Genomic DNA, 139,259 nt, shown 5'->3' on the forward strand with positions numbered 1-139,259 from the left:
TAGGCTAGGGTTAGGCTATGGTGTTCTCTAGGCTAGGGTCTAGGTCAGACACGTCGCGTGCCACGTGTTGGACACCCCTGATTTACAGGATTATTCCCGCAATTCTAATTCCCCAAAACGCCCATCATAAAATTCCGGACATTTGAGCATTTTTTAAAATTCCTCCCGGACGCAAAATTTAACCCTACATTCCGGACGGTATGGCAACCCTAAATCTAAATAAAACACTGGGACAGCTACATAATAAAGTCGACCACTTTCTAGGGTTAACTTAGTAGACTGTAACGCATTGAACAACTATGAACAACAAGACACGCAATGCAGGCATGCACGACATTTTTGTCACGACTTAATACGATAAGCAGAGAGTAATTGATTACGTAACGTAATGCTTTGCTTTGCCGATTTCCGTAAACAAAACAGTATTCTATGCGGCATTCTATTTGCAGGTAATCTTATCATATCATCACAAAAGTAAGGATTCATAAAGAATATAACGACGGTTCCATAATGATTGCGCCCGACGGAATTGCATCCACACGCAATTGCACCCGTTCGGGTTTTGGGACTACAAGAAACAAGGACTAAAACATAAGGAAATACGTATCACGGATAAAAAATGAATAATTTAAGAAAACGTATTCAGTCTAACATGTGGGTTACACGCATGCATATAATATATTGTATCTATCAGGATTAGTTGACTTTTGCGTGTTCACGATAGTCTACCAAGTAAATAATTTTCATGCGCAATACGCGCCACATATTATTTTGTCAAGCGCCAAACTCACGCGTCACATGCTTATGCGCCAGTAACCCATGAGTGTGATGCGTGACATCATATCATCACGGCGAACACAAAATTGATTTGCTTCGCATAAAGGTGTAAGCCTATTTATGGCAATGTTTCGGTATCGCATGATATACGTTTCGTCGTCACCTCTGGGGACTAAAATTTTATTTAAAAAAATCTGGCAGCTTTTTAGAATATTTCAATGAGCTGTATAATGTATATTGTTTTGGAAGTTGTCCGTATACAAAACCCGTGTGCTGACCACAAACTCTGTTTTGTCATGTAGGCTAAGTACGCTAATTAACGCTCTGCCTTCTTTTAAAAATACAAAACCATTCCTTGCCAATAATGTATAGTTTATGCATAAACCATAACCTTCAGCGCACGACCAGAACTTTTAATTCTGAAGGACCAGAATACAACAAGTGTAAAGCCTAACGTACACATAATACGATTTTGCTCTCGTAGGTTAATAGTTACGATTTTTACGTTCGAAAGCCACCGAATTGCACTGTAGGCTACATAATACGATTTTGTCTTTCGTACGTAAACTTTGACATACGTAAAAATCAAACATGTTTGATTTTATCGAACGCAATCTGACGAGTTCACTGGGATTGGAAACAGTCCAGCAGTTTTGTGCTGGTTGTTAGGCTGTCAATTTTATAGGTTATATAGACAGGCTATGGTGCCATACAAGTATCGTCGGCCCGGTGCCGAGTGATTAGGCTAGTGCACTGTTTTTCAATTGCACCAATGAACATTGGAAATTTCATTTGGTCTTAAAATCTTCAGATATCCGTATCCAGTCAGCTTGGCATGAAGGAGGATTCAAAACTTTTTTCCTGACTGCTTCCTATATTTCCCTGCAAGCTTCTCTCACAATCTTTCCTACGACAGTTTCGTTAACTCTGAAACTGAATAAGCGCGATGAAAACGACTCTCCTGTTGCCAGTTATCTGCGAGACAGGAATATAAGTTAACTTGAGTGTGCACGTAGGTTACTTAATACAGGCTTGTAGTCGTTGGATATAAATATTTTTTTTCAAATCCAGAGTCTTCGTGCATTCCGTAATGCAGTGGTTCAAAAACAGTGCGTTGCGACGCCCTGGTACATCGTTTTAATTTTCCAAGAGCGTCATACAATAATTCTGTTTCGTAGCTAACCTTATATCAGCTCATACCAATATATGATTTCGTCGCACAATAATTTACTATCTCCTGGCATATGAATTCGAATTCTCCCAAGATTCGATAAACTTTGCAAAAGCAAGCAAGCCCAAACATCAAGGATTAGCCCATAGGAAAGGGAAAAAGGAATGCACGGATTTAGCCATTCGTATGGGCTGAAAGGAATAATTCCATCTTTTAAAGTAATTGTTGTAAGGCTAATCGTGTTGGAATGAGTAATCCATTTTGTCGCATACGGCTATTCTAATGCCTACAAGCCTTATATAGATAGCCTGTAAGCAGTCTATGACGCAGTATCCGTTAACACTTTGTGCAAGGGCATTCCAACGGTTGTAACTGCAGTACCAATGCCATTTGCACAGATAAACCTATGCTATATGCTAAACTAACCAGTAATCACACTGTACTATACTGTAGTTCGTATCAACACAACAGCCTATAGATCTCAATGATGTACAGCAGTAGCCTTCACCGTACAATGACCAGCCATAGTTTCACATAAAATGGATTACTCATTCGAACACGATTAGCCTTTCAACAATTACTTTAAAAGATGGAATTATTCCTTTCAGCCCATACGAATGGCTAATCCGTGCATTCCTTTTTTCCTTTCCTATGGGCTAATCCTTGACGAAGCGGGTGTTAAATGACATTCATTTTTGTTCATAATTCATTTTTTGTTGTATCATATTTCTTTTTCGGACATTCCTATTCCTTTTTTGTTGTAAGTTATATCAATAAATACAACTTTGATAATAATACGCGTCTTTATTAGATTCTTACCGCTGGTGCTTTGCAAGTCCAGCAAACTTTTCCAAAGACGTCGCAACGAAAAAAGTTTGAGAATCACTGCCGTAATGTAATGCATAAACGATGTCCTGGAGAAATTGGATATCGCCGAGACTAATATTTTTTGAGATAGATGGCCGAACTAACTCAAAAAGTTCCACAAAATCTGTTTTATTTATCGTCAAGTATCAAAGTCTAACTTCATTTTATGCGTTTATGTATAGGCTGTAGTATTACTAATTCTTGCATATTAAGTTTTTGATTTAGATCAGCGCTTCCGTTGATATGAGTAAAATTCACGAGTTCTTGCGTTTTTCACCTATTTAACATAACGTTCGGTGCTCTTCGCTGAGCTGTAAGTAACAAACTCTGTCTATACGTGTGGGGATTGGCTAAACTCAGCAAGTGCCACAAACAAACCTGAGAGAATCGTATTGTGTGTAGGCTATACCGGAATGCGTTTTTGGTGCGATTAAAAAATTGTAAAGGTTTACGTGCGTATTCGGATCAGTCACATTCCGTAAGTAATTGTGCACGTAAAATCGCATCGTAGGCTATTATGTGTAAGTCTACAACCACCTTTAAGTATAAGTAAGACAGCTTGGAGCTTTACCTGCCATACCCTATCTTCCTTAATGCATGCATTTGACTGAATAGTGCATACTGTTGTTCGCCGTCAAATAATAAATTTCAAACCATTAAATATCTATTACAAAAAGTTTTTTATTTAAATTCTTATGAATAATTGAACAATATTTAAACCAATAGCTGCTGATAAGTTGTCAAGCGGATAGTACTGTATATACTATATAACAGTGTTTCTCAAACTTTTTGCGATCGCGTACCACTCGTTCGTTTTTTTTGCTACACTGCGTACCACCTGGCTCCTGAATGACTTATTTTACTCAAATGTACCGGTATTTATTAGTTATTACCGTTATTACTATACCATAACACCAATGAATAGCAAGAAAACACAATTTAATTTGATAGAAGCAACTGGTTCTTCTGCACAAGCTTGTCTATCCGGGGCAACACATTACTCACAGCACATCGAAAATCATGTTCAGCGGTACGCGGTACCACTTAAAAAGCTCTCGCGTACCACTAGTGGTACGCGTACCACAGTTTGAGAACCACTGCTATATAAGCATTGCGTAGATTCCATGAGGACCGTCTAATCTTAAGACCTTACGCGCCATAGCCACGCACCACTGGCGCGTAGTTGTAACTGTGTCTCCTACCCGAGGATAAATGTATAGTAATATAATATAACACTTCAATCCAAATAGGATATTAGCTTGCGCTTAACCAAGTTAAATTTCTTCAAGTAGGCCTAGTTAAAACAAATGAACGGTAAGTCACCGAAAAGTTTGTTTTTAAAACTTTGAACTCAGACACTATTGTTATATTAAATCGATAAAGTTTTTTTTATGAAGATACTGTAATTAGCTTTTTTTCAATTATGGTCTGGCAACACTGAATTGATGGGCAAGTTAGATAAATTCAGTTTCTGATCTGGCGGGAATCGAGAAAAATATACCATGGTTTTGTCAACGCTAGATAAGCTAGGTCAGTGGTTCTGGGGTCTAGTAGGCTATACAAGTGAACAACCAAACGACATCATAATTTGAGTAGCTAAGGTCTAGTATACAAAGGCATCCTGTGGTTGTGCACTTGAACAGTAGATCTTTAATTTCGAAGAGGTAGGTTAGGATTTAGGACACACACGTTTAATAAACAAGCTTTTTCCTTCTCAGAGGGCTGGTAACTGATTCGATCTCTAGATTACTGGTTTCAATAATTCAGGCATAAATTTTTAAATGCTACTGCATGATGTAATTAATCAAGAATTGAAACTCAAGAAATCAAATTAGGGTAATTACCCACCTCTTACAATCTGCTGGTTTTGTCATCATTTATAGTGGAAATTTTGGGTCTAGTATACAAACACAACTAGATGATATCCCAGTTTGAGTAGCTGGGGTCTAGTACACAAAGGCATCCTTGTATATCCACTTGTATACTAGACCAAAAATTCTGGCACCTACACACCAAATATTTTACTCATCACGCCAGTTTATAATAAATAATACTGAACATCATACTTGAACGACTTACAACTTTTTTTACAGATTGGGTTTTTATCATTCTTTTGTCGCATTGAAATAAAGTTTAAAAAACTTCAGCTATGTCTGAATGTTTGTCAGAGCAGGAACTTGATGCTCATGATGCTCGTGCAGATTTTGAAAACCTTCTCCAAGGAATTATAGCAAAAGCGAATGCTGGAGAAAGGTAAACAATGTTGTACCAATTTTCTATTCTTTTGGAAATAATTTTTTTTAATAATGTGGTAATAATTTTTAGATGTTACACCGAGCTTACCTGAAAGCTTATAAGACCACTTGTAAAAATGGAAATTTATTTTTGTTCATGTCACATTTACATCAAACATTATATATTGTTTCTCTTGTAATTTTATATTGTTTAAATTGGGAGAAATCACCAGTTTGTGGAATTAAACTTATGTCAATTTTACTTCTGCTGTATTTGTGATAGACTATTTTTGTTTGTTTTGAGTGTTAAAAATGCTATTACTATTAGTATAGCATTTTTACAATAGACTATTAGTATTTCGATAATCCTGATTTTGGCAAACCTGGTTATGGTTTTACACTATTGTGGCTGTTCTATGCACACGGCAAAAAGGTGTTTTAGGAACCCTGCAGTGCATGATGTGACTCTTAATTTTAAACTCTATGAAATTAACCTGACAAAATCAGAAGTAAAGGATTTCGAAAAAGTGGTAGGTGAGAGCATTATGGTATCAATACCTTAGTAAATCTTCCAAAAACCTGGTCTACATGAACAATTGGGTTCAGTTTATGGAAAAGGAAGCAGACTGTAGTTGTTTGATTTTTTGCCATTTCGGTGTCAACTTTAGGCTAATTTATGGTAAACTAGGTCACAAATCAAAGTTGATGGAAGTCATCAAACCACATTTGCAAAACGACATTAACACTAGTCCAGTGAGACCTGGCCTCGGGTCGAGTTTATGCTTATTTAACACTGCAGCAACTCAACACGTAGATTATTGACTTCAATTACAAGTCATGCTGCAAAATATAACATCACGGTATGAAGTGCCATCAACGATAAAATGTTTGGGGGTGCCATGGAAAGCCATTTTTCAACCAAAAATCAATTTTGGATCAAAAAAGTATACATGTTAACTAAAAGCAGACTAGAAATTCACACATACAGTTCAACAACTTTTGTTAAAAAAACTGCACAATGGTGAAACATATCATCTCTTAAGGATTGTGGTCAAAGTTTTTATAAGAAGGTGAAGTTCACATGAAACAGCCAAAATCTTTAATGCAACTGAAATTTATTAAAGGGACACGTGCAGGAAGCAACCATTAGGCAGAAAATGTTTTTGGATTACAGATGTTACAACATAATTAAGGACTAGACCTATCTGCTAAAATGAACAGCAGGTTGCTCCACTTAGCCTTAGAATACTTAGATCTTGTAATGAGCACATAAAATTCTGATTACAAATATTTTTTTAACTTTTTCGTAAAACCCAGAGTTTTAAAAATATGAATTGAAAAGTGCTACTTTAAAATATCGTAAAAGTAGGGAAGATAGTGCCGAATGTCAGGAATTTTATATCTTATTGTAAAGCTTTCAGTAGGTATTCTTGCGCTGTTTATTAAAGTGTATTAAGTGTGAATGTTGTCTTTGACAAGCACTGAACTGGAAAGTTGAGGTTGCCATAAAGCCAGCACAAAAAATAAAGCAAATTTTGTAGAAATAAAACCAAATCTGTTAACGTTTTATCCAAATTGGCATAGCTTTAAACCCACTGCAACATTACATGGTTTATTTAATATTTTAACCCTATTTTGGCTATGTTCGTTTTAATCTTTAAGATGATACTGTACCCGTATGTGTGTGTTTTTGCAGCCTAGGAGCGCAAAACTCTGGCAATGAAGAAGAGAAAGACTATGAAGATTCACAGAAAGGGTGAGATGAACTCTAATCGGTTCAGTTACTATCATGTAATTGTGTATATTTGTAATGCAGTGATTGTAAAAACATGGTATAGTTTCAGAATATTTATCTTTGAACTGAGAAACTATGTGTAACTGTGTGCAAAATTTTGTAACAATATAATTACTGTACCTTGTATTGTTGCCAGGTGCCAACAATCACTTTATTTTGATGTACTGGTTTTCACATTAAATTTTGCATTATTATGTCAACATGAATGCAGTGGTACCAGTTGGATAAGTGTATCTTAACCTTTTTTGGGTCATGAACCCCCATAATGTTCTTTAAAAAGCTATGGACTACTTTGCAGGAAACGCATTGCAAAAGTCGAAATTAGGTTTTAATCAATGTGGTGGTATTCGAAAAGACGACAAACTAAACAAAACGTATTAACAAATTAATGAACAGCACTCAAAGATACACCCAGTGCACAACTAAAAAAACTATACAGCAACAGAAAAACCACAAGTGAATCAGAAAAGAAATAAAAGCAATGGAACAAGCAGCAAGCAGTACGCTCTCTGCCTATTTGCTTTAACACGTTTACTAGTGTAACCATTGTGTATTATTACATCACAAAGACGGTTTTATGGACAGATACAAATAAATGGATTATAGTAATAATTGTATTTCGTTTTATGAACCCCTTAAAGCATCTTCTCGGACCCCTTAGGAGTTCATGGACGCCAGGTTAAGAACCCCTAAGTATAGACCTGGCCCATTCCTAGTCCATATTATGGTTTTACTGACATTCCGCTTGCTTTTCTTTGTTGCATGAATATAGGAACACATTGCAGCCTTTCGTTTGAAAATTTCTTCAGTGAATGTTAATTTTATATATTTTTTTTATATACTGCTAAGTGCTAATTAGCATTTGTCAAATTATGTTGTATTATATTATAATTCTTTGTTTTTTTAAAACTAGACCCATACCCAAAGTATGCTAAACCACAATCCGCAAACTAGTACTGCTGTTTGATTTAGTGGTGTTGCTAGTTGTTATCAGAAAGTTATTATCAATTATATCATTCGTGCACCTTTTAAGCCAGGGGTTCTTAAACTTTTTGGCACACGCCCCCCCTTGACGGTACCTAAAAAATCTGCGCCCCACCTCATTGCAAAATAAAAAAAGCATTAAACAAAACAACAATTTATTTTCAATTAACTTTCATTAATGTGATGGATGTAGTTGTTTTTGGGAAACCAAACGTTTAATTCGAGGCTTTGAAGAAGATAATGCACATCTTTAATGAAGAATGTAGAAAATAATGCACATTTGTCATCTCTCGCGCCCCCCCTTATGAATCCTACACGCCCCCCAGTTTAAGAACCACTGTTTTAAACCTTATCGGTTTTTTCATTTTCTCCTGAACATTGGCACGTGCTAATAGCAACTGGCATAGATTTTTCCATCCCCACCATGCTGATGACAAAAGATAAAATGATAGATTATTGCTGGAAGGTAGCAAAAGTATGTTGCCTTGAAGCAAGTTTTTTTGTTTTTAAATTTCCATATTGCCTTTATAATTGTATTTAATATTCATGCATACCCTGATGATTTTTTTGTAAAAAGAAAATTAAACTTGGGGTTTTAACTTAGCATATGAACTACTTAATACCTTTGATGGTACAAACAAATGGCTACAATATAAGACCTTTCCTGAAAACATTCGCAAGAGCACTTTTTATAAGGCACAAATATATGACCCAGTCTTAGTTTTTGGGTACAATACAGTGATTACGTTTTTTACAACTGTATATACACTAAAAAAACATGTTTTTCCTGCAATTAATAGTTACAAATTTCAGTTGAGTAGATATTTCATAAGCTTAAAATGAGTATGTCTTGTTTTTGATCAGGTTGTCCACACCTTCAAAAATGACAAGAAAACGAAGGAGAAAGGATGACCAGAAAGATGATAAATTAAAATCTAGTAAGATTTTTTTCCAGTTTGTCTTCTGATATGATTTTCCAATAAGTAACTGGTTGGTGTATACAGTAGATGAGACGACTGAGAGCTGCTTTAAGTGTTGCAGTTAAAATGTATTCACATTTAATGGATTGTATTCACATAACCTGCTTCAAAAACTGAATTGATAAGTTGTATATTAATTATTTATCATTTTACCTTGAATGAATATGGTATAAGTATGTTCCAATGCCAAGACGTTTACAAATACAAATCATAACATATACCCATGTTGATAGTGATGAAGGATGATCCAATTTAGGAAGTGTAAGTCCTTCTAAAGCCCTATTTTAAGCAAATTTTTAATTTGCTTTAACTTATAAATGAGCCCAGTCACCTAGCTGAATGTTTGTATCCACCAAGATGTACGATAAAAAAGATTAATGCAGTATTTTGAGCAAAATTTCATGTCTGGAGTTTTCACACCAAACGCTTAAACTTTTAACAAGTTTTTTCCTTAACATTTTTTCAAAACAGCGTTCAAAAAGCCTTAATTTTGAACAAACACAAAATTTCAACTCTAGCCTAGCTCTATACCCACACTCACCAAACCCATAACAACAACAAACCATAACGGATGGAACTATTTCCTACTTTTTACTGTATATACTAGTAACGTTCAGCATGTGACATTCGTCACAATTGTGGTAATGTCATTTCAAAACTGCTTAAACTTGTATAACAGGCCCATCGTGTTGTTGAAATAATCTAAAGCCTTTAATAAAAACATGACACAAGTGACATGTACAACGCTGTACTGGGATGTTTAGAACACTACGACTTGTCTGCACTAGATGCGTCATTTCATGTTTTTATCTATCCAATAGCATTTACTGTTGTTCCCGTTTTTGTCTGACTGGTTATTAACCGGTTTGTAAATAACCATTTCATTATGAACGTGGGTTTGAATGCAACTTGTTTGTTTAGAAATTTTACCAAATCGTGTAAAACTTTCTACGTTAGAAGAAGTGCGAATACCAAACTTCTAAATACCGGGACTTCGTGAATACCATGTACGAATACTAATATGTTTGCGTATAAAAAGCATGTGCAATTCGTTGATATTTCATTTGTTAATTGGCGATGATTCTGTTTGTTTTTTTTTTAAATTTCCGTTTAAGAAACTTAACTGCATGCATATACCTGGCCGAAATAAGTTTATAAAAATGGCGGTGATATTTGGAATAAAAACAGTAGTATTCGTCTTAGTAGTCTTCTCTACTGTAGTGTTGTAACTTAGTTAATTAATTTCAGTTTGATTTTCTTTATTTTCTTAAATATCATTTATGCTAATGGATTTTGAGTAGTTCGCCATTTTGCAAATAAACTCTGTGTGTGCATCAGCCAAGTATGTCCAATCACAAAGGCGACATTATGTTCTACAGTAAAAAACGAAATGGTAAGGTAGCAACGGCTTGGTTACGTTTATTTTCCATGTCCACGTGATCAATACGGATTAGATTATGGAAACCAGATTTGTAAGTTTAATAAAAATTGTGGGTTTTTCAAACCTGAAAAATATCGAATTGAGTTGGCCAATTTTCATCTGCCTTGCGGTTAACGTTGCCAGCATAAAAATGGTTGTCAGCTCAGGACACTTATCCTTCAGATGCTGTATATTTTACTCATCCACATTGCAAGAATGTCGTAGACGGTTCAAGTCCAATACTAACAACATAATAACCTGGTGCAAAATACTAACCATCAACAAATTATTATTCATACTAGATGCATAAACAGTTGGCCTAACGCCGCATGAAAGCTTTTACCGGTATTAATGATTTTGGCAAACTCATAATCGTTTCTCAATTTAATCCGATTAATTACGTTCATTAGATTCCTTCATCATGAAGTTGTTCGACCGCAGTGTCGACCTTGCAGCGTTCAACGATAATACGTCGCTTTACCCGGTCTGCCGTGCCTGGATGGAGAACGATCCTTCTGGAAAAAATAAAACAAAGCAGATGAATGGGAGAGGCGAACATAAACATCCCGATGACGAAGCGGCAAGTAATGTAGGTTACTTGAAATGGGTTTTAAAACCTAATATATAAATAAATAAATTCCATATGTGCTTACTGCTGATTATTAACGTAACTATGCGCTGCAACCTTGCGGCATTAGGTTTAGAGTGGAAGTTCCACTTAGTGAAAGGACATAATTTATATGCTTTGTCATGTTTAGATATTATGCGATAGTGCAATTAGCACAACCTATAAGTATTACTTCCGGCACGCTATGCTTTTATTATTACCTATAGCAGTAGGACATACAATAATCAAAGTTTAATAATTAATAGTTACAATACATACAATAATTAAATACTTAGCTATATGTTTACTATATGCTTTTATTCTTATAACACGTCTCTATATTGTTTTTGCAGTCGGAGGATGAAGAAACAGTGGGCAGCATCACAGAGATTTCTCCACCCAAAATCCCATGGAGTAACATGGATGAAAATGGACAATACACGAGTCCACGCGTTCCCGATCTTTTGCCTCAACCAAAAGATAAGTAAGTATTTCTTTTTGCTAAATATTCAGAGATTTTCTTTGCACTTTACTTAGGAAATGGTCGAACATATTTCGGAGAGTTTATTTCTGTTTGGATCATGCGTACTTTACATTGCCGTAAAACATGTTTTCCTTACTGTTCAATGATATTTTAATGGAAAAGATTGTTCGGAGTTAACTTATTCAATCACCATTTTGCGTTTCCCCTTATCTGATACAGTACACTACCTTCGCCCATTTTCATTATTTGCAAAACAAACTTTATTCTAAACATGATAACAGGCTGGTTATCCTATTAAGCCGCTTATCTAGATTAGGGAACGTACATTGTTCATCAAAACAGTGCAGAATATATCATAACTATGCGATACGTTTGTCGTTTGCGTCTCGGTAGTAATTATGCTGTTGTCGTGCAGTGCTTATTATTGTCGGACGTTAATACCATGCTGTTTGCGCCACGTACCAGCGCAAATCTGGCCGGAATCGAAAAATGTAATATTGCAGTAAAAAGCGTTAATCAATGCCATTCATACCGGTTTACTACCGTTATTTATTGAAATAAAAAGTTTATAAATATGCTAGTTGTTAATCAAAACGGTCTATTTATGCGATATGTTATTTTTTAGTATTGTTTTCTCACCAGGGACGTATTTAAATAATGGGAAACATGGAAGCCTTATATTTTGCCATGAAGTAAACAAAAATTTTAAACACCTCGCAGGAAAATTAGAACGTAAATACCGTTCCACTGCTCCTCTGCGCCATTTCAAAGAAACAGGGTGTGGTGAAAGAAACATTGCCAGGACGAGTAGTTTTCCATTAACTTGCGTCGTATCATGCGTTCGTAATTGACGCCTAAAATTCCAGTATCTTTTATTATCTGAACCCGATGGATCACAAACTCAGCCGCGTTTTAACCAAAACACGACCAGTTTTTGATTTCATGTTTACGTAGTTATCGTAAGATCCTTTGTTTCCGTTTAACGATTTCAAATGCAATTGTTCAGACAAATTTTTTTAACAGATTGGAGATGTACCTAAAGAATCAGACAGTCACACCTCAAGCTGAGACGTTGTTGGTCAACCACTTGCGACATTGGAAGAAGGTGCGAGAAACGTAAGTCGGCAATTACGGTCATTGGTTCCATGTGTAACCGCTTAAAAAAGAACGAATGAGCGTCTATTAAAAACTCTGTGGAAACCATTTAAGGAAAGCTGAAGTCCGAGTACTTAATTTTTCTGGTTGCTGCCAGTTTTTGGTCGTTAGATGTGGCGGTATTTCATACTTTCTGATACTTTCTTGTAATCTTGCAACTGCGTGTACTATATTTTGCATAAATATATATATTTATGTGTAATTATGTCACTTATCAAACAGATTGGCGGCTCATATGAAAACTAGTTTGTAAGTGTCGGTCTGCTCTATTTTCGGTCGGATTTTCTTGGTGCCTATTGTCCAACCACAAACAAAATTCTACAAACTCTTTGAGGCATTAGCTATCCGATTCCGATTTTGCATTTTTAAAGAATTTTTCACCTTTCTCATAAGTAATCACCAGTGATACTTTTCGGCTCGGCATTAGTATAGCGGGGGATAGCGGCGATAAGAGTTTAGAATCGTGTTCGAATCACCTGTCTTTGTGCGATATCCTCTTGAGCAAAGACATGAATTCTGGCTCCCGTTTTTTTAGTTTCTTTTTATGACTGTGATACAGGCTTATTTTCTTCACACGTGCTTGCTACCACTTTTTGGATTATTTGTTTTTTCCTATTTCGCTTTCTCATTTTTAGCATGCATTGCTCGTCTATCTCGAAGCTGCGTTTTAAATTGAACGTTCATGGGGGCTATTTATTTTGGTGAAGTACGTAATGCCGTTGGCATTTTGTGTTTTGGGACAAAATATGTGGAAGGTCGCAGTTCAATATAATGTCACTAAAATTATGTGCAATATTTTATACATAGAAATCGGGCGTTTTCTGCGGATTAGCAACAAAATTTTTTATCATGAATGATTGTTATTTAAATGCATTTACAGTGATATATCTTTCACATGAAATGAAATTTACATATGAACCGTTTGAAATCTTCGTTTTGAAATTTCAATTCTTTATGGGAATGGTTGCAAACAAAAAAGTGGCATCACGAAATTTTTGTCCTACTTAAGTTTGGTTGTTATCATTTTAAGCTATAGGAAAACTTAATTTTTGAAAATGAACTTTTTTCACACCTGTTCACGATACACTGATTTATACAGTAATAATAAGTAACTCGGTTGCGATATTCCTTCAGCAAAAGCTTGGAGACTTGTGAAAGTTGGTCTTGCAATCATTAACTCTTTGCTGCTTTCACAACAAACCGTTCACGTAAAATCTTCTTAGCAGGCTTGGCGAATACACATATGTTGTTGTAGCAGCATTAAAGTTTTAGGTGTTGTTAAAATTTATTGTCTGGCCGAATTCTATGTTACTGCTTTCTCAGCTATTAAGCTATCCATTTTAAGTGCTGTGCGATTAGACAGGGTAGTCATGACATTTGCTACTGTAAAACTGGTTCCTGATAATCTTGCAACCAGATCTTCCCCCAAGCGTTTCTTAAGTAACATGTCTGTGGGACACAAGAAACAAACAGTCTAACCGCGGGTAAAACAAAAATTAATTATTGCAGCTTTAAAATTTTTAGCCCAGTGTAACAAAAATTTGCACAGCTTGAGCTAACAGCTCAGCACAGCTTTTCTTGGAACAGTATAGTCCTCAACTTTTTTCGGACACGGACCTCCTAAAACATTTTTTTAAAATCTAATACATTAAAAATTCTGGAGACTTATTTCACTTTATAATATTTATTAGTCGCGTGCTATTTTTTTGTATAGTTGCCATAGCTTCTACTACAAACATTTAATGGATCTTTATACTTTACATAGAACTTTTCTTAGTCAGACATGCGATACTTCTGAATCCCTTCCCCCTTCCCTCAGCATCTTAATTGTCTTTGGCAACAAAAATATTGCATGATGTTGATAATAATACTGCAATATTATTTCGCAGAATAATGTTCCAATGACCAGTAACATTTTTTCAGTCCGTCCCTCTGGTCTGACACAGATCACTATAGCTGAGCAAGAAATATCATATCAATGAAAAAATGAAATAAGTCAAGTCATTTTAATTTGTTTCCCAAAGTTCGTTATGACATTCACAGAGCCCCTAAAACTTTCACAGAGACATTCACAGAGCCCCTAAAACTTTCCCACGAACCCATGGGGGGACCACTGCTTCAGATATAATACTGCTTGCGAGTTAACATTAAGTTAAATACTAACACTAAATATAATTCCAGGTGGATAGAGAAATCACGGGAAAATGAAAGCCGGTACCGAGACAGCATGGACACCCTCAAGGAGATCTTTCAGCGCAACGTTTATAACAACTCCGCTACATGACCCCTTGTTAGATGATGTTGAGCGTGCTTGTGTGCTGTGGGCAAGCAAACCTCCAACTTGTTCAACAAGTTCCATGAGTTCAGTGTGGATAACCCCGCCCTGCGATCTGCTGTTAGCATTTCTGTTCACATTCTTCTGATGCGTCCAAACGAATGATTTACCTTCGCCTATGGCACTCAAATATTCGGCGAGTCAGCCATCTTGCTCAACACGAACCTTACATTGTACTCAGCTAACTTATCGTTACTTAACAGAACAGTTTAACGTAATTACATAACGTGACTTATTACCTTTTTTGATGAAACCGTAAATTATGCAATCGTTTATGTAATTTCAAAATCAAGTTATGCTAAAGACAATTTCATGATATTTTAATATTTTGATTCGTTTTACGCTTAAAAATTTAACCTTGACCGCAATTAGTATTAGTGTTGTAACACTCTTGTAGTCACAGAAAAAGTTATTTTGTGTGCAGTAGGCTGTATATCTTGGACGAATAAAGTGAAAAGTTTATTTAATGGCTTGATTGTTAAGCTATGACGCAATCGTATAACCGATATTTTTAACTTAGTTGGAAAAAGTACACAAAATTGGTTTACGGAGCAGGAAATGTTCTTTCGAAAGTAAGCGCATTATTATTGGCATACGAGGCCAGCTGCAACTAATTTTGGCTGGCTGTGAGTGCGGGACCATTACCTTCTAAAAACCAAGCATCACGAACCAGCATAACGATAGCAGATTTTGACATACACAGCTGTAGTTCAGAAACGTCAGTCACAGTACATTAGCAGATAAGAAATCTTTGTGTTAATCATATCGCTTCACACGTCGGTAATTTCTTTGCCTGTATATATTTTATCGGCTGGTCCTGTTGTCAGTAAAAAACGTTCAGTTTTAAAACATGCGATAGCGGAATTTTCAGTTACTCTATACTCGTCACACAAAATCTGAATATGAAGTTCGATATTAAGCTGATAACAAAAAGTGCTGAATGTATTTCGCGTTAAAAGTGTGATAAATTTCTTCACAAACTGATAAATAGCTTCAGGTTTTTATACCCACTGGGGTATTTCGTGTGCAATGTTTGATTCATGTAGGCCTATAGCCGCACAAATATTGTATAGTGGTTACTATTATGACCTTTGTTGTCAATACCGTATAAACTCAATAACGAAGCTGCTCAACGCGTTGCAAGTTAATTTTATAAAAGTGGCTTCTCTTTTTGTTCTTTAATTTTATTTGCCGAGTAAATAATTTCATAAAATTTGAAAACTAACGACTAATTATAAACACATTCGAAATTTAGCAGTTTTTAAGTTGGCCAAAGGTGTTAAAAGTATAATTTCTAGCGTCAAAAGTACAAAGAAAATTGTCGTCGTATTTAGAATTTAAACAAAATATCAATGAAGATGAAAATTTTAAGACTTGGTTTAAAACAGCAACAAACCTTTGAATACTTAAAATGCCCACGTTTGGAAATGCCGGGGATGTTTTTGAGTTTGATGCGGTGCATCAGTCAGTTTATATTTACCTGGCATGAAATTAAAGTTCATTTTACTACTGGACGAATAATTGAATTAGCAAGTATAATTTCCAACTTTCTCCTTTGCATTCTCGCCGTTGAGTACGCACCATTTTCATTATTGCTCATATTAGACGTAGAAACCGATACTTCAGAGTTGGCACCGATCAAAGAATATGTTCTTGGAAATTGACATTGCGCTTAAGTTTTTAAACTCAAGCGACCTCCGCCAACAAATTTAATTATTCTTGATCTTTGAGGTATGACACATGAAAATATATGTTTTCTTGAAGAATAGAAGCATCAACTAACCGAATTTGGCAGCCCTTCCGAAAATGATTGTTGTAAATTTTTGAAATGTCGTATTTAATTCTTTTGTGTTTTTTCTGATGTTTTTAAGAATTCTTCGAAATTTTCTAATAATAAGCGGAGTCAAAATGCCCATTTCGCTGTAGTTTTTGAACACTTCTAATGCGTAATTGTCTTGGATATTTGGATGATATAATGACGCAGTAACGTATTACTCATTGTATCACGCCTTCAAAAGTTTGATTACTGAGCCTGATAAATATCTGTTTTTATTTTTTACAATCTACACGGGAATGCACCATGAAATACAACAAAGCCACCGTTAAAAATTAACGCAAAAAATAGGAAGATTTTTATAAATATTTTGGCCAAATTTTAGCTTTTGCGCTATATAAAATTTATTGTGAATTGCAATGAGATACAAACTGCGTTTTCAAGATGCCAGCAAAAAGTTATATTCATTGCAACGAAATTTCAATCATAACGTTACGAGTATAATCTGTTAATAAATATATAAATAAATTACGTAAATTATTATAAGTCAAAAATGGGATTGTCAGTCATCCAATCAAACGAATCGTCCATACTTAATCCACTGTCACTAAAACCGCTAAGCGGTGAATCGGCTGGTTCGTTGTTGAGGAAGATGTCTTGAAAGTCCAAGATTGCCATGTTTTCATCTCCATTGTCTACATCGCTCAATATGTCTGAAAGGTCTTTCTCAACTAACAACGCTTTTTGCTTTGCGGCAAAAAATGCGGAAGGTGTTGCTTGAGATTGTTCAGAGGAAGTTTGAACCGAATCTTTGGTTTTGGCATTTTCGGTCGTGTCTTCGAATAACGACTCATCAATCGGAGATAGAAGTATCGGTTTGTTGCTACCAGTCTGGCGTACTTGTGAAGCAACCAGATTTTCGGACAATTCGGGTATTTTGAGTACGTTTTGGCAATTGTCTGGACTTGGTGCATCGTCGGAAAGGTCAAGCCGCTGGCGCTTGGTTGGGAGAGTCAGCATCGAGCCTATTGAAGGAAGAGACTGCGTTCCAGCAGAGTCCCAGTTTTCCTTCCGTTTCATCTGGCAATTTGATGACATCATGAGGTTTGTTATGTCAGATTCTTTGGAACAAATGGTAGATGCTGTTAAAGAAGTTGTCGGAAGATGCTGTTTTCCGCTGTTGTTAGTTTGTTGTTGAGTCATTGCAAACGACTGAATATGACCCTGAGAAGCAACCAGACGTTTCTGTATTCTGAGTGAACTGTCGACCGGTTCCTGCTTTATTTCAAGATTTTGCGTATGGCAAACCGTGTTTGTACGATTGTAAAAGTTGGTACTTGGTACTTGAGGTATCGCCCCGGAAGATAGAGTTTGTAGTATCTCTTGCTGCCGCTGACCTAGAGCTTGGATTCCGCATTTCCCATTCAGCTGCTGATTGCTATTATTTTTGTAAAAGTCGTTAGCAAAAGAATTAGGAAATGGGTCGCCGGATGTCTTTTGGATTTGAGACTGCTGGTAAGTGTTTTCCATCATTTGATTGCTGTTTAAACCCGCATTGGCATAAAAGTTGTTTTCGTCCTGGAAGACTGAACTGCGTTGCATCTGGTTTTGTGACGGCACTCTAACGCACAGCAGGTCTCGCTCGGTATCCAGCATAATACCGTTTCGTAAACATTTTCTCACTAAAACCTCAAGGCGTGCACGCAGGTATTGGTTTTCGTCTTCAACCCGCCGATTTGTCTCCTGAAGTTCGCTGACTTGTTTCTCTAATTCAAGCATCCTCGCTTTTTTGCGTTCCCTTGCAGCAAGGGCAGACTGTCTGTTGCGCAATTTCTTCCGAAGTTCCTTGTCTTCAATTGCACTCAGAGGGATGCTTTCGGTCGTGTTTCGTTTTGCATAATCGGGTTTTGGTAAAACAGGCAAAACAGATTTATTGTAAGTGAAGGCCATTTTTGTTTTATGCTGTGCTATCAAGAAGCTCATAAAAGTATTCACCGCAACTTCAACCTGAAACGAGAAAAGGATACTTTAGTAACTTCACTCACACAAACGCCAACTAGTCGTAATATACTGCACAAAACTGCAAATAAGTCATTCAATTCTTTCTGCCTTTCTTCTAATTGTGTCAACGGTGTTTGGTCTCAGCCTGCGTTACGCATAGATACACATCTGCTCGCTGGGAAAAGGAAAGGCCCTCACTGTTTTGCTTAGATAACACGGAAAACCACAGGGCAATGCCGGCAAAACTGGATGATCAAGCTTTGCAGAATAACTTTCGCGACATCGTTTTAAAATTGAAACACGATTATACAACTTTTGTCATCCATTTGTAATTTCTAGGCGACAAGTATGTTCAGATTGCTTATGCTAAAGTTATGTTATTTGCAAAATGATTTACAACGTTCTACTTTTGAAGATAATCGTGTTTGTACTTTTCGTGATGACTTTTAAACGGTTGAAACATATTTATTTGTCTGTCATATACTGTACGCTTACTTCGAAAATTAGCTTTTCTGTATGAAAGTAATTTCATAAAATGCATTATTTTGTTACGACATTTCTGTCATATCTGATAGCTGAAATCTGTTTCCAATGCGCTAATTGCTTGAGAATAGTTTTGCGACGTTTGTAATATAATTTTCAAACCAAACTTAAACTACAAGCTGCAAAAATATTCTTTATACAACAGCTTTGAGATTATTTCAAAAACAGGCTTGGTTTCTTATTTTCTGAATACTATTCAACATCTACCGCAAGTTTGTTGAAACCTTTGTTTACTTATCTGCTTTTAACTAAATTTACCTAAGATATTTCACAAATACTAAAAAGATACTAAAACATTGAATAACTGCTTTGTAACGGCGCAGAAACACGCTAAGCGACCCAACTGTTCTATAGTTTGAGTTCCATCGGCTAATATAACCGGACTAACTTTTTTCTCTGAAGGCATTTGTCTTGGGCACGACCTTGATTGTCTAAATTAATACCGTTTTAAGCCTTTCGGCGCATTACATAATCATTTCAAGCACCCTAATTTAGGGCAATTATATTTAAAGCTACAGGAAGGACGAAACGGACCAAACTTTTACCATTAGTAAGGGGGCACTTGTTGAGAAAGACAAGGTGACGACATGATCATGTTACCGAATTGCCTGTAGTGATGACGACATTATATTAACAAGTACGGATGACATTTCAAAAAGTGGCCCGGCCTCTTTTTCAGTAACGCTGTGTAATGTTTTGTAAAATGCGCATAAGAAAGAGAAGAAAGCGCAATAACTGAACTACAAACACAAACATATGGGTAAACCAAACAACAAGTATGCATATTTTTGAGTAATAAAAAGTGCCTATAATGATTTTTTCAAACGTGGCCTGGACCTAAAGTTCTTACGATTTAAAAGCATCTTGACCTACAAACTAAAATAGAAACATTTTTATCGTATATGATGTTGCACTACAATAGCTCTGCACGGCAAACATTTTGCAGTTCAGTAGTGCGCAAAGAAGTCATTGGAACATTCTACAAGAAACCAACATGTTTTAACTAAGAAAAACCTTAAGCTATTGAATCATACTAAACTTTAGTTGTCAGTTCGAGGCACCAGTTAAAACCGGTTTCTGTTAACCAGCACAAAACGTGAGTTCTATTTGCGTTGTTTAAGCCTATGAGGTAAAATCTTGACTTAGATATTTTCCTGTGACGCTTTGCTCGATTTGAAATAAAATATAATAATTAATATTTCATCGTTCACGTTATTTAGAAAAGCAAACAGCAATAAGGTAATTACTACTTTTTCGTGTGACGTACGTGATGGTTGATAGGATGGGGAACAAACATGTGACGTAAGCTCACGTCATAATAAGATGAGATGATAGTCGAACGATTTAATAAGTACTAGCAATTAAAATTCGTGCGGCGGACGTCCTTAAATAACATTTGTGTATGTAAACTTACATGTATATATAATACAATAATTTTCACGTCTTAACAATCATTAAGCGTAATTTATTCTTTAGACGATAGTTTATTGTTTATGGTATGGTCAAGTGCGATTTATTGCTGTTAGTACTGGTTTGTTGTTTTTAGCAGGAGGTCACGCCTAATGTAAAAGAATTAATTTTAATGCCGTGTTATTCAATAAACCAATTAATTTATCAACTTAAGTTTTTAGTTTAACATTACGTCAAACTTCAATTTGCACCTACAGCCGAAATTCCTCATCTGGCATTTGCTTGATGCCACAGAAATGCGCGTGCGCACACACGCGTTGACATCTGAAACGTTCGAGGAATAATACATGTTTCTTTATTCTTATACATATTTTATGATTGTTAATACGCAGTTTAGTGTTGTCAGTGTCTAACATACAAAAGATTAAATCAAATTCAATATTGTTTATTTCCAGCTAAATGCACTTACAGTAATTCTTGGTATGGCAAGCAGCATCTGCTTCCTACGGCACAGCTTGTATTCATAAATGACGTTTCATATAATAGATAGCTGTATTGTCGGCAAAGCAGAGCTGGCGCTTGTGACACGTACCTATTGCTAAATTAAGATTAGCATAAGCATAATACGAAATTACAGCAAACGCTACAAACTTGACCTATGTTTTAAACTAAAGTTGAGCATGGAAATGAAATTACGCAACCAACCTAAATTAAATAACAAGATAATGTGAGATCGCTCTATACAAAAAAGTAGCCAGTGCCGTTGTGATCTATACTCATAGTCATATATGATCTTTTGATCTAAACTTATTACATTGAGCGACTACAATATATAACTATCTACTATATATGACTACAAATATTTTTGTCTAAGTGGTAGAATGGACTCTAATTTGTATTCCAGGTAAATTTAGGGTGACTGGAATACGGCACCATACTCAAAACCACACCGTCATTTCCAAACGTGGGCATTTTAAGTATTCAGAGATATGTTTTTTAAAACTATTCCTTTAATTTTTCATCTTTATTCATATTATCTTTCAGATTTAAATTAAACGTCAATTTTGTTTGTACGTTTGACAACAGACGGTTTGCAAATTGCAGTCCACCTAGACTAATTAATATTGTGATCATACGACCAACACTATTATGAAATTAGGAACTGAACCATATAGTTGTTTTCCAAATCATTTCAGATTTTTTCTTGCCTTAAAATACACATGTCTAAATATATAACATGCTACATAACATCAGCATGTTTCGGCAGGTGTTTGTAATTGTATTTGGAAAAATGTTTACAAAGAATTTTTCCTTGAACTTGGAAGACATCACGACTTTCAAAAACGATGTTGATGTTTCGATCGCTTTGTTTCAAGTTCCAGACCTAATTGATGAAAATCGAGGCACGTTTACAAAAAGGTACTTTGACTCTCGTTTACATATCTAAGTCTGCTAACTCTTATCGTGACTTTACCTTGTTTGTGTGTACTACTGGGCTACTGGCTACAATGACGTCAGAATTCGCTAATATTGTCTTGTTTCTTGATCGCATTTTAGTATTCATTTGAACACAAGCGTAACCTTTCTTTTTATTTTGCTTTAATTGTTCTGTATACAAAAACGTTTAATGACTTTGGCTGTCTCGTACTAGATGTGAAAGTCACCACAAATACATGCAGTGTGGAACACAAACGCAAACAAATTTTTGCTTTTTTGATCTTTCAGCAATACGTATGAGACCCATTGTAATGAAGCTTTTTACAATTTAATCACCGACATCCTTGTAAAAACGATAACTTCACAGCATTGTTTATGTATATAAACACTGATGCGAAAATTAAAACGCTGGCTTTCGTGTTTTTATTGCAGTATATAATAAAAGACAAAGTCCACCCAGTGATCGTTATCACATAATCCTTTTGTTAACAAAAAGTGACAGGTTGGTTGAACTACCACGTACGAAGATTGTTTTTGACAAGTTGTATTTCCCACGACGCCTAGTGCAAATTTTTTGAAACCTGTCTGCAACGCCAACAAATATAATTACTAATCGTATAACCACCTCGTTTCCGACCGAAACTAGTTTTATCAGGCGATTCCGTTTCAATTATGCTCTTTAACTTGCAATAACCTTCGAATATACAACTCCGAAAACGCCTATTATTTCAATTTAAACATAAACACGAAGTTAATTACGAGAGTCTAAAAGGGAATTTTGGTATTTCTTTGTTCAGCATTGTCGCCCAGGACAAAACAATATTGAATTTTCATTTTTAACCATAGCTTATGTCAGCCACTTTCAATGCACTACAACACATGTCATTATCCAATTCAAAGGCAGGTCTCCAGTTTGATAATTGTGTTTAATTTAGTCGAAATGTGATCAATTAACTATGTTTTTTCTAGTATGCTCCCCTTAAAGTCTTGAATCTTTACTGCAAGTTATTTTTATTATTTATTGTGTATTTTTTGTCTATAATATAATGTAAATTTACAAATATTTTTTTACTTTAATAATTTTTCCTTTAATTATAATTATTGTTGGTTTGCAGTCATCCTGTCAAACTGCATGTTTTGTCCCACCATTTTTGGTAAGCAAAATGATATGCCTGGGGAAGCTTTTTCTATATTTTTGTAATAATTGACGAGATTCAAACATTTATATGGACCGGTATATTATAGATTAACAGTACAGGTATTAACACTCAAAGCTACCAAATTAGTTATAAGGGGATTCTCACCAAGTGCTTTGAATAAGTTTCTAACGCATCCAGTTGTCTGCCAAACTTGTTTTGATAACTTAATCTAAAAGTATAGTAAAAAGCCATAATACAATACAACATTAGTTCATATGTGTTTCGTATAAGTTGGAAAAACAAGTTAAATTTGTTTGCGTAATTACAAGGTAAAGCGCTTTGTTGTTACTAATGATAGTGCTCGGAAAACCGCGGCGGTGGCATGTCGCATGACATACCTTGTGGTATTGGGCGTTCCTTAGGCTTAGACTTTAGAGGTATTAAAACGTATGTATTCAATATTTAAAAAAAGTTCTATCAGAAGAGTGAATGACAAATATATATATAGGCTAATGTGGAACACCCAAGTACATGTCACCCTCATTCATGAGCTTACCGCCTTCTTTTTCAAACAAACCACTTGACCGGTGCTGCGTAAACAGTTCGTGCAGTTACGTATACCCTGGAGGCAAGTGCGCGTGCGATGTGCTTAATACAGTAGCAATTGGGTTGGTGCATTGCACGTGTTTGCAACATACAAGTATTTAAACTGTGAAAAGCACATCTCCAACGTAAATTTTCATACAAGCGTACGTTTATTGAGGGTTGTGGTTGCATATTCAAAGCTTAAGTTTTTTTTACGAAAAAGAGATGGCCACGTACACTGATCTAAAAAGTTACTGCTCATAGCTGTCAGTAAAATGTACTAAACCAACGAATAAACAAATAAATAATAATGATTTATTTTTGTTAATGAATTAAAATGGAAGCTACTGGATACAGTTCCGTGATGTTTCGGCGGTGGCCACCATTAACTTTCACAATACAAATTGCAAAAACAACAAAATTTTAAGAGTAATGTAACCATCAAGCTTTAAATTTTAAAAGAAACACGAAGCTATACGTGTAAAAAAGACCCACTTGATTTTGCGCGAAGAACAATGCTTACCTGACCGAAACTATGTTTTCGGCACCATTGTTGCTGCAAGGGCTATAGAATACTGAATTGACAATTATAGAAAAAAGTGTGTTATGTACATATTATAAAAGGCAACTAATAATTATTGGATATAATCTGGACTATACTGTTGGTCGAGAAAAGCGGTTTTAAACTTCGCGTAAAACTTAATTAGAATCGCATTAAAATTTATCATAATACACAACACAATTGCACTTGGTCTAAATTTTAACACTTGTACTACTCTTGTTTAAATGTGCCTGTAATCTCAAAATACACTGTCATTTAAACCTACGATATTTAACTTGATGTTTACGTGACCCTGTGATTTTTATTTGTACAGTATATAGCAAACTTGGTTGGGCAGACAGCATAACAATGCGCACAGTAGCCTATAGACTTAATTTAAAAAACCCTTAACATCAAGGTTTCCTTATACTCTGATTTTGCATTATGATTACCGTGGTGTTGATGTTTTTCCCAGCACAATAATAAAGCGAAAACATTTTGAAGTTAAACCGAAATAAGACTTACCGCGAAAAAGTAAATCGTATTATACTTTTATAATTACACGAAATACGATGGTATTTTACATGATTTCAACAAAATGAACTTCTAGATACTAGATTAACCTTTTCGGATATATGAAATGTATGAAGCTGTTTTCTTGGATTTACATTTACAACTTAATTTTTATTAAAACGTTGGAGGAAAACAACGTTGTGTCGTTGTCGTTTTTGTCTCACATTTAGTCTCTGGAGATCTGTATTATTTTGTCGCGAATTGTTTACACTCCTCCCAGTTTTCCACTATTTAAAGCGTTGGCTCATTTGTTCACATAGGTAGTTTCGACTGGCTAATGTGCACTTACTTTGTGCTGTTATGTGAAAATACAATTAACTTTTGTTGGTATGATATTTTTCCTGAAAGTTTAGTTGGTCGTATTACTGTTATCGAAACATATCGGAGCTTACAAAGAAAGTTTGTTTCGTATACCTGCGGTACGGCAAAACTATCTAATGAATGCAGCAAAGCAAATATCCTTTGAAAAATTGCACAAGCCAGATGTACGCGATATGCATCGATACTTCAGTATAATGATAATGAAATCCACCTGACATGTTATCTATATCTACGAAGGCTGTGGTTTCACTGAATATATAGTACGTGTGTTAACAGTTCGCTACACAAAATGAAGTTATTCCAATTGAAAAAGATGTGTTTTTCAATTTTGAATAAGTCGACAATAAATGAGAGTTAGATTTAAGCAAAATCATTTGTTAAACGATAAATGAATACAGTTTACACAGTCGTACAAATTCTCGTCATACAATTATTTTTTAACCACGCATCCGTTTTGCTTCTGGTGTGCTTGCTTTCACCGATACTAAATCAGCTGTGCAGTAGATTTATAAACTACGAAAAATCTATAACTTATAAGCACTTATATATTTATTTGTTTCTGCTTCTCTAAAATGTAACCATTTAGGCGTTTTCAGGGTCCTTTGTTTAACTATAACTTTGATTTTACGTTGAAAACTATGTTCGACCTAATCATACAAAGTTAATGATGACAGAATTAACTTTGATGACAATGTCTAAATTAATTATTGACAATATTTGCTAAATTCTTGCTATTATTAATATCAAAAGTGTTTTCCTATATATCATATACAGTATATAATTTCCCTTTTGAAAATGTTTTGATCGTTTTTTAAAGCCAGTGCATGAATATGTAGGCTAAAGTGGGAAAAATATATTTCTTATAGCTATTTCTCTGTATAATAAAATGGAAACAGTAACGCTGACGAAAATTTGTCTCAATACTGTAATTATAAAGTACTTGATATACTTTTAATATATGTCGATTAGGTTGATCAGCAGGCAACCTGCGCATAATATCTTACCACAAAACTTGAGTAGTTGGCAGAGAAAAGCTGTTAAACGTGATATATTTTCATCTTGAAATCTCATCAAAGGCGACGGTAAACTTCTTTGCAAGTTGTGATGCCATTTGCGTTACCACACGACACTTAAACGTGTTGATCACGGATTATGACTCGACACTGACGGTATTGAATAAAGATGGTATCGGTAACAAGTGTTGCCTCATTTTCTAAAACGAATCCTAGAAAACAACTTACAGTAGTTCGTGTAACAAGAATGTCGCATCCGTTTTGTCAGGTGTTTCTTACTAAAAAATTACACCACAAACTCCAACTACTCGAGTAGAAAAACAGCTTCTTGTTTGCTATTTCAATTGCCACTGTGAACGAAAAGGTAAAAGTGACCTTAAACAACCTACAGACCAAGTATTTTTCGGGTTAAGTTGCCATCGATCGGCGGTGAGGTATAGAAAGGATAGAAACAATCACCACAATTATAGGCATATCAGGATGATAAGATCTAGCATTCTAGCTAATACGCTTTCATAACGCCGCTTTTACAAAGTAAATAGCCAAAGATAAAATTCACAAAGCAAAATATAAAATGATAAATTCTATGTTAACTTTCCTTTATGTATAAGCTACATTTGATGTGAGGAAACTACGTTACCGTATACCGGCGTATAGGCTAATAAACAGATGACAATAGATAAAATGCTAACAAATATAGGTTGACCTTATATGATTAAAATTTAGGTTAGATTCGTCATTCATTCATTCATTTATTTCAATTTTTGACATAGACGAGGTGGGGTAAAAACAGTGCTAGTTGATACTGTATAATAGCATGCACTAATATGCATTATGCACAGGAAAAAGTGACAAAACCAAGAAAGATTAAAACATGCGTAAAAGTATAGTGATGGTGTTGACTTGCTGTTGACAACTAAAACGACCAAGTTTTAGATACTAGAATCTAGTTTTTCTACTTAAGTATTGGTTACAATGTAGAAACAATTTATGAATTTTCTTGATATAATAATTGGTTGACAAAAGATTGTTTTTATTATTCACGGATAATTTTACCGATTTCGATTTCTATGGAATGGTTTCATAACCAATAGGTGTTGTGAAGGATAGTAACTAGGCACCACAAGTAGAGGTGTTTAGCAAAACTTTATTAGCCGTAGCCTGACATGAATAGCCTATATCGTAATTTTGTTATGGCAACTAAGTTAAAGTTGCGAGAGTTTCTCGGGCAAGTTTGGAAACAAAACGATCAATATTCGATGTCCTGATTTCGATCGGTTGTTGTCATCGCAATGGAATTGAGTAGCGTAAGTGCTGTTTCTGTGTTTAAACAATACGGCCAAACTATTTTACCTTTGCACATACTAGTGTCTTAACCCTATCTTATTTGAGCTGTTTTTGAAAGTTAGTTCTGTAAGCGTGGCTGAGTCACATCATTCGGAATGTTTAGCGCAAAAAGTGCTGAAGAGACAATTGCAGTTGAATCACCAATGTTCGTCAAACTTCATATGCTATACCTTGCCGATATTTAAAGTTATATTTTAACGCTGCCTTAAATATTACAAACTATTTTCTATGAACTAAGACCTTCGCATTTTACAAACGTGTTTCTAATTTTATCGATTTTGAAATGATTAATTACTTTTTACATCGCAAGAAGCTGGCTTTACATTAAAATGCGATATCCTGCTAAAATGTTTTTGCTTATTCTTTATTGAGCGAAGGTGTATGCTTGTTGGAGTTTAAAGAGCTCTTTTGTTCTGTTCGCGTTTTAATTCTCTGAAGTCTGGATATAGGCCTATATTCTTAAAAGGATTCATTAGTAATATCTAATTATGATATGTACTGTGTAGTCTATAGCAGGGCTTCCCAAACTTTTTTGCTCGCGACCCCTTTCAAACTTCTGAAGTTTTCCGCGACCCTTCACGTTTAAATTGATTAGCAGTGCGAAATATACCTTTGTCATTAGTGACATTTATTGAGATGCAAAGACTGAATTCAAGCAACCAGTACTCAAAGCCTACTTACTACTTTACACATATGTAGGCCACTGGAAACAAAAAAAGCACACACATTTATTCAGTGTGATTGGTGCGACTGCTTTCTGCTACAAAGCAAGTCCAGCCGTGGCTCAACATCTGCTAATGTTGGTCTCAAGGCGGTTTTAATGTTGATTAGGCTGGGACGATATTTTGTTTTGATTGTATTTTGTACTTCGTGTAAAATTGGTATACGCTCTGCGACCCCTGACGTTCGTTACGCGACCCCTTGCGGGGTCGCGACCCCCAGTTTGGAAAGCCCTGGTCTATAGGCTACTTGGTCTATCGACTTGGTCTATCGACTTGCAAAAGATAAATTATAAGGAAATATCAAAAAATTTCATTGCTATAGTTTCTGTACTTTTTGCACTTTGTCAAATAAAATGATCTGTGGATAAGTCTCAACCCCACATAAGCAGGCAAGGGTTAAGTTGATTTAATTAATTGAACTTTATTTGGTTAAATAGTCAAACTGTTTGTTGCTTATGTTAGAATCTAGATTAGGTGTTGCTTGTGCTAAGCAATTATCTCAAGACGTTTTGTATACGTTGTAGACTGTAAAACAAGTTAAAGCATATCAGGAAATAACATTGTGAAAAGATTGTGTCGTGCACTTTATTTCCATTTTAGAACTACATTTTATTGTTATAGCATTTATTATATTGAATAGCAAACAACTTATCTTTAGTAACTTTGCAAAGCCACTTCATTAGACGACCCCTTATCCCCATTATACCTATTGTGTGTTTTGTATCGTTTTCTGTTGTCCGCCTTGTTTTTCATTGGTTGGCTGTATAGTAGTTTTATTGTTGATGAACTTATACCTGTACATTCCAGGAAAACAACAGCTCTAGTATAACTCGTCATGGTTTTGAAGGGACACACAGCCACAATAACGAAAATGAAGGTAATACCCCAAAAACAGACATTGTTTGAAGTTAGATAATAATGACAGTAGGCAAATTAGTTTAAAGATTTTAGCAGAATTTTTCTTTGCCTTACTTGCAGTGGCAATGCTGTTGACAATGATAATAATGACATCTTTTACCAACAGGGGATTTCGGCTTTCTCTTTGGAAATGATCGGTCACTGATTTCGAAAAGCTGGCCAGCAAGTGGTTTAACCACTGTAACTGCTCAATATTTCTTGAAAATTGTATTGACCACATGAATTTTGCCCAGTTGTAGCTATGTACGTTACCAAATGCTGCTGCGAAATACGAAAGACCAATGTGCAATAGTCAGCAGAATTCTTTGCACATTTCGAAGAGTTGTTGCAGAGCAAAAGTTTTCTTCGTGTGCAACAACCAATACCTTCTTGGGCGAATGTCGGCTCGTGTTTCTCGAATTCCAAAGTACAGTTTGTTCTCGTGCCATAAAAGATCGAGTTATGCCCTTCGAGAATCCTACACAGTAACAAGAACACACAATTGAAATACCTGGTACAAGCTCCGATCACATTTGGAGCGTACCTTAAACAATGGAATGATCAACCTTGTTCAGTTTTAATGATGTAGTTCTTTTGTGTACCAAACTATAGCCAGTTGTTGCTGGTCCTCCTTAATAAGTATGTGGCCAACAAAGTTAAAAGTTCCGCTGGTATTAGGTCCGATCCCGCACTTTTGTTTCATTTTTGCGCTGTTGCTTTGATTTCTTGTCAATTTGTGTGTTGAAACATTACAGAGTATAGTGACAGTGAGCGAATGTTCGCTTTTGAAATTGACTAATCGGTTGCCATTTTGGCAGTTACATGCAATAGCGTGTATACTCTTTCAAAATACTACGAATATACACCACCAGCCACCACGACCTTATCCGTCACCAAGGCCACTATTTACAGTAGATCAATTTTAAATTTTTCGTATGGTTCTAAAGGTCACGTGACTGCTGAGTGTATCCTATCCAGTTCTGGGAAACACGCTATAGACGGCTATCGAATATATGCAGCAGACGTCGAATTTTGGAGTGTTTTGGATAGAAAAGTCTGCTATCCTGGTTGGAGCAAAGCACGTACATTTAACAAATCAATATCATGAGATTTGTTCGGTTTTCCAAAGGCGGAACATATAAGTCAACAGTGGTTCATTTTAGCGGTTGGCCAACCTTGCTGTATGGTCACTTAATCGGGTATGTGACAGTCCTCGCTTTACTGCGTGGAATGTCTTGCATGAATTTGAGCGGCTAAGATTAGAAAAGAGGCGCTAGCAGAGCAGTTCCTTGGTGGTGAGCGCTTGGTATGCAAGCTTTTGTCTGGGATAAACCAGGAGGAGATATAGCATGTCATATGCTTGTGCAAAAGGATGCGTCGAATGGTATCAGTGTGATGATAATTATTAGATTTTTTTTCTATTCCAGATCCGATTAACATTCACAAAAGTTCAGTACACATTGGAGATACCAATGTGGGTAAGTATTAAGGTTAAATGTAAACTTTATAGAGAACCTATAACCTATAGAATAGAGAGTAGAAATAAACGTCATAAAATAAGTTACAGTATCTATGCTTATTTGTTAATTTATGAGCATATCGTATCTTTCTACATATGTCTAGTCGCACTGTTTCAAAATTAGGTAGGTGTGTTACGTCTGTGCCCAAGCGTTCAACAAATTATGTTTTCCTTTTGTTTCCAATGTAGGCTATAATATACTTCAGCTCTTGGTTTTATAACGTAATATATTTATATGCTGTAGATCAAAGTCAGCATAGCACACAATACCACGTGCAAAACGATCGCAGCTGTAAAATTGATCTGCGGTCGATGAATTACACAGATGACCGGACAATGCACTACCATGATAACAGAGCAACTCACTACCATATGGAATTGAATAGTTCCAGCTACGAAACGGTACCTGAAAATTCGACAAATCATTCCGTTCAACGAAACGATTCGGAAGAGTTATGTAAGTTTTGAAGTATATATTTAAAAATTTTATAGCTTTTGTTTATTTGTACGTTTGATGTGTTCTATGTTTAACACTTTTACTTTTGTGCGCCAATGAACTTCTAACGAAATTAAGTATTTATAAACTTTCCAGTTCACAGATTAGAAGACGTTTTGATGAATAGTGCAAAGTTAGTTGCTTATCGTTCAATGGAATGGCCAATCGATTTTGATGGCGACGTTGAGGCAGTTCCTCTGGAAATAACTCCTTATCCACCCCACCCTGCCTCTGCTGGAGATCTGGAACACTTTCATCGAAGAAAGACCGCTCATCCTTGTGACTATGCCAGTCTTAATCCAAAACAAATATTTAGCGCTGCAAAACAATCGGCACAACAAGAAGCTTACCGAAAGTTCAGAAACGAAACTGACCAGGGCAACTTTATTTGTACTCACGGGAACGTTGTCGGAGTCATTGGTCAAGCTGGAATCGGCAAAACCACCTTAACCAAGTTGCTGACCAAAGCAATTTTGGAGGGGGATTTAGATATTCAAGCACAGTATATCTTTCATATCGCCTTTCGTAACGTGGATTTTACTGTAGAGTTCAACCTTCTTGAACTGTTGTTGATGAGCAGCTTATGTGAGTGGGAACATGACGATGAATCAGATTTTAAAATATTGCATCATCTGAATCAGTGCGAAAACCTCGTCTTGATATTTGATGGTTTCGATGAGGCAGCAATCAACCACCCAAAACGTTTAGCACCAAATGTTTCCCTGACAAGACGATCGACAGCAGAAACTTTAATCAAAAATATCCTGTCAGGTAGATTGCTTCCACGTGCCAAGAAACTCGTGACATCGAGACCACGTCAGCTTTATGAACTACATCCTTGTTACATTCCACGTTTCCTTGTTAGTATTTTAGGATTAACCGAGGCCTCTCAGAAAAAATTATGTCTTAAGATTTGCGGCGACGTCAGCAGCCAGGTCATGCAATATTTGGATGCCAATCCCGATGTAAATGCTCATTGTTATGTCCCCGTAAATTGCATTTTAACGATGCATTGTATCTACTCGAACATCCAAGATGGCGAAGGAAGCAGCTTGAAATCAATCACTAGCGTTATGACTTACGCTCTTGATGGTTTTGTAAGGTCAGAACATATGCATGGTCACGAAAGCGAGGTGGCTAAGCTTGCAGATTTAGCGTGGAATGGTTTTAAGCAACAAAAGATTATCTTCAGCGAAGCCGATTTAGCTGAGGTTGACATCAGTAGTAAAACGCTGCATTCGTTTCTGAATACGTTTGTGGACTCGCACGTAGGTTTAAAGATACTAGAAGGAGACAAAGAGAGCTACTTTTCACATTTAATTTGGCAAGAGTTTTTCGTGGCAGTTAAGATGATTTATTTCATGGTACCTACGGAACTTCAACTCTGGTTCCACAAATTTGGGGAAAGTAGATTTGAAGTTGTCTCTAAGTTTGCCTACGGAATCTGTGCCAAAGAGACATCCAAACGTTTAAGGAAAATTTTTCCACTGGTTAGTGAAAGTCACCTCACAAACAGAAAAGAAATGCTGAAAGAATTCCTTCTCGAGTGTACCCCCGTATCCTTCGAAAACATGGCAACTCGTTACTTGAGAGTATGTGGATGGCTTAAGGAGGCAAATCTGACAGATTTCAATCATGCAGTTTCCCATGCAATGCCCTCAACGATCTGTCTATCCTGCGATCTTCTGCCAAGCGATGCGGTAAATTTGCACTATCATTTTTGCTCGACCAGAGTTCAGTGGTTTCTGAAACTGGAGCTTTCTCGTTGTAGCGGCGGTAGCTTGTATCGTTTGTTTCGTGAGATAGCTGCAACAATCCAACGACATAATGTGAAGGTATACCTTACATAACGGAAAGTCGCTGGTTTGTTATTTCATACTGAATAGTAGCCTATATGTTTTTTCGTAATACACAAACATTAAACAATATTAAAGTAAAGTAATCTCAGTTGATTTTGTTTATTTAAATTCTTTTTGTTTGGTGCATGCATGACGGAGGGGGGAATTTTACTCTTTATTTTAGATCATGCTTGTTAGCCTTTCGAGTCTAAGCATTTCGGAACAAGACATAGAAGCATTGTGTAGATGCTTGCCAATCATTAGTCGTCTAAGTTTGTCGAAAACAGTTGTTGCTTCACAACAGATTGTCAACTTGGCGCAAAGCATAAGAAGTCTTGAAAGACCGGTAAGCCATATAAGTAAATTTCAGACAAGCTTCGAGGACGATATTTTCATTACACTGACATAGCAACAACTTTCTCCAGTAGTAGTCAGTGATGTAGCAATTCAATTCGTTTTTCATCAAAAGGGCAAACTCTCGTTTTCTGTTAAATAACTAAATTCATTACCACCGAAAACTATCATTTCATGTGAAATTTATCGCATCAGCTCGAGATGTTACTTCTGAGAAATATTGAGCTGGATGACGAAACAGCAAGAGATTTTGCATTAAGCGTTCGCAATATAAGAAAGCTGAAGATGCATGGTGTTGAACTTTCTTCTGTTGGAATGGAATATTTATCGAATGCGATTACGCTGCTATCAGAGCCAGTAAGAAACTTTAACCTCTTACCGATTAGAAACAACCAGCATGCTAACTTAGTATTATTATCAATTATCATTTTTATGTACCATTGTAACTTTTCAGCTGGATTATCTTGAGATAAGCAACAAAACATTTCATTGCGATGAAACTCTTTGTTTGACAAAATGTCTGCAAAATGTGAAAAGTTTTAGCCTTAACAAATGGAAAATGTCACCCAATGAATTTCGAGTGTTAACCGAAGAAATCAACGCGTTTACACGACCAGTAAGATAAAGCTAGTATAGCCAGTGGAAAACTGTCTGTCAAGATTCACCGCATAATTAACAAGCAGGGTTATACTTAACAAGCGTTTCTCACTTTTTAGCTGGAAAAAATACAGTTGGTTGATCCCTTATTCGGTAATGGAATCGACATTGCTCTGTCAAAGTGCATCCACAAGATTAGAAATATTTTTCTTCACAACTGCAATGTTACTGGAACTGGTATGGAGTTTTTATCAGGAGCAATAAGAATCCTTTCATATCCGGCAAGTCAACATGTTTTTTAAAGCTGAAATAACTAACGAAAGGCTACACGACATTTGTTTATTAAAATGATTTTTAAACGCCTAATATATACACATACAGCCGTGGTCTGACACGAAGTAGTTTTACTCAAGTAAACTATTTCTATATAAATTTCTTCTACTTCGTCTACTTGTTAGTATGGTTGTAAGTAATAGTTTTTCCTATGAGTACTTCTCCTTTATTTATGACTATGTAGTTCTTAATCCAAAGCAACGTCCTTGAATAGGATCACAATGTGCTGATGTAGAAAGCAGTTGGCGTTTTAGTTTGAAGTACAGTAATTTGCAGTAATACCATTCTTTAATATCGTCGCATTAATAAGGGTGGATGACAGGTTTTTAGGTTTTAACAACCTCGATTGTTTGGAATATTTGTCACTTTTCAGTAAACGGCGCGGTTGTCGACTTTTTGTTTGTGTGTCGACCATTATAAGTCTGGTGTTTTTTGTCTGCTGGATATCTATACTTCGAATCTACTGATATTACCCATGGACTTAATTTGTTGCTTGGTAACTCTTGGTAACTCTTTGTAACTGAATTAATTGTAGAAATTATCTGACGAAGCTAATTATGGTTTATTATCAAAATTAAACGATTTTTAAGTATGCTTATGTATATGTAAACTTCACATAGGTGCAATTCCAAACATTTTTATTTAGCTTATAATACAGCAAAACAGTTGGATTTTAGGAACAAGTTATGCTTTCAAAACCTTTATTTTAGAAAGCTAAGATTGATGATTACTTTTCAAGCTACTACTCAGTAGTTTAAAATGATCTACTTTTTAATTCATACAATTTCAATTCATACGTGAGTATTTTTGAAGAGCCGTACTTCTACTTAATGTAGTAGGGTAACGTTTTCCGGAAAAACAATCTTTCTACTTAATAATCTTCTATACTTAATTTGACCACCACTGGTAATACAGTGAGACCTCGTTAATCCGTACCCCGATGAACCGGAATCCCCGCTATCCGACACAAAACTGCCGGGAACGGATTTCTTCCTATGCATTTTACCCCTTTAATCCGGAAACCCCGCTGTCCGACTCCGACACAAAAGTTTTGGAACAAATGTGCTAAATCAATAGCAATAAAATCCGATAAACCGGATTATTAACAGTTAAACGAAAATAATTCACGATTGTCCTAATACAGTATGTAGTTAGTTGACGAAACAATAGCCGATTATCTACGCATAATAACGTTGCGGTCAATTACGTTGCGTTGCATAATAACGTTGTAGCAGGGGTGACGGACCTATTCGTTGTGGCAAGCCACTTTGTCAGTTACAGCTGAGTAAGCCGCACAGCTTTTTAGTCATACTATGAAATACTGTACAGTATTTTAGAAACGAAAAAATAAATTGTTCATCAACACTAACAAACAACGCTTCCGCGGACGCAAAAAACTATGTACAGTACATCGGTTGAGTGCGGCAATCTATTGAAGACATACTGCTGCAACTCAATTGTGCTATCAGCTTTTGATATCGCATTGCGCAAAGATTAGAAACAGGTCAAAGAAAGTTCAAGACTGCTGGTCCCGCCGGAATGCTTCGCAATGCACGAGCGGTTGTCAAACCGATTTGCGACCGCATGTTCGTCACTTCTGGCTTAGAGCATTCGTCTTAAATACGGTGGTTCTGGAGTTCGACACTGGGTTGGATCACATAAAAAATATAATTTTATTTTGGTTGCTGTCCAGCCAGAAACTCGGTACTTAGAATTGGAGTAAGGTGCATACTGCGTTTTGAACACGGTGCTGCATTTGCAAGATTGATTGATTTTTTACTTTCCGATAATCCGGCTACCCCGCTAAACCGACATTTTTTGACGAAACGAAGTGGTCCGGATTAACGAGGTCTCACTGTATATACATATGTTACATTTAGATATAATTAAATTGATAAGCACAATAAACGTACTTAAAATAGGCCGATAGTTGTACGTATATAAATGCGTCCAAGTTTATATCATGTATTCTTGTATGTATGAATTTTATAAACATTAAGTTATAATTACGTAAATTAATACTTGTTGTAATAGTGAAGATGACAAAGTATAACCATTTATACAATTTTTTATCTTCGCTATTTTACATATTCATTGTGCGTAATATACGCGGTTGCATATAGTTCACTGCAGTGGTATGACGATTACGATTGGATATTATTTTATTACCGTAATTTTTTATTCAGTTAGTAACACTTGAACTAAAAGGAAATAACTTCGGCGAAAGGGGAACTTCATCGTTATCAAGCTGCATTCACAACATTTTGAAGTTGTCGATTCGTGATTGTGGACTCTCTGAACAAGCAATTGTCCCTTTGTCAACAGCAATAGCTGCGTTAGAACAACCGGTAAGAAATGCATTACTTTTGAATGAGATGCGTTCTGACAAAAGCCAGCGTGTAGGAAATGTTTTCGGTTTTTGCATCAGTTACATGGTTCGCAATTATGACGCTCTTGCAAGGGTAAATGTGTTTTCTGTTTGTTATTATTCTGTTTGAATTTCTACAACTTTGCTTGTTTTTGATTGGTTAAATGCTACTAATCAAAATTTTAAAACTCGTCTGTTGATAATTAATAAATTTGCTAGTAACTCCATAGCTATGGATAATGGAAACACACATTTGTAATTAATTCAACCAAAATCATTTCTCATGACGACAAAATTAACTTCGATGCACTAATCAAGTACATGCGCTGTGTGATGTTGTTTTTATGCTGAACCAACATATTTTCAGACATCAATAATAAAAATTAATTAATTAGCCCACTAAATTCCGTTTGATTTTCCAGATGAAGTATCTCGATTTGTCGCTGAACAAGTTAGGTGATTTTGGAGCGGTTTGTTTGTCGAAATGTATTCACAAGCTCAAAATATTAAACCTCTCACGCTGCGAAATTACAGAAGTTGGTGTCGAAGCATTGTCGAAAGCTGTGCAGAAAGTGTCAACACCAGTGAGTAAACACCGTATCTATGCAAATCATTTTGTGCATTATTTTTACGAAAAAATTTTGTGTGGCTTCTAATCAAGAGAACCTTCTATTTTTTGCCATAATAAATTTTGCAACCAGTGCCGTATGTAATAAAATTACTATGCTATAATTATAAATTATCCTATCAGTATAATTAGGTACGTATGAGGTACAGTTACTTCTATGTACAAGGTATACTTCTTCGAGTATCCTTTGTTGATAATACACGTTTTCACCCATCCAATTAGTGGTACACTGTATAGATCTTGTAGTAGGGTATTTTAACAGCATCGATTCCATATCTTCAGCTTATTCGGTAAAACAAGTTTAAGGCATATCTAAATCGACTTTTAAGATAAGTGTTGGGTTCAGGCCTCAAACACTGGAACCGTTTCCATTCTTGTTTTGTACTTTTCTCAATACTTGCGGCTATTTTAGGGACGGAAGTTTCTCGAAATATTGTTGAACAATATGTGCGAAATATTTTAGCCGTAACACTTTTCTTGCTGTACGGTATGTTGTTTGGACGTTGAAAATAGAGGCTGGTAAACCTCAGGGTGGATAAACAAAGCAAATTAAATACCCTGCAGCTTATTTCTTCAACCATACTCCTGATGCCGCCGTCAAACCAAAAACACAAAACACGTTTTGCTGTGGTAAAATGTATTGTTTATTGTTTTTTAAGTTGTTATACTTACTGGTATATACTGTAGATTACATTTGCGAGGTAAATTGGGAAATGTATAGATAAAGTCAAGTGATTATGATTCTTATAATATACTGATTACCTGTATATAAGATTATTCGGCCATTGGAATTAAAGTAGCACTTTTCCTTGATAATATTAGCGCCCAATTAGAAGGGGCATGTTGGCTAAATCTGTTACAGAAAAATTACCGTACATTATAAAACGCTGCAACGTTCGGCTTGAAAGTGTAAAAACGTTGTCTTATAAAGTTATAACCCATATCAACAAAAGATACTCAAAATGTTGAGCGTATAAACTATACCGTACATACGTATAGGCTGTACGTTACTGTACCGATTAACAGGACAAGCATGCTTATTTTCGTGCATACGTTTGTGATCAAACGAATATGACAAAAAATGATGGCAAAATAATGGCAAAAAATAGGCCCCCTATAGCTTTGCAAGCACTCTTAATAAGAAGCCGTACAAATGATTTCAAAAAATAGGAGCCTTCTTTTAGATAAACCTGAATACCGTATAGGCTATCTGACACAAGAGATGTTAGGTAAAAGGAAACAGAAAGATAATTTTGTTCAACAAAAATAATAATGTTTATTGAGTAAAATGCTAGATTGGGTTTATTCTATTCTTAGCTGCATGAAATGAATCTATCGGAAAACATGTTCGGTGACGCCGGTGCTCTGTTATTATCACCATGCTTGCTTAATCTCAAACGTTTGGACGTTTCAAACTGCGCAATCAAAGAAGTAGGAATGGGAGCAATTTCCAACACAATTACGAATTTGTCTCACCCGGTATACGTTTATCAATATTTGTTTACGATTTTTGAGTGTTTTCAATAGGATATTTTTGAAAAGCGTTTCATCTATATTTTTATGTAAAAATGCTATAAATTGTTTTTAACTAGTCTAAAACGGGTTAAAGCTGTTGTAACTTCCTGTATAGATGGAATATCTTAACGCAAGCTTCAATAATGAATTGGGTGATGGTGGAATCGCTGCATTATCACAGTGTCTCCACAAGCTGAGAAAACTGCACATTTGTCATTGCAACATCACATCAGCTGGCATTAAACTCTTGTCAGAAGCTATGATGATAGGCAGTGCTCAACCGGTACGAAAAATGTTGCAGAATTCTATTAATGTGGGAAGAGGAATATTAGAGGTGCTATATTTTTGAATGATGTTTATTTGCTGCAACTGCGGAGAGCTGGCAGCTGACTGTGCCCGGTACCAAAATTAAGGCCGTTTGCTACAGTTTTTATTCCCTGAAATCTCCGTTTCCGCAAGATGTCATGTATTTTAAAAATATAGTGACGAAAACGAGCTCAGACCTCACCTAAGTAACGTAAAGTAAGAACTTCTTAACGCCAGAGAATTCTTTTCAAATTTAAAAGAGTTATATTGTTTTGTAAAATTTGTTTCTCGATCACTACAAGTTTAGCAATTTCCACAGTTATTGTGGATAACTTACCCTGTTTCACACTTAACGCCGAAAACGATTAGTTTTATTCCTGCAATAAAAAAGAGAGTCACAATATAAAAAAAATGTGTAAAAGCTGTGATAAGCATGTAACAGATAATACAAAGTGCAATACTTTTCCAACTTACTCAAGTACAACCAGTTATGTATATCTCCTCTTCTTCCTTTATTTGCTACCGTCAGGAGTTGTTATGTACACTCGCTAGCTCTGGCGGTTATAGAATTCATAGCCTATAGCCTATGTGGTGCGTAGAGTGTCACGCGGATATCAAACTCAATCGTTCAGCTGGAATATTTTAAGAACCTATTTGTGGCAAATATGCGCGAGTAACTTATATACGATATTCTAGTTTATATTCCTGCAAGATCAAGCTCACTATTCGAGCCTGCCAAATGACTTCATTTTATCCATCCATTAAAATGTATTCTACATCCTTAAATGTATGTAATTTGTTTATGAAGAGCACTTGAATTTTTTTTTATCAGTTTATTTTTCTCATCGTGAAAAAAATCCAAATTTGGATGTTTAAGCAAAGGATTTTGATGCCGGGATCATAAATATAAGAGCCAACTTGTTCCGAAATATGTCGGTACTCGGTACTCGGTACTCGGTACTCGGTACTCGGTCCTCGGTCCTCGGTCCTCGGTCCTCGGTACTCGGTACTCGGTACTCGGTACTCGGTACTCGGTACTCGGTACTCGGTACTCGGTACTCGGTACTCGGTACTCGGTACTCGGTACTCGGTACTCGGTACTCGGTACTCGGTACTCGGTACTCGGTACTCGGTACTCGGTACTCGGTACTCGGTACTCGGTACTCGGTACTCGGTACTCGGTACTCGGTACTCGGTACTCGGTACTCGGTACTCGGTACTCGGTACTCGGTACTCGGTACTCGGTACTCGGTACTCGGTACTCGGTACTCGGTACTCGGTACTCGGTACTCGCTTATAAGTCGGTACTCGGTAGTGACATTGGGAGAGGAATTAAAGGGGTAACGAGCGAACAGACAAACAAACATTTTTTCGGTTAATGAAGCTAAACAACAGCTAATCGATCGTTAAACTAAGAGCATATAGTTTTGATTTTTTTTTTTCACAGATGGAAGTGTTGCGTGTGGATAGAAACGGATTTGGCAACGAGGGCGCTTTGGCATTGGCCCACTGTCTTCATAAATTTAAAAGAATCGATGTTAGATATTGCAGCATAAATGTTGATGGTCAAGTAGCTTTATCTGTGGCAATCAGGCGCTTATCACAATCGGTAGCCTACTATATAATAGATCATATAACTTACGCATTGAGCGGAGTTTATTTTAACGTTTTCATAATGAAGGTTAAATTTTGTTACGCTATTTATACTGTTCTCCGTGTTGCTGATAATGTATATACGAAAAACGGTTATTATAGCCTTTCTGAAAACGTTAAATTTTAATTTTATAGGAAAGGCCGGTTATATCTGGGTTATATATTCAATGATAACCTGATATTTTGCGGATGAATGGTAATGTGCGAGGTCGTCTTCATCTTGTTTCTTTCATGCTGTGGTCCCAACTCTTCTATTGTAACGTCGCCATATATTTCACGTACACTCCATGATTGACACAAGCTAATTAATTCTGATAATGAACAATATTGCAATGCCGAGAAGTTGGAACATATTTGATATTTGCTTATTAGTCATATATTACCAAGTAGCCAACTAATTGCACAATTGCTTAGTGCTTACAACCTTAGAGGTGTGACATGGCTACACCTCTTCGATTGTAACAAGCCAGCGGCAGGCGAAGACCACCTCCGCTTCACTCGTGTTGGAACGTAATAAGAACCACGAACATAGATCGATCTATGTCATAATTAAGAGATAATTTTGCGTTTCTCTGGCATTTATTTATGGCAATAGCTGCTTAACTACTAAAGATCAATCCAAACCCTTGCCCCAGTATATTCACTGACAACTACTTTTTGATTTAAGGCCAATTTATTTTTGGATTTGCCCCATAATACATGTGTCGTAGAGTTCGTTTTGTATACTTCGTAAACCAATTCGTAGTGCACTTTCAATGTAAAATGTTTTCGTAATTTTGACGTTCACATACTATGTTGATAGGCCTAAAACCGTATTGCAATGTTTTATTGCTAGAAATACGTTGTATTAAGTTACAGTATTTGCCATAAGTATAATTAGAGTGTCGATTGCTTACAAATACACTGCAGTACTGTTTTGTCAAAAATCTTAGTCAGTGCACTGCACTCTGGCCTATGCAAGGTTATCAAAAATGCAAGGACCCTAGAACTACTGATAAGTATATTCTTCCAGTGTAAACATTAATTGTTGTGGCAGCGTTTTGAATAGTGCAATTAGGTCATATTCGAGTTAGAAAACTTCTACTGATTGTTTCTCAGAAAGGTTGTTCGTGTTCTGACGTATTACTGAGCTCGTGCACTGCTTCTGTAACGGAGCTTGAAAACTGCAAAATTTCGGACAAAAGCTCTAAAGTCTAAACAACGTCAGTTGTTGTTTTTAATATATGTATTTATTGACGTTTTCCGAAATACTTTTCGTAATTTAACTTATGTTATATACGTCTAGAAAAATTAGCTATGTTGGCTACACAATGTATTCGCGGATGTTTTGACCCTTTTGATCAACCTATACTAAATTCAACCAATCAACCAATCAACCTATAGATCAAACTGATTTATTGACGTTTTCCGAAATACTTTTCGTAATTTAACTTATGTTATATACGTCTAGAAAAATTAGCTATGTTGGCTACACAATGTATTCGCGGATGTTTTGACCCTTTTGATCAACCTATACTAAATTCAACTAAATTCAACTAAATTCAACCAATCAACCTATAGATCAAACTAGCTATACTAAATTCAACCGTATTTGCTCGGCAAACGTTTTTTTATTGATGACTTCATAACTGCTACAAGACAATTTTGGGACAATAGGCGTTTACAAGTTTCTATTCCTTTTCGGTTATCCCATTATCTTGTGCGCAATTACTTATCGGCTATAGCGTACAAACAAGGAACACATAGTAGGTTATAGGCATTTGAAAAGTCTTTGCATACTGCGTTCATATCGCATCGTTCATCGCGCCGGACAACAAGGAACGCATTCGAGTTTTAGGCGGAGGAGCACCTTTGAAAAATAAATGACATTCTCCCACACAAGCTGCCAGTAAATGGAAACCCACCAACGGGTTCGCTACGTGTTTGGGGAGGCGATTGGGGACAGCACAGAATACTTGCTTGACGATCCTACCCCTATTCGCTCACAAATCTCTGAAAGCTGTCAAAAGCTAACAGCAGCTGGAAACTGGAATGTCCGATAGGAAAAGAGCAGGAACTAATTAAAGAAGCCAAACGATATCGCTTTGAAATTAAAAACTAAGATATTTGAGGTGCCTCGTCAACAAAGCCCCGTGGCTTCGAAATTGTTTAGCTGGCTGATGGGTAGAAATTCTTCGGCTCTGGTCTGGCGTCAATTCAACAGTTTCTGCTCAATTGGATGTGAGGATACTAACTAGTTCCCGGCTCACGGATTGTGTGGATGAATGGATTCATTTAGGAAGTTTAGTGTGCATGTTGAAGCTAAATGGTCAAAACCTGTTTTACATACAGGTGTATACCCCAAATTTAACATCACAATTTAACAAACAACATAAAATTTTCCATTTTTTTAACTCTTACCATTTTGAACACTCTTTACTGACACAGGGATGTGCCCAAGTATACTTTGTACAGGGATAATACACAATAGCGATCGCTGGTAAATTTTCTGTTGCGTTATTCGCCTTGTCCGCTGGTTAGCAGCAGGACACTACGTTAATTTGCTGAAGAAATAAATGTGTCTTTCCTCTTTTCGAAATAGTTGCTTCGAAAAACTTTTGGGTAAGATCATATTATCCCAGGTTGGAAGCATGGCCACCGATCTGTTTTGAAACAAATTCAGAAAATATGCAACAAGTATGCTGAGCTTATGTGTGGTTATAAAACCAAAGTTTATCGAAGTCCTTTGAAGGACTGCAATTTTCTGTCTATAAATAGCTTATTTGATAGTGAAATATGTATCATCATGTTCAAAGCCGAGCAACTATTACTTCCTTTAGGCTATTATTTTCAAATATTTCCAAATACGTTTATCGAGATATGCTAATTCGCTAAGAAATCAAAACAACTTTTGCTTTCCCTTCTACAGTAAATACTGAACGCAACAAACGATCCGATATATGGGATCAAAAATTTGGAAATCTTTGCCTAATGGTTTGAAACTTCTAAGAAAATTTTTTATAAAACAATATTTTGCTTCATCATCACACTTGCATGACACTATGTAACAATGTTTTGTACTATTTTTGTTTTTTATTTGTGTAATTATGCACTGTGTAAATCTGCACTCCAGTAGCAAGCACTTTCATATATTTTATTGCACTACATACTTGTTTTTCTCTATATTATGTATACATTTTCAGGTGTATTTCACTAATGGATGTTTGCTGGCTTTAAGTCAAATTTAATGTTATTGAGTGTAGGTAACATTTATAAATACTGTAACTGTAATCATGGTGAACTGTTGGTTTCACAAAATTTTTACTACACATTCACTTGCTGTAGGCTATCTTTCTTTCAATTTGAAAACAGTTGACGCTTTCCTCAACCACCTGCCACCATATTTGTTGTTGACAAACTCTAGAGATATGCAGTAAGCATCAAGCAAGCGCATGACAAGTACTTTTTGACAAAAAACTTTGATAAGATGATGGTAGGCCTACCGGAAAATTTTGAATCGGATTAAGAAAATTATAGGCCTACGTCAATCTGTTTATTTATTAAGTAACTTGTAAATATTCAACACTTTTTTCATAACGATTTCGGATATTTACTGCAGACTACTGTTACATATTTTCAAGATTAAAGACTGGAACCAGTTATTGGATTGAAACGTCATCACCGGCGCTATCCGAGTCTTCAGCTTCGGAATAAGAGGGGTTTCCTTTCAGCAATACCATCTATTGGACAGCATTGGCATCATTCTTTGTATATCACTGTCGATGTACCAGAGAAAATTCCCTCTTGCAACGCGTAGTATTGTCATCACATCTTCCAAAGATTATCATTGGTGTGCATTTTTGCTGTACAAATTCAGGCTCATCAACAACGCCTTTCTATAGTGTTATGGCCATCAGAAACCGGGATCTTGCCCGGGATGGGGCGTCTTTTATGGTGGGATTTCTTTTCCCATCCACTAATGTACAGCGATGAAGCGATTTTCATCCATCTGTTGTTTGAACACACCACCTGCTCGTCTGCTTAATTTAGCTTTTATACTTATGTTTTATGAATTTAACTAATTATGGTTTAGTAAACTTTAGTGGCTATGCTATTGTAGTTGGTACCTGCAATTATTACCGTATTTATTTTTTAGCACGTTTTAAGCCTTTTCGGCTTTGTCACTTTTTCCCGTTCATTAGGGCGTGTTAGTAGCAACTGACTTGATTTTTCGTCCCCGCCGCGCTTTTGAGGAAAATAAATGATTGATTGATTGATTGCTCCTCTTGTTTTGTCAATCTTATAGACTTTTATAGGTATCCAATCATTAACTAAATAAATAAACTAAATGGTTTTGAAGTACTTGTAATGGTAAGTGGTATATGGTACCTTAACCTGTAAGGTTTGCCCACTTCCTTACAATGGTTACACAACAATGACAACTGTATATTCTGATTATATTTGAAGCTTCATTGAACGAATACATCAAGATAAAACATTGTGACAGCTACATAATAAAGTCGACCACTTTCTAGGGTTAACTTCGTAGACTGTTAGGTGACGACTGATAATGCACGCACAGTAACAGAGAAGTAATCGATTACGTCACAAAGTGTTATGCTTCGCTGATTCGATAGACGAGAATTCTATGTCGTACACAATTTTATATTACATTAATTGATATATTTATCACATACTTTATTGGAATAATTTTTAATTTTACCTGCTGATCATAAGAACTGAAAGCAAGATTCTCTTGAATTTCTTTCCGAACATCGCTGAGTTGAGAGAGAAAATATACAAAATCCGCAAAGGAGCATAACGACTCTTTGAAAAGAACAACTGACTCTCCTTGCAAAACCGTTTTGCATTGATTGCGTTGCTCACAACTAACGTCATAAACCAGAAAGTTTAACTACTCTATGATGTAATAAAGATTTAAGTAATACTATTCGCAGCAATGCCAGTGGGGTTTTAAACTAACTAAAATTAATTAAATCTAAGTTTTATATGGTAACTCGATGTAGTCACCATAGTAGGCCTATAGCATAAGGTGAAACAGGGTACCTAGCCTATGCTGATGGAGTATGGTACCGGTACATTTAGCTCGTGAGCCGCTATAGCTTAAAAGTTAGCAGCTTATTTGGAATGGATTAGGCTCACTTGCTATTGTCGGGTCGCAAAAATTGCCTCAAACTGTTTTACCTACCTGCTGACGATTTTGGTGTAATCAAGGGTCGTGGTTCTATACGCTTTGTGCTGTTCTACTGTCGTATGTTGAATCAGAAACAACAAACAACCATCTCAAACTTGTAGTTAATTTCATTGCAGCCATTGGCAACCCAACAAACATTTAAAATCGTTTTTCGTTAAGCTTTAGGTTTAACTAGCCTATAGGCTAGTTTTCCAGGCCAACATTAGAGCCTTGATGGGCCCAACTGGAAAGTGCAGCAGTTTTTGACGAGTAATATTGCTTACAAAGACGCAAATTTTGGCGTGATGGCACGTGTTGAAGCCTGAACTCTTTGTTTAATTATTAGAAAGTAGCGTTCAAATATCAGCTTTTCTGTTTTTATTTTCTGCAAATCCGCGTGAAGATAAAAAGATGAGTTTAGTAAACAAGTGTACAACGAAATGTCGGCACAATTTGAACAGCTGACGTCTAGTCCGGTACAAAGGCATCCTGTGGTTGTGCACTTGTATACTGGGCTAGACCCAAAAAAGTTTGGCGTGCACGTTGATGAATCTTGTGTGTGTAGGCACCACCCTTTCCACTATGGTTGGTGGATAGACCTATATCTGGTAGTCAAATAGCTGGGCACCAAGCCCAAGTGTTTACCAACTTGTGACATTAGGTGGAAGCTAATTGGGTATTGATTTGCGTTGTTCAGACACAGTAACTTACGTATTTGCCAAACTGTTGCTGCTGTGTAAGACTCTACTGTTTCTCATTGCTTTATGCTTGCTTTTTTGTGACAGGCAAAATCAAAGTGACAATGCATCGATGCTAGCTCCCAGATTGGAAAGTTTGCTGTTTTTGGGTGAGAAATTTCCCGCGCAACCAAATAAAACAATAGCCATTATACCCACAATTAATTTTAATCCCCTGCTCTCTTAGCAAACTGTCCAATCTTGAATGTTGAATCAGCATTATTGATTTTTTTTAACTTTAAAGTTATTATTATTATTATGATAGACCTCCAAAGGTTATTTTTGTTTTTTCCATAAGAAATAAAGCTCTGTAAAAATTGACTTGTGTGAGAAACTTCAGGTTTCCAGAGAAACACTAGACCTTGTAGTAGTGGATGCTTAATGGATGAAAAGTCTATTGTTGATGACTTTTTATTTTGTTTAATGCATTCCAACCAAGTATGTATCTATTGAATTTTTTATTTTACACAATGGATAGATTTTATGATAGTTTTGGGCTATATAACAAATACATATATATGCATAACATATTCATTCACTATTATGAGAAAGCCATTTGTTGATAATACACTTGCTACATAAAATAGTATTCCTTTAACATAATATGCTAAATGCGAGTGTCTGCAATCTGTGGTGATATGTATTGTCTTAATTTCTTTATACAGCGTGTGTCTGGTGCAGAGCCTGCATTTGTTGTAGTTCTTATCTTGCAGTATCAAAACCTTATTTAGACTGTTGTTTGCATTGTTTTTAAAGTTTTTTTGATTCATTTATTCAATTAACCTAACTTTACTTGTACACAAGCGTTTTAACTTCTGTATTGAGAAAAAGTTGCAATCAAACAAATCATACTTGATTTACCCTAAAGTGGATTATCTCCTTATGTATAGGATACAGCAACAATTTTTAGAACTGAACATTAGGCTACAGCTGGATTACGTTTTTATTTGACTGGAAGTTAACTTGAAATTACTTTTGTGGTGCGAAGCGTAATACAAAGAGCACGTAGGATGTATCTAAGGACTAAGGTCCATTTCATATATCTTGTATTGCTGTTTCATACTCATCCACTACTTGCAATGTAAAAGGTTTTAAACTTTGCTATTATTTGGTTTGAGTAAGTACAGGGGCTTACCTCAGTAGTTCATACTAGCTGGACTACTGAACTTGCAAGATGGGTGTTGAATACAAGCATCAAATACCTATCTTTGCATTTAATGATAAATATCAATACAGTTCGCATTGGTAATTTAGGTTCACTTTTGAGAGTGCTATACCCAACTGGAAAGTACGATGTTTTTGATGAGAAATCGTGCAATGACATAAATTTTGGCGTAATGGCTTGCACTGAAGCCTCCATTTTTTCTTTATTTTACGTTGGCATGAACATAATAAAGTTTCGGTATGCAAATAGAAAAATCTCTTGCATGCAGGTGCCACACTTTCCTCTGTGGGTATCATACTATTGAGATCAACACGTTTCTGCCACCATTAGCTTATCGTTGTGTGCAAACAGAAATATGTATGTGGAATATGTTCAGATTTGTATCTGTATCTGATCTCTGTACAAAATTAGCAGTTCAGCATATGAGCATGTATGTTGTGCACTGGTATTCCTAGCATTCCAATGAAGCTGCAAGTATTGCCGGCCGCTGAAAAATGTCTATCTCTTAGTTCCAGTTGTGCATCAGGGCACATTGGGCAACCAATTTTCTCCGGGCTTGTCTGTCTTTTGCAAATTGTTTAACTTTACTCCAAGGTGTCTGCATTCTTCTTAGTTTTTTTAATGCTCTCTTCCAGGTCATTCTTGGTTTTCCTCTCTTGTGCTTACTTCCTAAAATTTTATTCAATAGTTACCCTGGATTGCCAATATTCTGGCATTCCAACTACATGATCTAGCAAGATGCATTCTTGGCTTGGTAAAATTGGTGGCAAATAAAAATAAAAGCGTGACAGGCTTTTATTTAAGTGACGTGACCTTGCATTTTGCAATTGCATTTTAGCAATCAATAAGCACAAATTTTAATGTATATCCATATGTTTATCTAGAGCAGGGATGTCCAACCTTTTGTTATAGTGGGCCGCATTGTCACTTGAAATAATTCAATGGGCCGCAGAACCTATTAAACTTGCAGGAAAAAGAGTACATAAAGAAACAATTAAAGCGCGTGCTTTAATTCTTCGAGTCTTTAAGTTATATATAATCCTGTTGCTCCCATACTGTACTATTACTGCGCCCCTAAAAGCTGACTGATACATTTTAATTAGGCTAAGATTCAAAGTTCAAAATACTACTTTGAGTGAAAATGACTAGCGGGCCGCACAAAAATCTCAGGTGGGCCGCAGGTTGGACATCCCTGATCTAGAGCATATGCTTAATATAGTAAGCTTGAGTAAGAACTGCGTTTCTTAGAATACAGATCGTTCACCAAATCAGTTAAGGTTTGCAATGAACTTCTGTTAACATCTTTTGTTGTAAATTGTTTTGTAATCTGCATCATGTTATTTATAAAGCCAAATTGGGTAACATATAGATGAACTTTTATTGTTTGATACAGATACAATTAGTTTTGAGATTCATTTGTGTCGAACTAGAGGTTGTATACATATTGTTATCTCACATTCATTTTTCCACAAACCTGAAACATTACCTTACGGCACATCCCTAGTATTAAACTAATAAATGCTGTGTTTCTGTGCTCTGTTTTTGACAAAAATTGTTTTGATTTATATTTGAATTGTATTGTTATTACTAGGCCCACTATAATGTTTTTTTTATAAATGAACTTGCTTTAAAAAATCTTAAGAAAAACTCAATTATCATTTTATGCAGATCTGAAAATTCAACTGAATTTCTTCAGCCTTTAGCTAGCAGTTGGCTGCCTTAGTTGCCAATAGCCAAGTTACATTTTCACTAACAGATGATTTGCAAATAACAAACAACACTTTATTTTCAATAATTCCTAAATGACATCTATAGCAGATAAGCAACTTTTTACTACATAACTTTACCAACGCTAATTTTAAGTTGTTTTGTGGAAGTGATTAGAGACCAATAACTATGTATTCTTACTGGTTGGTTTTTTAGCTTTGGTATGATTTATTCATTGTTTAAAGAGTGATTTTTTTAATTAGCCTTTATTGACTAGGTTGGCGCTTTAGTCATCGTTCAGCTGGAAGATTTTTTTTGTTCAAATACCTCTTTCAAGGATAGCCATGGTTGAGTTAACTACTTTGCTAGAAGAGGAATTTTTAACGGCTCCTCTTAACTAGAGTATAGGTAGTACTACCAGAATTCGGTACTTTAATATCAGTAATACAATAGGGTGTTTTAAAATATCGCTGCATACTACCATTCATATTTTAAACCATCAAAACTATGATTACGTATCAGTAGTTTGTTGGACCATGAAGATGGCACTTGTTGCCTGCTCAATGAACTTATTTAGTTTAAAAATATACTATGTGCTGGTAATCTTTGAAAAATGGTAGACAAATAAAAGTTTTATATGTACGTATATATAGTTCATTAAAACTGTCCGCTTTTAAATAACTAGTATTGCGGGATTAACACTATTCCAAAAAAGTAAATGGCGTAGGTCAGTGCATTATTTTTTGGCTGAAACTTACAGCGAAACTCCATTTGAGTTCTCCTTGAGGTAGCTACAAACTGTTTTATGCAAAATTGCTGCCTTTGTTGTGTTCAAAGCAAATTAGAGATAGCAATTAAAACACAAACGTAATTATTAAACGCTTTTGTGTCAATTGCTAATTGTCTTAGATAGGTTTTCACTAAAATAGAAGCACAAAAAACTGTCACTTTTTATCTGCATTGAATTTGGAGGCGAATTTTTAATTTATTATAATGAATGATATGTTCTATTACAACGTACTATTGAAAAAAGCAATATTTTGACACAACTGCCATCATGGCATAGTATATTCTATAAATAGTTTGTGAAAAAAATCGTGTCAATCATCACCTGATCAAAGCTTAAATGGAATTTTGTCCCACAATTTAACCTGATTCACCGTGAAACTTTTGGCTTCGATTGGTAGGCCAGCAGTTGCATAAATAATTGATTTTACCCCTTTAGCTAATTACTTTAATTTTGTGCTAGTAACGTTTTGTATCGGGTTCGTCTGTTACTCAAGCTGTTTATCGGTCGCCATGCATTAACTGTGCTCGTAGTTAAGTCAAAAATGTAAGATTAATGCTCACGGCGCTAAAAATGATCCGGTAACGAAAAGCAAATGGTGCAGTGTTGGCTTAGGATAGTTACGCTATTGGTTGTTAAGGATGACGTCATATTGCTGACGATCTCTCTATTACCCTGTGGCTACACATAGGTAAATACGGTACCTTTAACTTACGCTTTTGGCTTCGATTATGAATGCTGTATTGTTTTTATGTAATTAAGGATTTTCGTGTATTCCAAGTGTTATCTGTGTTTCTATCATATCCAATCCATATTAACTCTCATGAGTTTTCAGTATTAAATAGTCTTGTTGAGCTTATCATTCATGATTTAACTATCTGTTGCAGCGTATTTACTACATACTTCATGTAAGCTTGTTTCATTTGTTGTTCGCAAGCGTGTAGCGCATTTATTACCATGGTTCAAATAACAAAACATTCATATCGTGGGCGGCGGCGGCTTTTGAATTCCGATTCGGTCTATGAAGACGCTCACGCGTGGCTTACGATGCATGGAAGTTAATCAACCAATTCAAATAACTACCATTTCTGAATATAATGAATTAAATAAAGCTTACATATAACCTTTCAAGAAAGTCTTTATTTAAGTGACATTTTTGTCAATGCAGTTTAAATATCTTTGATATACGATCAGCCGCTTTTTGCACAGTATTGAGTTTACCGATTGTTGGTACACGCAATAGTTTTTTATTCATTGACATCATCAAAGAAATCATTAGCTTTTCATCAATCACCCGCTTAATGTGCTGTTACGCGCTGCCGCCTTTGGTTCCTACTCCTGCTTAGTTAATTGATCGTGAATTTTACTTGCCTGGCTTTTACATGGCCCGTCACTTTCCCATGCCAACAAAAATTCTTGACCTAGCGACAAGTTTTGAAAGTTTTTACATAAAAAACTTCAGCCAGCGTTTTAATATATTCCAATTGAAGTGTAAGCTTTCGTTAAAGCCAAAGTAACAAATAAAGGTGTAGAAAGTATAAATAATTCCTTTTTAATCTGGGTTGTTTTACTTCGTGTTAGGTTGTTTGATAAGCGTAACATTGTCCTATGCTTCAATTGTGTCGGCTAGGTAGAGGAGCGCTTAGCTACCAGGTTCGCAATGACGCAACGCATGTTTAATCCCCAACAACACTACTGTTGTAATGCGCTTGAGCAAGTTATGAATGATGCTTCCTCCAGTTGTGTGATCCTAGTGAATAGTTCCAGATTCGGGTAATGAGACAAAAAATCCAGAAAAAGAAATAATAAATGCATGTGCTTATTAAATCGTGCATAACACGTGCAAGCATAACAACTATCCAGCAATGAGGAATCATCGCTCAGTTAAAGGTCATGCAAGACTTGATCAATCCAACATTTTCGTGCCATACCACCATTGTGGTTGTTACTGTTACCTGACATGATTAGGGTATAGTGTAAACCAGGGCTTCCCAAACTTTTTTGCTCGCGACCCCTTTCAAACTTCTGAAGTTTTCGGCGACCCTTCACGTTTAAATTGATAAGCAGTGCGAAATATACATTAGTCATTAGTGACATTTATTGAGATACAAAGACTGAATTCAAGCAACCAGTACTCAAAGCCTACTTACTACTTTACACATATGTAGGCTACTGCAAACAAAAAAGCACACACATTTATTCAGTGTGATTGGTCCGACTGCTTTCTGCTACAAAGCAAGTCCAGCCGTGGCTCAATATCTGTTAATGCTGGTCTCAAGGCGGTTTCTATGTTTATTAGGCTGGAAGTATATTTTGTTTTGATTGTATTTTGTACTTCGTGTAAAATTGGTATACGCTCTGCGACCCCTGAAGTTCGTTACGCGACCCCTTGCGGGGTCGCGACCCCCAGTTTGGGAAGCCCTGGTGTAAACGATGTTGTGTTCTACATTCTGCCTTGCGCTGACATTTAAGCCTGTTCCAAAGGGACTAGGAAAAAGGTTGCATGAATATTGATTGTGGGTTTTCTGTGAAATTATCATTGATTTTAGATTCTTGTCGGAAGATTTATTCGAATATCTAAACCATAAAATATTGATTGTTTTCTTTGCTTTAGCACGGCTACTTTAAGAGAATTGCCGGACGAGTGGCATGACGTCCCGCTACGTTACCCCTTTCTTAAACTTCACGTACATTGCGATTCTACAACATCTTAATTACAAGTACCATATTACAGAAGTGAGGAGAGATATCTTTTAGGTCTACTTGAACATGCTATTAAATTGGTAAATTCGTTGCCTGACCTAGTAGTGTGTACGTCATAGCTACCTATGCGAACATTAGCCGAACATTTGCGAAAGTGATTAGCCGGGTGATTGATAACATTGTTTAGTAACAACGAATGGTCACCAATAATAATAATATACACTCAATAATAGCGATGGGATGCTCACTTTACTAGGTTACGTTCATGTAATGTAAGGAAACTTGGAAGAATCACCTAAAAGCGGGCAATGCAGTGAATGGTGTAATACAGAATGGGTCACGGGCAGATCGCTTGCGTGGAGCTAAGAACTTACCGTGTAATTAATGTCGATTATTTCGATTTTCAGCTGCGTATATGAATACATGCTTAGTAACAGTTGTAATTAGTAGCAGTTGTTTCAGCTGTGTGATAACTGATAACCAAATGCACGAAAAAGTGAGTTTTTTGTAGTAACCTTTAAACTTCCTTTTCTTCGTCTGAACGCATGCTTTCCCGGAAATTACCCCAACGTAAGCAACATTTTGGTAAAAGTTACCTCGATCGAGATAATCTTTCAAGGTTACACAAAAACACATAATTCTGTTGTTCGGATTTTTTTTTTAATTTTTAGTCGAAAGCATTCAACCGTTGTTACAAAAACCTCGGAGCAATTTTTTCCGATTTGTGAGATCTACTCGTCCTAATCCATTACAAGCTACGGTTAATAACATTTTCAAAGAGAGTTGCATTAACGCACGCTGACTTATGACCAGAAAGATCCTGAGACTGGACCGAATATAGTTACCGAAATCTTTCAACAAACTACCTACGAGACAGCGAACGCATGAGTGCCGATGCTCTCTTGCTCAAGATAGGTCTGTAAAATTCGGGTAAGCTTTCGATATTGTATTTCACAAAATGCGGTTGGGTTTTGAAGCTTGCCCGAATTAATCCAAGCGTTAAAACTTTCTTTCCTCTCGCAAAACTTATCTTGGGAAATGGATAAATAGTTGCGAATCTACGTAAAATATTAATCTTTTACCAACTTTAATTTGCTTTGGGATTTCTTTTACATACCCCATGATTATAAAAGGCACAAGGGACTGCTCTCTAAGCATACGGTAGTTTGACCTAAAATGACGCAGTGTAAGTTGCCCGAAAATAGTAGCTATACGTTTGAATGGGGTCTAATGTATTAAAGTTTAGTATGAAATCCACGTGAGAAAATGCAATAAAACTGCTGTTTTTATTAAACTGGTATCTGAATGACGATTTAAACTTCGAAGTGATTATTTCACCATTTGTAGGTCACGCAGCCTGATGTTACAGACAGGCGGTTAGGAGAATGGGTAGGCGAAAAGTTGATTTGAGCTATTTAAGGTATTATTCGAGTTAGATTTAGATTAGAAGGTAGATTTAAGTTAAGTTTAGGTTTCTAAGTTATAAAATTTAAGTTAGGTTAACAAGAAACTGTGAAAAGTATCTTCGACCGCACCATTTCTTTCCGGTGAAATAGTGGCAGCCTTCAAACTTTAAAAAGAGAAGAGATGGATAGGCTTACTTGAATTTTAAATTACGATAAATCGCCCGTTGTGGCTTTTAAACTTGAAATAGAATTGGGAAATATATTGCGACATTACACGCTGCAAGAACCTATGCTGCGGAACCGACCATTAAATCTTAATGAGTTCCACACGTAAGCAGCAAGCAAGACGTGACGCAGTCTAATCATAATAATATTTCGCGTCACGGCTAATCAACGCTTTATTGTTACTATCAGTATCACTATGTTCGTCGGCGGTAGGTTGTAACGTTGCGAGCAAAAGTAAGTGTTTTTGTTCCACGTTTCGTATTGTTACCGCCCTTTTACAATTTACGTTTACACAGGTTGGTTTTCTTTTTTTAACTGCTATCATATTTATTTATTGGTTAGTTTATTTAGTGAAGTTATAAAAGTGCACTAAAAACTTAACAATGCATAGTTGGAAATACGAATAAACTAAATCGTTTCTTTAAGTGATTGTGAGCTAACACGTTTTGATTGCTTTGCTAATAGATTTAGAGGAACGGACTATGAAACACAAGTTAAAAACGCAACGATTGCTTCCTTTAATATGTGATTTAATGTAGTTGTAAATATTATTATTATATCACTATAATTTTGCTAAGAAATGTATTTTGAGACCGTGTACGTAACTTTAGCGTTTTAGCTTAAAACGTGACCTTCCAAGCCAGGCGTTTATGCACCCCCCCCCCCCCCCCCGAGTGGTCGCCTAGTGGTTACATTCCTTTTATAATGAAGTAATATGGTTAGCAATTTCACGTGTGTTGTAGCCTCTCTTAACTGATTTAATTGTAATTCTCATTTTGTAAGGATTGTTGTCATATATTGTCAGAATAAAGAGTTTTGCAAGTGAATGTGGAAGTAGATTACACATAAATACATTTCCAATGAAATCATGGAAGGTGTAAGATTTTTTAAGGTCATACGACATAGTTTGCATATGTAAATGAGTTTAATGATTGTTAAAGCTCTCTTCCCTGTTTACCATCGATTTGAATGTCAAAAGCTTGTTATGGCTGTTTGTTATTTGTGGGAACTTTGTGTTTGTGTAATATACTCCAGTACCAGTAGTATTTGGTTATGACGTTGTGTGTAGTTTAAAGTTTGAACTTTTGAAAGGGACTTTATCAGAGGTGTTGAAGGTTTTGCAACATTTTGAACATTTCAAAGTTTTTAATGAAAAGTATTGAAGTTCACCCAAGGTCATTCTGTTTAGGTGTTTATTGCTTAGATTTCCAATACTATCAATTTACATTTTATCAACGAAATTGTCTGCGTTTGCGTAACTGGCATGATGCGCAATAGAATAAACACTACAACATTGATAGATAAATCTGTCTAATAAGCTGATGGTTAATTAATTATATTGAACTGCTTGTTACATAAATTTACATAGAAATGAAGTTTTTACTTAAAAATGAGCTGGTTTTAAAATCCAGATTCTGCCTTAAAAATCTGATTGTATTGCATCCACATCAACTAAACTATTTTAATTTCAAAAAAAATTTCCAATTGTAAACACACATGTGCTATTGTGCTTAAGTTGTAAAATACGCTTACTCCCATCCTCTTGCTGAAATTGGAATGTTTTCAATACTTTTCACTGTCAGTAGTAACTATTTCATTATCACCTTTGTCAATCTCATCATTTTTCTGTATTTTGCCTTGATGTTATTGTTGGGTAGTATGTTGAGGTTTAGTGGAAATGCTATTTGTCACAGGCAAGTTAATACTGTCATTACCATATTTATGCTTATTTTAAGCATTTAAGCCTTTGTCACATTTTCTTGTACAGTGCAAGATGTTATCAGTTATATATACTGTTTTTTGTTTCCACTGTGCTAGCGATAAGGAATAAAATGAATCACCAAATGTCAGTTATAGTTTGAGAAACAGAAACGGTCACCATTCTTTTTTGTTGGGTAGTCGATACATGAATTAAAGTATATATACTGAGTTTTTGTATTTAATGACATCCCAAATTCTATTTTCGCTGAGCTTGTTATAAAATCCACCATTTAATAAACCCCAAATTGGCTGGGACCAAGATGGTTTTATTTAGCGGATTGTACAATAATAATACGATCTGTTACTTTACAAGCATTATTAAATATTTGTTTCAGTTGTACAGTACAGAACAGTAAAGTCTATTTAGGCTGTATTAGTTTGCTGCAGCTGTAATATGGCTCCTAATGCTGGTAAAGCTGCGGAGAACCATGGGCAGTTAGTCAATGCTGAGTTGGCAGAAAGTTATGGAATGACACTAAATGAACTGAAGACATTAATGGAGTATAAGGGCCATGAAGGGATTCAAAAAATAGAAGAACAATATGGAAATGTATTGGAAATATGTAAACGACTCAAAACTGATCCCAACAATGGTAACTGCTATTTTCTTTTACATAGCCATCCATATTGTTTTCAGATAAAGTTGTAAGTATGATATATAGTAAGATATTGGTTTCCATTTTAGTGTTAATTTTCCATACCAGTATTTTTATATACATTTTAGGGTTACCCAGTAGTCCTGGTGAATTGGACAGGAGAAGAGAGGTATTTGGTGCAAATTTGATTCCTCCAAAAAAACCTAAATCATTTCTTCGGTTGGTCTGGGAAGCTTTGCAAGATGTTACACTAATTGTTCTGGAAGTTGCTGCACTTATATCCTTGGCTTTAGCTTTCTACAAACCTCCAGAAGGCAACGCAGGTATTTTACTTGGATAAAAACAGGTCCTCATGACTTTTATGGGTCATTTGCCAGTTTAATTTCAGGGACCAACAGGATGAATAAACCATCAACTTGTTTTGCTGCAGATAGTTGTTTACCGGAAGAATTTCAGGGAATAGGAGGTGAAGCGGGGGAAGGGGCTGCAGGCTGGATTGAAGGTGCTGCCATTTTAATATCTGTTGTCGTGGTCGTACTGGTGATGGCGATCAATGATTACACCAAGGAAAAACAGTTTCGCGGATTGCAAAATAAAATTGAACAAGAGCAGAAGTTCTCAACTATAAGAGATGGACAGATTTTGGAAATACCAGTTGCTGATTTGGTGGTCGGTGATGTGACCCAAGTCAAATACGGTATGCATTGCAGGTTAAGATCATTGTTTTAAGGGACCTTAGTTTTAAAGTATTCATGAACTTGCATAAGTCTTGACTGGCAATTTAAAAATTAGTAAGTTGATGTTGTCATAAAGTGTCGTATGCAGACTGTAAGAAACATAAAGAAGTTAGAAAATATGAATTAACTACAAATAAAATAATCTGTTAGTATAAAAATTGCTGTCAATGTGGGATTTATTGCTGTTGACCAATAGCGTAGGACAGTGGTTCCCAACCCCCGGGCCGCAGACCGGTACCAGTCCGTGGATCAATTGGTACCGGGCCACACAAGAAACGTTTAATTATTTCCATTTTTATTTTGTTGCTATCAATATGTTTTCAGTCTGTATAGTTGCATAGTTTATTCTCTTACATGCAATTATTCTGCAAATTACTTGAAGTTTCTTTCTTATCTTGTTGCTATAAAACCTACTTGTGATGTCATAAAGATACTTGTTAACAGGAATTCTTTGGAAGGTTTTTCGTACAATTCATTTAATTTTGTCATAGATAAACGAATAAAAAGTTCTCTACTATTCTTTTCGTTAATTTAAGCCGGGTTTGAGCATTTATTTTATGAGTAGATTGGGAAATGTTCAGAGCAGGATGCTGTCAGTTGTTATAGACATATTTATAATAATTATTTATTTGGGAATGGTTTTATTGTAATATAGCTTAGTGTCCTATCCATTGTAATCATTTTCCTCCTCAATGGGCCATTATAAAATTATCAAACCTTGACCGGGTCCGCGGTGATAAAAAGGTTGGCGATAACTGGCGTAGAACACCAATGGAAATAATATGTGAATATATATATATGTGGGATGTTATGCAGTTTAACATCATTATACCCCACAATACATATGCGAACCCCAAGCATATTCATAACATATTTGTATATTTGAGTCGTTGTAGTTCTATTCTAATGTTGAAACAAATAAATACTGAACACTAAGTAAATGTCATGTCTTGTTTTCCATTCGTTGACCTCTTTGTATCCATTGTTGTAAATTTTCAATAAAATATTGATTTCGGTCACAAACACTTACATTCTTTTTTCTATTGTACCATTGCTGGTTGAGGTTTGATAATTGTAATCATTTTGGCTTTTTGCAAATATTCCTCCTGCTTTGCTTTTTTGGAATGTTACCAAAAGTCTTATTTCTTAGACCCTATTTCTATCAGTTTTAAGTGTTTCGTTGGACTAGCACCTTTTTATTGCTTGTTGTTGAATAATGTTGTCAAAGTTCGTTTCAATCTAACTGTGCCATGCATTAAAATGAAAACCATGTAACCATACCGGTATATGCAGCAAAATAAATCTTAAATCCATGTATATATAGGTGATCTCCTTCCTGCAGATGGCATTGTCATTCAAAGCAATGATTTAAAAGTGGATGAAAGTTCTCTTACTGGTGAATCAGACCATGTGAAGAAGGGTGTTTCCAAGGATCCCATGCTATTGGCAGGTCTGTGGTCAGCTAAAAAGGATTAAAGTGAAAAATAGTTTATTGTAAATTAAATTAACGTTAGATTTCGGTATGTTTAGTAATGTTGTTTTCACAGGCACCCATGTGATGGAAGGTAGTGGGAAAATGGTAGTTACTGCTGTTGGTGTTAACTCACAAACGGGGATAATATTTTCACTTCTTGGAGCATCAGAAGGTGCTGACAATGAAGGTAAGAAAGGCAATTCAATGTTTTGAATGATTAATTTCTGATCTCATCTCGCTAAACTCGCTTGAGACATTTAAAAAAGTATTTATTGAATATTGGGTAAAAAGAATTATGTATAATAAAATTTGAACATAACATAACAACATAACACACAACAATTTGATGCTGACGTATTTGGTCAGCAATCAGCACTACATCAGAATTTTAATTGAAAAAACTGACGTTTGATCACATTATGCAATGAGTAGCTTACATCAGAATATCTTAGTTTTATGAATTTAGTAATTTTGTATTCTTTGTCCTACACAGTATTTTTTCTATTAATTAATAGTAAAAAGTCAAGATTTAAAAGGCCAAATAGTTGTGTTTCTCGCCACATCATTGTCATGCTTGACATGTTGTTTGTAGCAAAACTAAACAATATCAAATCTCTACATTGTTATGTTGTGTAATATAATACCAAGCTAACTTCGCTGTATTCTCTGGAAAGGGCATGACACATAAATTGATGACAATTGACAAACCCCATTAGAGCAACAGGGTCCTGGCATTGGTGTTGTAAGGAACAAGGAACTTGTACAAGTTTTGTTCCCTTCTCCCAATTTTATTAAAGTTACATGTATCTATGCATGTTTTCATGTTGACCTATGGAAACCTTGTTATTTAAATAGTTTTGGAACACACAAAAGAATCGAATTAATTTTGAATTTAGTGGTTATTCACCTTTTGTAATGTTGTAATTGGAGCAGAGCATGGCCTGAAAATGGCAGAAAAAATATTTGAACATGTTGAACTATGGTAAGTTATCAGTTTTTTAATTTTTTTTCAGTGCAGCGCACTTCCTTGGGTTAACTTGAGTTCACTTCTAGCTGAATTATTTTATGTGTAAAACACTCCATGTTACATCCCAAGTTAATAACAACTGCTTTTGAAGTTGCGTTTGAAAACACTACGATAGTTACACAGTTTTGAGTAAAACATATTTTTCGTTGTGTAAGCACGAATTGCACACAACATGAAATCCAGAAAGCATAAAATAGCTTAAATCTTTTGGTTATTTTTTGAACAGTAATTTTATGTGTTTGAATAGATGATATTGTATTTTGTCAACCATGTTTATTAATTTTCTGAAATGTTTTCAGTGGCAATGGTAAATATTTTTCAACACTCCATGTCAAAATATTGTAAACACTTTTTATAGTTTCATAGATACAACAGGATTAGATGTAGCATTGCATACAACAGGATTAGATGTAGCATTGCATGCAACAGGATTCTGTATACATGTGATTATGTATCACACTTACAGTGCACTGTATTGTCAAAAAAAAATTAAATCATTACGAATTAAGTTGAAACCGTATAGTTCATAAGATGTATATAAAGCTTGTTTGAAAATGGGTATTTATGTATGTCTATCTGCAAAAATAGAAATCAGGCCAAACAGTCATAGTGAATACAACGATTTGTAAGAAATTTGTCATGGCAGTATCCTGCTCTTCATAGGGTATGAAAGAAAAATACCACATTCATATTTATACCACAAAGATCTATAATTTATGTGACATGAATATTGTACTCTTTTCACATTTAGCAAGAGGAAAAACAGCAAACCATTCTAGTGGTGTTGGGCATAAGTCTTCAAATTTTGCTGTTCCTGAAGGTGACAGTGGTGTTTTGGATGTTGTTATTTGCTTGCATTATTGTTAATCATTATGGTAAAATCAGCTTCTTGTGGTCTGCCCATGTGCAATTGGTAATTGTGCACTTCTGTGCATCTTTCATGTGACAAGCTTACCCAACATTTTTGTTTACAAGTTAGCCTGTTTGCTGACTTTTAAAAATTGTATTGGATTGTGAAAGAAAGCGATTAGAAATCACAAAAACCCAATATTAGTGCAAGGTTGCAATGTAAAAATTTATGGTTCTTGCCATTAGTGTTTTGACAAAGACATGGCTTTACTTGTGTTATAAGTTTGATATGCAATGTGAGTTGAAATTGATTTGATACATCTTGTAATATACATATATATATATATATGTTCTGCTGTCTCATTGTCATGTAAACAAGTTCATTTTATCCTATATCAGTGAGCAGTGACAATGTCACTTTGAAATTAAAAAGTTGTTTTTGTATGCAGTTGCAGCAGAAACGAATGATAACAGAGCTGATACAAACATCAATCATGATCATGGAGGCCAAGAGGAAATTCCACTTACTGAAGTTGTAGATGGTGAACATATGGCGGAAAATTCATCATCTGTTGAAAGTGAAGTAAAGAAAAAGAAGACATCTCGTAGAAAGGAGCAATCGGTTTTACAGGCCAAGCTGACAAAGCTGGCAGTTCAAATTGGTTATGGAGGTAAGGACTCACTCATAATGTATTTCACACTTATTTTTTAAAACAATGTCAACATCCAGCTTGACGATGTTTTTAACTACACGCAATATTTGAAGTTTCCTTTCTGCTTCTATCGCTCCACAGCAGCACTTTGTCAGGTGCTGAGCAGTATCTATTTTTAGCAGACATTGTTTGTCAATCACAATCGTCAATTTGTTTAACTTTGCGTTAATGAAGAAAGTATTTTATCAATTTGTTGTGGACTTGTGCTGTTTAAATTTTTGTACGTCATTGATTAATAATGCCACGAATAGCTTAAGTTATGACTAGTAGTTTGTAGAAGTTGTTTTCAGGAAGTTTTATAACGTTGTCAACTGCGTTTGCGTCACCATGTCCACATGAAAATCTTTGACTGCTTTATTACATCAACACGTTGACGTCACGGCGACTATTTAAAATCGTTAGCAAATTTTAAAGGTTGTCATGTAACTGGGTGAAGCCGTAGTCGCATGTCATGTGATGCATTCAATGCATTCAATGTATAGTGTGGATATTTTTCAACATATTCTATTTTCATCATTTATCACACAGTCATTCGAATGCACTTTTTCCTGGTATTTCTAAGTAGGATAAGCCTGACAAAAGATATATTGCAGGTTTCCTGAATGCAACTGGTGCCTTTTTTATTTATTACCATTAGCATTATGTATCCTTAAGTAATTTGAATCACATTAGAATTTATCAGCTTTGCAAAGCAATCACTCCTGTAGTGTACTGGGTATCAGTTTGTGAAGCTCTAAGCGTCCCTTTTTCAACTAAAAAGTATTTAGATTAAAATTTTGTCTTTCCTAGGCTTTGCAGTATCCACCCTCACGGTGTTGCTACTGATTGTTCTATTTTGTGTTGAATTGTTTGGAATTATGCATTTTCCATGGAACAGCGAATGCACATCGTTGTACATTCAGTATTTCGTAAAATTTTTCATCATCGGCGTTACAGTGCTTGTGGTTGCTGTCCCCGAAGGTCTCCCACTTGCAGTTACCATATCTCTTGCCTTCTCAGTCAAAGTAAGCAATTATTTTCTGTTCCTGATGTTTTAATGCCTGTGTTTAAAAGAGTTTTACTGCATATTTGAGCAGTACATACCGTTTTTTATGCTCATGTTGTTATTGCTCGACGATTTCTTGTAGAAAATGATGAAAGACAACAACTTGGTTAGACATCTGGACGCTTGTGAAACAATGGGAAATGCCACTGCTATCTGCTCTGATAAAACAGGTATTCTTGTCGATCTTTCGGAATAATTTCGTGCTTTTAATTGCAACAAATTCAACAGCTATCGTATTTTTTGAAGACCGCGTTAATTGCGTCAAAAGTTCAATATGTTGTGTGGCGTAACAAAGCGAGTGGTCCTGGATTAGCGTGGTAATAAAGAATAGTATGTAACCTGGGGAGGTCAAGAGAAAAAGATGAATGGAAAGTTAAATTACGTTCATGGGGTTGAATAAAACTAAACGTTGCATGTGATGGCAGAAGCTAGACTGGGGTTATTTTGACTCATTCAACATCTAACTGTGGTAAATTGCTTCAGACGCACAGCCAATGAAAGTAAGCCAGTTTCTATACAACAGGTCTATCTCTTGCTCAGTAACATATTCTGTGCAACTCATCAATCTGATGTTAATTTGTGATCTCAGCACGCGATGCATATGTTTACACTACATGGCTAAATTCTATGCAACTTGTTTAATATTTCATATCCAATGCGAGTCGTGACACTGCGTTGTTAAAAAGAAATTAAAACTTTTATATCACGCTCTGGTAGTTATCCAAGCTCCCGCATATGACATCATAAAAAAGAGCTGGCAAGCCAGTTGTTTAATATTTGCAAGGGATAATATGGATCTGTGCCACTGCGACGTTGCATTTTCGTCAACTCTAATGGAAACCGGGCCCTGTGTGATATCGGATTTGCTAGGTCTAACTTTATTGAAACGTCATTTTCACCCGCTTCTGAAGCCATAAAACGGTGCACCAACAATGAATATAATCGGAATCCATCTGGCGCTAACGTGTTTTCGCATAGGATAAGATAGATACGTAAATATTTTCCATTGCTTTTTTTATTCGGCTACGATGCGTAGAATAGTTATGTGCGGTCTACATGTGGCACCAGTTTGTGTGCTGCACTTGACTTCTATGCGATTGTTTAATGATGTAAATTTGTAAACATTGCGTGTTCAGCTGAAAACTGTTATTCTTTTGGTCTTTTTTCCGGTTATAAGATCATACTTTAACAACCAAGCTGCTCAAATATATTTGAAAGCAATGTGTCAGATCACACTTGTCATGTGCATTACTTGTCTGTTTAAATCTCATGTTTCCGCGAAACGGCTATATGCACAGTTGCACACACACATTATCTCTGTCTATTGTACCGTGTAGTAACACACACACAATGTAAAAGCTAAATGTATGCTTAGATTGCTTAAATATGTTATGCAGGTACACTGACTACGAACCGCATGACTGTAGTCCAGTGTTATCTCGCTGGTCGTCATTATCAAGATGGTTTACCGAAAGCTGAGGATCTTCCGGCGAACACCCTACAAGCACTTGTTACCGGCATCTCTGTCAACAGCGCATACACCTCAAAACTGCTGGTTGGTTAACACTTTCACTTGTGATGTGAAGCAACTTGTGCTTTTTCAGTATTATTATATTTAGCTACAAAATTGCATTGAAGTATTGGTTAAACGTTTCAGTAGTTTTCAAGCAGTTATTCCAAACCGTTTCTATACGTTTTATTTAGCCGCCAGAGAAAGAAGGCGGACAACCCTTTCAAGTTGGCAATAAAACTGAATGTGCACTGCTTGGCTTCGTAAGAGATCTCGGAAGGGAATATGAAAGTGTTCGCCTTGAAATTACTGAAGAGAAATTATTTAAGGTAACGCATTATCATCTCTTTCACTTTTATATGCCTTCTAGTGTCAAAAGAAGAAAGCTACCAACTTTTTCAATTTAGGTGTACACGTTTAACTCAGTGCGAAAATCGATGAGTACCGTCATCCAAAATGAAGACGGCAGTTTTCGTCTTTACACGAAGGGAGCGTCTGAAATTGTTTTAAAGAAGTAAGGGTTTCTTAATTTACTCGTCAAATGTCGAACTCACTAACACAAGCTAATACAAAAGGTCAGGTTCGAAGACCTAAAAGCTTCTGTGCACAACGGTATATTGCTGGACCTTTACATTAGATTGACTGTTATTTGAAACTTCATGTTCGACGGGATGCATTTTGTTATCTTTTTTTTAAGTTATTATTTTTCTTTTATAACTCAATTATGAGAACTATGAAGTCGGAAAAGGTAATTTTTCATCATTATGAAATCATTTTTACAGATGCACGACTCTGCTTGATGTTAGTGGTGAATCAATAAAGTTCACAGCTGCTGATAGAAATCAAATGGTGAAGGATGTTATTGAGACTATGGCTAGCAATGGTTTGCGTACTATTGCCATGGGTTATCGCGACTTCCCTGCAGATAGTCCGCCTGACTGGGACCAAGAAAACAGCGTTGTTTCTAATTTAACATGCATTAGCATCACTGGAATTGAAGATCCTGTTCGACCAGAGGTATCTTTTAGTTTAATTTTTGGTCACGTTTTGAACGAATTATAAATATAGTTTTTTTAACGACGAAGAAAGAAGATTAGTAAAGGAGGGATGAAACATGTCTATGATTTACATAAAAATTAGATAAACGGCTAAAGAAAAATGTGTGTGTTAATGCGCAGACAGACTTGACAGATTCTTACTCCAGCATTGACTTGTAACTGCAGTTTTACTTTTCGTGTGTTTGCTCAGTAGACCATACTTTTGTAATTCTAATTTTCGAAGATTGTTAACGTTTGACAATAAACCATGTATAGGTTAATAACTATGGCTTTGTAGGTACCAGATGCGATTAAGCAGTGTCAGCGTGCAGGTATCACGGTGCGTATGGTGACAGGAGACAACATAAATACCGCTCGATCCATTGCAACCAAATGTGGTATTATCTCACCGCAAGACGATATCTTAGTCTTAGATGGCAAAGAATTCAACCGTCGCATTAGGAATAAAAATGGCGTGGTTCGTCCATTCGTTTTCATTAATGTTTTTAAAGAAAATCTAAACAGAAAAGTGAACGAAAGCTAATCGTACATTTCCATATTTTTCCAAACCAGATTGAACAACAGAAACTGGACCAAATTTGGCCCAGACTTCGTGTTTTGGCTCGTTCCTCCCCAACTGATAAGCACACTTTGGTGAAAGGAATAATTGACAGCACTGTCAGTGAACATCGTGAAGTAGTAGCGGTGACCGGGGACGGAACAAATGATGGTCCTGCCCTCAAAAAAGCCGATGTTGGATTTGCTATGGTGAGTAGTGCTCCTTTATTTGGATAAATATTTTTTACCAGATGTTGAAAATACATTCTAATCAATCATATTTGCAGGGAATTGCCGGTACAGATGTTGCAAAAGAAGCGTCTGATATCATTTTGACAGATGACAATTTCACATCTATCGTGAAAGCAGTAAAATGGGGACGAAATGTTTATGACAGCATTTCAAAGTTCTTGCAATTTCAGCTTACAGTTAACGTGGTTGCTGTTGTGGTGGCCGTTGTTGGGGCATGCGTCATCCGGGTAAAATCTTACTTCTTTGTCTTATACATTACAAACTGCTTTTGTTATGGAATCTGGCTCCACAAATAACAGTGCGTGACTGCCAAAGGGGCCAGATATTGATACAAACTTATACCCTTGGGATCAATTGCTATTTATGTCCGCTATATTAGATAAACTTTATGCAAGCTGTTGAATGTTTCTCTTTGGTAAAAAGATGGCCTTATTGGCTAATTGCAATTGAGTTCAAATACAGCTGTGACATATGTTCGGCTAGTGTTCTTAGGCAAGCCTAGCAGAGAAATCAATAATTTTTTATGCAGTTGGCAGTCACTCTTGTTTTGCCAATCTACTTAATGAATGGTAGTGGAGTCAGTTGATAACTTACCTTAAACAGGTTGTGTTGCTTCCGTTTCAGTGGTGTGAGGTCACTGTTTCATTGTCAGCTGAATTGAGAGCAAAATGTTTTATCCTGGCCGGTCATTTCAGAGAACAATCACATGTGCAAACAAGCTTATGTATAACATTGCATTGCTTTTTATTTGTAATGCTGAAAGTTTTCTTGTATGGTCTTTGTTTTGTGCAAAACCAGAATTTTCAAATTTAATTTCCAAGAAGCTTTAGAATAGATAATGAAAACGTGTTTTAAAGCTGTCATAGACCCTACTTGCCTTGAACCTTTTACTGAAACAACAGCCTTACACAGAAAATTACTTTTTATACTACCAATTTATACAGGATAGTCCATTGAAAGCGGTGCAGATGCTTTGGGTTAATCTGATTATGGACAGTCTGGCATCTCTTGCTTTGGCCACAGAACCACCAACTGATGATCTCCTGCTTCGAAAGCCCTATGGTCGTAACAAGCCACTAATATCGCGAACAATGATGAAGAACATTCTTGGGCATGCTATTTACCAACTGACTGTTATTTTTGTGCTCTTATTTGCGGGTAAATATAACATACTAAAGAACATTATACATAGGGTTGTGCAAAACTGAGGCAGTTGGAATGACACTACACTTTTCCCATAGTGCTGACTTATTTTATCGTATATAAAAACAATTTTGATTTGGCAGAGGTTTATGTTGTGTAATGTCTACTGTACATTATGTATAACTATATCCTAGTAAGCCCAAAATTGATTATAGATATTAACTAGTTTTCTGAGGTTGTTCTGCTGTAACTCTGTGCACTTAGTAATCGTGTCTTAAGTTATGTTTTTATTTAGGTGAGAAACTATTTGACATTGATAATGGCAGAAAGCTTTCCTTGCATTCAACTCCGACACAGCATTTTACAATCATTTTCAATACTTTTGTTCTTATGCAAATATTTAATGAAATCAATTCTCGTAAGATCCATGGAGAGAGAGATGTGTTCAGAGGGATATTCACAAACCCCATTTTTTGCATAATTATTGCCAGTACTTTGGTGTTACAGGTAATGTTGAAACACCAAATGGTGTTTTTTTTAATTAAAGGATGCATATGTTTCTTGAATGTCAAATGGAAAAAATTGATAAATTATAAAGGGTCACCAAGTTCACAGACTGTCCATCAAATATTTGACAATGTTTAGTGCATTTATCAACACACGGCTCCTAGTTTTCAATGCAATAGTGTCAAGCCTAAAGTCAGACTGTGTGTGCATTATTTATCTTTGCAAGAATTTCAGCTCCTTGCATCAAATCTTCAATTTTTAGTGAATTTCTTTCGTAAACGTAGTTATTATTGAAAGATCATGTAAAAACGGTCATGTTTATTGTGATTCGTATTATATAATTTGCAGATTCTGATTGTTGAGTTTGGTAGTGTGGCTTTTACCACCGCTCCTCTCTCGATTTCGCAATGGTTATGGTGTGTGTTTCTTGGATTGTTTGAACTTGTATGGGGGCAAGTTGTTAGTTCTATTCCAAACAAGTTTCTTCCTAAATTTCTTGCAGTAAGTTTTTTTTAAATCAGCTTCTCTATGCGATCATACATGACGTGGAATACATATTGTTTGTCATATTTCAGATTGGAGGCACTTCAGAGCCTGCAAAAGATGAAGTGGACGGAGCTGGAGAAGAAGACCAAGTACCAGACCTCACTGATCCTTCACAGACTCTAAGGCGTGGGCAGATTCTTTGGTTCCGCGGTCTTAATAGGATTCAGCAGCAGGTAAAAACTTGGTCCACACAGACTGAGAAAAGCTATTTTTGTTAATATCTCTTAAGACAGTCAAAAAGCAGGCAAAAGATTAGACAATATCTTAGGAAATGAGACATAAAGCTATAAAAATAGCAGGTAGCTTGAGGTGTGTGATAATCAATACAGATAAAGAACAAACGTGCACAAGATATTCATTATCGTTCACTGATGGATATGAGTGAGAAACGTCAGTCGATGGCTCCAGTTCTTCTGGCCAGGCACTCATCCCATCATGTAAATCCAGTCCCATCAGCAAACAACAGACCAGTTGCTCCAGTGAGCAACCCATTGCACTAAAATTTATGTTTAAAGTTCAAGTGTATATATGTGTGTACGTTCAGGTGAGTTTCAGTGGTAAGGTTGTTGAGAGATCTTATATTCATTGTATACATGAGAATAGAATTATTCGAAGGAGTACTTTACTAGTTGCATGTAGTTATGGTAGTATGGTTTTATATACATTGTCAAGTTTTCATTACCTTTTCAATGGTAGTCATCCATCTAGAATTTATTACCTGTGTTAAAGGTGTGATTGCAAATTTTTTTTTGTGACACATAGGTGCAACATAATGTACTGTAATATGCTCTCCAAAATCAGCTGGTCAAACTTAGAAAAACATCTAATGCATGGAAGACTGTAGTATTTTAGGCCAAAGATATTACAATATTGAAAATATCCCACATGTATTCAGTAACAAAGCTTTTAAAAAAGGCCAAAATTGCATCAGTAACTGAAGAAGACATTTGAGCACTTAGGTTGTAGTGTAGACATTTAACCTGTGAGAGACTTCATCTTTCCGTATAAGTAGGTGACAGGTCTTGCTATCATAAGAAAAACATTTAACCACTATTAAGTATAATGTCGTAAGTAAATCACTGTTTCATATATGAATTATTATTGGAACATGTGCTATTAATATACTAATTTTCAAAATAGGATTATAATTCTTTACAGTACTAGTGATTACTATGTAATGTGTATGATAAACAGCATACTTCCTTACTTTGGTATTACTGTATTTGTTCTTATAGAATTGCAGCAGGCAACCCTCCCTTAAAACAAAAAATATTTGGTATTTAGTAGTTTTACAACATTTATTTTTTCAAAGTTGAGATATTGTTAGAATGTCAGTTTTAATGCTCATATTTCTTACAAGCAAGTAAAAACCGAAAGGGAAATATATGAGTTCTTTGAGTTACTGTGATCTTTTACTTATGTCTTCTTCATCACTACTCTTACACCTCTTTTTTGTCTCAATTTTCGCCTGAAATATTCTATGCAATGTGATATTAGATAAGCGTTGTGGAAGCATTCAAGGAGCCATCAAGACGAAGACCGAGCTCTACATCAACATATGAATCTGACGTAACATCTGCTATTGTTTATTTCTGGTTTTTTCTATTTGTTGGAAATACACATTGTGTGTGTGTGTGTGTGTGTGTTTTACGTTGGACATTGTACTCACCTCTTCTTAACTAACCTAAACATTTTGTATGGCTAGCCATGCCTTGAAACACATTCATTTGAGGCAAACTTTTGCCTAATGGAATGAGCATACAGACTGTGGATGTATGTGTTGTCTCTTGATTACACCAGAGTCGTAATGACTCAAGTCTATGACTTGAATCAGAGACTGAAGAAGTCACTTTTTCCAAAGACTTGTCTTGAGTCCATTTCTAGGAAATCACATTTGACTTAAATCATTAATTTAAATGATTCGACTTGACTCAAATTCTCGTTGATTATGTTTTGACATTAATATAAAGAGAATTTTGCTTTCATCTGAACACATCAATGTGTAATGTAAAATGAAGTTTGTGCGTTTGTTAAAAACTGTATATGGTACAGCGAAACGAAGCAAATTTTGAAAAAACTTGTGATGTTTCTTGTTGATAGGAACAATATTTTAGCTTTCTTTCTGGTTTGGTCTCAGATATCTATTAATTTGAGTTGACTCATATCTTATTTATCGAATGACTCTACCTGAGTCACTTCCAAAAGGCTTGGTTTGGCTTGGTCTTTTAAGCAGAAAATAACTTGACTTGAGTTTGATGACTGGATCATGCTGACCAAGAAATTCATGTTGCTAATTGTACCTAGTCGTTGTTTGATTATTATTGACGGTTGGAATTTTTACCCTGTAAAATTTGTGTGATAACCGGACTTGTGATTACTGTGTGGTGATTCGATTAAGTCTTCATTGCTAACATATTGAAAGTCTCCTTTATTTTTCCTTTCCACTTTTCTCAGCAATACTCAGATGATCAGCTGCAGCCTACCACACCGGGTTGGCGTCTAAATCTTCCAACTACAAACTTTGATCCTTATCTTACTCCTGTCCCAAGTACTGAGCCTTCTTCAAATGGTTCTCCTACTTCTAAGCGATCTAGCTCTATCTTGTTTCAAGGTAATACCTTGTAGTTGCAAGACTGCTCCTGAGATGTTCTTCCCAAAGCCCTGTCATAATCATTACTCTCCTTTACTATGTAGCATTTCGTAAAGTTTCAATCAGTTTGGACAATAATCAGGAAACATTTTTATTTGATGCAGATCACTTTTGCAGATCATTTTTGGTCATTACATTGCCGCATCCATACGTGGCCTAATGACATTGATATTGCATTGAAAAAAACGCCGTTGATATTGGTGTTATGCTTGCAAACCTTGTCGATATTGGTTGGTACAACATATACTAATTACTGTCATACTAATTTTTGTTGTTTATTTCATTTAGATACGAGTTGTTAACGCCTTCCGCAGTTCACTCTACGAGACCCGACACTTCAAGCGCAGCATGAATTCCATATCATCTATACACAACTTCCAGCCGCTAACACGACATTACGATGATGACGACGACGATGATGATTCATCGCAGCAGCACTCACTTGAAACAGAAACACAGACAGTAGACGTTCATAATAGTGGAGAATTTAATAAATCAAACACTGGACTACCTCCTTATGACCATATTGATTGATTTCTTCTTGATGGAATGATCTCTGAAGATCTTGCATTGGATTTCTTCAGAAGCATAAAAATATTTCGAATTTCACACGATTAAAACAAAGCGTGTCAAAGTTGTAGAATGGAAAAGGTCATTTAAATGTTCTAATTTGTGAAGAGTGTATCGACAATGCCCAGTGATTGAGCTTGTTGACAATATTGTGTTGGTCGAATTACAAACGTAATAATTTTATATATTTTTAAACCGAGTTTAAATTTTACATTGACTATAAACACGTTTTCTTCTTAGATATTGAAATCTGATTTATTGCAGGCACATAGTGGATTCAGTATAATCAGTTAATACAATTTCCTAGTAATTCCAACCTAATATGTTGAATAATTTTATACTGCCTGTGATTGCAGCGCAATTGTTCCGAAAGTTTTGTTAACTGTAGTGTTGTATGTAGCGTTAAAATGTGTCACTTCGCTAGTATGCACCTGATTAATCGTCACCTAAAAACCATTAGGCTATGCGTAAATGACTTCTGAGAGATTGCTGTTCCACACCAGATTGTCAAGAGTTTATATCGTATCACCTGTGCAGTGTGAGACTAAGTTGTTGCACTTTGAGTATTTGGGTCTCAATAAGAGTGATTTTTTGTGGAATGTAGCTGAGCTAGATTAATAAATGTTTTTGCATGTTTGGCAGGGGTGCATTTAGGTTCTAGACAAGATCACACCCAACTTAGCCACTGAAAGTGAGTTCCTACCGTCAGCACAGCAAATGTGTACATTTTTGCACATTGAACTGGTGTTTAATAGTAATTGTGTGATGTTACATATTAGTTTCTTATTGTTGTTAGCGCTGTTCTTGTTTTGACTTCACATTAAAATTTGTTTGTTGCATAATGTAAAATTTTAAAATATAACCTATTTCTCGTTTAAAATGTCTTGGAACTTTCAACAAAGCATTCTTAGCCTTCTTCTGTAAACTTTTATTGGATAAAGTAGGCCATAGTGTGAAATAAGTGGGTACAACAACCAAAACGATTACTTTTAGAAATGAGCAGCAGATTAACATCACAACACAATTGTATTCTTGTACGGTGTTTTGAGTGGTCATTTAACCTTACACAAATACAGTACTTGAAAGTTTATGTATTAATTGAACAGTGAGTTATGCACATGAAAACGTTGCGGTTACCAGAAAGTATAGGCAACTAAGCAGTGAAAAATGTTACAAGTACATAAGTAGCAATTTAGAAATGCAACTGGGATATAGGTTAGTAATGACAAGGTCAAGTTGTGGTGAAATAATTACACCGAACAATTAATTTTTGGTGAGATTCAGTATAGAAGCTAGAGAGTTTATATGCCACTTGGGCTACCATCCCATCGCACATGGTGATGTGCGTTCTTCTCATCCAAACAAAGCCCAACAATGCGGACTTCAACTGCTTGAAACTTTTCATTCTTCGGAGGAATCCTAGTCAGTTTGAAAGTAATTCTATCTCCTGGCATAGGAACGTATTCACTTTCAATGTCTGAAACATGCATGAAGATTGGTTCCTCAGAACTACCGTCAGTTGGCTGTATGAAACCATGACCCCGTGAACGTGAAAAAAATGTACACTCTCCATGATGCATTGGCCCTTCTGTTGCACGTCGGCTTGCAGAATACGTTCGGGTTCTGCGAGTCACCATTGGACTAGGAACAAGAAACCGGTGCTCTGAAGAAGGTGACGCTGTTGGAGTAACATACGAGGAATCCCCATCATGAGATAAGCGAGGCCTGTTGTGTGGGATTTTTATCGGACTCTGTTTTGCTGTATCACCAGACGCTTCCTTTTTTCCAGATACTTCAGCCATAATCATTAGTTAAAATGTGTCTACATAAGTTGCAAGAAACAACTGATTAACTGAATGGAGGTAAAGAGCCCTATGATAGCTTTTTACTTACTTTCCCATTTAATGTATATAACAAAATTTATTATTTCAACCTCTCACATGCCAATCATTAACAACAGCAAGTAATTCTTCCCTACTAGACATAATTTACACATTGCATGAGCTAAGCACCCATACCAGGTATTACCTGAACCCATTAAAGACATTCGAAACAGGAATAGAATAATTTTACAATGACCAATGTGGGAGTTTAGCGGGTGTCTCAGTGGCATGGCAACCAAAATTTGAATTAGGAATCCAACATTGAGATGAACAGATGCCCAGTGGATCCAGCATAAAGAGATGTATTTGCAATTGTGACTAGGCCATTAGAGGGAAAAGAAGTAGAGCTTTTATAAAACTTTAGACTTATAAAAACACTGCATTGTTGGATCCAACCGATGCCAACCCAACCCATGTAGGATTCAAACAGTGAGCGATTCAACCCACGCACAATTCAATCAACGAACATTTTAACCTTCATTTGTGTCTAGCGTACCTAATTAAACGAACATAACTTCATTTATGAAAGAAATATTGATACAAAACCAATTATTCTATGATGACAAATGTGTTTCATACAAGCCTGAAATAGTTTTATTGACACTGATTTTTTGTTATGGAATATACTATTCTCAAAATGTCCGATATTAAATAGAAACGCTCTTTAAAAGAGCAGTTGCCTAGCTCTGTCAGAACATTAGCAAGTTACACAGTTATGACATTTGTAGGGCTATGCCAAAGCAAACACAATCCCAGATCTGGACCAAACTATATTCTATATCAATCTAGAATAGTCAATTATTCTGGGTTGTACTTCCCTAGGTGGCCAATGCCCCAACCTGCAGATTTGGCATACAGATGCACTCAATATTGCTTTTCATGAGCTCCAGTGCCGAACATAAGGTGCGTTATTTTGCACTTAATGAATTTGACAGAAATTCTGTGCACTCAATTTTCAATTGATTTAAAGATTGAACTAGTCGAACTGTACATTACTGTTTAATTACGCACCTAGGTGTGCACTTTTATTATGTCTGAGCATTTTTGTGCACCGCATTTGTCATTTAGCCAATGTTGTTCAGTTGTTTGGCGCACCCAAGATCTTACTGAAACGGCCATACTCTGCAGTCCTGCTAACGCCCTTAAAGGATTCAAATTATTGAAATTATAGAAGATATGTCGACACCTCTAGAAGTATCAGTAACCAGTCCCATCTGATAGGCTATGACGAAATGTAACCGGCAGCCAGACCCGGTAAAATAGCCTGAACGCTGGCACATTGCGCTTTCCTATTTCAGTATAGTAAACAGGCGCCAGACGGTAAAAGAAGTGTCTATTTTCCAACTTCCATACCATTCAATGCATTCATACTTACCGGTATTCACTATTTAGACCTATAACAAAAGCTCATGGGTATACCGCAGTGTACCGCACCCACAAAATTTTCAAACTCAGCGTCTACTTCACGGATCTTTATAAATACTGCAAGAGGTCTTGGAGAACTACAAGGACTGCAACAACTAAGCAAGCCGTATACTATAGACATCCTAAGTACCCTTATTCTTAGCCTTCTTAATTCTCTTAGCTCTATTAGTTCTTTTAATCTTCTTGCGGTTTTTAGATATTTCCCTATTTCACCGGCAGCCGGTTACCGAATTTGGAAAAAATACTTCGGCAAACGGCTAGCAGGTTACGCAATTAGTATTTTCTTACTTCGGTAAACGGCGACCGGTGAAATAGACATTTGTTTTCCTAGCCCCGTTTACCAAAATAGGAAAATACGAATACGGTAAACGGCAATTATGCTAGTCAGTGTTGTCAGTGGGTTTAAATCTCATTGTGCTAGTCAGTGAATCGAAATGTATGAAAATTTCAATTTAGAACCACGTAAGCCTAGGAATTTTTCCAAATTGTAAGTTAACTTAAAATTACGGTGGCTTGTAAGTGCCACAACAATTATAATTTGGGTTCCGCAAAATATTTATGATCACCATAAAAATATTTCACGTTAGCGCAAAATATTTATGATCACCACAACATATATATTTTGTCTCAGCAAAATATTTTGTGCTGTGAAAAATTTTGTGCGTTGAAAATATATTGAGCTGTGAAAATATATTGTGCTGTGAAAAATTTTGTGCGTTGAAATTATATTGAGCTGTGAAAATATATTGTGGTGTGAAAATATATTGCGCTGTGAAACTTCCACTACCGCCACAAATAAAAATTCCCGACCACGATAATTTCAATTCTCATGCAACATTTGAAAATGTATGCTTACCGTATGGTAGGCCTAGGGCCCTAGGCTAGTTGATGAGGTGTTCGGGAAAGGAATAAGGTTACCGGTCACAGCCACAAATAGTGAGAGATAGTAAGCTTTTGCAAGCCTTAACAAGCTTAGGTCTAGGCTACATGTTAAACATTGTAAGGTCTTTTGCAAGTTCAGTATGCTAACAAACTTGCAAAGAAAATGTTGAAGGCTTTTGTCTTGATTACTATTAGGTATATTGGCCAAAGCTGGGTGCAACATTATAAAAAGTTACCTGGAACAGGACCAAACGCTATAGACACGTTTCAACCAAAAGTTAAAGATATTGTAGCCTTCCCAAATTAATATGGGTGTAGTATACAACCTTGCAGTTGACGACATAGTTTGAGTAGTTGGGTTTCATTTTACAAAGGCATCATGTGGTTGTGCACATATATACTAAACCCACATAATTTATATGATTGTCACTTTTTTTAAGTGCAGTCGTGTAATTTCTGTCACCAATTCTCCAAAATAGCTGTGTGCTCAGCTTCCCTTCCCAGAAATTCCTCCATATCTTTCTGGCATGGAATATAGTAAATCTGGCCGTCCTGCAATTACATTATGTCGAGATTTTCTTATTCGGTGAGTATTCCAGTGGTCCTTGAAAAAATCTAAGTCATTTTGAATTAAACATGAAAAGCAATACCACAAGCATTCTTTGCTGAGTGTTTGGGAGAAATCCACAATACCTCGAAACTCAAGGTCACTAAAAAATGCGCCACCAACAGGCACGAAACCTGGAAAATATTGACCACCAGCTTTCTATCCTCTGATTTCGGGGTGATGGTACATAACGATGCGAGTTAATGTTATCTCGAAAAAAGCACTGCGCTGCTGCCAACAATCCATTTTCTGTACCCATATCTGATACTACTTCAATTGGACAGCCTTGGAAGTGAGTGACAGCTTTAATATACATATTAGCGACAACATGTGGACATTTGTTTGATCGTGTAACATTAAGCCACAGCACTTTTCGACTAAATCCATCAATTGCACCATGTATAGAAAATCCGAATGGTTTGAGCTTGTCGTAACCATCTGTGTGCCATGCATAATTTGGGCCAGGGTTGTGATACTCTCTTCGCCTTAAACGGTGAGCTCTTCGAGCCTCACACCCTTTCGGATCAATGTACATCAGCTACATACAACCTTGGTACTCTTAAACCTTCCATTTGTAATGTGTGCCAAACTGACTGATATCCACCAAAAGAAGAGGGTCCATCTAACAACTCCTCGATACGTTTTTCTGCCTGAAATAAAACGGTGATGTCTTTTTTCCAGCCACATTTTCTTCGCAGTCCAATTTTGTGCAATCGTCTCTTTAAAGTTCTCATACTGATTGCGTAGTTATGACGACTGTGTAGCAATTGTAAAATTTCTCCATACTCATATCCTGAATGGAAATATTCAGATATTATTTGATCTTGATCCAAAGTAGTAGCTGCAAAACATAAAAACAACAGGTGCACTTTTGAGACATGATTTGGCACGTTGTATCATATATTTTTTACTAAATAATAATTAGTAGGGCCATTTTTATTTTGACCTAAAAAACTTTTTTTTTGACTTTATTTTTATCAAATTTTGACTTTATTTTGACCTAACGAAATTGCGTATTTGTAGAGGCCACAGTTCTTCCTCCAGTTACCCAAACATAATATTTTGTCGATTTCAGACCCAAACGTAATATTTTGTCGAAAAGTCAAGGTGTTTTATGGATTATAAAAAGTGTGTCGTGTTTTTTGGCGATAGATTTAGGTAGCTTGTGTTATTTTGTCCTTGTGAAAAGGGCACTTTGCCTCGATTTTCTCCGCATGGTAAATTCTAATAAAAAGCAAATTAAACAGGGAATGCTTGTTGTTGCTCCAATCCAGCTTGATGGCGTTTACTTTTCCTGTGGCTTTCAACAAAATACTTTTTATCGCACTTCACTATAATCTCGCAAAAATTGCACCTTAAATCACCCCCGGGAGTTGCATTAAATTCATCAGAAAAATCTCGACAAATCTGTCTAACTTTTGCTGAAGACGATTTAGCTTGCTTAGGCATTTTTGTACAGTATTACAGAATGTCAGTAGGCTATTCCTAAAATCCAAACTGTTGATCTTCGAAAATACCACGTTTATGGAGAGGAAGTGTTTTATAAGAATTATTTTAATACGTAACAATGAATAAACAATGGACAATTTGCGATAAAAGTTACTGCTGATCCAAGTGGGCATTGTGACTTATTTCCTGCTTTTATGGGTTAATATGGTTTAATTGTGTCGCAGTTCCTGATTTACAATGCTTCCACGAGGATTTTTACAAGAATTACTCTCAAGAAACACAAAAACTTTGTAAAAAGCCATATTTTGACAAATTTTGACTTTATTGAAAATTTTGACTTTATTGTAAATTTTGACTTTATTTTGACCTATAAACTTCTTAGAAACAATCCCCTAGGCGCTGAAAACAACTTTATTCTTTGATTCGTGGTCAGACGAGGTCCTTAAAAATTTTTGACTTTATTGACTTTTGCGGGCCCAAATAATTAGTTATTAATAATAATACACAGACACATAGTCGATTTAGGTAAAACATTTCTTATTGGTGTGAAAAAGAAAACAAAAAATATGTTAGTCTACAGCCAAATTTTCATTAAAATATTTATATCTTCACTTGAAAGGTACGCTACTCACCGTGACCAAGGTGTGAACATATCATAAAAATGTCAGGTATTTCATTATGTCACTCAACACAATTCATTGCAATGAAGATCAGCTTTCACACTAAGAAGGTACACTTCATTTTATGAAACAAATTTCTGAAAAAGTTAGTTAAAATTTATGCTGTTATAAACAGTTTTGGCCTGTCCTATAGTAAACAAGAAAAAAATATTGTAATGTTTTCGCGACAAAAAAACAACATAGCCTATAGCCCTATACCTTACATTCGGTAGGCCTAACCTATACAGCCAAGCCCTAGAAATTTTGTTTGCATACTGAACTTGCAAAAGACCTTACAATGTTTAACATGTAGCCTAGACCTAAGCTTGTTAAGGCTTGCAAAAGCTTACTATCTCTCACTATTTGTGGCTGTGACCGGTAACCTTATTCCTTTCCCGAACACCTCATCAACTAGCCTAGGGCCCTAGGCCTACCATACGGTAAGCATACATTTTCAAATGTTGCATGAGAATTGAAATTATCGTGGTCGGGAATTTTTATTTGTGGCGGTAGTGGAAGTTTCACAGCGCAATATATTTTCACACCACAATATATTTTCACAGCTCAATATAATTTCAACGCACAAAATTTTTCACAGCACAATATATTTTCACAGCTCAATATATTTTCAACGCACAAAATTTTTCACAGCACAAAATATTTTGCTGAGACAAAATATATATGTTGTGGTGATCATAAATATTTTGCGCTAACGTGAAATATTTTTGTGGTGATCATAAATATTTTGCGGAACCCAAATTATAATTGTTGTGGCACTTACAAGCCACCGTATAAAACTAATACCCTCTGACCCAAAGTCTCACTTCTCTTGATTAAATTACAAAGCTAGCCTGCGAATTGAAATAAACGCTATTTTTCAACTAAAAATCAATTTTTTTGAAATACAGTGAGACCTCGTTAATCCGGACCACTTCGTTTCGTCAAAAAATGTCGGTTTAGCGGGGTATCCGGATTATCGGAAAGTAAAAAATCAATCAATTTTGCAAATGCAGCACCGTGTTCAAAACGCAGTATGCACCTTACTCCAATTCTAAGTACCGACTTTCTGGCTGGACAGCAACTAAAATAAAATTATATTTTTTGTATGATCCAACCCAGTGTCGAACCCCAGAACCACCGTATTTAAGACGAATGCTCTAATCCAGAAGTGACGAACATGCGGTCGCAAATCGGTTTGACAACCGCTCTTGCATGGCGAAGCATTCCGGCGGGACCAGCAGTCTTGAACTTTCTTTGACCTGTTTCTAATCTTTGCGCAATGCGATATCAAAAGCTGATAGCACGATTGAGTTGCAGCAGTATGTCTTCAATAGATTGCCGCACTCAACCGATGTACTGTACGTATTTTTTTGCGATCGCGGAAGCGTTGTTTGTTAGTGTTGATGAACAATTTATTTTTTCGTTTCTAAAATACTGTACAGTATTTCATAGTATGACTAAAAAGCTGTGCGGCTTACTCAGCTGTAACTGACAAAGTGGCTTGCCACAACGAATAGGTCCGTCACCCCTGCTACAACGTTATTATGCAACGCAAGGTAATTGACCGCAACGTTATTATGCGTAGATAATCGGCTATTGTTTCGTCAACTAACTACATAGTGTATTAGGACAATGGTGAATCATTTTCGCTTAACTGTTAATAATCCGGTTTATCGGATTTTATTGCTATTGATTTAGCACATTTGTTCCAAAACTTTTGTGTCGGAGTCGGACAGCGGGGTTTCCGGATTAAAGGGGTAAAATGCATAGGAAGAAATCCGTTCCCGGCAGTTTTGTGTCGGATAGCGGGGATTCCGGTTCATCGGGGTCCGGATTAACGAGGTCTCACTGTATTCAATATTGGGCTATATTTCATTCTTTATTTTGTGCTCATTGCGAGATATTGTTCATTATTGATAGTCAAATGGATTTGAATGTGTGGCAATGGCAATACAAGTTTATTTAGAAATGAGTGTTAATGTTTTTCTCTATCCCAAACGTACAGTATTTTTCAGTTGATCAGAACATCTCTGTCTCCACCTAACGGCGATAGTTTTTCGAGGTATAAGTCAGCTGACGTAAATTCCTGGGTGCAGCCTAGTGTAGTATAACTTACATCAATGCTTTCAGCAAACAGCTGCCTGAAAATCGTTTACTATAGGCTCTATGCTTTGCATACTAACTCTTAAGTAAGCTTACTACATACCACGTCCCGATTTGAGAGCTTTTCCCGGTGTCCCTTCCAGGTTTGTTGCTCGTCCCGGTTAAGGATCATTTTTCTTTGACAACAAAAAATATATTCTTTGACATTTATTTTTACGTTTAAATTTTGAAAGCATTCTTGTTTATAGATAAGAGGTTATCAAGAAAGATTATTTTTATATTTAGGCCTGTGATTGTGATTTTGGTACCAAGATGTAAGCTCTGTTTATTATACCAATGTGTTTTTTATGGATTTGCATTTATCAATAGAAATTTTGGATCAGGCCTTGTTTTTTCGACTATGCGAACTCCATTATTAATTGTTTTGACATCAACGAACTTTTACTGTCTTCCATAAATTTATTGCTTCTAAAGTGTTGAATCCGCTGTAGCAACTCACTTGACGGTACAACTGTGGAATCTGTCATGACCTTGGAACTCAGATGTAAAACCGTAAATAAGGCTTTATTAAAACAAAATTGCTAGTCCTAAAATGAAGTAAGCTTACAATTAGTTACGTAAGACGTGATAGTAAACTATATAACACTTATATACAGGGTTGCCATACCGTCCTTATTTCTAAGATTTGCCCTTATTTTAAAGGTCCGTGTCTTAGAAAATATGTTTGTCCTTTTTTCTAAGAAATGTCCTTATTTTCACTTTCGTCCTTATTTTTAGGGTGGAGGTGGGCACTTTTGTCCTTATTTTGGGCATTTTGTCACCTTTACGATACCATTTTGTACCAAAGAGATACCAAAATTATGAACATGCAGATAGTGTCTTGTTTTTTTTTTTTTTTTTTTAGGAACATTGGTTGCTTTCTCTTGTTGTACACTGTTTAAGGTGGTATTCCTCGTTCATTTTCTAGTCGTCCTTATTTTTGAGTTGAGACTGATGGCAACCCTGCTTATATAGATAAACTCTTAGCATTAAGCAGCCGACCAGCCGACCAGCCGACCACCCCACACTACGCTTACTACTGAATAACGTCGTATAGACTATAGAGAGAGGAAAATCAACACAAAAAGCAATTAAGGTGGCGTGATTATGCGCGAGGCAGAAAAGGAAAACAAAGGAATGTCACAACAAAAGCTACAACAAATGCAAAGTCTAAGCAATCTAACCATATTTAAGACACCAAGATCCGTGAGGGGTAAACTAGTTCAGCTTGAGTTAATCAAATCGTTTTGGGTGTAGCTGACAAGTGCCGAGCGAGCTTACTTGTTACACCGCCAGGTATAGATAATTAGAACTTGTAATGTTAAGTACATAACTCAAAGGTAGAACAACGCTATTCCAATAGAGTAATAGACTAACCATGGAAAAATATTGAAAACTCTGACAGGTACATATACCCTTGTTTGGAAACCCCTGTTCTTTCATGGTAGAGAACTGCTCGGGGATGTACCATTTATATTTGGTTCTTATCGAACAGTCACGCTTCATTGCTTACATTTACCTTGAAAGTATCATCAAAACTGCGCGCCGGTAGCCACGAACGTCTTACGCATAAAATACAGTTTAACAACAAGAAACAGCGCTAATACTTCGAATAAATAGTTGATATTTTAATGATTCATGGAGAGCCGCAGATTGATGCTCATAAAATTGCAGTTTTGAATTAATTAAAATTGTAATACATTTTCCGTTTTCGATGATCGAATTTTGAAAACACGTGAACAACACGTGGCAAAACAGATTTTATATTGATGGCATACAACTCTGACTAATCAGAAACACACCTAAACACATTAGATACGGAATTATTTGAAGTGGCGTAAATTTAAAAATTATATTTTTACAGATTAAGTCTATTAGAGTATATCTACTGTAATTGTATTAGCTTACCTACTTGGTGCAATGTTTTTAAACTTTTATATGGCATTATGTATTTTCGCCATTAATTTTGAGAAAAAAAGATGTAGTGTTATCCGTTGCTATAGCAGCGATGAAAACAATGTTCATGTAAAAATTGCAGACGGGCAAGCTGATTTAGCCCGGAGAGATTAAAACTTGCAAGATATTAAATACAATGGTGATATTACGAGGGCGATTAACCATTGTAACAAAGCTCAGATACGAGCTGAGAGTAGTAAATTTGGATGTTCGCTTAAGATTAAGCTGTTCTACAGGCTACTCATAGCAATGCAATGTACGAGTTAGGGCTTCCAAAATACAGTGCAAACGAATGAATTCATAAATTAAAAGAACGAGCAAACAAGCTCACTTTTTAGAAGCCAACATCACAACAACAGAAACGAAGAATAACATATTCAAGCAGAGTTTAAATACCTTTCTATTTATATAGTTTGGTATATAAAGGCTTTGCTTACAAGCTACAACTGGCAAAAGTAAAAGGGTGTTTGAGCAACCGTGGGTGACTCGGACCAAAAAACTATCTCTTCTTATAAAAAGAAACAAACAAGGAGGAAGAACTTTTTCATCATTTATTTATTCTATCATAGATTACACTGGTCTACAAAAACAAAAAAAAATTTTGTTGCATGAACTTTGATGATTGATTTAGGCTAAGTTTTGGTTGCTGAATCCAATTCTGAGCTCAGAATTGCTCTATCACGTCAGGTTTTTTCGCTGAGCATTTTCCCCAATTTCATAAATTGATCAAATTTTGACTTTCGTTAGTGGCGGTACGGTGAGCGTATAACAGCAACATATCAAATATTGTTATTGAAATCATCTATGATGAAACTTCGGCTCAAAGTTTTGTTGTAGCACAGAATGACAGGGTTTTCGGTAAACTTTAATTTAGTGGTTCTCAATCTTTTTTCAATCACGGACCTCTTTTCGAATTTTGAAAATATATGTGGACGCATTCATTTTTCTTTCGTATCTCATTACTTAGTTTCCATCTTTATACATCGCGCTTGGTTTATACATCACGTTTGGTAGTTCATTACTTAGTTACCGTCTTTATCTGTATACATCTGCCCTGGAGACTTAAAAGACCAATGCTTTTCGTGACAGCACCCTGCTCTTTAGTAAAACGTAAACATTGTCAACAATAAACATAACATTGTTCGTATAATGTAAAAGAAAATTGACAGTTCAAAATGAAACCTGAAGTGCGTGTTACTTCACAATGGAAATAAATATGCATGGGATTCCAGTAGGACATTCTGTGACACTCAAAGAAACGTATGAAAACATTAAGGATGTGCTGGAAACACTGAAGTACAGTGATCATGGCTGGGGATTATGTGTAGACATAAAAATAATGAACCTTCTGTTAGGACAGCAAGGTGGTTACACCAAATACTCTTGTTTTCTCTGCTACTGGGATAGCAGAGCCATAGATGAGCATTGGATAAAAGATAAGTAGCCAGAAAGGAGCAGTTTAACACCTGGAGAGAAAAATATCATTCATAACCCGTTAGTAGCTACCAAGAAGATCATCCTGCTGCTATTTCCCATCAAACTTGGGGCAATGAAATGGTATGCTAAGGCTCTTGATCACAATGGAGATTGCTTTAAGTACATCTGCTAAGCCTTCCCAAGTCTCAGTGAAGAAAAGAAAGAAAAAGGCTGGAGTTTTTAGTGGCCCACAAATAAGGAAACTGCTCAGAGATCCAAACTTTGCAGCATCAATGAACACAGTTGAAGAAAGGGCTTGGAATGCTTTTTCTTTAGTTGTTAATAACTCATTTGGCAACAGAAAGGCAGAGAACTATCGAGACCACTTAAAAGAAATGTTATCCAGCATGCAAGAGATGAAATGCAATATGAACATAAAGCTACATTTTCTGAAACGTCATTTAGATTACTTTTCTGAAAACCTTGGGGACTTCAGTGAAGAATAAGGTGAGTGCTTTCACTAAGACGTTAGAGTTATATGAAAAAGCGCTACCAAGGCCGATGGGACTGCCACATGATGGCAGATTACTGCTGGAACTTGAAGAGAGAAAATTACACCACTACCCATAAACGAAAGTCATTAAAACGAAAATTTTCGAGCTCTTAAAGATTGTGGCATTTCTGTATCATTACATTGATTGTTCAACGGTTAGTTTCCAAAGATGTTTTTTAAATGATTTCGAGGCTTTGTGTTCGTGTTTTGCATGATTAAGCGTCCCTGCAGTTTTGATTAAAACAACCTCTACATTTCAAGGCGGTTTCTGATTTGCGGTATTATTTATAATGAACATATATATTATCTCAAAAACGTGATGTGATAGAAAAAAAATAATGCCAGATTCGGATTCAGCGCCCCAAAATTAGGTAAAAAAGACCCCAACACAGTCTGCCGCAAAAACCGTGTTGACCAGTGAATTATTACCATGTTCCTGCGATCAACGTGGTTTTGAGAAGGGGGATTTCCTAAATTGAAGAATGTCATGCCTAAAATTAAAGAAAACCTCTTAGTTTCATTAACTTTGGGTTTGCCATTATTAATGAAGATGATTCTTGATTTATAAACAAACTAACCCATAAATATATCAGCTAAGTATAAACAAGAGACAATATTAAAGTGCATCCGACAGTTAATTGCAGTCGTATAGGCTCCAATGTTTCGCAAAAAAAGCTCATTTCTTCATAATGTTATTTTCCACAAGCGGCGTAATCCCCAAACTGGTGCAGTCAGCCAAGTGAAAGCGAATTCATCAGTCATCACGACTTCACAAGCCAACCAAAGAAAAAGGCGTAGAAGAGCGCAAAAAAATTTCAAATGCTTGGCTAACTTTGTTGCAGTTTTTGTTCGACTCGGTTGTGTGGCGGTTTTTCATTTTTTCGCAACCTGTTTAATGGTCTATGACTCTATGGTCAGTCAGGTACTTCACCTGCCATATTTTACACTCTGGCAGGTCTAAGCTCATATACGAACCAGACTCATCTACATGCATCCCCAATTTTTTCACGTTCACGCTGATTCATGATAAGAAAGCAGGCAAAGTTGGTTGTTTGAAAGTTAATTTAGAATAAACAACTAATTGAGGTTTCTGTGCAGGTTATTTACCAGGATTTTTGTCTTTTCATGCACAATTTTTTTGTTGAAAAAGCCATACGTTGCAGCTAGGTAGGCTATATCAGAATATGTGCGAATTAAATTATATTGTACTATGTGACTGATGTGATGCATAAGATGCAAAAATGATTGAAAATATAATGCTGTGGAATAGGCAAATAAAATTAACTTTAACTATTTACACTGACATAATTGCAAGCTATAGTAAGCTCGGTAACCAAGTGGTTTGAGCAATGGCCTCACTATAAATGCGGCTTGTGTTCCATGTTCGATATCAGTTGGTGCTATACGTTTGTAATGCCTTTGGGTAAGGCATTAACCACACTTGCTCCTGTTCAGTGGACCTGGTAGACATTTCTAAATTCAGGCAATACTATAAGAAAACTAAAAAAAAAATCAAAGCAAAAATGGTGTGGCAATCGAAACTTGTACAAAGGCTAGCTCAGTAAATTTGACTCTGGAATTAATGAATCCTCACCGGTTTGTCGTGCAAAGACTTTCCTCAGACCAAGGATAAACAATATCATATCATATACCAATATCACCGGACCTCGCAAGGTCTATGATTTTTGAATTTGAACGCAAAGAGTATCATCTAGTCTAAGTTGTGCAAAGCCTTTGTTCTGTCCAAGGGTAAACAATAAAATCTATCACAAAATTTTGTGTTTAATTTTGGGGTGTGTTTCCTCAGAGGATACATCTGGTAATCAACTGTTTACTAGCACTACAAAACTCAGCTATGAGTGCATTTTTCCTCGTTTGTGAAATGTTGGTTACTGTTTTAAGTGATAAGTGAAATTACTATTTAAGTAATTGTTTCATCAGCCACCTTTTTTTTTGTGATATTTCTCTGTAGTAGAAAGTTTCTTAAGAGTTTAGATATGAAGATATTATCTTCAAATAATTTAACATTAAAATTTATTTTAAAAATTACTTACAAGCATAATTTATAAATGGTACAATATTGTAGATTTCAACTGTGCAAAAAGGTGGTTTTACAATGTAGATATCATGTAAACTGTGTAATTGCACCATTTGAAGAGTTTTACGGTTATTTGCTGTATATCACATCACCTCGATTTGCTTGTATGATTTCAAAATGGTTGTTTAATCGTTGCATCAAGTATCAAACAAAGCAGCAAAGTTCCCAAACTGATTGGATAAAGGAAAACAGAATTATCGAAGAAAATAAGTTAGTCTATCAATGGTTTGAGTTACGGTATAGCTTATTGTGGTGTCGTGCTGCACTTCATTATTCTGCTATGTCTTTCGGAAGAGCATATTTTGTAAGCAAAAGTGTGAGGATATATCCAATCAAGTTTGCCTTGTTTCTTCTATGCGTTGTACTCTTGTGCAGTATTTTCTTTTTTGATGCACTTCGCCATTCAAATGGAATTGTAGAAGGTAAGTAACATAACCTATTTTGATTACAGAAAAATACATTTAAAATTAACGATTGGTGGTGGTTGAACTGCGTTAACCTCAGTGTTTGGTAAAAAGGTACTGTAGTAGTAGAATCTGCTTAATGACCACGGATAATGTGACCACCAACTTTATATGATTATTTTCCTATGGTACCAAATTTCGCCATGTAAAATTCTTCGTTTTCTATGACCAGTCTTTGGATATTATGACCTCTTATTCCATGTCCTGAAGTTTTTTGAGCTCAAACTTCAAGCTCTTTCTCTCAATTTTTTTATGTCAATAATGCGACCTGATAGTGGCAATTGTGTCACGTTTATTCTTAATTGTGCCACTTAACAGTTTCCATCATAATCAAATCCTTTGTTTTAAATTAAGCAAACACTCATTTTAAAAAAATTTCTTTTGCGACCCTGACTTTATTGACGTAGCTGTTTAATGTTAATCAATTGAATACTAAATTTGATGTTTTTGTCATTTTGTGCCCAACTGTATTGATCCTGGTGTGGTTATAGCTTACTGTAGCAACTTCGATTATATGATCATCAGGATGTTATGACCAAAATAGTCTTTCCCAAAGTAGTCTAAGTAAGTGGAGCCTGCTTAAGCTTGTGTTGAGCAAATAAAAGTCAAACCATTAGAGTCTTCCTTTTTTTTGAACAGAATACATAATCTTGAAATCTTTGTGATAATCTATGTTTTCTTATCTTGTAGAAGTTATTAAATACATGATAATAAGTGACAAAAGTTTTCGTTTATTAAATCATTACAATATTGCATAGAAACTGTGGATTTTTTTGTTTTTAGCGCATGATGAAGAACAAGTAGAAAATATCATAAAACTTAGTAACAGATATATTTCCAAGTTAACACAAGGTGAATTGGGCTTCCAAAACGCCAGTGAAACAGAATGTAAGTTAAACTTTATTATCTATAGATATGAGTTAAGAGTTATGATGATGTATATATTTACATACTTCACGTAATTAACACTAGAAAGACCAGGGGTCATTTTTGACCGCTTTACAATTTTCTTTTCTTTATTACGGCCTTGTCTGTTTGAAATTGGATCTTGGTCACCCTGTGAGATTTCCTAACTTCGATAGTAGTGACAGGAAACAAAGAAATTAAAGGGACCCAATTTCCAGAACGAGGTCATTGAAGCAATACGGTATACCTAAAAAGATCAGTGGTCAAAATTGACTACTGCATACTTTTGTTATTGTCTTTCCCTGTCTCAGGCAACCAGATGTTATCAAAACAATGCAAGCGAGATAGAAGATTACTGTTTTACTGAGGAGTTTTGTCTCAAAAGTTTACTTTATTATGTCATAACGAGGTCTGCCAGGAAATGTTGTAATAATTACAGGAAAGTAACTAATTACAACCAATAAGTTAGTACATTTCTGCTATTAAATGTCATTTTATAGACGCAAATAAATACGCGGTCAAAATCAACCGCAGTGGCCTTTTTAGGTAGAGAAAATTTGTGGTCTTTCTAGTGTTAAGAAGCTAGTAAGTAATTTTGAAATCTTTAAAGCAGTGGTTTCTAATTGGTGGTCTCTAGAATGTTTTTTAGGGGTCCATAGGACTCTAACTGTATTTGCTGAATTGTGTACAAAATTGACATAATGAAACTGAACATTTTGATTTACATGAGTGCATGTTGTCCATACACCAAGCAGTTTGTATTATTGATTGCAACGTATGCCCACTCTTAATTGAACGTTTCAATTGTGACAAAATGATGGCTTTTTGGATTAAATGCAGCCGGTAAACTTCGAGTTTTGATACATCATCATGCATTACGGCAGAGTTTTCATGTCATGATGCACTTTTTAGCCTGGGAGCTAGTTAATACGATGATCAGGTAGGGTCCACACAATGAATATGAATTGCCGGTTATTATTTTCTTTAATTAATTATCATTTTGGAATTGAAATCAAAAGTGCTTGGATAATCTATCTTGTACATTAGTGCAAGGTTTTTGATAACTTTTAAAGTTTTAATTTTGAAACAAATTATAGTTTAAGAAGCTATAATTAGAGGGTATAGACCAGGGGCGGACAACTTCTTCGGTCGGCGGGCCTGATATGAGAAAATGAAGTACTTGGCGGGCCGGATTCCTGAATAGATTGGAACGCAGCTTTGTCTTATTAATGTTCATGGTCGAAAATGTTTGCTCATAAATGTATGTAGACTCGAACAGAACAAGTAGATTTATGGCCATCTTTCTCAGGTTGGCAAACTTGGACTTATTCAGTGACGCAATACAGGGATTGCGGCAGAATGTGGCCGCAGGCCACATTATCATGTAAGACCGGAAACTGTCTGCGGGCCGCTCAAAATCCCGTCGCGGGCCGGATCCCGTCCGCGGGCCGTATGTTGCCCACCCCTGGTATAGACCCAATACCATTCCCGCTATAAAACAGCTTGTGAGAAAAAAAGAGCTAGAAGTCAATGAGAAAAGCAAATTACATAAATATTAAACAAAACCTTTAAGTACATGTATGAGAGTTTCAGGTATTTTCTTAAATTTATAATAGAATTATAATGGAATTTGTGCACAACAAATTGGATGTTATTCTTGGGATTCTTTTTGTCAACATGCAGCTGGAAGCCACTATTATGATTTTGAAGTGTATTAACAAAGAAATAAAATTTCTTATATAAGGAACATTATTTTGGTGGTCCAGAAAAGTCTGTAACTTGTATTAATGGTTCATCGCTTATAAACGAGTTGGGAACCACTGCTTTGAAGTAGCAAAATTAAATAATTGTCAACAATAAATTTGAAAAACATGATTTTGTAGATTCAAGTATCATGTTAAGGAATGCTATATAGCTGTTTTTATCTATTATGGTTTGTACCTTATAGGTAGTAATTATATGTAAAAGCATTTTACAGAAATAAATGTTTAGTTCTACTTGTTTTGTTAAAGTGCATGTCATTGAAACTCTTGCAGCTTTCAAAACTTCTTTGATCTCATATCTAAGCAACATGAAACAACGAGTTGAAGAGTTAGAAAAAAAAGTACAGATATTGGAGAGTGAATTACATTACAAAGGTAACATAAGTTTTAATCCCCTTAAACACTAGGAGTGCAAAATTTTGGCTGGCCGAATTAATTTGACCAATCGGGTAAAAAAGCTTAAATTCTTTATGGTGATAAAAAAAGCTTTTGAAAAAAATTAAAAAACAATTGTAGCAATTAACTGTCTAGCCTTGCACATTAGTAAAGCTTTAGAATATCTGGTTTGTTTCTTTTAATAATCTAGAATAATTGACATTAAAGCCCATTTCCAAATCAGAGAGGATTTCTTCTACAAGCATGTGGTTAAGTAATTGATAATTTACGTAATATATTTTTTGGATGAAGACAATATTTGTTGTTTTTGTATTTTTATCTCCAATTTTATTGTGTATTTATACTTTATTTTTTTCAGTGGTAGCAAAGGCAGCCATATCCAAGTGTACCATTCCATCTTTCGAAGGATATTCCAGTTGTCAAGGCAAACTGGAGGTACATGATCAAACAAGTTTTAAAGTGATATATACACGAAATGTGCCAACAATTTTTGTATGTAGTAAAATGAAAAGCAGGATATTGCATAGCACGCTAGTCGCTAGGGTTAACTTTTACTTTTAATTTCTCTACACAAGCTTTCGTAATCATCAGCTTGCTTCATCACGTGTACGAAGAGTAAAATAGCATAAGTAAGATAACAGTTTTTGTGTCAGCTAAGTTGTTTCATTTGTGTTTTAACCTTGTTTTTGTGTTGAGTACGCTGCTATGTTTAAGTCACTTATTAACCTTACAGAAATTCCCTGTGTAAGCTGTAAACTTGCAGACATTGCTTCATTCAGGAAATTATGGTTTGCGATAATTAATGCGATCATTATTCATGCACAATTTGATTTGTTTTATATTACGAATTGGCTGGAAATTGTATGGGAAGATTTTTCTTTATCTTGTGTACAAAAGTTTTTGGTAATACTAGATTGATTTGACTGCAATTTCTTTCTGCAGTTTCATGGTTTATAATTTCGATATTTTTGTATAGATAGCAGTATTGTTTATAAATGCTCAATCATTGCTCGTTGACTAATTGACTATTCAACTTTTTAACAACCGTTACCCGCCTCAACTCCAAATATTAATTTGCTGTAACCCATGTTTTCCTTGATTAATAGAGATAATTAATAGTAAAGAAACTGCTTTGAGAACAAAGCAGGTACCAGACTAGTTGTATTAATTATGCACAGCGTTGTGGTAAAACTGTTAGTTCCTAAATGGTGATTCGGTACTAGCAAAAAGCACCATGTTCACATGAATGAAGCACACGCACCATAATTTCCTCACATAATGTGACCAAAATTGTAGGGTGTAACTATTTCACCAGAAAAAACATCTTTGTAAAGCTAATTTTCACAATTTCTTAACTTAACTTCAATCTTATAACATAATAACCTAAACCTTTGAACCTACATCTACCTTCTCATCTAAATCTAACTCCAATAAATTAACCATAAATAGTTAAAATTAATTTTTTGTGTACCCATTCTCCTATCCTATTCGCTTATCTTATATGCTATATGACTTACCAGTACCCTCCTTTAAAATCTATGGCTACAAAATTTTCTTGGCCACGTCCATTCAGTCCAATTAACCCTAACTTCAGTAAACCCATTTTCAGTAACATGGTTGTACTGGGACTCACCTTAAGGGTCATGATCATGACTAGGGCGATTCTTTGCTGACCTAAAAAACTTAAAAAACTGAATTTTCAAAAAATGTCTTTATTGAACTTATTCAACGAAATATAAAAAAATAACGAGAAAACAAGAAAAAAAGAAAAGGAAAACTTTAATTAGTACTTAAGTTGTGATGTTGACAGATATAGTATTTTACATTCTCTGGTAAGAAGTTTCTATCTTTGGCCAATAGCTTACTGAGCATGGAAAAACTCTGTTCCACTGAAACGGTTGTTGGTTGGCAACTTTGTAGCAAGCCGTAGACTGATGAATTGTGCAACGTAACAAATGCATTAAAGCGTCATAAATATATGATATTGCTAGTCAATAAGCTATGCCCTGTGCAATCATCTGCAGCATAAAACCTGTTTTTATCATTTTTTCAGGAATATTGAAAAGTAAAAGTGTTAAGAAAATATTGTGCAACAAAATATGCAATACTTGTGCGAAAACTTAAATTGACCTAATAACAAAAAACTGACCTAAAACAGAAAAATTGACTTTATAAAAAGAAATTAACTTTATCAACTTTGAATCGCCGTAATTATGACATATTTTCAATTAAGACTACAATTTATAGCATTTACTTGGAAACAGTTTAATGCATATGATTGCTCATTGTTGTTGCTATTGGTACATTGACCATGCCCTTCTTAAAAGCCTAAAAATATATTTTCAGACTTTTATGTGGCTGCAAGTTGTGGAACTTTTCCATGAAACATTGCCTTTCTTTTTTCTATTTCTTTTTTTTTCATATTAGTTTTTGAGACTTTTTAGCTACAAGTAACAAAAACGAAAGCCCAACTCGTGATCAATATATAAATCTGACTTGTTCCATCTTTTTACCTTTAGCAACACACTTCTTGGTCTACTTTTTCTGATGTAGGTTTCTAAGCAGGCCGGCTTCCAGTGTGGTTGATTAACATAACTTAGGCAAAATATACTTCTGTTTTAATCTTGTACAAAGTGTTTATTTTACTTTTTACATTTGTGATAGCAGTTCGTAATCTTGGTAGTGCTTATAAAACTGTGGTTCGTTGAAGCAGTCTGTTGTATAAATAATGCATATTAAACCATTTTTGCAGTGGATGAGAGCTAAGTGGAATTCAGATAGCTGCTATGCAGAATGGGGTGTGGATGGTTCAGATTGTTCGATAATTCATTATCTAAGTGAAGTGGAGCATTGGTGTCCTAAAGTACAGCTTAACTCTTCTCTGTCTTCACCTCCACCAATGCCACAAAAGAAATTCGATCAGGTATTTTGAAGCCCAACTTGGGGACATTGTTTAAATCATCATTGTTATTTTTAATGTTATATTGTTTTTTTAAAAGTAGGTTAAGGTCCAAGTTTTTATGTCAATAACCTGAGCTGGGTAGCCACTCTTATAAAAAGGGCATTGCTCCCACTAGTTTAGAAATAGCATCGCTTCTTGGTGAAAAAAGAGCCTCATATGTGCTTTCTTATTTTTGAAAACCATTGCATTTTTATGTTGCAGACTTGTAATGCAGAACTTGTGTTTAGCTGTAGCTTAATAATTTTTTACCATTATTTGTTATAAAAGTTACTAGACTTCATCCGATGTTGATGAATTTTGTTTTGGTCACACTTGCCAAATATGATTAAATATGCATGAAATATAATTATTAGATGAAGCTGGTAGGGTTTTAGACCATGTTCATTAATTTGATATTCTCCAGTTTTTGCTCATATTGGTTAAGCTTTTAAAAAACGGCAACTTGAAGCAGATTAGATTACCAGTACTAGCAAATTGTTTGATCTACATTACAATTTCTGAAAAAGATCATTTTTAATTGTTTTCTGTTTAGTATGAAATTAATATCAAAGCAGTCAAAAGTTTTAAGATTTGTTTTTTTTATCCACTACTTCATGCGTTCATTCATTCAAGGGGATAATACTCAAAAGGAGCACAATTGTGGTTCTGTTTTTAATTTTAAAAAAGAATGCTGCTCCTGTAAAAAGAAGCTTTGTCAATAACAAAATTTTTTTATCACTGGAATACATTCAAAATGGCCTGAATGATTACATAAGAAGAATAAGTTAACATTTCTGTTGTTAAATCAATATGCTGTTCTGTTGTGTTGGTCTTATTCTACACAGTGATGGTTTTATTCCAGTATTTTTTTATTTTTTTCCGGTGTTGATATTATTCCTTTAATGGATTTAATAAGATCACCCATTGTCCAATGTCCATTGAGTACATGTTTGATTATATCTTATTATTAACAACATTCATGATTAAGTGTTTTGACTTTATTTTAAGACATTTTTACAACATTTGGTTTACAGCTGTTTTTCCAAAACGACTTTTCTGCTTTGTATGCAAAGTTAAATTCAAATAGTTACTTCGACTGGATTAAGGGCAGAATCACAAGGATGGAGAAATCATGGCTTGATGGTGCCAAAAAACTGTCCAGTAAACTGGACATAAGCATGTGGAAAAAGAAGAAGGTACAAATGCATTTGCTTTGTCATCACCACAGTTAGCATTTTGTGTTTGTGTCATTGAGTAATATCATTTATACTACACAGCGATACATGTATCAACAACTAAATGAGAGTTTAGAAAACCAGTGCTTAAGCACAGACTGGAATATTATCTACCACAAGCATTAAGGTCTATATCAGCGTATTTGACTACGTACAGGTGCACACAGTATTTACATTGGTTTTGTATTGTAAAATTTGGAAATTGTCTGGCTCTAAACAGGAAATTGGGTTGTTGAAGATAGGAATTGCAATATCAAATGGACAGGAAATCATAAAACAATTATTTATGTTTGTTAATGAATAAGTTTTTTGCCTAAATTATTGCTTTATAAAGCAATAATTTGACCTACAACATATATATTGTTTACTTTCCATTAACTGAGGTGCTTTGCTAAAATCCCAATAAGGGCAATTTTTTACCAAACTTAATAACAACAATAAACCATAGTATCTAATCACTCATTTGGTCCATTTTCCACATATGCCGAGGGGAATTTTTAAGAGTCAAAACTCAAATCATAAGATCCAGTTTTAGTTTAAGAGCAGCACAACGTTTATCCAAGCATATGTTGCTAATAGGTTGATTAATCAGCTGTCATTTGAATTGCCTTTAGCTCCTACAACAACTTAGTGAAAAGAAGTAGTTTCTGTAACCTCATTTTTCTTGGAGAAGCACTTGACCTGTGAAGTGTAAAAGAATATCATTAAGAACGTTGATGTTTCAAGGGTTTTGATAACAAAATGTACTTTATCTTTGATAGACCGACTAACTGTCTTAAGCAGAAAATTAAAAACTACCCAGTAATTTAACATAACACACTTTGATATGTTTGTGGTTTTTTAAGTCTCATTTTAAGCCAATTAAGCATAACAGCAAGGCATAGCACTAGACATTCAGTCTTAACCTTGCAGTTTTTAGTGTACTTTTATTTATATCTAGAACATATTATAAACTGCAATTTACATAAATTTGTGTATGAATGTAACCGCAGAGATTCATGTGGCCGTTCCTCACGCTTGTATCCTGTCAGTAGAATTTGCTTAATTTAGCATCGTTTAAAACGTCAATTTTGCTCGATACCCTCAAAAGTCAGAATTATGTACATTTTAATGTTCTCTAATTCGTATATTTAGGTTATACGTAATTCGACAACATGATTACATCAATACTTTTCTGTCATTGCTGACAAGCATAAGTGTGCATAAGTAATGTATGACATAAGACAACTCAAGTGAAGAACGATTTTTATTTGTGTGAATGTGCGAATTTATAGTAAACATATTCTAATTGTGTGAGTAAGCGTGTTTCTATACTGTTTGCGGATGCATGAACTTATTTTATTTGGGTGAATGTGTGTTTTGTCGGTTTAGTTGTGCTATTACCTCTTTGTATATTTTTGCAGTTTTTCTAATTCGTCCCTTTAATCTCGTGAAGGTGCCGAATGAGCCAAATTTTACTGTATTATGCCTTAACGTAAAAATGTAATGAACCTAAATTTACAGTGAATTTTTTTGTTGTTTGTACTGTAACTTCATTTATTGCTTGTCTTAATATCTAGATACTTCTCCATTTGGGTTTGTTATCTGATGATAGTGGTTGGAAGATTGCAAAAAATGCTTTTAGTGGTGGTCCCCTTGGTGAAATGGTGCAGTGGGCTGACATTATTTCATCTCTTTTCGTCTTAGGGCATGATATTACTTTGACAATATCAAAAGAGGATCTTTCTAAGTAATTATATTCTTTCACAAATGATTTGTGTTTGCATACAATAACTACTTTGAATTTCAATTTCCGTGTTGAATGTAACCTCAGCCTAAGGTTATCATATTTATTGTTTGAGTTATTTATGTAAAGGAAGATGAAATGATGTGCTTTGCTATATTATCACATTATGTTTCATGAAAAAAAGCCATATATAGATAAACTATAATTTTTTGTATCATTCAAAAAATTCCTAAATTATTTTTTTACTTTGAAGTATTGTAATGCCAAACCTGAGGTCAATTAAAAGCAGTAATTGTCCATTGAGGAATGACCAAAAGTTATTTGACGTCATATTCACGGACATTTATGGATTAAAAATGTTCAAAAAAGTTACTCCAGACAAGTTTCATTTGATACAGTAAGTTTTAACTGCAATGTGCCACAACATAAATTGCTATAGAATGAAGTTTTATAGTAATATAATATCTTTTGTGTCAGAATATTTAGCTTACTTTATGATGCCACTAAATATCAGCTAACAACGTTACTCCCTATCACCAAAATTGTCTAATGATTTGAACTATATAAATTTTAAATAACATCTGTAACAGTTGCCAAGATGAGACTCCTTGAGGGCATTCTTGTAAGTAACATTTTCATAATTATTCATAGTAAAAATACAAGAGACTTGTACTCTGACTGTTTATTAGACATCACATAACATGGAGATATTCATAATATGGCAGTACGCTTCCCACAAATTAATCATTATATAAATCTCTTTTTGGCAATTGAACTCAGACATTTCTCAAATGATGATAGTACAAAAGTTAGATTTTCGGTAATTGACTTTGCAAAATTGTCATCATATATTTTAGGAGTATGTGAACTGTGAAGGCATGAAATAGAGGATTGCTCTTGACATCAATTAATCACTATTTGTCATTCTGCTTTGTCACCAGACCTCAACTTTAATTGGCATTCTATAATAAAATTCTCAATCCCTTGCATGAGAAACAAACACCACATTTCCCAAAATCAAAACTAGCATGTTTGGCATTTGAAGTATTTGTCATGGGATCATGTTAGACCAAAAATGCAAAATGTTTTTTAGAAACAGTTATTTAAAAAAATATTCGCTATTTTCCATGTGGCAGTTAATGTTGGCCTGTTAATAATAAATGACATTTTTCTTATAACACAGTGTTGAATAAATGTTATTTATTAACTAAATTGTAAACAGGATGAGATAGCATTCTTGCAGACCATACTTAAACCATCTTCACCATCTATTTATAGCAATTACCTCTGACCTTCTGCAAACATAACAGATGCTTATGCGAATTTCCATGAAAAGGATGTGTTAATCTTGGCCTGTTAATTTTGATTTATAATAATGAAACTAAACAGTATTGAACAAATAAATGTTAATTTTTGACTAAAACATGAACAGGTGATATAATGTTTTTGTGGTGTGTTGTACCATCCTCAACAACTATTTAAGTAAATTACCTCTAGGCTTCTGTGAACACAGAACCTCATGCAATACATATCTTCTCATGCAATGCTTGCTGGAAATCAGTCAATAATAATTTATTTTATCATGTCACAATACAGCTACTTTGATTTCGTGTTGATGTTTAGATTATTGCACTGGCATTATAGCTGTAACTTCAGTAAAAATTTTTGCGCTATATAAAACTATTTTACGTACCGTGTATTGGAGAAGGTTATGAAATATTTGTGCAGTTATAAAATGTATTAGCATACACTTTGGTAATTGTGGGTTAAGTTTTATGGAAAAGTCACAGAATATAATTTTTTAGTATTATTAACAAGTTTTTAATAATATTTTCAGATGCAATATTCGTGTAGTTGACAGTTTTGGTACCGAACCAGAGTACAATAATCCAGGTTATGCAGTTCGACACGGCAAAAACTCTGAATGGGGAAAGTTAGATTTCATGCCAAAACAATTTAACACAATGTTTCGTAAGCATATTTATTAGATTTTCTATTATATTGAATATATACGGCACATTATTTTTACATGTGCAGGTAGAAATGATAGCTTGCATAATTTATAGTTTGTAAATAATCTTGATTAATTAACCACTATGGATTTTAAGTATGATTCTACCCAAACCTGACATCTAAACATAATGCTTGCCGCTGGGCATGGGCACAGCGGTTTGTATGCAGTGCACAAAATACCAGTATACTGATTTTGTGTGTCTATAAAGGCATGCGAGCCTTGAATTATTGTGAACGTCCTTCTATTTCTCTTACTGTTGTGGAAAAACTACACAACATGTTTACGCACACTTATTGACAAAATTGGTGTTAGGATAACGCAAATGCTGCTGTTTCATGATAAGTTGTTGATGGTACGGCAAACTTTAGATTTGCGTGGATTTGTCCAGACAATGTATAATGTCGTTTATCTAATGATAATGTTTATTATACTTGACGTGCTTGAGTGATATGCGAATTGTTCCTTAGCATAAATTGCACTTTTCAAATCACATCTCAATGAAGTAGTTTCAGTTATTAGAATAGTTTTTCACAGATTCTTTTATGAAAAACTGATGCAGCCAATAGTTGAAGGGAAAATGACCAGTAGGTGTATTGTTGTAACTAATCATGAATAAAGGGAATAGGATTATGATGAAACAGCACATGTATTGTTGGCTTAATAATTCAAAGTAGAAATTAGCTATGTGTATAAAATAAAATTTTGTGCTTACTACTCGTGAACAAGTTACATACACATGACACAAGTGAGAAAAAAGCGATAGATTGCAGATTTTATTAACTTCATTGGTAGCATGCGGGAGTTCGTGATTAAGGGGCCTCAATAACTTATGAAAAACTCGATGTAGATGCAAGTTCGATTGTTTTGTGTTATTCAAACCCGGATTTAAGAGGTGATTCTAATTGATTAATTTTCAGGCAACTTTGACATTCCTTTTAACCACTTGTTGCATGATTATCAATAACTTGCATAAATTTTTGCATCTAGCATTGAAATCTTTCTCCTTATTATGTTTTTACTTCTTAGCCCCTGCTTAGAAATGCTGGAATATAAGTTTAAGAAAAATATTCTATGTTGCTACTAGCTATATACTTGTGAGTTAAAACAGTATATATCATCACATAATTTTTTATCTCTTTGTACAACAGCACATACTCCGGACAACACTTTTCTTGGATTTGTTATTGAACAGATCAATAATGTTACCAGTGAAAATGACAAGCAAAGTATTGCATTGGTCTATGGGAAAAAAGATGAGTTTTGGCAGGTGAATGAATTATATTTTAGTTTGTAGATGATTTGATGGTATGGATGGTAGCTGCAGTTGAATTGTTTGTGGTAACTGGGAAAATGAAGACAAGAAAAAAATTGTAGTAAATTGTGACACAATCTGTGAAAATCGACTTCTTTTGTGTAGGTGGTTACATGTGACGCATGCATGTTAAATCATTATTAATTAGTTTTTTAAGTTTACAAACTTCACTTAAAAATCCTTTATTTTAGTTACCGATTAGTCTGTTTATAATTTTACAAACAAGCAAAACTGTTTTCCTGACTAACCTGACAGTAATAAACAGTCCAGACAATTAACAACCAAATTATACTATTTTAAAGAATTAACTGATTTGCACGTTATCAGTATATTGAGATTAACTATCATGAACAGGTTGGCCTGAAGTCAACATTAAAACAGCAGACTAATGTGATATGATATGTTAGGCGGAAGTTATTAAGTGGAAAGAACATAAAAAGGCCCTGATGTACTGTATACAGTCAAAAATGCAGTTCTAGAATATTTGCAATAATAGAGTTTTCACCCAGTGTATGTTGTTACAATATGTGATAAGTGATAATGCATTGTACTAGTTTAAAATTGGGAAATGTGATTGTTATAAGAATCTTCTATTATTTATGGTGCAGTGCCATTTCTAACTATTGTGCAATACTTTCCATAAAGCTACCACCAAATCTAGAAAAGAATATTAATTAAAATCCACAACCAAACACATTTTGACATCGTTTTGCAACACATGTACATTTGACCTCCTGTACTATTTCATCTTGAGTGTTATAGAGTTACTATATATAAAAAATTTTATTTGTGCATAATTTTGTTCAAAATTTACTGTTTATCAGAATATTGAATTAATAATCGTACAGATTGATGAATTGTCAGAGAATTATGAGGCATCTAGCGTTGGAGTTGTTATTTTAGTTTACTTTCGTGTACATTTTTAGCACTCTGAGGAAACATTGCCAGTATTGACATGCCTGAAAAGACACCTGGACAAAAAGTTGCAATGTGTGACGTCAGTGCCAGATTGTTTTACACACCCAAAGCAGTGTAGAGATGCAGATGCAATGTTTTTTAGAAGTAACATGTGGCAGTTGGATAGATGATGCAATCCAGGCACTAAAAGAGCTGTTAAGTTATATACCAATATATATGTCAGCATACAGTTAGCAAGAAATGCATAAGCAAGCACAACCTTACCCCCATCAACCTATATATATATATATATATTTGCAATAAAAATTAATTTTCCCAGACTTACTATACATAGTTTTGGGCAAGAATTTAAAACCAAGAGGATTGTGGTACTGTGATAATATTATGTCCATAAGATAGAAAATGAATTCTTAAAATTTGTTTTGCATTTAGTCGAAACCATTATTACCATATTTATAGGGGGTATAGCAACTATAGTGTGCACTTTTTGGAAACATCTGCCCACAAAAAGTAACTGCCATCTGCAGTTACAGTAACACATTCATTAGCCAGTCCGCCCACAACTCACTCGCTAAAATGAACTAAATATATTTTTAGACAACTGACTCTCCATCAATGCCTGTTGAATCCACTTGCAGTGTGCTATAAGTGTCATTGTAAAGGCAACATTTCGGGTGCAAACAAAGCAACGGTATTTGCTAAACATCTCTTGCTGCGGTAAACTGATATTCCTTCGTTGTGATAGCAAACAAAAGCTTGGGGTAAAAGCTGCAGATGCATTTCACTTTGATTTTAGTATGTGGAAGTGTGTAGATATTGATATAAAGAGTAAGAGAAAGTTATTTTTATGTGTTAAATTCCATTTTATCATTGTTAGTAGGTTGCAGTACAAAAGTTATCATTCTTATAACAAAACAGCCTCTCATTGGTCATGTACTTGAGTGCAAAAAAAGAACAAAGGAAAGTTATAAGTTACTCCAAATACAAGTTTTTCCTGAAGTTTGTTTGCCAAATAGTAAGTTCGAGTTTTGCACTAGTGCCACCTATACCCTAACAAATACACATCATAATACACTGATGCAGTCCCCACTGGAACTCCATAATCAAATGATTTTTTTTCCAGGGAAGGTCTGAATACCTGAATGCTATTCATGAAGTTTTACCAATACATGGAACAGTTGATGAAAAGGAAGGTCTGCACCACGTACCACCATTTGTTGAAAATCATGGTGTCTTGCCTGGTGAAGATCTGCACAAACTTTTACATGCTGCAAAGGTTTGAAATAGCAGCATTGTTTATAAATTCCAACTTTTGTTTCATAGAAAGTAGGCGCAGTATTTGTTTCCACTTTTTTAAAATGCACATTCAAATTTTAAACAAATGTTATTATGTGTAATATCCATCTTACTACTCTAATACTCCTGTATTTATGTTTGCTCTAATAAAACTTGTTACGAAATGTGCCCAATTTCACTTAATATCATGCTTTTGTTTTGTAGATATTTGTGGGAATGGGATTTCCCTATGAAGGCCCAGCTCCACTTGAAGCTATAGCTAGCGGAGCAGTTTTTCTGAACCCAGTTATTGTAAAAGACAGTCCGCTCTACAAGAAAGCAAATGAATTTTACATGGTAACTGCTATCAAATGATTTTAGCTAGTGTTCGATGAGCATTTTCACAAAGCTTGTTTCAAACAACCTGGAAGGAGTCATAATATAATCGTGTATTTTACATTTGTTCCCTCTTTGGCAGAAAAAGCCCACTACAAGACGCTTAAGCTCTCAGCATCCTTATGCAGAAACATATATAGGTATGATGTCTTAGCACATTTGAAGGTTTTAGTGGTTTGCCTAGAGACTACCTTAATACGTTTTCTTTTGCTCTCCAAACCTAATGACTTGGAAATTTTATTGCATACAATAAATATATTTAACAAACAACTGCAATACTATTTATGAATGGAAATGTTCTTTTAAACTGGATAAATCAGTTTGCCATATACTTGTTTGCAAAAATGTGTCTTTTAGCAAGTGCTCAAAAGTTTACAGATATATTCGTACAGCTGGTGTTGTATTTTAACTTGTTCAGTGTGTTCATTTTGTGACTAATTGCATGCATATGCGAAGTAAGGGTAAGATATATTTTTCGTTCTGTGTTATAGTTGTTGGATTTGCCCATGGGGGATTTGGTTTTTGAAATAAGTTACTCCTTAGAATCAATAAAATATTCAAATATTTGAGTATAATCATGTGTATAATAAATAAGCAATCTCAATAAATAAATTATCCTCCCAAGTCACATCTTTCGTTATAGTGATGCATTTCAATGAAAGTTATCAACAATATTGTCGTATTGCTGCGCAACACACTCTAATGTATTTTAAACATTGCATTACCATTATATTGGCGAACAGTAGGACTGTGTTTAATTAAACGTCCGTAACGTGTAATGTTTCGTCACTCGATAAAGAAATGTTTTTGTCTTGTTTGCTTTCCTGTAGGCCATCCTCATGTACGCATGGTTCATATGCATGACATTGATGCTGTGAAAGAAATAGCTAAAGAAATACTTGACGGACCTTCTGTAAGTAGCCGAGTGGTAAAAGAATTTGGAAACATAATCTAGCTGATAAAACTTGTATCAACTTGGATTCATCTGACACTCATTCAGTTTCTGTCAATGTGCAAAAAATGTAATTTTTGTTAATCATGTATGTGAAGAATACTTCAGAAACATAATTTTTTTTTTTGTGAATTGTATTATGCAAAATTGTATTTATTTAAATGAAACTGATATGATTATGTGCTCATGCACTCAATCAGTTATTAATAAACCCTGGAACCGGTAGTTTGTCACACAAACATGGCTATGTTAAAATTTATGTTAGTTGGTTACTACCATAGCTGGGCAACCGCTCCTTTTAAAAGAGCGTCCTCTTTTTGCCGCTCCCACTCTTTTTAGCAATTCAAAAGTGAAAGAAGATTCACATGAAAGAACTGAATCAACATCACGTCAGGAGGTTACTTGTTGCCATGAGTTAGTTTCAAAGCAGTCTTCCTTTATTCACAGCATAAAATTAGTCTTAAAGCAGTCAAAATAAATTAAGATTTTCAGTTTTACTTAATTTTTTTCTATTTCATGGTTTCATAGTGTTGTTTGTGCAAAAAAAAGAGCGTCAAGCGGATAGCTCTAAAATAGGAGTGCGCTCACACTCCCAATTTGAAGAGATAGCTTCACTTACGCTGGGAGTGTGTTCATGCCCATCTCTGGTTATTACTGTCAAAAGACGACATAATAACTGAATGATTAAAATTCTCTTTATATTTAATATTTGTTTAAAGTGGCTGTAGCTTTGGGTTATTTTACGGATCATGAATTACATATTAATTAGCTCACTACTTTCTACAGGTAACGCCATATATGCCAGAGGAATTTACAAACTTTGGAATGTTGGAAAGAGTTGCCTATTTACTAGAAAAGCAAGATTTTTGCTCTGAGCCAACTTTTGATTGGCCACCATTGTCTTCCTTACAAGTAAAATTAGCAAACAGTATCTAGCATAAAATATGTACAGCTTTATCATGGGAAGTCGGCATATTTACTTTCATCTATATCAAATTTTTGAAAGATAACTAAACATACGAACGTAAAGTAGAAATAAAATGTCCATATCTTTCTCAGGTATTAGTTTCTGAAAAAGAAAGCAGTTGTGTTGATGCTTGCACTAAACAAGGTTTAATCTGTGAGCCAAATTTTTTTCCATACATCAACAAGAAATCAATCTTTCAAGAGCTTAATATTAAATGTGATACCCATTCTGTTCCAAGTGGTGATGATGAACAGACTGACTATCCATCTGTTGATGGAAAAAAGTATGTATTGCGATATGGAATAAAATGCAATGGATGTACATATTGTATGAATACTGTAGATGAGCTTAAGCTGTTTCACCTAGTCAAGAATTGTGCAAGTAGACATTTCATCAAGTTTCGCTCTCCAGTTGAAAACGAAATATATGAGTACACATCACAAAAACGTTTTAACTATAGATTGAGAAACCAGCTTACAAATTTCTGCATGCTATTCGGAGCAGTTTGTATCTTTGAGTATGTGATGCAGCCAAAACATTAGTAAGCATTAGGGATGTGCCGCGAGGAAGATTATTCGGGTTCGTGCGAACCCGAATCTCATGAAGGTTGACACGAACGAATCCCGAATCTATTCGTATTAGAACCAAACAATAAAATTTCCTCCAAAAGTTGTTAAGTTTTGCTTCTAAAATGACGTAATTGATAAACAAATAGCTTTCTTTTGAAAAATGGCGTTTAAAAAACGATTGAAAAAGCAAAATCGTCAGGAAAACGACCTTCATTGTTAGTACTTCTGACTCTAGTTTAGCTTTGTCGGGAAGCTAGATCATCATTTTTTACGAAAGTCAGTAAATTTATAAGTAATATTGTATTCGGGTTCGCCATTGTTGGTATTCGTGTTCGTCCGAATCTTCCATAAAGGCGATATTCGGCGAATCTATTCGGGTTTGGGTTCGTATCGGCCCATCCCTAGTAAGCATACTTACAGCAAACAGTTTCTTTCTGTCTTGAAACATGCATTGAGATGTTTCAAAAACAAAACGCTTGCTGTAATTGTGTTTAATATTGTTTTGGTTGTATTATTCATAGTCCTATTGTTTTCTTTTGCTATACTGTGACACTAAAATGTGGATTTTGTTTTTATAGGTGCTACATGCAAAACAATAATAAACTATTTAGCTGCGCTGGCCAGCACACAAATACGCATCGAATTTGCCCGTGCCGTGATTATATCAAAGGGCGAGTTGCATTTTGTAAAAATTGCTTTGTCACTTGAGTAGTAAGACACTGCACGAAGCTGCTGTTGGCAAAATTGATTCCAAAATATGCAAGTAACACTACAGTACTACCATGTTGTGCATATCGTCAAAGTACAATTTTTCATATTTAAATGAACAAGGGCTGCTTCTATACAGTTATCAGAGACGTTTTCTGCTTCAATTTGTTCTTCATTTCTTTTTGTGTATTTTTTCGCATCAGCTGTGCTAAGTGAAAAAAATATGCCAACCGTCATAGCACAATAAAAATTATGCTCATGAAGAGCAAAAATCGGCAAAGATGAAAACTTGCAAAATGGCAATAACACAAATGTGCAATAGATTGTTAGGTTAGCAAAACCTCCAAGCCCACATAGTTCTTCATTTTTACATACTGTACATGCTATCGGAGTTGGGACATGTTCGTTTAAAATGAGCAGTGCTCACACTCGTCGAAGAAACTTGAGCCCCGCTTCCAGTTTTTGAATAAAAGCTTAAGCGCTTACAAAAAAGCGCGTGTATAACTCCTTGCGTCACTGTCTTTGGTTTTACACCACCATTACCTAAAAATTACAATTAGTCTCAAAGCAGTGAAAACTTCCGTAATTTGTAAGCTGTGAAGGATGTTCGCAGCGTATTTTGTGTTAAGTAAATGAGCGCGAGCGGAAGACTTAAAAATTCGAGTGCGCTCTCGCGAACGGACACCATTTTGGCAATTGAGCGTTGTTCATGCGATCGATCGAACAACGAGCGCGCTCGTGCCCAGCTCTGCATGCTATTCAGTTTTGTTTACTGCATAGAAATTTGTGATGTTATTTATGTTTTGTGGGATTGCTTCAAATAGCTGAACGCTGTCACAACCACAGAAAAGAATGCCAAACTAACGTGGTTATATGTGCACAGGTGGCTAAGGCATTGCATACATCCGTAATTGTACCCAAACGGGGTTGCACTCTCACAGAATTGTCGCACGTGAGATCGCTTTTATAAAGAGCTTACACCAAATTGTTGGAATATGCCAATCCGTTGGTCTGTATTTAAAATTAAAATATTTAAATTTTAAAGCAAATCAGTTGAAGACATCTTTATAATACAAACACATAAACAACGTTAAAGACCCAATAAACCGTAAAAGTTAAAAAGAACATCGTTTTCATAAGCAGCTCTGTTGATCAAATTTAACAGAAAATTATTACATTTATGCAAACAGTCTAGATACGTGCTTACTAACTCTACATACGTATGTATGCTTGCTTACAACCCCGGGTTACATGGTGGAGTGCCATGGGGGGGCCTTTCATTTGTGACGTAATCGTGTCAATGATTGTATTATTTATTTATGTGATTAAAGTGCCTGTATTTAATTTGATATTTAATCGTTGCTCATTCGGGTGACCATGTCGTTTTAGTCATCAGTGATGACAATCATCATCAATTGTTACTAGAAAATATGTTTTTGCTTCTAAGCTCTGTCTCGGTTCCGTATAAAAACGCTTGTAATCTCTGTCTCACTCTCTTAGTCAGTCAACCCAGTATGCACTATGTACCTGTATTGACGTATATATGTAGGGCTTTTCATGGCTTTGACGGTAACCAATAAAGCGTCCCAAAGATGAATATGTGGTTCTCTGGCAAATTGCAAGTCATCTATCGGACAATAACCATTCAGCAATAGTCAGGCCTTAAAACGACATTCGTGAGCATCGAGGTATAATACTTAACTTTATTAATCGAATGATTACTTTTGCATATTACATCAGTGTAGTTTGCTTATTTGTGGGAATTGTGGCACTATGCAACTGGCCAAAAAAGTCGTGGAGACCGACCCTGATTACTTAATACATTGGTGCAAACCGGTCTTGCTACAAACATGTGGGTGGTAGCAATTAGGGATGTGCCGCGAGGAAGATTATTCGGGTTCGTGCGAACCGAATATCATGAAGGTCGACACGAACGAATCCCGAATCTATTCGTATTAGAACCAAACAATAAAATTTCCTCCAGAAGTTGTTAAGTCTTGCTTCTAAAATGACGTAATCGATAAACAAATCGCTTTCTTTCGAAAAATAGTGTTTAAAAAACGATCGAAAAAGCAAAATCGTTAGGAAAACGACTTTCATTGTAAGTACTGCTGACTCTAGTTTAGCTTTGTCGGGAAACTAGATCATCATTTTTTACGAAAGGCAGTAAATTTACAAGTAATATTGTATTCGGGTTCGCCATTGTTGATATTCGTGTTCGTCCGAATCTTCCATAAAGGCGATATTCGGCGAATCTATTCGGGTTTGGGTTCGTATCGGCCCATCCCTAGTAGCAATCACGTTTGGTGGAATGCCGTGGATGCAATTACTATGGAACTGTGTACAAATGCACTTATGCTCCTTTGTAAAGCTCTGCTGGTTCAATGTGACTTTTTGGTAGCGGCCTGACAATACAAATATTGCAAGCATGAAATCATAGCAGCATGAAGTTTACTATTATGCAAAAATTACATTGTATTACATACAATTTACAAATAACGAAAAAGTTGTCGATACGTTTACTGATATCAATTTATGAAGAAAATATAGCTCTTTTTGTACAAAAGCATCATTGTATCAACATGCCAAGGCACAGAAGTTTTTTGCCTTACAGGTTTAAATATTTTCAGATGTGAAAACGGGTATTCCACTAACCAATTCATATCATTACCTATTAAAGAGAAGTGAATTCAAAGTGAATGTTAAATATCAATACAAAACACTACAGAGTTATTTATCTTTGAAAAAGGAGGGGACAAATTGCACCGGTAGGATCTTGATAATGCATCCGTAATGTTGTAACAAAATTATATTTTCACACTTTCATTAGGACTCAAATCTAGCAAATGCTGTTAGTTTATAGCTTTTTGATGTCATATCAAGTGATGTAAGAAAAGTCACCATTCTACACGGTTGTATTACTGAGAGTGCAGCTTTGTCAATATTGATAACACAAAATAAGTTTACCCACATCAACACTTTGACGCCTTGAATTGCATTCAATCAAGTAATTTTAGAAGTCGTTTTGAGCTTAAAGAGGCACATTTACTGCTACAATTTGCTTTAAAATCACATTTAAGAGACAAATTTTTCACCCTTAGGTTGATCCCAGGTGGATAATCACAAGATTAAAGCCAGTGAACCCATTGGTCTAACTTGAATTCTATTACTAAAGGCACCAATATTTTTACCAACTAAATAACACTTACGGTGTATAACGCCACAATAATCACACAGTCACAATCAGATCTTCTTTTCTGACAACAAAAGTTTAAACGATTCAAGCTATAATCAAAACTTGCTTGATGAAAATGTATAAAAGCAACAGTAACAGATATGACGCAATACAAACTATAGAGTATAATCTTCCTTTGACTACTTTTCAAATTTAGGTACCACGCAGTCGTACTATATTAGTGTGATCACAATACTTTCTTAAATTGTCCAAATGGCTCCACCATTCCATTAAGCCATGTTTGACAATAAGTTTAAACCAAGGGGTTAATGGTATCCCTTTTCTATCACAATCATTAAGAAAATCTTGCATGCCATTTCTTGGAACATAACATATCTGCAAAAAATTTTCATTGAAATGTGATGCATATTACTACTTAATTAATGTGGCGATGCTGAAACATGAGTACAGAATGCAACCTCAATTAGTTTTTGTCAACACCAAGTGGTAAACTATGTAATATTGTGTATGCTGAGTTTTAATTCGGTGTCGTTATTGATAGACTTAAAGTGCAACGTGCCGGGCTTATCAGCCAATCATAAGCTTTAGTTTAAGTCTTTAAATCATTACGGAATATATTCTAGAATAAATTTGGAAAAAAGCTCACACAATTAGGTACTAAATGTTCAGGTATAAATTAGTAACCTTAGTCTTATTCCCTCTTTAAATATTCTGATTAATTTGTCGTCAATCTTAAGTTGAAGTTGTGTTTTGAACAGTGTAAGCTATTATATTGTATGTACTATGATACTCACTCATTAATTATTTTTGTCGTGTGTAATTACATATCAATTATTATCAAGGCAATTATACACCTCCGACATTCGTTCAACTATGCTAAGTGTTTTATGGGCATAAATCGCAGCCTTCTGATAATGCAAAGATAACGAGTAGCTAAGATCACAATGTGGACACACTAGAAGATAATTTAATCTTTGAAAATGACAAAGCACTTTACGTCACAATCTAAATTAGGACTAGCATACTGTTCAACAAACATCACATGCCACAATACATATTATCTATAATTCAAAACTGAAATGTTGTTAACTGGATAAAGACAAATAGGTACCTTAGACACCTCGTTAGGATTTATATCTAGATTCACATCACACTGGGCAAATAAAATGTAATCAACTTCATGTTCACCCCACTTATCATCAGATGATGCTTTGTAGTGTATACGAGTAAGATATGTGATGCAATCCACAGGAAACTGAAAAAGGCTTCAAAAGAGCAATCTTCTCGCGTTATTTTAGAGGCAGGCTACCTCAAAAGTATACCAGGTTTTTTTTATATTTTAACATAAGTCAAAAGGATTTAATAATAAGTGTTTTGGCACACCACAAGCAGATTTGATTTGCAAAAATGTATGTGGAACTATTCTCACATCGCCAAACAGTAAAGTTAGAATACCGTTTAAGGAAATGTCTTGTCATAATTGCTACATATGTATATGCTAACCTGACTTTTATTAACTCCCAACTCAGAGAAGAGCCGTCTTTGGGCAGCAAGCTTCACACCCATTGCATCTCTTTCATTTAATTCTTTTTGATTGTATAAAGGATGACTACAGCACGAGTTTGTAAAATGACCTGTCCATAAATAATCATGACATTTAGACCTGGAGGTGTTAAAATTGATGGAAAGGATAATATTTTAAACATAAAGCATATGTAACAACCTGGAAAGGTTATTTTGGAGCTGGCACGTTGCTGCATTAAAAGTTCCTGCTTAGAGTTAAATAAGAATAAACTAAAAGCTCGGTGGAGTGGAAGGTTTTCGCTTTGTAAATGACAAGCCAATTTAGACTTTGGACCTACAACACAATCATGTTCATCAACTGCGATGCATTCTTCTTTCATTAGTTTAACCTACAAAGCAACATACTAAGTTAACCTTTGAAGCAAAAAACTTCAAAAAAATGTGATTTCTGAAACCGTAAAGCAAAAAATTGTGTATTGAAGTCTCATGCAGGTCTACATCACACTTTTCACTTCAATAATTGTACGTTCAAAATAAGTTTTCTTACTCAAACATTATGCTCATAAGTTATAACTTCAGTCGAAGTCTTTTATAATGTATTCTATGTCGAAAAAGAAATTTGGTCTTAAAAACACCGCTTGATATCAACTGGTAAATAACAGCAACGTCGGCAAGCTTTAAATTTTTCACAAGTCTGATCGTCTACGCATGGCAAAACTGTGTTCTGCCAGAAATAAGTTGCTTTAGCAATTCTTTAAAATAACAAACCTGATCAGCATTATAATTTTCCATATTTGTACAGTTGGTCCACCGGTTGGATTGTACTGCTAAACCTCTGGAGCTTTGCTTGAAGCCACAATGCTTTATTACACCTTTACATAAATTTGTAGCAATTGTCATGGTACCATTTGCTGTAAAATTAAATGATAGATGAGATTGATACATATCGACAATATACGACCTTATCTGCAATTATTTCCAATAACTAATTATAACATTTATCGGCAGTATTTCTGCTGCCATGTAAGTTGCTTTCCAAACAGTAGACAGGCACTGACTGTGCAACTCCATGGATTTACAAACAATAGAGTTACTTATAACACAATCATGTCCACAAAGATGTGTGAAGCATTTAAATTCTTATATATATTGTATTGTTTGTTTTCATCATTGTTTGTGGGGCGACAAAAAATAAAATGTTAACTATTATAGCGAGATCAAATAACAACTCCTCCAGCAAACAATGAGTGGTAAAAAGCAGCAAAATGTCACGACTTAAAACGTGCAGTGATAATGTAATCACATAATAAAAACAACTAATGCTTGACTCTTAAACGTCCAAATGTTTTGTGGAACTCTATTACTGGTAGCCAACAGCGACCTAGCTCATAAAAATGTTTTGTTATTCCTCATATTGACCCAGATGAATTTGGAAATGCATTTTATAATTGCTTTAAGACAGTGCTACAACTATAAATAAGATACAATCGAGAAGACGTGCATTCTTTGTGTAAAACGGCCATTTTTTCAGCTTGCTGCTTTCTCACTCAAAAACAGTTAAATTTCCAAACTGGCCGAAGGTCACTTTGGCGTACATAATAACTATACCAAAGGTGTTATGCCAACTGCGGTGTCTAAATCACAAGGGACACTATTCTCTTTTTAATGCAAACATGAGAAAAACTGCAGGCGCCATGGTTGTGCCGAGATATGTATTTACTCCAAGGCATTAATGACACTTGCTCCTGTTCAGTGGACCTGGTGAACAGTTCTGAATTTTGGTAATACTACAAAAAAGTATGGCAATCGGAACTTGCATAAAGGCTAGCTCGGTAACAGACGCTCGAACATTGAGGAATCATTGCCGGGTTTAAGTCGTGCAAAGACTTTCCTCAGTCCAAGAGCAAACATTATGGGCCATTAACATTAACATTATTAACACTATTATGGTGATAAAGTTGGGTGTAGTATACAAGTGCACGGTACTATGACACTTTATCGAAAGACACTTTATCGAACGACACTTTATCGAACGACAGTTAATCGAACCGACAGTTGATCGAACGACACTTTATCGAACCGACAGTTGATCGAACGACACTTTATCGAACCGACAGTTGATCGAACGACAAACTTTGACAATAACTTCAAGCAAGATTTTTGCGTGTTTCTCAAACATTGAGACAATAAGCCATTGTGATGTGCGGTCTTTGCAATGATGTGCATTAATGAATTGTGATGTATATATCATAAAGTTGACGATTTATATTTTACATCTATATTTTATATTTGTATCATAAAGTTGCCGATTTCGCATGGCGGGCCGGCCCGCCATGCGAAATCGTCCGGCCCGAAACATATTAATAAGTTATCACAAGAATACGGCCCGCCGTTTCTTATTGAGTTTCAAACTGCAGTGTTAGCTCTGTTTGAAAAAATTGTGGTATTGTTACGCCATAAGTACGTCGTACTAGTCTAATGTTACGCCATAAAACTGGTGCGAAGGCGGTAGACCAGTATCTCGTACTAACTACTAAGTACGAGATTGTCTGTACAGTAGACTAGACTAGTCGTTATAGATACAAAGAGTAAGGAATTGAAGGCAAAATTTCATAGCAAGGGGCATATCGCTGCCTGACTTTTACACAAAGTAGCTTCTTGAAAGTGGTCTTTATCCCAGCTTTTTCAATTCTTGTTGTACAACGGTTCGAGGACTTTCTGGCCACGTTCAGTGACAACGATGAGCAGCACTTGTCTGAATACATTGAATATTTCGAAACTACTTGGATTGGACGATTTCGTCGCAGGAATCGTCGTCAACCTCTATTTCCTATCCGGTGTTGGAATGTCTTCCACCGGGTTCAAGATGACCTTCCACGAACGAATAATAGCATTGAAGGATGGCACAATGCGTTCAGCAAGCGTGTCTCAATATCCCATCCGACGCTTCGCAGACTCGTCAAAAAAATTAATCAGGAACAAGGTTCCAACGAAATGTTTATTGAGCAATTGATTGCTGGAATTGCTGGCCCACCTCGGAAGAAGCGCTACGACGCTGTCAACCAACGGCTGAAGAGCATAGTCGAAAATTATGACTCAACGAATATTGACATAAAAAGTTATCTTCGAGCAATTGCACACAACTTGTAATTAAATGAATGCGATTGAAATGTGCACTTCGTCAGTTGTCGTGCTTTTAACAGTGCATATCGTCAGTTGTTTCGATAAATTGTGGTTCTTTTAATAAATTGTCGTTCTTTTAACAGTGCATATCGTCAGTTGTTTCGTTAAATTGTGGTTCTTTTAACCCTATCCTAACCAGGCTCGCGAGTTTACTAAAAAACTAGGTGTGGCCGACCCCGCACACACATTTGCAATCGTTAATTACTAGAAAACTATGCGTCGTAGACTGATGAGATTTTTACAGGTTAGTAGAAACATCATCTGGCTTCCTGTATACATCATAATTGTAAAACTAAAGAAAGTGAATTTAGTGTAAATTAGGTATTTCTAAAAGTGACACATTTCTAGAAATTCTTCTTGTTACGCCGCGCCCCCGCTGTGAGAAGAGAACGAAAGAGAATAGTTAGTCAAGTTATTGGTGCGTAAATGAGTAATACGCTTCAATGCGGAGAGAGAGCAAAATTATATAAATATCACAATATCTCAAAAATTACAAAATCCAAGTTTATCAAACAAACATGGACAGATAGCTGAACATTTTTTATGAAAAGTCATCAAATTTCAATTTTCTATAGCAAACAATGCAACTGTACGCCACGTTTTGCTATGACTGTGTGCGGGAGAAGCAACAGCCGATTCGATCAACTGTCGCTTTGATCAATTGTCGGTTCGATAAAGTGTCGTTCGATCAACTGTCGGTTCGATCATCTGTCGTTTCGATCAGCTGTCGTTCGATTAAGTGTCGTTCGATAAACTATCGTTCGATAAAGTGTCGTTCGATAAAGTGTCTTTCGATTAAGTGTCGCGTCACGCAAGTGCACACCCACAGGATGCCTTTTTATACTAGACCCCAGCTATTCAAAAGGTGACGTCATCTGGTTGTGCACTTGTATACTACACCCAACTTTATCACACCATAAGCCTGCCATATCAACGCTGCATGAAATTATAAATATAACAATGATTAAATTTTTTCTTACTCATAAATGAGATTCAGATGTCTCGTATACAAATTTGATATGGACAAATAAACTACATAAAACACTTTCTGATCCTATCACTATGTAACACTGTAACTGGATGACTATAGTGACTTGCACTGAAAAAACCAAGGTCCAAAAACAGGAATTATTTTGTGGGTTTGGTGGCCACACTAACCTACCACCTTATAGCACAATTCTATTAATTGCTATCTTGCATGTTTTAAGCCCTTGGGTTTTGCCACAGATTCCTGCTCCTTAATTTTTCGCGAGCAAGTGCTTTATTGTGCTATAACTACAATGGTTAGCTGTTAGCACCCTAACTTTAGCTCCGCAAAGTTAATGGTTAAAGCTATACAATATACAATACAACCTTTCCCCAGCCAAATTCGCTTTTTTGTTTGGGTTTTCCCCCAACCAAAGAATAAACATCATAGACAACCCAATCCGCTTGTGAGTTATTAAAACCAGGGCTTTGGAGCAGTCGTAAATATTAAATTGCTCCAGCTCCAGCTCCGGAGCTCTCTTTTACCATAAATTAGCTCCAGCTCCGTAACCCATTGATACCACTGCTCCGGCTCCAGTTCTGGCTCCATTACGTTGTAATGAAAAGTGGTGTATGGTACCTTAACCTGTAAGGTTTCCCCACTTCACTACAAAGTCTGTTTACTTGTGTATATCTTAACAGTGAACTTTGATAGACTTCAGCAATAATAACACAGGAATGACAACTGTATAATCTGATTATATTGAAGCTACTTTGAACGAATAAATCAAGATAAAACATTGTGACAGCTACATAATAAAGTCGACCACTTTCTAGGGTTGACTTAGTAGACTGTAACGCATTGAACAACTATGAATAATAACACACACAATGTAGGCATGCACGACATTTTTTGTCACGACTAAATACGATAAGCAGAGAGTAATCGATTACGTAACGCAATGCTTTGCTTTGCCGATTTCCGTAAACAAGTATTCTATGTGGCATTCGATTTGCAAGCAATTTTATAATATCATCACAACGTCAAAAACTGAGGTTTAAGGATGAACGCTCAATTTGGAATATCTAGCCCAATGGGTCGGTCAGTAGTCAGTACCATCGGTTGCAGCTATGAACATGTGGCTGTTCTGCTGTCAATTTCCCATAAATTCTTAATTTTGTGAAGGGTTGCTGTTAAATTATGTGAATGCAGCCAATAGTAGTAGCATAGCATCTTATGAAATGCATCGGAGCCGGAGCTATATTTCAAACAACTGGCTCCAGCTCCATTTGAATTTTATGTATGAATTCTGTTAAAAATGCACGGCTCCGGGGCTCCTTGCTCCGGCTCCAAAGCCCTGGCTAAAACTACAGTAGTGCGCTAGATCAATCTTTTATAACTTTTTCGTCTGCATTTTTTTTCGACAAAAATCCTATCTTCCCTTTCTTTGCTCATTTCTTTCTTTCGGAATGTTGATAAGCGTATGTTCTTTCTTAACGTTTTTTAAAAATATTTTGCAACAAGCAAAGACCGAAAGTTTTCCTAAAAATTTGTATCGACCAAATGGTTGTTGACTGACGACTGTTACACTTTTTTAGCGTGAAGTTTCCTTAACAGCTTATTTCGGATTGCATTAAAGGTTTGGGAAAAATATTTTGAAAGCAGAGCTTAAAATCCCCGACCACTTTGATTAAAAAACGTGGAGCGGGAAAAAAATTGCGATTTCACGCCCCTAAAACCACCTGGAAAACTCCTCGAAATGAAACGTATTTTCTTGTTTTTACGTACTGTAACTAGCAATTTATGGTGTAGCCTACAAATATGAAAATCCGTATATAAATCAATTTTGTAATACCCTTTTTAACTACTTTAAAATGCCGAAAACTCCATGATTCCTCGAGAAGGCCGACAGTTCTTCCCAGGAATCACATCAGTATGAGAACGACAACAAAACTTTTATTTTCAGCGTTGGGCGAAGATTACGAACGAACGTAACGAAAAATATATGGAAGACAGAACGAACTTATTTCAGCACGTTCTAATCGAAGTAAGCCTAACAAGGCTGTAAGGATAAACGAAAACGTAAAGCAAACCAAAGTAGCCTAAAATGTGCCAAAAAAGCTAAATAAAATTCTTTTACAGAAATTCGGGATTTTCATGTGACCTTGACCGCCACGATGCAAATGTCCATTAATCATCCCATCAATACATAAAACCAAATCTATAAATCACTTTGTAATTCAACTCTGCTAACATATCTGTTGTTTCAATATCAGACAGCTAAAAGCCAAGAATAAATTGTTAGTGGGGTAACGTCTTCGTATGAAAGCCCATATCAAACTTTTAATTGTAACTGAAGTTACGGCAGGCCAGCCTATATCAAATTAAGATCGGCGACAAAGAATTACTGTAATGAAATAAAATGCATTGCGTTTTTTCGTTCTGATATTGCAGAATACATAAGCGTCTCTTTTACTTTTTCACTCCTTCCTGTTGCAGGCCAATTTTAAAAAATTAGTATTTTTGTTTTCTTCATAGCAGCATTGGCCAGTAGAAGAACATGTCCTTCCACCACTTGACAACACTTTGATATCATAACTAACCCATAGGCTATGCGTTACTGGTAGCATAGCCTAACCCTAAAGCACACTAGTCTGCAAATTCGTTTACAACAATAGCGACTTGAAATAAATTTTGCAGGTGGTATTTGCAATTCCACCAACTGTTGCTGATACTGTTATGTTACACAATAACTGGCAGGGGGACTGGCCAACCGGGAAGCGGGAAAATTTCCCGGTAGGCTCTGCGTTTACGATTGTTGGAGGTTGTAATTTCTTTGTTTTTTTCACTAAAAATTATTAGCCTAAGACTAGCAATTACTTGAAAACTCCCCTTTGTATATAACGCTTGGGAAGTAGGTTCTTATTATTTCCCACAGGGCAAGTTTTTTGCGATAAAACGTTTTTTGCATCGTATAGTCACTGGGTGTTACAGGTTTTATTTGTTGCTAAGTTACTGAGCACGAACCCACATCCACTAAGTGATTTAACGTGACATATTAGGTTATTGTAAACTGCACTGTATATGTATACGTGGGCAGTACCGGTACCGTCGGTACTTTTGAGAAAAATTACCGAAGCTCTATACCGAATTACTTTTTTCAAGAAATTTTAGTCGATCCCGGTACTCGGTACTTTTCACGTGATTATTTCAAAATTTTAACAAGTATGTTTTCAAAAATACATATTAACTAATGCTCAATATTAATTTTAGCATCTGTTGATCCTTTCTAATATAGAAATGTCAATTAAAATTACAAGCGATTAACATCACGTAAGTTTTGACCTGGAGTAACCTTTACAGGGGGCATAATTGCGGCAAGCATTGTATTTGCAGCAGCATCTTTTACACAAAAAGTACCGGTACCGACAAATTAACGAACTAATTTTTTAAAATAGTAGGCTACCGAATACCGGAACCGTCGTTACATTTTTTGCCAAGTATCGGTACCGTTACCGACGGTACTTCCAAAGTACAGACTGCCCACCTCTGTGTATATGCCGTAAACTTACTTCCAAGCATTATGCCATGATGGCCTCTCTTCCGTACCAAATTTTGGGAGGTCATCTGTGTTTTTATGTTTTCTGTTCTTTTGCTTACCACATTTTCCTATTTGCGACTACCTTTTTCCTATAACCTAGGAAAACATATGAATATTGTCGCGTATAGGCCTACGGCATTTCAAACTCGTAAACCACTAATAGGCAGCTATTGTAAATATGAGGGTACATTTCACTTCGTGTTTAAAGCTGTGTAAATATATTAAACTTACTGTGGTATTTTTGATGTTAGTGTAACAGAATATTCTTGCTTTCGTATGCCAGGCTGCCTTCCCACATTCACGGTGAACCGCGACACCACCAGTAAAACCCAAGAAATCAACTCATTTTATTGAACAGCCTCCACGACCCAAAACCAAAACCGACCTCTCAAATCACTTAACAAACGGCTTTTATAGGATACAAAAGGCAAGGTGCCAAATTAGTGATAAGATAAAAGTGCACAAAACGTGAGACAAACAACGGTAATTGCAACCAATCAACCAAAACCAAAACACCGCGAAGCAATCAACGCACTAGAGAACGAACACCCCACAAAAACGGTAAAATACAAAATACTGTAAATAACGAGTGACATAGTTTCGTTACATTAGTGCATGCTGAACTAAGTGTTACGTTTTGTTGTCCTCACTCTTAGAATTACAGGCACATCTTTTATTTAAAAGCAGTTAAGTCAAGTTTCCGTTCACACAGCTCATTTCAGGAGCTCCAATACCAAACTGTCAGTCCAACTACTTGTCGGACACACGTCGATAAAAAGACACATGTGCTTAATTAACCACGGAAACGCGCAATCGGCCGCAAGGGAGAAACGCAACAGATACAGGGCAAAAACATAAGTTACTGAAAATCTTCTAGTTATGGGAATACCGGGCAGGCAGACAACGTTGTCACGACGTCTGTTCAAGGTTCGCTGTTGGTCAACACGTATACAACCTAAGAAAAAAACACGTAACGACGTCCATCAATGACGTCATTTTGACAAGTCCAAAGTACGTTCGATTTGTGTTTCAAAACCGAAACTTGCAACACTTGATATTGAAAATTTCTTCGTGTTACAGAACTTTGCCTGTGACTTCACAGAAGTGATGTTTTATCAAAATTGTTCTGAAATCCGTAAGTTTACCAATCCCAACCGTCAGAATATATCTTGCAAGCAAAATTCCGATGCATGCAACTTCCAAAATTTTCCGAAATTCATCCAACTTGCTGTCAAAGAAAGCACTTTGTCGGATGCAAAGTCTTTGCTTTAATATATAAGTTATTTTTGGGGGCCCTTTTGAACATTTTCCCGGTAAAAATTTGTGGCCCAGTCCGCCCTTGGTAACTGGTGTAATTATTACACTGATCTACAAAAACAAAAACTTTTTTGCGGCATGAACTTTGATGATTGATTTAGGCTAAGTTTTGGTTGCTGATCCCAATTCTGAGCTCAGAATTGCTCTATCACGTCAGGTTTTTTCGCTGTGCATTTTCCCCAATTTCATAAATTGATCAAATTTTGATTTTCGTTAGTGACGGTACGGTGAGCGTATGACAAATTAAATTTCGTTTGTGCATTACTTGTGTGAAGTATTACACAACAAACTCATCTGTCGTAAAGACCGCGTATGCTGGCGGTTATTGTTAGAATATGAGCGAGGACGATTGATGGTTGATGACTTGTTTTACTTCTGCTTCGATGGTATGAGTTCTCATTTCTCAAATTGCGTGACTATGCTGTTAGTTGTTTAATTTTGTCTACACAAATTACTAAATGATAAAGTTCCCATTTTATTTATTATAAGACACAAAGGTTTTCACCTTCGGGCAAAGCTTACTGAATGTTACATCGCGCTCAGTAACAACTGAAATCAATCACGTAAAAAAGGAAAGATTGTAAACATTACATTGGTATATATATGTGACACACCAGTTCAAGCGAGGATATTATCTGACGTAATTAAGAAGAATTCAAGTCCGGTCACCAACTGCATTGCGAGATCTCAAAATAAAATTCAAGCATTTCGAAAAACAACTCGTGATTGGTGACGTAACCGTCACAAGCGTATAACAGCAACAGATCAAATATTGTTATGAAATCACCTATGATGAAGCCTCGGCTCAAAGTTTTGTTGTAGCACAGAATGACAGAGTTTTCGGTAAACTTTAATCCAGTGGTTCTCAATCTTTTTTCAATCACGGACCTCTTTTCGAATTTCGAAAATATATGTGGACGCATTCATTTTTTATTTGGTAGCTCATTACTTAGTTTCCATCTTTATACATCGCGTTTGGTAGCTCATTACTCAGTTACCATCTTTATCTTTATACCTCTGCCCTGCAGACTTAATCGTCCAATGCTTTTTGTGACAGCACCCTGCTCTTTAGTAAAACGTAAACATTGTCAACGATAAACGTAACATTGTTCGTATAATGTAAAAGAAAATTGACAGCTCAAAACGAAATGTGAAGTGATTGTTACTTCACAATTGATATAAATATGCATCGATTCCAGTAGGACATTCTGTGACACTCAAAGAGACGTAAGAAAACATTAAGGATGCGTTGGAAACACTGAAGTACAGTGATCATGGCTGGGTATTATGTGTAGACATAAAAATGATGAACTTTCTGTTAGGACAGCAAGGTGGTTACACCAAATACCCTTGTTTTCTCTGCTACTGGGATCCCAGTCAGAAATTTATCTTTGGCCTTACTATGTGATATCTACCGCACATGTTAAAAACAAAGTTGGCCCAAGGTACGTCCGCCATTCAACAGCCACAGATATATGTTAGAAAGAGGTCAGGAAATTTGACAATGGGCAATGCTTGGCCCAAGTATGGCGACCGATCATAAGCCTTATATAACCATGCAAGGGCCTGAGAAAAATTATCTTATATTTTTCTCTGGGCCTAGTCTTTACCTGACATAAAACCCTTTCAGTAACATTACTAATAGCTACGATCATTTGCGACTTAATACAACGTATATATACGTTTTAAATGGCATTTATTGAAAGTTGAAAAAAGCGAGAACGCAGAAAATTAGAAAAAGAAACGAAGATAAAATACAAAGTAAAATAGGAGTTCTTAATTATAGGTAAGTGTCTTCATCTTGTCCACTGCTGCAAGACTCCTCCTCAGACAAAACGTAAGAAATGTGAGACTCTACTGCGGCTCTTTTGGTCGGTAGAACATTGTCAAAGCTGCAGTCTACTGCAACCCTCTTTGCCCTCCCACCTTCCCAATCTCCCACTCCATTAAATACAAACTTTGCCGCCGTGGCAATATCAGCATGCACTGCTTTGCAGTGCGATGTGTAGTGTAATGTGTCTTGAAATAAAAATGCAAATATCAGTACAAGTCATAACGTTTGCTAATATATATGTACTGTATACTATACATACAAACAAACATAATTAAAACCAAAACTTTCCAACAGGCCAGTCCATGTTAATACAAATTTGGAATAATTATTCAGTTGTTAGAAAACTTGTCTACCAACTAAATATCACAATATTAATTGAAATTTGTAGTTAAAGCCTTACCAAGAAAAACATTATATAACTTGTGATCTTTGAAGGCATTCTTTATTTTCCTTCTTTTATGACCCAGGCCGCTCCACGAAAATTCTGAAGCTAACGACTTTGTCATAAAAACCCTGACAAAATTCCTGAGCGTTGCACGTAAGGACTGTACGTCGACTTTCCTTGCAATTAATTCAATACCCTACAACAAGAAAATGCATTAGCAAATATAACAAACAATGTGCGCAGATATGAGTTACATTGATTATTTTGTTTGGCATACCTTTTTAAACAACTTTATCTTAAAATTTGATTTAAGGTAAGCTTGTTTTAGCACTTGATCGTAATGTTATATAATTTCTCCAAAAGTGTCAGTAAAGCTTACATGTAGATCCTGCAGAGACTTGTGCAGTTCTTCCATTGTTTCCGATCTTTTAGGAAGAACTGGGGCCTGGTAAGTCGACTGGTGACCACACTGTGATAAGCCAGGTTTGTCTAAAATTGATTTGAGAGCATGCAACTGCTGGCTTATTACATCAAATCCTGATGCCATGTCTTTTGAAAGCTTCTGCAGCAATTCTGTTGTGGAACTATTAGGATTTGCAGCACCGCAGTTCACAGCCACAGTCTTTTGCATTGGCTTTCCTGGTCTTATGAATACACTGCAATAAATAATGTGTACCTAATATCATACAACAACGAAAAGGCTTTTACATCATTTATAACATCACATGGTAAGTTTACAGGAACTTCTTACGGAAAATTAGACAGTTTTTTCATCTGCTGGTGGTTTTAAACATTGACATTAGGTTTAACATGGACTAAAAAATTAAACATTTTCAAATATCTACAACAAACAGAAAACACACATCAACCAAGAATGAATGCCATGCAGCAATTTAACAGTAAATGGAAGAGTATCTACCTTTCATCATTAGTTCGTACAAAACTTGATCTTGCATTTTCGGAAGACTCTTCATCAGGCTCACTGGACAGCTCACTGGTTGAGCACTGCTGTGTTGTATATGCTATTCTGCAGCACTTTCGTCGTTTCCACTTTTGCTGTCTTGACAACTCTTCATAACGTTTATAAAATATTCGAGAAGATCGTTTCTTAGGCATAATTATCTCAAGCTTAGTTACTGAAAAAGGAATAAACATAAGCTGTATTCTGTAAGACTGCTGATGGAGACATTCTGTTTTCTGTAAGACTGCTGACGCTAACTAATATTGGCAAACAAGTCACGGCTTATCAGATCTAAGAACAGAAATTCAAGACAAAGAAAAAGAATTCCCATGAGGCTACATTTCGTAAAAAAAGCGCGGAATAAATCAATGCCACGCGATTGGTCAAGGGGAAAGACCTCATTGGCAGAACTATGGGTAGAGTGATGACGTAGAAACTCTTCGGCGAAAAGAGAACAACTATAAAGGTTTGCGATTTGGTCGCCATTTTGAAAATGAGTATTGTGTACGAGCTGTTGAAAGCGTGGCAGTGAGTTAGGTTTTATAACTACAAATGATTCCAAAAGTAACACTTTTAGCGTTTTTGCATAAAATTTTGAAAATGTACATTCCATCTTATAATAATGATTTATAATTAAGTGAACCGGTTAATTATTCTACTTGCGCCTTGCATTTTATCGCTACTTATTGTAATATCGCACTACCACAATTATCATTACAATACAGTGTCTACTGTGTGATCATTATCACATTATACAATTTTCACACCTACAATGTTGGTAGTCAATAATCATCTATAGTCCAAATACAATTAATTGTTTCCAATTACCTGGTAGGCCTACAGTGACATGCAGAAAAAAGGCCTTTCAAGTTTGGTGAAAGGATACGTAAATAACAATACAATATTTTTGATAAAACGTACATAAAAAGTTTCGATTTTTATACCAATATTTTGCAAGAAATTCTTACTTGAGGCAAGGTTTAGAAAGGTACCATGAACCATCGATGGGCTGTTTATGATAAACTACGATATATGTAAGATTATGTAACTCTTTCTTACGAACAAACATAATACACACATAATCTATTATAATCAGACATAAGTGATCAAATGGCCATACATAATCTGGTATAATTTCCGACTGGGATAGCAGAGCCAAAGATGAGCATTGGATAAAAGATGAGTGGTCAGAAAGGAGCAGTTTAACACCTGGAGAAAAAATATATCCTTCATAACCCGTTAGTGGATACCAAGGAGATCCTCCTGCCGCCACTTCACATCAAACTTGGGGCAATGAAATAGTATGTTAAAGCCCTTGATCACAATGGAGATTGCTTTAAGTACTATATATTAGTATATATTATCTCAAAAACGTGATGTGATAGAAACAAAATAACGCCAGATTCGGATTCAGCGCCCCCAAATTAAGTAAAAAAAGACCCAAACACAATCTGCCGCAAAAACCGTGTTGACCAGTGTTATCAATATATAAACAACGTGCATATCCAAAAATTCTTCTCATCACGTTTTGTTTGTTATACTGCATAATGGTAATGCGTCATTGGAAATTTGGTAATATGATTTACTGGATGATCGCAGATAAGTTGATTGATCTCCTCTATACAAAATGTAAAGCATTCAACATTCGATATAGTTTACTGTGAAATGTGTTTCTTATTGTGAGACCAAATTCGGCTTACGGTTCAAAACGTTTTTCTATAAAGTAAGATGTACGAAATAAGAACAATGACAAAAAATAGCTACCTTCATTTAAACTATAGCACCCTATCATTTTCCAGGCATCTTGTCGCAGTTGTGTAAGTTCGTGGAAGTTTTTAACTCTCACAAAAACTGTAAACCGCAGCAATAGGCGTACGCCCGGCAAGTCACTCAAACACGCTTATACATGTACGCCAGAACAAACAATATTTTCTTGAAAAACTTGGTCTTTTTTTCTCTTTTCAAAAGGTCAGTAAACTTTTTAAAACAGATTTTCTTTTCCCAGGAACGTCATACAACCCCATTTACTGTTCAGCCTACGCTTGTCGTAAAGGAGAATTTTCGTTTTTTGTAAATTCACTTTGACGTCATAGTTTGTCAGTTACTTAATAAAGCAACAATTTAAGGATCATCTTTGATAATATTGTTCTTTCTATAATTGAACATAGCTTACTTTTAGAAATCTCGATTCCTCGCAATGGTAATGATGGTTGTATAAACACATAAAAGTCGTTTTAACTTCTGACTATGTTCAAATCATCGTTACATCCAAAAACAAACAAAATAAATCACGTACTCAAGATAGCAAACAATGGATATTCCGGACAATTTTTCCCAGGGTTAAGGTTGCAGGTTAATTTGTAACGGACAATATTATCACTTATTACTGTTTATCCAGATATTGCTTAAGTAAATTGGGTTATGTACACGCCCCTAGAGAACGTCTCAGTCAGCAGAAGTTCTGTTGACCCACTCACAATCTTGCGATAAGGATGATAAATCTTGCTGAAATTTAGCAAAAGAAGATGGTCGTATAAAGTCGTATAAGTTTTCGACAAAATAGTCAGGAGCTGCCGCCTCCTTGTTTAACATTTTTGGTTTAAATCTTTTCCTATCAGTATGTTGACACTTAGCACGATAGACTTACTGAGCTTAGCAGAGACATGGAAGCAAATAAAGTTTATGACTGGAGTAATCACGTGAGCAAATAGAGCAGGCTTGCGAGGACGTCATTATGGCGGGATCATTCGATATATAACGGATAAGCATTGCCTTTTGCCCTTATCTGACTGCATATAAACTTCTAGGTGGGATTCTGTTAACAAGCTCAAAAATGCATCGACCCTTCTGTATTTGTTTTTTGCTTGCCATTGTTGCAGGTAATACTGTATACCAGTTTATGCAAACTGAAATTTATTCAGTAGTTTACGCCATGATATACGATCAGCTTATTTAAAAGTAAACTGTTTAAAATCTATTTTTGTAGGTTTAGCCACTTCAACGATAGATACAAAGGCCAAGGTAGGTAAAATGCATGCAAATGTATAAAATAGAACGAGATTTTTATGTCCGACCTTAATCAAGGTTAATCAAATGTCAAATTACATTGTTTGAAGCAGGTTTCAAGGAATTGTTTTTGTTGTTTGCAGGTGATGGCACTTCGTGATGCAGTAAGTAGACATGAAATATTTTTATGCCCTGTTTTTTGTCTCTGTTTCAAATATATATTTTAAACAAAAACATTTTATAAAAAACGTTTTCACTTGCTTTTTGTTATTGACCTCAGCCATCCACTAACATTTTGCAGTTATTGTGTATATTGATAACATGTTGAACTAAAGAAAGTGAAATAAACTAACTAAAATGTTTTTAACAGCTTGACAGCGTTTTAAACGACAATGAACAACAGGTTAGTACATAGCAATAAAAAGCAAAAACACTTAATAATTTGGTACTGAATATAAATGCTCATGTTAATTTGTACTATTTTTTCTTCATACGTATAACTTTTCTATAAATTCCCTGTAGCTCTTCGAATACGATCAAATCTTTGGTATATACTTTTTGTTCTTAGTTCGAAGCTCGGGCGGATTCTCCCGTAGCATGCACCTTCCACGCTTGCACTGCTGAAATCTTAGGCTGTGCCAAACTTGAGGTTGATGAACGAGGTTGTAAACTGTGCAAGTGCGCTGGTATGTCTTGGTCTTGTCGCCTTTCATTTTCGTTAGAATCACAACGCCGTATTTTAAGACATGTTGGATTAGTATAGGATTCCATTGTTCCAAATATTAAGTGATTTGAGTTGTACTGGACGTAAAGTGTCATGTTTGTATAAGTTAATCTAAAAATTTGTCAAAGCATATATTACTGTGAAAATCACCTTGTCAAAGAAGAGAACTGATAAACCTTCCAAGTTTGCTCTTTGTCATAAATGCGGGCGAATAACTGATCTTAAATAGTTGTTGGCCGTATAATTTTAAACGTCCTAAAATCTTAAACAAGCCAACGCATGGTGAGCACCATAAAGTACGTTGTCCTTTACTTATGAGGCGGGTTCATGGCGCCGCAAACTGACTTTTCCGCTCGTTAACATTTTAAAACCATTAACAAATTAGGTGGTGCGTCATAAATGTTTTATTATACTCTTTGTAGCTTTATCTTTGTTACCCTTAAAACCAGTTTATGTGACGCTGGAACAATATTAAACCTGAAGCTGAAAGCTACGCTTTGGTTTCTCCAACAATCATTAAGTATAGTCTTTTTTCAACGTACATAATAATCGCATAAATGTATGACCTGCAGTTTTGATTATCAGTAATACATGATTAATTCAATATTCTAACATTATTATCTTTACTATACATATAATATTAATCCTTTCATTTTCATCACCAGACGAAGGCGTGGTCATAGAACAACCAACACCTTGCACATACCATTCATGTACAGCCGAAATGCTCAAGTGCGCTGGTTCATTGGCGAAAGATGAAAATGGATGCGAAAAATGCGAATGCGCTGGTGAAGCACATGTGTTATATTAAACCCTAGTGTTGAAAATACCCCGGTTTAGTGCTAACGAAAACCGACTGGTCAGATGACATAATATATAGGAGAGATCCCGCGGAAAGATTGCGGAAGTTAGAATCTGAAGACTTTACCTCCGTACTTTTTCAGATTAATATCGATTGATGGCATTGCGCAAATACCGCAACTAATTTCGAATTACAGTATTTGATTAATATAATAACTATAAAATATTTAAATTTAACTTTATTGGGTTATCGGCTAGCAACGTTCTTTCACAAGAAGTCTTATTAACCACAACGGGTCTTATTAATCTTATCAATTTTAACAAATGATTTACTTTGAAATAATCAGCATTTAACTTGCTCTTCTGTAAAACAAAGAAAAAGGATTTTCTTTAACTAATTGTATCTGCAGCTTTTGATGAGGATTTTGGAGTGGAACTACCCGCAGAGCCACTGGCTGAATCTACTGTTGACAAGTAGGTGATAGCTATTGGGGTGCGAACCGCTGTGATGTTAGCAATGTCATTTACGTTTCATTGAATGATATCCGAAAACATTTTTCAAGGGGTCGTTGCATGCTGAAACCTGACGCTGGACCATGTCGGGGAAAGCACCAACGATATTACTTTGATCGATCGGCCAACTCTTGTCAAAAATTTATCTATGGCGGTTGCCATGGAAATAATAATAATTTCCAGGTACCAAAGTTTATTAAATTGTAGATTGATTGCGTTTTTAATACTTTAGTAAATTAATCACAAAGATTTGTCTTTTTTCAAATGCTCTTTGCTGGTATAGACATTGGAAGAATGCAACGAAGTATGTTCAAAAAGGAAAAGATCTCAGGAACCATCCAAGGAGATTGCCTGTCCCTACCACGATTGCACTGCTGAAAAATTAGGTTGCCTTGGGGAACTGGCCAAAAATGAAAACGGATGTCCGCTGTGTAAATGTAAAGGTATAAATCTTTGTGTTGCATGCATTTAAACATCATGCGGGGGAAATCCTACCAAATATTGATCAAGCTACAGTAGCAAAAAAATTAAAAAGGGCCAATTTAAATTTTAACTGCTAGAAGCCTAAATAATGGAACGTGACAAATATTCAATTATCTTCTTGGTAAAACAATTTTTAATACTTTTTAAAAATACTTTATTGTCCTTTAAACTCTCAATAATATCATATGCGCATCTGAAAGTTACGTTTCTACTGTATTTTCCCCAACAATCACTAAGTATTCTTTCCTCAGTGTAAATTATAACCACATAAATGTATAACCTGCAGTTTAGGATATCATTACTATACGTTATTAAATCTATATTCTAACATTATACCAATATAGTTGCTATACGCTACATATCAACCTAGTAATTTTTACCAACAGACGAAGGCGTGGTCATAGAACAACCAACACCTTGCACATACCATTCATGTACAGCCGAAATGCTCAAGTGCGCTGGTTCATTGGTGAAAGATGAAAATGGATGCGAAAAATGCGAATGCGCTGGTGAAGAACTTGTGTTATATTAAACCCTAGTGTTGAAAATACCCCGGTTTAGTGCTAACGAAAACCGACTGGTCAGATGACATAATATATAGGAGAGATCCTGCGGAAAGATTGCGGAAGTTAGAATCTGAAGACTTTACCTCCGTACTTTTTCAGATTAATATCGATTGATGGTATTGCGCAAATACCGCAACTAATTTCGAATTATTTGATTAATATAATAACTATAAAATATTTAAATTTAACTTTATTGGGTTATAACCGATATATCGGCTAGCAACGTTCTTTCACAAAGAGTGTCCAACCACAAGCGCGTAATCTCATCATTTTGATAAAGAATGTGCTTTTCTATAATCAGCGTTTAACTTGCGCTTCTGTAATGCAAAGTAATAATAATTTTCTTTAACTAATTGTATCTGCAGCTTTTGATGAGGATTTTGGAGTGGAACTACCCGCAGAGCCACTGGCTGAATCTACTGTTGACAAGTAGGTGATAGCTATTGGGGTGCGAACCGCTGCGATGTTAGCAATGTCATTTACGTTTCATTGAATGATATCCGAAAACATTTTTCAAGGGGTCGTTGCATGCTGAAACCTGACGCTGGACCATGTCGGGGAAAGCACCAACGATATTATTTTGATCGATCGGCCAACTCTTGTCAAAAATTTATCTATGGCGGTTGCCATGGAAATAATAACAATTTTCAAGTATCAAAGTTTATTAAATTACAGATTGATTACGTTTTTAATACTTCAGTATATTAATCACAAAGATTTGTCTTTTTTCAAATGTTCTTTGCTTGTATAGACATTGGAAGAATGTAACGAAGTATGTTCAAAAAGGAAAAGATCTCAGGAACCATCCAAGGAGATTGCCTGTCCCTACCACGATTGCACTGCTGAAAAATTAGGTTGCCTTGGGGAACTGGCCAAAAATGAAAACGGATGTCCGCTGTGTAAATGTAAAGGTATAAATCTTTGTTTTACATGCATTTAAACATCATGCGGGGGAAATCCTACCTAATATTGATCAAGCTACAGTAGTAAAAAACTTGAAAAGGGCCAATTTAAATTTTAACTGCTAGAAGCCTAAATAATGAAACATGACAAATATTCAATTATCTTCTTGGTGACAGAATTTTTAATACTTTTTAAAAATACTTTATTGTCCTTTAAAGTTTGAATAATAACATATATGCGCAACTGAAAGTTACGTTTCTACGGTATTTTCCCCGACAATCACAAAGTATTCTTTCCTCAGTGAAAATTATAACCACATAAATGTGTAACCTGCAGTTTAGGATATCAGTACTATACGTTATTAAATCTACCGTAAAACCTCTATTTCACCGCCACCTCTATTTGAACACCACCTCTAATAGAACACCACTTTTAGCGGCGGAATTGTATTAGCAGGTCTCTACTGATAATTATACAATTGATTAAGTTTTCACAATCTAGCAGTTAAAGCAGCCATTTAAAAGATACCAACCAACATACCGGTAGTAACAATGCAGTATCACGTTACAGTAAAATAGAGCGCCAACCTCTAATTGAACGTCACCTCTAATAGAACGCCACTTTTAAACAAGAGTTGAAAAATAGAGCGCCATGGCGGTGAAATAGAGGTTTTACGGCATATTTTAATATTATATTAATATAATTGCTTTACGCTATATATCAACCTAGTAATTTTTACCAACAGACGAAGGCGTGGTCATAGAACAACCAACACCTTGCACATACCATTCATGTACAGCCGAAATGCTCAAGTGCGCTGGTTCATTGGCGAAAGATGAAAATGGATGCGAAAAATGCGAATGCGCTGGTGAAGCACTTGTGTTATATTAAACCCTAGTGTTGAAAATACCCTGGTTTAGTTCTAACGAAAACCGACTGGTCAGATGACATAATATATAGGAGAGATCCCGCGGAAAGATTGCGGAAGTTAGAATCTGAAGACTTTACCTCCATACTTTTTCAGATTAATTAATATCGATTGATGGTATTGCGCAAATACCGCAACTAATTTCGAATTATTTGATTAATATAATAACTATATAAAATATTTATATTTAACTTTATTGGGTTATTGGCTAGCAACGTTCTTTCACAAGAGTGTCCAACCACAAGCGCGTAATCTCATCATTTTGATAAAGAATGTGCTTTTCTATAATCAGCATTTAACTTGCGCTTCTGTAAAACAAAGTAATAAGGATTTTCTTTAACTAATTGTATCTGCAGCTTTTGACGAGGATTTTGGAGTGGAACTACCCGCAGAGCCACTGGCTGAATCTACTGTTGACAAGTAGGTGATAGCTATTGGGGTGCGAACCGCTGTGATGTTAGCAATGTCATTTACGTTTCATTGAATGATATCCGAAAACATTTTTCAAGGGGTCGTTGCATGTTGAAACCTGACGCTGGACCATGTCGGGGAAAGCACCAACGATATTACTTTGATCGATCGGCCAACTCTTGTCAAAAATTTATCTATGGCGGTTGCCATGGAAATAATAACAATTTTCAGGTAAAAATGCTTGTTTCATTATTTTATTACGTCATTACTGCTTAGAAGTGAGATCATTAAAATGTAATGAGTGGCAAGTTAAATGTTATATATTATTGTTAAGACATATGAGGAATGCAATGTAGCGTGTGTGAAAGGAACTGTGAAAGCCCAAGAGCCGCAAGATCCAGTGCCATGCTTACTCCATGGTTGTACAGCTAAAATATTGAATTGTCCAGGAGAATTGGCGCTAAATGAAAACGGATGCGAGTTGTGCGAATGTGCTGGTAAGCATGACGATATTTTACATACCTTACAAAATTTTCTTTGGCAGGACTGTGTAATGTGCTAAAATATTTTCAATCAACTCTTAATTGTTTTTTTCAATATAAAGGAATTGTAGTGGAACAGCCAACCGCTTGTCAATATCACGCTTGTACGGCAAAGATGCTTGGTTGCAGCGGATCACTTGCAAAAGACGAGAAGGGCTGTGAGCTTTGCGCTTGTGCTGGTAAATAACGTATCTTGCTTCCTTTTGAACGTATGAACGTTTGCATGAAGGTTGATAAGATTTAATTTTTTTCTAAATTTTTTTTCTGAAAATGCTTGTTTGTGTTCTTAACTGATTTTTGAGCTTGGTTTTTGGCCTTGACCGCCGCTAAAAAATTTTAAGAGACCGCAAACCTTTCAAGACTAACTCTTCATTTAATATTTTTGTTGTAGTTGCAGAAGTATAAACTTTGAGAGTCCGTTAGAGAAATTTAATAGACGGTTTCGATCGCTCAAAACACTTTAAAATACTGATTCTAAAATTTATAATTTTTTGTATCTCGGATTTGCAGATCTTGATCAGGCGTTTGGAGTTCCATTTCCAGAAAAAAAAGCGACCGCTGAAACGAATATAGACAAGTATGTATAAACCACTTTCTACGTTGCGATTGAAATTAACCGTCGTTATCGACATACCGGATCGAGTAACCTTTTCCCTTTTTGTACGTGACTAAATTTTGTAATTTCATTTCGGTCTCCAAGTATTGTGTGTGCACAAAGAGAGGAGAAGTATTATTATCTGCGGTTCGTAGGTATATCAGTCCCTCGTGCCTTTTTTCTTCGTAAACCGATTTCTTGAAAACTGACTTTGGTATGCGTTATGATACCTAATAGGTACGTTACCGTATCCACTCAAACTTTTGCTCAAAATGCGTTTGCCGTTATTGGTTTCTTGCTTGTTTTACAACGTTGATAAAGTGTTGTTTTTGCGAATGTTTGGTTTTAGGATGTCATTGGATTCGGAGCCAATACATGCAATACATGTTTTGGTCTTTACTCTTTTGTACCTTTCAATTCGCAGTTCACACTCCTAAATGTCGAAGCGATCAAAAACATGCAACTTAAACCGCAAATTTACCAAAAAGCTGCTTTAAATGCGCAACGTAGCAAAAACTTCTTCAAACGTCATGATTTGTTTTTACCAGAGGAACTTGCATGTTGTCTCCGCAAAAAGGACCCTGTCGAGGAAAACATATTCGTTATTACTTCGACCGGTCGATGAATGTCTGCCAAAAATTCAACTATGGTGGTTGTCACGGAAACGGCAACAACTTTGAGGTATTTCTACTTTGCATATAATATGTTTCATTAATCATTTCATAAAATTTTGGCTTCACTAGGAAAAAAATTAGCTGCTGTAGCTAAATCCATTGCCATTGCATTGCCAAGAGTTTATTAAAAGATAACTTTTGTTTAATCAGACATACGAAGATTGTGTAGCGGCATGTAAGATAAAAGATGTCAAACCCTACGCTCCTGAACCACCAGTGGAGAACTTGGTGCCTTGCCCATACCACGCATGCACGGCCGAAATGCTTGGATGTACCTTTGGCCTTGCTAAAAACGATAACGAGTGCGAACTATGCAAATGCGAGGGTGAAGGTAATTTGAACATATAGGCTTATGTTTGCATCAAGTTTAACTTGTTCTTGTCGTATAACGCATTCATAGACATAATCTAGTTTTGATGCTGAGAACGGAGTTTAACTTTTACCTGCTAAATGTGTTTGCAATAGTTGTAATCGGCACAAGTACTGCAGAAATACACATATGTATTTACTATAGAAGAAATAACTGACATGTTTCGGATTAGGCTTTAGTCCCTCTTTTGAAAGCAAAAACTGGACTGATAAAATTCCGAAACATGTTGGTTATTTCGTTTAGTGAAAAAAGATATCTATTTCTGCACTCATTGTGCTGATTACAAGATTTCGGTGTTGCAAAATATTTTCATCTCCTCCGAAATTAAATGCGTTTCAAAGCAAACCATTATGTTTTCATGTTGCATTTGGAAAGTTGTATCAACATAAAATGAACAGAACTCGTTTTGTTTAATGTCTACAACGACTGACCCATTATTGGCTTTATTAAAAAGTTTGAATTTTGTTTTGAATGTTACCATGACAAAAGAGCTCATAAAACTATCATTAGATAGATATAAAAGGGTCTGCTTTTAAATTATATAAAGAGTAGGCCTACTGACGACTTTTAAAGCTAAGAATAAACTGTTTACTTAGTTATTAAGTTTTTTACTGTGCTGGCTGTTTGCATTCCAGATTGTTATCTGGTAACCTATTAAAAACCGTATTATGGTTTAAACTTTAAACCAACTGAACGTTTTTCGACTTTTCTTTGAAATGTCACCAGGTGATGTTATCGTAGAACCAGAATTTCCGTGCCCATACCACTCATGCACTGCAGAAATGCTTGGATGTTCCGGGGAACTTGCTAAAAATGAAAATGGTTGCAAACTCTGTGAATGTGCCGGTAAGCGTCAAGTAGAGTGATCAATAACTATATAACACTAATAACAATAAAACTTATAACTTATAGATTAGACAAACACTACTACTTTTCACAAAACTATTTTAAATAATGAAACCAGTTCAAACAATGGTAGCCTAACACTGACATTGCATCACTTTGATATAGTCGAAATGCATAGCATCATAAAGTAGCCTTTTAAACAATCATGTGACATTTTTACAAGGATGATTCACAAAACGGACACAATAATTCTTGCGCAATTTTGATGCAAACATTTTTTAAACAGACGAGGTGGTTGAAGAACCTCTTGTACCTTGTCCTGCCCATGTCTGTACGGCAGAAATGCTTGGTTGCGTTTCAGGTCTCGTAAAAAATGAAAACGGTTGTGAGCTGTGTGAATGCGAAGGTAAGCTAGCATGGAATTAGACCATAAAATAAGTTACATGTAATTATAATGATATACTGTAACAATTAACATACTGTGTGAGAACACTTTAAATAAATTCAACCAATCCAATCACAAAGTTAGTTGTAAGATGCACAGTAGACCATACTATTTTTCTATTTAGTCGCTTTTACTGGACTATATTGTCCATTCTATAGTATAACTTAGACAGTAACCCAAGTGGCTGCATTATTGTTTAGGTAATTGTCATTTGCAATCGCACTTTTGTTAGATTCTTTTAAAATCATTCACAAACATGAAGGGTATCGCTTAAATATATGAATTTAAATTTGATAAAATATTACACAACTTCCGAAAGCCAAAATGGAAACACAATGTTTAGGAAAAGAATACAGGGCTCGCTTTTACATAACACGATATTCTTGAGGAAACCTCTTTTACCTCTCTTTACCTCTCCCTGCCGCAGAACCAGTTGAAGAAGAGTTAGCTCTTACTAAATGTCAGGAGCAGAGAGAGTCGGCTTTGGCAATTGGGGAGGCGGTCCAGGACGGACCCTTTGCTCCAAAATGTCTGGAAGATGGATCATTTTCTCCTGTCCAATGCTATTGGGATGAATGTTGGTGTGTGGTAAATCTAGATGGAAAAGAAGTTCCGGGAACAAGGGTTGCCAATCAATATATGGAAACTTTAAACTGTGACGAGCCCGTTGTTGCTCCCCCCAAGCCATTGCCTGGTACATGAACAAACCACTTTTTCGGCATCACCATTTTTTGTATCTTGCACATTTTTTTGTTTCTGAAACAATTGGACATCAAGGCAATAATTTTCTTCATTTTTTTGTTTTTTATTTTCTTATGTATTCATGATAAACTCTGTGGCAAGCATGATATTTTTTCTGTTTAAAAAGCTAAAATCTTATGCATGCAGGCAACACGTCATATAATTGCATGCAATCACCGGGTTTGTTTACTATACAGGCATCAGTAAAAAAGTATTATATAAAGATATCAATAAGAAAGGTTTTTACGTTAGTTAGGTTCATTTGGGGAGCATCTTTCAAGCTTTACTTTCTGATAGTGCGTTGCTCACAGTTTACTGGTTACTTACACTCTATAGTCTATACTATAGTATATAAGAAGAAATTCCATCTTCCTGCTTTTATATTTCAAAATGGCTTTCTTTCACCATTAATTCTGTTTGAACTCAAATGCCCAGTATCATATTATTTGAAATGGTATTGGCTCTATAGGTTTCGCTTAAAGATTGTCAATCTGTTTTGCTTTACTTACGCTGACACACTCACGTTAAAACCTAAATAGAACAATCTAAAGAACTGTTATATTTTATGTGTGAAATCGAACATTCTTTTGCAGATATAGAAGTGGCCAGGCGTGAACTTGAGCTTGCTTTGAAGAAACTTGGTGTTGAGTAGGAAGTGCTGTAAATTCTGAATGTACAACTTATAACTTCTCAAACAAGATGTATGACAGCCTATACTTTTGTGTAATTTTTCAGCTTCCATTATGCCCACCATTAATTAACAGAGAAGGAAAAATTTTTGCTTAGGTCTTTGCTATGTGATGTTTTGGTCACCGTTAACAACTACAGTATTTAGGCACTATAGTTTTAGAATAGAGTTATTTAAAATTCAATATCACTAATTCGCACGAAAAACTGTACCCTATAAGTTTGAAACTACTTTTGTTGGCTCCTTGTTGATCTTACTCCAGAGTTATAACATGTTATAACCTAACCTACATATAACCCAAATCTATACACCTTCTAATTAAATCTAAAATCAGCTTAAACTAATATCAATTTTTGCATATCTTTTCTTTTCTTCTAACGTAGGTTTATCGTTATATCTATAACAGCGGGCTTGTTGGTCTAAATTTATGGTTAAACAATCGCTTCATGATGTTACCCTTATATTTTCACTTTGCAAAGCTCATCCCAAAGTGATACTGTAAAGTGTAAATCGTTGCATACACCACGAATTAATATTTTTGTTAAGTTAAACCATGTTGACAAGTGAGGTAAACGTTTTACTCCAAACTATTGCAGTCATGTTTTATAAATCTTAACACACATTTCTCGTTAGCACATTTTGTACACAGTCTTAAAGTGATTCCATTTCAAACAGGGCTCATTCGTGCTGCGTTTATCACTTTGCATTATACCCATTACCCAATCTTTTCTATATACTGCCATTATATGTCTATATCACTTATATAATTCACATGAAATAATTATTGCCTTAACATATGCTGAATAAACTTGCTATACAGTTGTTATATAAGTGTCCTTTTTTAGGGTAGACACTGTTCAATTCTTATACCTAAAACGATTGCCAGTTGTATTTCTTTTAGTTACTTTCACGAACGGTGATTTATTGTATCGGCATGGGAATATATTTCCCTGCGTAAACAGTCGGTTTGTATAATTCATTCCTATACAATAAAACATGGAACCTAAGTGATATAAACAGGGTTGCCATCAGTCTCAACTCAAAAATAAGGACGACTAGAAAATCAACGAGGAATACCACCTTAAACAGTGTACAACAAGAGAAAGCAACCAATGTTCCTGAAAAAAAAAAAAAAAAAAACAAGACACTATCTGCATGTTCATAATTTTGATATCTCTTTGGTACAAAATGGTATCGTAAAGTGACAAAATGCCCAAAATAAGGACAAAAGTGCCCACATCCGCCCTAAAAATAAGGACGAAGGTGAAAATAAGGACATTTCTTAGAAATAAGGACAAACATATTTTCTAAGACACGGACCTTTAAAATAAGGACAAATCTTATAAATAAGGACGGTATGGCAACCCTGGATATAAATCTACAAATAAATCGAGAATTTCTACTCAATTAACCGATTTATGCGATTAACCAGTGTATTTTCATCACATGTGAATAGGAATGGTTTGGGATTATGCAATTCTATGCGATAAAGTAATTTATACATTTAGCTCAGAGGTGATGAACATGCGGTCCGCAAAGAATTTTTTGCGGCCCGTAAATCTGTTTGAGAATCGCCCTTGCATGACGAAGCATTCCGGCGAGACCAGCAGACTTGAACTTTCTTCGACCTATTTCTAATCTTTGCGCAATGCGATATCAAAAGCTGGTACCATGATTGGGTCGCAGCAGTAGCCTATGTCTTCAATAGATTGCCGCACTCAATCGATGTATTTTTTTGCCGCGGGAGCAGCTACAAACCTGCCGAATGAAGCGGTTGCGTTTGGATGCTAATTAATTACTGTGCAAAATTGTACAGGTTACTAAAAAGTTGTGCAGCCCGCTCACGATCAGCTGTTTAACTGATACAGACTTCTTCATCACTTTACATGTCTAAAAAAGGTTCTTGTCTGATCCGATCTCATTTGCATTCCTGCATGCTGGTTCGAACGGTTCTATAATCTATGGAAAAATTTCTAGCTCATGTAAATCTTTAAATCGAACGTGCATGTCTTGTTGAACAAATTTCATGTGTTCAACATAAACGAGCAAGTGGTTGTCAATAACATCTTCCGACATTTTCGACAGTCGCGAAAAGTAACTGAAGTTTCTTCTGTTCAGAGTCTGCTGGTAAAGCTCCATTTTGTTAATTAGGCCACATACATGGTTTTGCATTGAACCGACATAACATTTTAGCCTTGCAGTTTATTTGTTACCCTGTTAACTTTCTCAAAAAAAATCTGCCAAAAGACTGGTATCTTGCCGGTATGAAATTACATCTTAAGCATGAGCAGTTTCTTCTCCAAGAAATTCCACCACATTTTCATGGAGTTCGCTATACCGTAAAAGAGATTCGTCTTTGACAACCAACCAACTTTCGTATGAAGGAGGAGACGATCAGATTCTTCATCATTTTTTTTTGCAGCTTTATATTTTTCCACACGAGCTCTCGCAAGCTGAAGCTTGCTTCATATGGTGTAGCCTACTGTGAAAGCTACTGATTTTACTACAACTACTACTGATTTTCGCAGTATACCTGAAGAAGCAAGCTGATGCTTGAGAAAGCTCGTGTCGAAAAATATAAAGATAACCTTCAGAGTGCCAAACTATATGCTGTTTTTTTATTTTACTTTAAAATTTGGTTAACACGTTTCAGACAACACCAATTTCTGATAAAATTGTTGGAATCGTTGTGAATCAGAAAAAGGGTTTTCCCCTTTCCGGAAAGGAGGTTGGGTATAACTTGTGTTAGTTTATTACAACTGACTAGCCTAGACTATGATAATGCATATGGAAAATGGTTTGTTATATACCATCTGGCAAAACGGTGAAGGTCATGGATAATAAAGCCTGATAGTCTCAGTAACAAGATTGTCAATGGTATCCACTGAGTTCTAACATGGTGTTTGACCACCGTAATCTGGTGGATTCGTTAGGCGAAATTTACGACCACGTGGGATGCTATAATCAGACTGTCCACTATGCTGGAGAGATATATACATGCATTCATGAGAGGAAGATTATGTAAACCTACCTGGTACCAGTTTATACGGCTCGTGGTGTAATATAGAGCTTTCGTTATAATGTAACCCACAATACAATCAATTTTGTCAGGTTAATTGATCAGAACGTTTGGTATACCTGTAGTTTTTATTATGTGCAGACATGCAAGCTCCGTTGTTCAACAGCTAGCTAAGTTTACTCCTATTCAATCTTTCTCCAGTGCATTTTTTGCTAGCACTTATATAACTAGCCTAGGCCTATAGATTTAGGCTGTCTGTTGGCTGGATACATTTCCATGATTTCTTATCAAAAACCAGCTAATAATTACAGCTAAATGAATGAAGCCAGCCTTGCTCATTCGTTTCGATGATTCTAAACATATTTCACTGTGTTACTTTTGACCGTTTGTCTGCTCTGATTAGTCTATGTCCTCATTTCGTGTCTTGTGTAAAGCATTGTAGCAACTGAACTCGCTGGCCACTCGATAATATTCAAAGAGTCATGACTGATGGCTACGATGGCTACAGACATGTCTGGTAGACACCACTTTCTTTCCATACGAGGCTACTCATGATTGAATATCTATACTTAATAAGCTGCGTAGACTTTACTTCGAGCATATCCTTCATAAAGTGGTGACTAGAATGTTGAAGGTAGAGGTATCACAAATTATGAAAAGTTGCAACTAAGGTTGTATACCATTGGTACTAATCTTTGTGCAAAGGTAAATTTAAAGCATTAGATGGATATTTACTTTACAAACTCTGTGCAGCTGCCAGCAAATACAAACTGGCTGACGGAAAATAATGTTAAACTCACTGTCCCTAACTTCATCCATTTTCTACC

General features: G+C 35.6%; 10 protein-coding genes across 17 annotated transcripts; 6 read left to right on the plus strand and 4 right to left on the minus strand.

The window, feature by feature from the left end:
- The first annotated feature begins 4,350 nt into the window (after positions 1 to 4,350).
- LOC143458622 (protein lin-37 homolog) lies at positions 4,351 to 15,271 on the plus strand. Of its 3 annotated transcripts, none has more exons than XM_076955436.1 (8): positions 4,351 to 4,479; positions 4,909 to 5,068; positions 6,746 to 6,805; positions 8,693 to 8,766; positions 10,639 to 10,817; positions 11,189 to 11,319; positions 12,343 to 12,435; positions 14,656 to 15,271. In XM_076955436.1, exons 2-8 carry the CDS (start codon positions 4,965 to 4,967, stop codon positions 14,756 to 14,758), a joined length of 744 nt encoding a protein of 247 aa, XP_076811551.1. In that variant the 5' UTR covers positions 4,351 to 4,479; positions 4,909 to 4,964; the 3' UTR covers positions 14,759 to 15,271. The 3 variants fall into 3 exon arrangements, with proteins under 3 accessions (XP_076811551.1, XP_076811550.1, XP_076811552.1); XM_076955435.1 differs by lacking the exon at positions 4,351 to 4,479 and adding an exon at positions 4,532 to 4,651; XM_076955437.1 differs by lacking the exon at positions 4,351 to 4,479 and adding an exon at positions 4,532 to 4,651 and having other exon boundaries at positions 10,639 to 10,808.
- Positions 15,272 to 16,840: 1,569 nt separating this feature from the next.
- On the minus strand, positions 16,841 to 21,238 carry LOC143461072 (uncharacterized). Its single transcript, XM_076958832.1, has 2 exons — positions 21,007 to 21,238; positions 16,841 to 18,590 (listed from the first exon to the last, which is right to left on the minus strand). Exons 1-2 carry the CDS (start codon positions 21,031 to 21,033, stop codon positions 17,124 to 17,126), a joined length of 1,494 nt encoding a protein of 497 aa, XP_076814947.1. The 5' UTR covers positions 21,034 to 21,238; the 3' UTR covers positions 16,841 to 17,123.
- Positions 21,239 to 27,273: 6,035 nt separating this feature from the next.
- On the plus strand, positions 27,274 to 35,627 carry LOC143460753 (NACHT, LRR and PYD domains-containing protein 12-like). 2 transcript variants are annotated; one of them, XM_076958368.1, is made up of 10 exons: positions 27,274 to 27,453; positions 29,023 to 29,092; positions 29,240 to 30,311; positions 30,540 to 30,590; positions 30,876 to 31,088; positions 31,224 to 32,962; positions 33,150 to 33,311; positions 33,515 to 33,676; positions 33,774 to 33,935; positions 34,036 to 35,627. In XM_076958368.1, the coding sequence occupies exons 5-10, from the start codon at positions 30,944 to 30,946 to the stop codon at positions 34,216 to 34,218; spliced, it is 2,553 nt and encodes an 850-aa protein (XP_076814483.1). In that variant the 5' UTR covers positions 27,274 to 27,453; positions 29,023 to 29,092; positions 29,240 to 30,311; positions 30,540 to 30,590; positions 30,876 to 30,943; the 3' UTR covers positions 34,219 to 35,627. The 2 variants fall into 2 exon arrangements, with proteins under 2 accessions (XP_076814483.1, XP_076814482.1); XM_076958367.1 differs by lacking the exon at positions 29,240 to 30,311.
- A 205-nt stretch (positions 35,628 to 35,832) lies between these two features.
- Positions 35,833 to 41,630, plus strand: LOC143460754 (ribonuclease inhibitor-like). Its single transcript, XM_076958369.1, has 7 exons — positions 35,833 to 36,098; positions 36,436 to 36,597; positions 37,040 to 37,201; positions 38,563 to 38,724; positions 38,876 to 39,043; positions 40,514 to 40,675; positions 40,855 to 41,630. The coding sequence occupies exons 3-7, from the start codon at positions 37,040 to 37,042 to the stop codon at positions 40,888 to 40,890; spliced, it is 690 nt and encodes a 229-aa protein (XP_076814484.1). The 5' UTR covers positions 35,833 to 36,098; positions 36,436 to 36,597; the 3' UTR covers positions 40,891 to 41,630.
- Positions 41,631 to 56,698: 15,068 nt separating this feature from the next.
- LOC143460989 (plasma membrane calcium-transporting ATPase 2-like) lies at positions 56,699 to 72,477 on the plus strand. 4 transcript variants are annotated; one of them, XM_076958709.1, is made up of 23 exons: positions 56,699 to 56,976; positions 57,108 to 57,302; positions 57,410 to 57,676; positions 59,041 to 59,166; positions 59,264 to 59,377; positions 60,969 to 61,037; positions 61,516 to 61,737; positions 62,569 to 62,783; positions 62,907 to 62,994; positions 64,222 to 64,379; positions 64,529 to 64,663; positions 64,742 to 64,848; positions 65,117 to 65,351; positions 65,670 to 65,849; positions 65,945 to 66,139; positions 66,217 to 66,408; positions 67,126 to 67,339; positions 67,620 to 67,831; positions 68,180 to 68,332; positions 68,407 to 68,550; positions 69,875 to 69,946; positions 70,832 to 70,988; positions 71,316 to 71,481. In XM_076958709.1, exons 1-23 carry the CDS (start codon positions 56,778 to 56,780, stop codon positions 71,327 to 71,329), a joined length of 3,663 nt encoding a protein of 1,220 aa, XP_076814824.1. In that variant the 5' UTR covers positions 56,699 to 56,777; the 3' UTR covers positions 71,330 to 71,481. The 4 variants fall into 4 exon arrangements, with proteins under 4 accessions (XP_076814824.1, XP_076814826.1, XP_076814823.1 ...); XM_076958711.1 differs by lacking the exons at positions 69,875 to 69,946; positions 70,832 to 70,988 and adding an exon at positions 68,707 to 68,921 and having other exon boundaries at positions 71,316 to 71,454; XM_076958708.1 differs by lacking the exons at positions 69,875 to 69,946; positions 70,832 to 70,988 and having other exon boundaries at positions 56,700 to 56,976; positions 71,316 to 72,477.
- Positions 72,478 to 72,510: 33 nt separating this feature from the next.
- Positions 72,511 to 74,224, minus strand: LOC143460990 (calcium-regulated heat-stable protein 1-like). The gene is made up of 2 exons (XM_076958712.1): positions 73,626 to 74,224; positions 72,511 to 73,419 (listed from the first exon to the last, which is right to left on the minus strand). Exon 2 carries the CDS (start codon positions 73,403 to 73,405, stop codon positions 72,899 to 72,901), a length of 507 nt encoding a protein of 168 aa, XP_076814827.1. The 5' UTR covers positions 73,406 to 73,419; positions 73,626 to 74,224; the 3' UTR covers positions 72,511 to 72,898.
- A 12,414-nt stretch (positions 74,225 to 86,638) lies between these two features.
- On the plus strand, positions 86,639 to 106,806 carry LOC143458618 (alpha-1,6-mannosylglycoprotein 6-beta-N-acetylglucosaminyltransferase A-like). The gene is made up of 17 exons (XM_076955430.1): positions 86,639 to 87,089; positions 87,915 to 88,019; positions 90,074 to 90,175; positions 90,555 to 90,631; positions 92,949 to 93,119; positions 94,172 to 94,333; positions 95,932 to 96,101; positions 96,352 to 96,495; positions 97,936 to 98,069; positions 99,261 to 99,379; positions 101,466 to 101,618; positions 101,843 to 101,974; positions 102,096 to 102,153; positions 102,844 to 102,926; positions 103,752 to 103,877; positions 104,025 to 104,215; positions 105,080 to 106,806. Exons 1-17 carry the CDS (start codon positions 86,639 to 86,641, stop codon positions 105,207 to 105,209), a joined length of 2,508 nt encoding a protein of 835 aa, XP_076811545.1. The 3' UTR covers positions 105,210 to 106,806.
- An 837-nt stretch (positions 106,807 to 107,643) lies between these two features.
- Positions 107,644 to 110,836, minus strand: LOC143458621 (isopentenyl-diphosphate Delta-isomerase 1-like). Its single transcript, XM_076955434.1, has 5 exons — positions 110,698 to 110,836; positions 110,129 to 110,318; positions 109,909 to 110,039; positions 109,517 to 109,660; positions 107,644 to 108,780 (listed from the first exon to the last, which is right to left on the minus strand). The coding sequence occupies exons 1-5, from the start codon at positions 110,827 to 110,829 to the stop codon at positions 108,598 to 108,600; spliced, it is 780 nt and encodes a 259-aa protein (XP_076811549.1). The 5' UTR covers positions 110,830 to 110,836; the 3' UTR covers positions 107,644 to 108,597.
- A 9,575-nt stretch (positions 110,837 to 120,411) lies between these two features.
- On the minus strand, positions 120,412 to 122,878 carry LOC143459955 (uncharacterized). The gene is made up of 4 exons (XM_076957276.1): positions 122,136 to 122,878; positions 121,596 to 121,872; positions 121,232 to 121,412; positions 120,412 to 121,016 (listed from the first exon to the last, which is right to left on the minus strand). Exons 1-4 carry the CDS (start codon positions 122,369 to 122,371, stop codon positions 120,778 to 120,780), a joined length of 933 nt encoding a protein of 310 aa, XP_076813391.1. The 5' UTR covers positions 122,372 to 122,878; the 3' UTR covers positions 120,412 to 120,777.
- Positions 122,879 to 124,909: 2,031 nt separating this feature from the next.
- On the plus strand, positions 124,910 to 136,237 carry LOC143458617 (papilin-like). Of its 2 annotated transcripts, XM_076955428.1 has the most exons (25): positions 124,910 to 125,056; positions 125,164 to 125,198; positions 125,327 to 125,347; positions 125,554 to 125,586; positions 125,752 to 125,869; positions 126,573 to 126,695; positions 127,119 to 127,182; positions 127,272 to 127,404; positions 127,505 to 127,664; positions 128,091 to 128,213; positions 128,636 to 128,699; positions 128,789 to 128,921; positions 129,022 to 129,181; positions 129,919 to 130,041; positions 130,458 to 130,521; positions 130,611 to 130,743; positions 130,847 to 131,009; positions 131,117 to 131,233; positions 131,565 to 131,631; positions 132,198 to 132,330; positions 132,474 to 132,654; positions 133,420 to 133,539; positions 133,826 to 133,945; positions 134,412 to 134,678; positions 135,319 to 136,237. In XM_076955428.1, the coding sequence occupies exons 1-25, from the start codon at positions 125,011 to 125,013 to the stop codon at positions 135,375 to 135,377; spliced, it is 2,760 nt and encodes a 919-aa protein (XP_076811543.1). In that variant the 5' UTR covers positions 124,910 to 125,010; the 3' UTR covers positions 135,378 to 136,237. The 2 variants fall into 2 exon arrangements, with proteins under 2 accessions (XP_076811543.1, XP_076811544.1); XM_076955429.1 differs by lacking the exon at positions 134,412 to 134,678 and having other exon boundaries at positions 124,911 to 125,056.
- Positions 136,238 to 139,259: the final 3,022 nt, after the last annotated feature.

This window comes from Clavelina lepadiformis, chromosome 5 (assembly GCF_947623445.1).
Source record: "Clavelina lepadiformis chromosome 5, kaClaLepa1.1, whole genome shotgun sequence".
Taxonomy (NCBI): Eukaryota; Metazoa; Chordata; class Ascidiacea; order Aplousobranchia; family Clavelinidae; genus Clavelina; species Clavelina lepadiformis.

Bases quoted from the DNA above. Each gene is read 5' to 3' on its own strand.
- LOC143458622 (XM_076955436.1), top strand. From the start codon at position 4,965: ATGTCTGAATGTTTGTCAGAGCAGGAACTTGATGCTCATGATGCTCGT. The intron at 11,320-12,342 runs GTAAGTATTTCT...TTTTTTTAACAG, and splicing joins TTGCCTCAACCAAAAGATAA to ATTGGAGATGTACCTAAAGA. The intron at 12,436-14,655 runs GTAAGTCGGCAA...ATATAATTCCAG, and splicing joins TGGAAGAAGGTGCGAGAAAC to GTGGATAGAGAAATCACGGG.
- LOC143461072 (XM_076958832.1), bottom strand. From the start codon at position 21,033: ATGCTGCTTGCCATACCAAGAATTACT. The intron at 18,591-21,006 runs GTAAGTGCATTT...TTCTCGTTTCAG, and splicing joins TTGCCATACCAAGAATTACT to GTTGAAGTTGCGGTGAATAC.
- LOC143460753 (XM_076958367.1), top strand. The intron at 29,093-30,539 runs GTAATACCCCAA...TTTCTATTCCAG, and splicing joins CCACAATAACGAAAATGAAG to ATCCGATTAACATTCACAAA. The intron at 31,089-31,223 runs GTAAGTTTTGAA...TAAACTTTCCAG, and splicing joins AAACGATTCGGAAGAGTTAT to TTCACAGATTAGAAGACGTT.
- LOC143460754 (XM_076958369.1), top strand. From the start codon at position 37,040: ATGAAGTATCTCGATTTGTCGCTGAACAAGTTAGGTGATTTTGGAGCG. The intron at 38,725-38,875 runs GTATACGTTTAT...CTTCCTGTATAG, and splicing joins TTACGAATTTGTCTCACCCG to ATGGAATATCTTAACGCAAG. The intron at 40,676-40,854 runs GTAGCCTACTAT...TTAATTTTATAG, and splicing joins TCAGGCGCTTATCACAATCG to GAAAGGCCGGTTATATCTGG.
- LOC143460989 (XM_076958708.1), top strand. From the start codon at position 56,778: ATGGCTCCTAATGCTGGTAAAGCTGCGGAGAACCATGGGCAGTTAGTC. The intron at 57,303-57,409 runs GTATTTTACTTG...GTTTTGCTGCAG, and splicing joins ACCTCCAGAAGGCAACGCAG to ATAGTTGTTTACCGGAAGAA. The intron at 59,378-60,968 runs GTAAGAAAGGCA...TTTCACATTTAG, and splicing joins AGAAGGTGCTGACAATGAAG to CAAGAGGAAAAACAGCAAAC.
- LOC143460990 (XM_076958712.1), bottom strand. From the start codon at position 73,405: ATGATTATGGCTGAAGTATCTGGAAAAAAGGAAGCGTCTGGTGATACA.
- LOC143458618 (XM_076955430.1), top strand. From the start codon at position 86,639: ATGGTACAATATTGTAGATTTCAACTGTGCAAAAAGGTGGTTTTACAA. The intron at 88,020-90,073 runs GTAAGTTAAACT...AAACTCTTGCAG, and splicing joins AAACGCCAGTGAAACAGAAT to CTTTCAAAACTTCTTTGATC. The intron at 90,176-90,554 runs GTAACATAAGTT...TATTTTTTTCAG, and splicing joins GAGTGAATTACATTACAAAG to TGGTAGCAAAGGCAGCCATA.
- LOC143458621 (XM_076955434.1), bottom strand. From the start codon at position 110,829: ATGACAATTGCTACAAATTTATGTAAAGGTGTAATAAAGCATTGTGGC. The intron at 109,661-109,908 runs GTTAGCATATAC...AGCCTTTTTCAG, and splicing joins TGGGAGTTAATAAAAGTCAG to TTTCCTGTGGATTGCATCAC. The intron at 108,781-109,516 runs GTACCTATTTGT...AATTTTTTGCAG, and splicing joins ATCCTAACGAGGTGTCTAAG to ATATGTTATGTTCCAAGAAA.
- LOC143459955 (XM_076957276.1), bottom strand. From the start codon at position 122,371: ATGTTTATTCCTTTTTCAGTAACTAAGCTTGAGATAATTATGCCTAAG. The intron at 121,873-122,135 runs GTAGATACTCTT...TATTTATTGCAG, and splicing joins GTACGAACTAATGATGAAAG to TGTATTCATAAGACCAGGAA. The intron at 121,017-121,231 runs GTAAGGCTTTAA...TTTTATTTCAAG, and splicing joins GTTATATAATGTTTTTCTTG to ACACATTACACTACACATCG.
- LOC143458617 (XM_076955428.1), top strand. From the start codon at position 125,011: ATGCATCGACCCTTCTGTATTTGTTTTTTGCTTGCCATTGTTGCAG. The intron at 131,234-131,564 runs GTAAATAACGTA...TCGGATTTGCAG, and splicing joins TGAGCTTTGCGCTTGTGCTG to ATCTTGATCAGGCGTTTGGA. The intron at 133,540-133,825 runs GTAAGCGTCAAG...TTTTTTAAACAG, and splicing joins CAAACTCTGTGAATGTGCCG to ACGAGGTGGTTGAAGAACCT.